Raw genomic sequence first — 144,179 nt, 5'->3', positions numbered from 1 at the left:
TCCAATCTTGCTCTAAAAACTGTTCCAGTTTTTCCTCCTCTATCCTTCAGATCCTAGAGCCACTCAGAAAATGTCAACCATGTTAATCAACCATATTTCGGGTCTCTGATAAATAAGAGACCAAGAAAAACAGAAATAATATAGCAATGTGTGCAGTAATCTCTAGTGGTCAATTACTAAGGTGAGCTAAGGGTGGTAACTATGACACGCTAATTCTACAGTCTCTAACACAGGTTCAATAAATGTATATTAAATAAATACATTATCTACTTTACCCAAGATAAAGAGGTGGAAGAAACCAGCAGTGTTAATTACTGCATTATATTTCTCTCCCATGTCTCTGTCTTGGACACGTACTCAAATATAATTAAGAGAAGAATCTGGATTCTGCTACCCTTTTAGCAACTTCAGTTAATTTTTGAGATTCTCATCCTCTTTAACTAAATGACAATAACGTACCCAAAGTTACTAAGCGATTAGGTAAAATTAACTAGACACTATCATTTCTACATTATCTAAAGAATTCTTTTCTTCCTAGAGATGCAAAGTTATGAGAAAAAAGACAACTTGTAAATATACTTGAGACTTGTCTTCCTTTTTCTTTTCAGGCTTGTTATTACACTACCTGTGACTCAAGTGAAAGAAAACGGCAAATGGCTAGAGAGTCTTACTCACTGTTCACAAACCTAACAGCCACACATCCCTTGGACTTCAAGGGTCTGGGAAACTGGATTGGCAAAAAAAAAATCCTCATCTTTATTTTCACTAAATACTATCTGTAAATTAGAATCTTTCCAATATGCGTGTACGCAACAGACCAAAACCTGTGACCACAGAAAACGGAGATATTTTCATATCACATTATAGTCATTGCAGGAATCTAAAAATCTTTTTTCACTACTTCAAAGTTATAATAGTTATATGATAGTTTCAAAATTACAACAGGTATCGAAACCACTGCCAGAACATATGTTATCTGAGTCTTCCTGTTTACAGTCCAAAAGCTCTGGTGTGACTTAACTGGCCAGCTATTAGATAACTTTAAGCCTAGCTGTTTACCCACTGATAGCAAGGTCTCACTGGCAATCCGGAAATCAATGCTTCCCCAAATTCCCTTTCTCTACCTGCTGATCAACACGTGAAAAGGAAGTAAAAGCATACCATGATTTAATACTTTTATTCAAGCTATGCAAAAGGTCTTCAAATTAGGTTTTTACAAAATCAATTTTAACTTATCTGTGTTTTAAATGTAGTCTTCTTTTAAATGCATTAATAATCACATATTATTAACTAGAAATGTAATATTTTTATAACTATAATTCAATATAACTAGTTTCCTTTCTAATCCTACGTAGTTTATTTTACGCCTTTAAAAAACAACATCAGTGAGAAAGAAGGAGAGGGGAGGAGAGGGGAGGGTGTGGTGCGATGGGAAGGAATGAGAAAGCTAAGCAGAAACACAATCTTCCGTGTCCCTAGCTCGGCTACACTTGTCAGCTGGCAGTTCCTTTCACTGAACTGGCATCTGCCCTGCTGAGAATGGAACAATCCACTTAGAGCAGAGGCTATCAAAAGTGTTGCATTCAGCCCTGGCTGGCGTAGCTCAGTGGACTGTGCGTGGGCTGCGAACCAAAGCATCGGAGGTTCGATTCCCAATCAGGGCACATGCCTGGGTTGCACGCCACGGCCCCCAGCAACCGCACATTGATGTTTCTCTTTCTCTCTCCCTTCCCTCTCTAAAAATCTAAATAAATAAAATCTTTAAAAAAACCTTTAAAAAAGTGTGCCATTCAAAGGTATGTGTAGGGAGAAGTGGGAGAAAACTAGAAGAATATTATTCTTGATTTTTTTCTAAAAAGGTGAAAAGACACACTAATGGGGAAAACATAAATTCAAGGGTTATGATACAACACCAAGTACAGCCCTTTGAAATGGTGTTACCAAAGTAAAAAATTTTAATCTTGGCATTTTATGAACTCAGTACACCATCTTCTGTGGACACTTTATTTTCACACAACTAAACCCACAAATACTTTTCCCTTCTGCCAATAAGGCAAGACTTGTATTCTTGATGAAACTAAGAAAACAGGGGGATTAACACCTTTAAGGCATTTCAACCTTTTTATCCAGGACACTGTATCTCCTGGAGGTTTCTGTGGATATAGGTCAAATAATGATACAGTTGTGACTACAGCTATTCTAGAGGGTATATATGAAAACACATGTCATGAACAAGTTCTCGTCCGGGATATCCACACCAATACTAATCTTACACTGCTGCTATTGTTCAGAAATTAAAGAGTATCAATTTAGGCCATTCCCATTCCTTGCATGTTAGGTGTCTAAGGTTATCTCACAGGGTTCTAAGAACATTTTAAATAAGAAATAGCACAGTAGTAAGAGAAAACTTCAGTATTAAACAATATGTCCCAAGAAGTTTAACCATGCCCATCATATGCTTAGAACTACTTCATTACATCCTGTAACGCTCTGACTTCAATCCAAGAGGCGGCTACAACATACCCACACATATCCATAAATCAGTACAGAATACTTACTTGTGAAGTGACCTAGTGATAGGAACCATACTTTCCTTCAACTGTAATTTAGAGAAATCATCTTCTGAAACCTATTATTAAAAACATCAAATGAAACAAAATACTGAAAACATTATATAATTATAAACTTATATGCTGTCTAATGTGATTAAAGAGAACAAGAAATAATAACTGTCTTCATTTCCAAAGAAATAATTCTAGCAAATAATTTTCAGTAGAGAGTTATTTTTATTTTCTCTTTATTCTAAAAATGCAACTACTACCGGGAGTCATCTTTCACTTGTCCTACAGTATGCTTCTAAATGTATGCCCAGTAAAAATCAAATACTGGCTTCAAATGATGACTTCTATGAACTCGGTTATGTCTCCGTAATGTTTAAAAGGGGAGGGAAAACAAAGACAGATTACACGCTTGTATGTTAATGTTGTGATCATTAGAAAGGAAAGAGAAATAGTAAGAAACAAACCTAACAGAGCAGGCTGTGCTAGTTCCCAAGAGTTAATCCACTCATTTTTAACAAAAACTGAATTTCAGAAAGCTCTACTGAGTAACAAGAGCAATAATAAAACAGTGACAATAAAAACATTTCTTAAATATTTAAAGGTACTGTTATCTGTAAATAATTTAAGTACTATTATTTGTTTTTACAACTTTTTACTTCTTATTATGTCTTTTTAGTATTTTTTTATTCTCACTGGGGGACTTTTTTTTATTGCTTTTAGAGGGAGGAAGGGAGGAAAAGAGACAGAGAAACATTCCTCAGTTGCCTCCCATATGTGCTTGGTCCCAGCAGCGTGCGCTCCCAGACTGGGGGTTGTACACAAGTGGACCAGGGAGCAAACCCACAACCTAGGCACGTGCCCCGACCAGGAACTGAACCCACAACCATTCAGTTACGGGACAGCACTCCAACCAAGCCACACAGGCCAGGGCACTATTTAAGTTTTTAAAAGTTTTTATTATTAGGTAAATATTTTATTAATAAGGTATTTATTAAGTTTCTAATTAGGTGCCAAGCACTATAATAAGTAGTTGATATAATATGTCTTAATTTCTGAATGACGTCATTTTACAGAAGAGAAAACTGAAACTAAGGAGGTACAAATATTGCACTTGCAAGTGGCAGAATTATTATTTACAATCAGATTGGGATTATATAAACATTCTCCCAAGTTATAAGTAACAATATATTCATAAACACTACACTACTATGAAGAAAATTCAACCCCAACAGAACAGTAGCCTAAAGCAGAAACAAAGTTCCAAATTCCTAGGAAACACATAAAAATTCAATGGTTTTAAAACAAACTTTAGCCCCAGCCAGTGTGGCTCACTGGGTTGGAGCACCGTCCTGTAAACCAGAAAGTCACGGGTTTGATTCCCAGTCAGGGCACATGCCTGGGTTTCAAGTTCAGTCCAGGTTGGGATGTGTATAAGAGGCAACCAATCAATGTTTCTTCTCTCATATCAATGTTTCTCTCCCTCCCTCCCTTCTCCTCTCCCTAAAATCAGTAAGTGTGTACTCAGGTGAGGACAAAAAAATAAAACTTTACAGAACTGTCTTCAAAGGTCAATAAACATATGGAGCAAATTGCAGATGACAAAGATATATAGAGAAGTCCCATGGTGAAAAGGTTTTCTAGATTTCCCCAATCTACAAATACATGTCGACTACACAGAATAATTTTGTAGGGCATAAAAAAAACTCTTACAATCCTTCCATACGATAGCTGTAATACCATCACATCTATGTAAGATGTTGAATTTATTACCATAAACTAAATAAAACAATCCATTCCAGAATATACAACCACAGAAATTTAATAGTATTCAATTTGAATGTCACTTTGTTTTTATATATGTGTATATCTATATATTTTATTGTTGATGCTATTACAGTTGCCCCACAGCTGTGTCACCTTTACTCACCTCTGTCCACGTCCGTGGGTCCTTCCTGTGTGCTCTTTGACTGATCCCTTCACCTTCTTTTAATTAGTGCCCCCTCCCCCTCCCCTCTCCCAGCGGTCAGTCTATTCCATGATTCCATGCCTCTGGCTCTATTTTGCTCATTAGTCACTTTCTAAAAAAAGTAATAATACAACTCTACAACATATGTTATGTGCTATGATTAACATAAAATTAGAGGTCAAACTAAAAAAGATCTAGAAATAAATCTTATCTCTTCACGGATCGCAATTCATACATCAAGTTTGTGCTTACTTGCTTAATTTCTCCTTTTGGCTCTATAGTTTTATTCTGGTTAAAACTTTCTTGCACAGCCTGAAGATTAAATAACATCTGTTTCAGGGCTTCCACAGGGCCATGGTGTTTCCCTCCAGAAAGGGTGCAGCCCTAAAAGGTAAAACAGATGAACGACTAACCATCCAAATTCAGGGGCAAAAAGTTCTATTTTGTATTATTCTTCCCCAATACAAAATTAATGCAAAAATCCAAATAATACATGTCAATAAAGTGTTTTAGAAATTGTACCTAACTCATCACCTCGCCTTACCCAGCTCCCAGATGAAGTTACTTAGTGACAGTCATCACGAACAGCAGGGCATTTCCTTTCTCGTCTTTGCTCTTTTAAAATGAATAGTACTTGTTTACACTTGCAATGCATTCATTTAGTACGTTTAAAATCACAGATTTTGCCCTGGCTGGCATGGCTTAGTGGATTGAGCTCGGGCTGGGAACCACAGTGTCCCAGGTGCAATTCCCAGCCAGGGTACATGCCTGGGTTGCAGGCCATAACCCCCAGCAACCGCACATTGAAGTTTCTCTCTCTCTCTCTATCTCCCTCCCTTCCCTCTCTAAAAATAAATAAATAAATAAAAATCTTAAAAAAAAATCACAGATTTTTAGAACTAGAAGTCCCCCAGAGAGCAGGTAAGCCAACCTGCTCTTTTCAGGTGTGTAAATGCAGCCTGGTTACCAGCTGAGCAAGGACTGGAATTTTAAACACAGTATTCTCTACACACAGTTGGATATGTTTTGACACACAGAATACTGGTGTTTCCCCTCTTCATGGGCCACATAGTCCTTGCTGCCCAAACAACACTCGTAACTCGATTATCACCGATCTTACCTGCATCCAAAGGAGGGCAACAGCACTTAGCTATGTAAGTGGTCAGGATTCTCTTAAGAGAATCTGTAGGGGATATTTTTGAACTTCTTTTTAAAATTCTTACCAACCTATTACTTGTACATTATTCACATGAGTTGCTGTGTCCTGAAAACTATCCACGAAGTGGCAAATTGGCCTCTTAAGATGTCTGTAATTTAAAATTTTTTCAACATAGTACACCATATGTACAGTTTCAACTTCAAGGCTACAGGAAATTGTTGACTAGCATAAGAACATTAAAAGTGGGCTCTCACTGGTGAAGAGATTCAAAGTTAAGCATAAGAGCTAAGAAGGTTTTAAAGGCACTTCACTGCTATATGAACACAGAATGTAAGTATGAAACTATTAAAAATACAGAATAATCCTGAATGTGCACTGTAATTGAAAAAAAAGAAACATGGTGTGAGAAAGTAAAACGATGCAGCTGCTGTGGAAAATGGTGTGGCAATTCCTCAAACACCAGCACAGAATTATCATACGACCTGCAATTCCCCTTCCAGTTACACACCCAAAGTGAAAGCAGAGACTCGAACAGACACCTGTGTGCCCATGTCATAGAAGCATTATTCACAGAACAAAAAGTTGAAGGCAGCCCATGATTTCATCGGCAGATGACTGGATAGACAAAACATGGTACATACGATGGATACTCCTCAGTCTAAGAAAGGAAGGGAATTTTGACACATGATGCAACATGTGAAATAAGCTAGTCACAGAGGACAAACATATGATTATCATGATGCTATGGACTGAATGGTGTCCCAGAATTCATGTGACAGCCCTAACCTTGAATTCAGCTGTATTTGGAGCAGGGCTCTGGGAGGTAATTAAGGTTCAATGAGGTCATAAGAGTGGGAGCTTTGACACCATAGGATCAGTGTCGTTACCGGAAGAGACACCTGAGAGCGGGAGGCAAGGCCGCTGTAAGGACGCTGTGGAAGGCAGCCACCTGCAAGCCAGGAAGGGAGCTTGTTCACCAGCACAGAATCTGCCAGCAGCCTGACCCTGGGTCCCCAGCAGCCGCCAGAACTGTGAGAATAAAAATCCGTTGGGCCACCAGCCTCCAGTGCTTTGTCTCAGCTGCCTGAGCAGACTAACACATATGAGGTTCCTAAGAAGAAAAGTTTTTCTTTTCCACAGAGAAACGGGTGAAATCAGAAGGTCCGCAGCTGCGGGAGCAGTGTTGTGCCCACGTTAATTCCCTGTTTGTGGTCATTGTGCTTTGTTGAGATGTAAACAGTAGGGAAGCTGGGAGAAGGATGACAGGAGCCATGTGTATTATTTTTGCAACTTCATGCACATATGAAATTATTAAAAACAAACAAATAAAACCACCCTGGTAGTGAGGTTGTATGCGTATGGTCAGCAGACAAGGAACCAGTTGCTCAGTATTCAACACACATCCATCTCAAACTTAAAAATACTTGTGCAAATCTGTTCCTCTGCCAGTGCTCCTCATCTAAGAAGTGGCACCATCCAATCCTTTCGTTGCTTGGCTCAAACGTCTCGGACTCATGTTTTAAATCCTCTCTATCTCCATCCCACCAGGTGCTTCTCCAAAGCACACCCCGAGTCGAACTGTTTCCAGCCTCCTCCCATGCACCCCGGCTATTCGGGCCTCTGCAGTCCCCATCCTGAGTGACTGACTGCAAACACTGCCAACCTTTCTGCTCCTTCTCCAACTGCTCTTAAATCTATGCTCATACACCTACCATTTTATATTTTTAAATGTGTACCTGAAAATTTCATTCCTCCACTCAAAACTCCCCAGTGACTTCTCACTCAGATAAAATGTAAAATCTGCATTCCATAGCTCCAAAGTCCCTACAGATCTGACCCCTCGTTACCTCTCCACCTTTCCTCTTAGCACCCTTTCCTGAGTTCCTGCTGACCGAGCTACACTGACTGGACCCCAACACTCCTGATGCCAAACACCTCTCTGCCTGGGGTCTCAGCGTGCACGGTGACCTCTGCATGTAGAGTCTTTCCCCACGGGCGTCTGGGTTATTCACCCCTAGTAGGTTTTCGTTCATGAGAGAGGCCATTCCTGGCTACTCTATTTAAAACTGCAGGCTCATTTCTCTTTCCCAATTAATGTTTCTTCATAACACTAATAGTACTCCCTTATAGATTACATATTAAATTTTTGTTTAGTTTGTCTCTTCAACTAGCGTAAAAAATTTAAGCGGCAAGGGTTTCCTCTTTTTCACTACTAGGAGTACAGTTCCCAAAAAAGTGCTTGGTACTCAAATATTTGTCAAATATTTGATAACTAAACTTCACTTACCCTGCACCTGCTGTACTACTATCTTATATAGAGCGCTAAGGTCTGTAGTAAATTTCACTGGAGGAAAAGAGACATTTTATTAAATTTTTCAGCTAGTATTCAACCTCTCAAATCTAGAATGTTAAGAACCCAAAAATATTATTTGAATATTTAACACCATGTCTTGTGGTTCTAAATCAAACTGTGCATCATTACTTATATGCAAATATACACATTTATATTTTATTTTGGGGTTAACTACAAGATGCATATATACTGATTTAGTAAAATAATAGTTTTCCTATTTTAAAAATTATATAGATTTATAATTTTATTTTAGAAACACAAATCTCAATAAGCAGCTGTCCTATGGGAAACTATAATGGTCTGTTTTATATGTTTTCCAGAAAATAAAATTGTCATGACAACTTAGGCTCTCTGTAAGAGTTCAATCTCAGGTCCCTTTACTGCAGAATACTCAAATAAATTATCAATAATTCCAGGAGTAATGGTTTCGTGCAGGGGTGCCCAACCCACAGGCCGCACGCCGCCCAGGAGGGCTATGAATGCGGCCCAACACAAAGTCATCAATTTACCTAAAATCTTTTCTTTGCTCATCAGTTGTCGTTAGTGTTTGTGTATTTAATGTGTGGCCCAAGACAAATCTTCTTCCAGTGTGGCCCAGAGGCACCAAAAGGTTGGACACCTTCCACGGATGGTTGAAACTTTCACTGGATGTGTGTTCGGGAAGAAGGGACATGGGTCATTTTTTTGTTTTATAATATCTAAGTAACTTAGAAGTTAATATCTACATACTAGTAATCCTTTAATAAGTTAAAGAGATGTACCTTCACTCACCTGATCATCATCATTCAAAAAGTCTTCAAGGAGCCGCTTATCGCACTTCGCCCTGGAAGCCTGCTGAGGGCCCTCCTCAGAGTCAACAGGAACGGGAGATTTGCTAAACGGAATTTAAGATACAAGACAGCAATTGAGCTCCCGATTTATAAAAATTAGACAGTATATAATTGCTAAATGGTTATCATTTCAATATAAATGGTCACCAAGAAATAATCATTATAAGTATGATTGATGTTGATTTTGCTCGGTAATTCTCTCATCTTCTCCCTTAACTGATAATAGAATCCAGCCCTCCCTATCTCCTTGCTTCTCCCTTAAAACTCTAAGAGAAGATGAAAATGTCAGTTTTCAAATAAACAAGTAAGCCTCCAACTATAGGCTATGCTTATAGCTCACTTGTTTAAATAAGCAGTACATTTTTCCAATTAAACACCATTAGTTACCCGATGATAATACACAAAACTCCCACAAACACATGATTTTCTACTGGGATGGCAATTACATGCTCTGCCACGTCAAAGCAGTAAGACAGACGTCCCCCTCCAGAACTGGTATGAACAAAGAAGACAGATTAGAGAAGGAAAAGAATCAATTTTGAAATTATAATTCCTGAGTTCAAATTCCATCCCACTCACTATATGACTTTACATAATTTATTTATCTGAATTTCGATTTCTACATTCATACTCGCATTTATCTCAAATAAATCTTCTGCAAATTAACTCTATGTACCTGTTACATTTAATAAATGCTTAATAAATATTAATTTATTTCTTGATGTAAGAGGTAGTAGAATAAAGGGCATCCCCATCAAAAATAAGAAATTTCCCAAAACCAAATTGTTAGTTAGAGAATAAACTCATTCTTTTATTTAAATATCATTATGAGATGTGCTTCTAACTCAAGTACTCAGATATCTAAGTCTTTTTATAACATGTAAATGTTACAATGCTAATTTTTCTTAATTCACAGCATTTTATGATTAACTCATTTGATTTGTAATTCACTCGGAGCTTTTTACTGCTCTCAAGTAGTCTCTTCTCCCATTCTTGAGCAAAAGAGTTTGTACATCCACCCACCATTATCAAAAGCGTTTATCTGATTACTGAAGATGGGTGCTAGGTATATAAGGGTTCATTACACTATTCTTCCACTTTTGCATTTGAAATTTGCCCATATAAAAACTTAAACAAAAAAGCAAATTTCTGGTTGTAGCTGTAGTCAATCTTTTAGCATATTACTTTGAGTACATCCACGTCAATTTTTTTTAAGATAGATTGATAACAATTTGTCAAAGTCATATTGAGCCAAGTCTGTCACTCCTTCTCACAATCCATCATTAACTTTATATACAAACATGCCCATCACTATATGAATTCAATCGTCTAAATATCAACCACTGTATGCAATGTACTGGGCCAAACCCCTGATGGTAATAATTATACTAGTCACAGGTTCTAGTATCTACTTATGAAATACATTAAAAAAAATTTTACTCTTAAATATCTGATATTATCTGCTCACCCACTTTGGTTCCAACTGAAAGCAAAGCATTGTGGCTATGGTACTTTACAAATACAGAAAGCTACTGATAATATGCAATTAAAAAATAAGAAAGATAAAAATTAAATGAGATCATTATTAACCCATTTTTAGAAAGAAATTGTTGAATCGACAATTGAGAAATCTAACTAAGAAAAAAATATTCTGAATAATCACCACAATTACAATTTATGAGATGATTATAATGTCCTAACTACTTTTATTTATTTTCTAACCAATTGAATCCTCACACAAATGCCAAAGCAAAATAACTTGTATAAGACCTTGTACAAAGTCGAGTTGTACAGCAGAGATGTAACTTGTACAAGGTCTCGGTGAGGAAGTGACAGAGCTGGGATTCCAAACCAGGGTAATAATCAGTGTCCACATTAAAAAAAAATTCAACAAAAAAGTAATTAAAAAAAGATCCAGCAGTTACTAAACACCATCTATGACAAAATAAAAGTACGGACAACGGAATATAATAATTATCAGAACCTAAGGCAGGACGCAGGGTTACCAAGAATGCATATCTGATAAGTCTAGATACAATAGTATCACTGAGACACTAAGAAAAAGCTTCCCTATCTAAACTCCCCATCCTTATTCCATGCAAGTACCTGGGTGAACACTTTTTATTCTGAAAAGCCACTGAAAGGTTAAACACACAAATGAAAACAATCTCAGAAACGACAAAGATTTACAGAATAGACAATATATAAAATGGACAATCATTTAAGGAAGATAATGACTGAAAGAGAAAGTAAAATGTAAATGAAAGGAAATGGATAACTAATACATGGGAACAATAGAAAGGGAGAAAGAACTTCAAAGTAAAATGAAAGTAATAAGAATTTCACAGCCCTCCTCCTTCTGCAAAATAGTTGCTTTTGGTTCTAATTCCTCATATTAAACATATATGAATGTTTTATAGTGCAACAAAAGGAACATGTAACAAAGGCAAAAGTTATATAATGTATCTGAGTTATGAAACATTACACCATCTTGTGGTAACAAATGAAAAACTACAATATAAAGCAAAGCAACTCTGAATGCTGAGTTCTACAGAATTACCATTGCTAACTGTCATTAAGTTATTTAAAAATAAATTAGATGTTCACACGTTTTTCATTTGGAAAACTACTGACCTCATATAACTTTTCCGTTATAACGTACTTACAAAGTAACAGGAATATTTTCCCACGACCTTTCTGCTTCAAGTTTATCTAGTGAACACGGACTGTCGTCCTGTTTCATAGGCTTCGGTAGGTCTTCAGTACAATGCTCGAGATTCCTCTTGGCTTTCAGGATGAGCAATTCAATTTTGTCACCTGTTTAAAAGACTATATTAATTATTTAAAAAAGCAAAGCACACCAAAACTCTCACAAAAGCAACAGGAATTCAGATAACTTGGAATATATACACATCTATGACAGCAAATTACGTCAAAATGTGACAATTGAAACAAGTAAAAGGGAGAAAAGACATTTTCTATTTACAAAATGCTACATAAACGAAAACCTAGGAATTCAAGAGATCTTTTATCACGTGATCATTACAGCAAGACTGAAACATAAAAGTTCCTAGATATTAGGTCAAATTACAGCATTTTCTTTGGTTCTTAGAAATAAACAAAAAAACAATTACCACTGAATGGCTTTTCAGATTGTCCTGGAAGAAGTGGATTTTCACATTGACATTGGCTAGGTTCAGAATCACATTTATATTCATTACCTAATCCTTTATCACCACTCAAGAAATCTGAAATGTTTGAGGGTTCAAAAGAATATTCGAAGCAATCTAATTTACTCGTAAGTCGAGAAGTTCTTTGTGCCTGATAACTATGCCTTGGGGAACACTGCTCTTCTTTAAATATTTTATGAATCCTCTGGCTCTGTGTGTCAGGTAGCAAGTCTTGATTGTGGAGCCAGACTGGGTATTTGAAATCAGGTATACTAGTTATCCCTGAAACATTAAGGTCCGATTTCTGGCCAGTGAGCCACCTGGGGTAATTCTTTTCAAGATTGTGTTCTGAACTGTCCTTGAGAGATTTCTTGGAAGAAGATAAAGATGGTCCAGAAATACATTTATTAGTATTATTTACAAGTTTTAAGTTTTTTAGCCTACGAGACTGCTTTCCATTTACATTTCTGTTTGCTAAGTTATCCTCGCTCATGGCAGTGGGGGGTTCTTGAAAATGTTGATTCTTTTCAGTGTCCGACGAACCCAGTCTTCCAACGCCTCTCTTGGTTTTCTTGCTACTTCGGTGACCTGGTCCAACACAAGTAAAAGGAAATGATCCATCCGCTGGAAGTTTTAATAGATCATCAGTCGTTAAGCTAATGGAGTCTATGTCATTAGTAGTCCGTCTTCTGGAAGATAAGGAGCCTTTTCTGTGATCAAAATTTTCAAAAGCTAAAAAACAAAGCATAGTTCTGTTTATTTTTCCAGTATCAAATATAGAAATACTTCAAAATATTCTAAAGTAAATGAGAATTAAGAATTTAAGAACCATTTTTGCCACTGTCCTTTTATCTGCATTAAAGTGTAAAAGATACAGGTTGATAAAACAGGATGTGCTTTTTTATCTCACATCTCCATCCGTTTTAACTAATTTCTACCCTTTTCTCTCCAACCTCCTGAATTTTTCCATGTTCTTTAACTTACTGTTTCTTCAACTTTTTTCATCTAGACCTACCCAATGCACTAATGCACTCATATTATCCTGGTCACTCAAAACTAGCTGCAACACAGGGAAAAAATGTGTTTAGGTGGAAAAAAAACTGCTTTCTTGCCTACTAACTCTGCATTAACACACAGTAAGTAACTGTTCTAACTCTTCTTCTGGAATAGTGCCAACATCCTTCTAAGAGTTGAATGGAAACTTTTTCCATATGGCTATTCTGTAAGTGCTCAGTAATTGGGTTATCAACAGATGCATTTTCTAAATCTGTATTCATAAAAGCCTTACCAAGTAGAAACCCTTAACATGCCCTGGCTGGTGTGGCTTAGCAGATTGAATGCCAGCTTGCAAACCATAGGTTCACCAGTTCGACTCCCAGTCAGGGCACACATCTGGGTTGCTGGCCAGGTCCCCAGTAGGGGGCACATGAGAAGCAACCACACATTGATGTTTCTCTCCCTCTCTTTCTCCCTCCCTTCCACTCTCTCTAAAAATAAATAAATTAAATTAAAAAATAACCTCTTAAAGTATTATGAATATTATTGCCCCATAGAATACAGATTGGGAAGACTACCATAACACTATGCCATCAACTGGAATTGACCAGGTATAATAAGAAAGACTGAGATTTGAAGTCATCAGGCAGTAAAGGAAAGCTAGAACCACCAAGTCAATGCTCTTTCCATTATGCGGTAATAAGATGGTTTAAGGATTAGAGTCAGCCACCTGCTATGATTCATCAGCTTCCCCTCCAAGGTCACAAGGAGATCTTAGCTGAAAATCTCTGAGAACCAGAAAATTACAGAATCTTTTAAGAAACGTATCCAGATCTCAATATTATAAAAGTCATTTTTACCTCAAAAGAACAAAGAAAGAAGCACATAGTTTTTAAAGACTATAACACATCTCTCAAATGCTTTAAATCAGTGGAAAGGAGGAGAAGGAGAAGAAGGAGCAGGAGGAGGGAGAGGAGGAGGAGGAGAGGGGAAAAAAACGTACCATTGTTTGGTTTATAAACATAGCTGGAGAATTCTGGCACATTAGCAGGGCATTTGTAAATGTTCATCTTTCCAGTGGTTACACCAGGACACATCTGGCTTAGATCAAAGTCATCAATATAGGCCTGCAGAGCCTGTGACGCAGAACTGTACAGTTTATCCTTGTACTGAAAAGAGCCATCAGAGTTAGAGGAATGACTACCACTCAGGCTGCAGCTTGCTAGCAAAGAAGATACTGAAGACTGCCGAGAACACACTCTGTGTTTTGTATTTGATTTTGCCATGCCTTCCTCAAAATGGATTATTTCTGTTCATTTCTCTTAGAAATAACTGTAATACAAAAACAAAAGATTAAGGTTCAAAGTAAAAGGAATAACAGCCACATGCAAAGAAATTACTAAATATGTAAACTTTTTATAATTTTCTTTTAAGAACAAAATCCATTTTCTATAAATCCTTTTTAGGCAATACACGTTATAATTTCTATTATTTTAATTACTATGAACTCTACCATTTATTTAGAAAACATTTATGGAGTACCTACTATGTACCTAGAATTAGACATACTAAAATTATCTGAGAATATGCATGGAAAGTTTCAAAGAAAGAGTGCTCACTTTTTAATTCCTAAAAACTACTGAAGTACAGACAGTCTTTTCTTATGTTGATATAGTTTATGACATCATAATACCTAACATTCCCCTATACAGATTTTTCAATTCATAAGCCTACCACCATGTACTGCAGATAGTACTCAATAATTTTTTTCATTCTATTTCTTCAATTGATTTTAGAAAGAGGAAGGGAAAGAAAGAGAGAGAGCGAGAGAGACATCAAATTGTTGTTCCACTTACTTATGCATTCTTTGGTTGATTGCTGTATGTGCCCTGACTGGGGACAGAACCTGTGATCCTGGCATATCAGCATGACTCTCTAATCAGCCTAGCTACCCAAACAAGGCTTGCGCAATACATTTTTAAAGGCATCAAATGAGGTATTAGAAACAAGAAGGAACAGGGGAGAATGTTATAAATGTCAATGGGTAACTTTATCCAACCCCTTCACCTAAAAAAGAGTTTAAAACAAAATATAAAGAAATAAACAAGTCATATCATAAGATGAACATGCAAAATGCTCTTTCCCTAAAACAATATTGTTAATAATAACTTCCTGACCTTCATTTTGGGACTCATTTTAAGAATATTTTATTCTTAAATACATTCAGTCCACCTCTCTTTTACAGACTTAAATAATTAGAAAACTGACAACGTATTCATCTTGTTTTTCCATTAGTAAAACTGAGGGAATGCCTATCTACCTTAGTATAGCAATAATAGGATCTATATTTGAAAACCTAAAAACAGAATGAATAGGCACTCTGTTCTTTTGCTATATTACATTCTTTTAAAATTAAATCAATGGATTTTCTGTACTAAAAATACGATGAATGTCTAGGACTTAACATGCTATGATGTTTAACTTTTGGCTGTATTTTGGAATATTTAAGTTACAATAACTTTTAATGCAATCTTAACTCTCAAAATTGACTTTATAATACTGAAAGTTTTCCATTCAAGAAAAAAAAGACAATAAAATGTCCTCCTGCCTCTCAGCCTAACAATATGCAACTGCCTTTGCAAGAGGGCCCAGAGCAGTGAGTGGAAGCAGCCACAGAACATAAGATCATGTTCAGCTTCTTTGATTCCCCCGAGTGCTGTGATATTGGTATACCAGGAAAGAATGGCTAGACTATCAGTCATGGTGGCCAAGACATGGAAACAGCCTAAGTGACCTCCTTCAGTGGATGACTGGATAAAGAAGATGTGGTACATACGTGCAATGGAATACTACTAAGCCATAAGAAAGGATAAAATACTGCCATTTGTGACAACATGGCTGAATCTCTAGAGTATCATGCTAAGTGAAATAAGTCAGAAAAGGAAAAAGAACTACATGATTTCACTCACACGTGGGCTATTAACCGAAAGCAACCAACAAAACAAACTCATAGACGAAGACAATTGTACGGTGGATTCCACAGGGGGAAGGGGTGAGGGGGTAGTAAAAGGTAAAGGAGGTCAAATACATGACAGAAGGAGACTACACTTTAGCTGGGGAGCACAGAAAACAATATAATTACAGAACTGTACACCTGAAACGTACATGTTATTAACCAATGTTACCCCCAATAAATTCATTAATATATATATATTTTTAAAAAAGAATGGCTAGATTAAGTCAGCTTTGCTCTCTTTATTCTACTCACCAATGATGTTTAAATTTTCTGAAACAAATACTGCTGGGATATTAAGTTTGACCAAACATTTTCTCCCTTATTCCAACACAGTACATGTAGGTTACTGGTTTTAATTTTACAAACCCTCAAAAACACAACAAAACCCTACAAGGCAAAGCTGATGGGTCATAGTTCTCAGTGAGTAATAACCTTTATCTTAATTCACAGGAGGCAAAACAAGAATAAAAACAAAAAATCCACAATTTAAGTTTTACTGTGTAGAGTCTCCAAAAGTACACACAAGTACAAAACTAAAATAAAATAAACCCCTATGCAGCTATCACCCTTCTTCAATTACCAACATATCCAAACGTTTTACAATGTCCACCCACTTCTCCCGCAGGCTTTGGAAACAAATCCCAAATGTCTTACCATTTCTTCCATACACACTCGTCCATAGCTGCACAAGGAAATCCATCATTCCGAACAAAACGTGAAACGAATGGCAAGAAATTTCAACTACCTTTGATTCAAAAACAATATTCCGTGTTAAACAACCAATGGGAATAGCTCAGAAGAAATGAACAGACCTTAGAAATAACAGCTCTTGGGGGAGGGGGGTACAGAGATCTAAATGGTAACAGAAAAAATATAATAAAGAAAAAAGACAGACGGCAGCTCTGTGATTTATGTGATGAAACCGAACATGTGTTTACAGCCTACAGCAAAAAGAATAAACCCAGAAAGCCAGGACCGTTGGCGCTCCCACACCAAAGCATCTTGTCCCCTCCGGGCGTTGAGTTCAAACCAGCCCCAAATCTAGGAAACGCCCTCCCTTCGGGACCCCAGCGATCACAGGCACAGGCTCCTCCGGAACATCGGGGCCTGCCGACAGTTAGCGCCAGGGGTGCGGGCTGAGCTCCTCGAAGGGACGGTCCCAAACGCCTACGCCCCCAACCCCCACCCCGGCTTCAGTCGACGCCTCCAGTCCCCTCCGCCCAGTTCCGCGACCCTCCCCCGCCCGGGGACCCTCCCCCTAAAGTTGCCCCTTCCCGCAAGGACACCCTCCCTCCCGCAGGAGACGTCTTCCCCTTCGTTCCCCGCCACCATCCTTTAGCCCATCCCTCGGGCTGTCAAAGGATGGGACGCCCCTCGAAAACGCACCCCCTTTTCGGGTGGAACTCGCAGAGGAAGATCCACAAAGAAATAAAAGAGCACACTTCCACACTCGCAGCCCAAAGCCCAGACCTGTACCCGGAGCGCAGACGCGACAAAGCGTCCCCGATGCGAACAGAGCCGCTCCAGAACCGCTCGATCGCAGCATCCTCCGCCGTCACAGCGGAGCGCGACGCCCGCGCAGGCTTTCAAACTGACCCGACTTTGCACCGGCTCGCCGTGCGCGTGCGCAGTGCTCGGGCGCCGGCTGGGGACCGCTAGGGACGCGCGGGCCGGACCGGGGCGGGGAGCCCGAGGGCAGGGGGACGCCGCGGGGCCTGAGGTCGCGCTGCCTGCTGGGAAGTGTAGTTTCTCCCTCCTCATCTCTCCTGGCTGGAGTTCTGAACTGCGTCCGCGGAGTCACTGCCACTCCGCGCTGGTGACAGGCTGAGCGTGCTGCGGCCGGCTCCCGGAGCCCAGTGAGGGGACTCGGTAGGGACACTCGGGGTGCTTGCGTCTGACGTTTCGGTCCCCGGGAGTCAGCTCCACCTCCCCAAGGAAGCTCGGCCCCCCGCTTTCGGAGCACCCGGCTCCCAGGGTAAGACACCCTCTGGGCCGGGGGCACACCCCGAGACCACTGCCTGCCCGGCCGGCCCTCCTGGGCTTCCAGGCAGCCCCTCCCGCCCGGAGCCGACCGACGCGGGGTGGGATTTAACACACTCCCTGGGGGCCCGTGACGCCCGGGAAGTGTGGCAGTGACCCAGCGCGGACTGGGGCCCCAGTCGGGCAGTGACCCAGCGCGGGATGGACTCCTGCAGAAAGAGACTTCCAGTAGGTAAATTCAGACAAGGAAAAGCAGAAATCAGAGATGGTTGATTCGTGGCATGTACATTAATTCAGTGTACATCATTTCACAAAACCCTTACGTTTTAATGTTTGCTAAATGATTGTATATTAACATGTAAACACTTTATATTGGTCAGATACAAACTTCTCAGTATAAGAATAAACATATGAAGGAAGTCAAAATAAATACATTTTATATCTGTATTCCTTAAGTTTTCTCTGGTGAATTAGAGAACTAAAACAAAGTCACAATTTTTTTTTTGCATTAATGGACTGGATAATTGGTGCAGATGATGACCTATGAATGTATGGCCACAACTTTATTTTCACAGCAGGAGAGAACAAACCAAACCAGAGAACGATTATTACCCCAGATCAGCTGCTGGCAGGGACTCTGGTCGGGAAGCTGCAGAGCCCAAAAGGCGCTCCGCAGGCAGAGTCCCCTTCCTGTGTCTTGTCAACTTTCCTTTTCCACTGGGAAGAAATACGTGAGACGAAAGCTGAGATCTGGACATTCCATGGAGGGTGGTAACTCTGCCCACTGTCCTGCTGGAGAAAAGACGTCGTGGTCTCATTCATTGTCTCAGAGACAGGCACTGACAAAAAAGGGGTTCTTTTGTTCCTTCTCCTTCCTTGCAGCCCAGCATTTTCGACAGCCAGAATTTGTGAACAAGTCATGTAGTCAACTTACAAAACGTATCGATAGTGAAGGGACTCTCCAGTAAATGTAGGAAAGGCTTTCGTGAGCGTACAGCCCTAGCAGACTCAAATAGAGATTTAAGACCTCACAGACTGCTACTGGGTATTCTCAGTCCAGCATTTGAAGCGCCGTAAAAATAGTCTGAACTCTGCACCGAGACAAGTATAACAAAAAGGATACTCCTGTGACATGTTGGAGCAGTGGTCTCCATACCCCTAAAAAATTGTGTACAACTATATCCTGGCCCCCAGTTAGACCTGGTCTCTGGGACTCATTCCCTGACTCATTGTTCTGCACAGCTTTTCGTGACACTAGCTGAGATGGCCTCCCTTTCCTTCCCCCTTTTCTGTTCTTTCTGGAGAAACGATCCTTGTTTGCAGCTGATTAACTTCCTCAGGCTGCTGTCTACCCCAGAACAGCCCCAGGGCTAAGAGACATTTTTATAGGTTCCTCCATCTTTAGCCTGGCAGTTGGTGTCTTTGCTAGTACCTCTCTCGTTCAAACTTGGAGCTCTCTGTTATCTGGTTATGGTCCATTAAGAAGTGGTATCAACGTATGCTTTTCTAGATTTTCTCACTGCCACTTTTGGATCAGGCTCCTTAGGAAGCACAACCTTGGGGGCTTTTGACTACTTGAAAAGATCTACTCAACATCACTTTAGCTCCCGCAGAAGCTTTATCACACTGTCTGATAGTCACAATCTCGATGTAGGGTGTGTGCTCCCGTCTTACTTTGAGACTTTGCTCTCTGGGTCACTAGCAATAAGACGGCAGTTTTATTCTCCAGGTTAGCAGCTCTGGCTCTCTAGAATACCTTTAGCTTCTGCTTGCAGCCTAACCAGAGTTTTTGTTTGGTTTTTGTTTTTGTTTTAAAGCTCAACTCTTTCTGTAGCACTTCAGCCTATGCAGCTAAAATCCACCAGGTGGCACTTTCTACATTTTACCTGGCCATATCCTTGCCCAAAACCAAAGTTCATTAGGTTTATTTTCTGTTTTCAAGGACGTACAGGCAACTGTTTTATCAAAGGTTTCATAACAGCTTCTTAATAAAACAGTTTCTTTGCCATGATTCCATCGTCTGCTAACAATTTTCTAAACTCCCTACTGCTCCAAAGCTAGCACTATACATTTTAGGTTTTTGTTGTATAGTTCTCCACTTTCAGGTACCAACTTTTGTAGCAGTTATCTATTACTGAAATAATGCCACAAAACAACATGTCTTGGACTCAAAAAGACTATATGATCATCATAAAGTTATCAAGCATTTACTCTCAATATTCAGATCAACCATCAATTTCCTCCCCTACTTAATAGTCAATAATTGTTTTCTACATACAATAGCATTCATAATCATTGATTAATGAATTTTACTTTGAAATAATCATTTAAATTTATACTTTGATGGAATTATTAGAGAAAGCTCATGATATTTTATTTGGTAGAATCTGAAATGCTTACCTCTATTTGAAAGTGAATACACAAATGCTAATAATAAATCTAAATTAATGCCTTATTTTTGAGTGGATTCATTAACACTATTAGATATGATGGTAACCTGCATAATCACATGATAATTTCATACACAATTTTAGTAATGCTATAAATGACCCTAAACTAGTTGATTATACAGTTACTTCATGGGCAAATAACTGAATTTGGCTGAATACCAAGGCTAAAGCTAAACTTTGGTATATCCATAAATATTCAGATAGTAGGAGTATATACATCCCAATTCTTTTTACTGTTAGGCTGTTACATCAAAAAAGTTTACAATGAACTAGAACATGATAGTTTGGCTAAATCTAAAGATGGAATGTTCTACTATTAATATCTTTAATTTTTCTATCAGCATGTCTGTATCCACATTTGTTTACATAAGTCAACTACAGGCTGAATTTTATTACAGTCCAAGTTTGTAGTGTGGGACAAAAAGAAATTGCCACTGACACAAATATACTATAGTACTCACTTTTTTAAAAAATTTAATACATATTTTATGCACCTGTGTATATGCAAACAGATACACACACACCAAGTAGACGGATTCCGTGTATTGGCCTGCCTACCTCCATTCCACCTTGCTTCTAATTAGAGAGGATGGAACACTGAGAAAAACACGCATCCCAGGGGTTGACTGCACCTAGTCTTCTGGTTGCAAATTAGGTTACACCCACTGGCTGAAGTCTTGTGAGAGCTGAAGGCAGAGAGCACTTTTCTTTTTTTGTTGTTCATTTTTCTGTCTACGAAAGACAAGAAGTGGTGAAGCTTTTTTTTCTGAGTTCCAGTGTCTGCCTGGCAGATCTTGTGTACCACGGTCTGTCAGAGATGGGTGCATCAAAGACAGAGGAGCAGCAGCTTCCCGAGGAGCCCTGGTTCCTGATAACCAGTGGCAGTTGTGGGTAACTGTTTTCCAGGCTTCTAACGGCTTATTGATTCCAGCTTCTTGAGTTCGTAGTTCCACTGATGGGTTCAAAAGAGACAGCTTATGTGGACTGCTTCCGTCTGGTTCCCAGACTGGCTTCTGGAGTCCAAGCCCAGAACCTTCAGCGCTGCCGTGACTTTGTAAGCATTTAATTCACTAAATTAAATTTTTTATGCTTAAAATATCTATAGAAGTTCCATTTTCCTGGCCAAAAGAGCATTTGAAAGTTTAGTTTTCTCAAAGGATTTTAACATATTTTAAAAATACTTTATTAGTAATATCTTTTTTTTTAAAGATTCTTTTTAAATTTATTTATTTTTAGAGAGGGAAGGGAGGGAGAGAGAGAGAGAGAGAAACATCAATGTCCGGTTACTGGGGGCCATGGCCTGCAACCCAGGCATGTGCCCTGACTGGGAATCGAATCTGCGATGCTTTGGTTCACAGCCCGCACTCAATCCACTGAGCTACGCCAGCCAGGGCTAGTAGTAATATCTTAATGTTTGATATATCTGATATGTAATAAGTGCAATTGAGGAAAGATAGGAAGGATACCCAAAGTATTACACCAGATTATGAGAGCCTCACCTCTATACATCAAAAACAGGACTCTCTTTGTAAACCAAAAGTGAGACATCGTCGTTAACATGAATCAGCTTCACAGGAGGACAAGGTTATATGTGGAGATTACAGGAAAAAGCAGCATTGGTGACACCGTAACAGGATGAAAGTGCATTCTGCACAGCTGAACAATTTACTTACATGTGGGGATGGTATGCAAAAGAGAGGACTGTAATAAGAAGGCAAAACAAAGAAATCTGAGTCTGCAGATGGAAGACAGCACCCTGGGCTCAAGGATGGTAACGGGGATGAGACTGACCCAGAACCTCGCAGGACGATTCTCTCAGTGAAGCGGTGACCTATGCGGACGACATAATCCCACTACCAAATAAAAGACAAAACTAATGGGGTGGGACAAGGGGATAGGAGCACCCTCTGGGAATTTCATGTCCACTGTCTGCCCAAATCTAGGGTTTAATTTTCAAAATTAAAAATTAAAATGGTCCCAGTTGTAGGAGGGGGCAGCCAGGGGGCCCCCAAAAGAAGGATTTGTAATGGGGTCCAGAACTCAAGGTGTCCAGGAAATATTAGAAAAATATATAAGGTATCCTCACCCCACTCCCCCACAAGTCTGAGCTGGGGGATGGGACACATTGGGCAGGGCCATTGAGAGCTGTTTTGCATAGCAACAGCTTTGCAGCTAACCTCTGGTGTGGTCATTTAACATATCTATAACCTTGAACTGGTTTCAGAGATATGTTAAATAGCTGTAGCCATGCTTTGAGCCACAGAGAAGGGGGTGACTTCCACCCAGGATGTAAATGGGAGCAACTCCCCCTGGTTACAGCACCTGTGTGAGAGCTTGGAGATGGTTGGCTCCACGCCATGGGGCCACACCTGCCCAGACCCATTATGGCAGCTCAGTAAAGCTGGAAGGATATGGGAGTGCTGGCAAGTGTAGCCAAATATGGGAGGAGTCGGAAATGGGGCTGCAGAGGAAGACTGGTGCGGGGATTTAAACCCAAACGTGGCAGCCCTTGAGAGGAGAACCACTCACTTTTGGCAGAGTGGGGGCCTCTGCAGCCTTGGTGAGGGAGAACCACGTGGCTTTGGCCAGAGTGGGGACCTCCTGTAGCCATGAAAAGAATCACCATGCAGCTTTAGCAAAGAACCACCACTCGGCTTTAGCTGGAGATCCTGGCTACACAGCTGATGGTGCTGGGAACCAAGGGAGGCCTACCAGCCGAGATGGATTACTGAGAAGAACCAGGGGCTGCCTGAACTGCGGACTTCTATTTCTTTTCCTGAGATACGGTACCATAGACTGGGCAAAGGGAGGAAGGAAGGACTGTGTGTGTTTGTGGGTGTTTTAAGGGACTTTGAGATTTTGATGAAGACATTAAGTCATTACTCTTAAGTTTGTATAACTTGGATAAATAATGCCTTTCCTTTTCACCAGTCTCTAACATGGAGAGCTATAATTCTCTGGTGAAGGGAAAGGTGAACCTAATACAGGGGGACCCGAGAAGGGGGGGTCAATTCAATAATATTGTGGGCCCTTCGTCCCTGGCGGCCAATCAGGGGAAATCATGGGAGACCACATGTGCAGTAGCTTTAACATACTACAACTACTTGTGCATGCGCAGTAAAAGCCCACCAAAACTAGCCAGGAAGGATCTGCCCTGTAAGAATAGAGTCCCTCCAGTCCATGAGGTCAATCTCTGCTTGGAGCTGGCCTGCTCCCATGTTCTCTGCTATAAACTCTGCGTGTTCAGTTCAATTCTTTGTGCTGATCACCAAGAACCTGGTTACCTGTGCCCACCTGTGACATAGCCGTGTTTCCCCAAAGTGCTGGCAGAAGTGCAAATATTCTAGGGAGGGACACATGGTTCCCAGACCTTATAGGAGCCCCACAAACAAAGCCCAGCAAATGGGAGCCCACACCCCAAAATCACAGGACAAGTGAGGAAAAAGGCCAGTGTGAATAGGTTGCCAGCAGAAATGATCAGATTCTTAGTGCCACACTCTTAAAAAAAAAAAAGCAAATTCACATACAAGGAAATCTTTGTGAGTTCTATCACTACATCTTGAGAGAGATGTGAAAATACTGTATCCAATAAACAAGAATAGGATGCTATAGAAAGGAACATTTAGAGAAGAAATTACTCTTAAAATCTATGACTGAGGCCCTAAAATTGCCGCAGCTCACTTATCTCAAGTTTCCAGGGTGCACTATTGGGAGAAGAGAGCCAGAGAGAACATAGCAGCCTGTGAATTGAGCAGAGCCGGGAGTCCAGAGACACGAAAGGGGCTGGAGTTCACAGCGCAGAGTGCTGGAGAAGAGAGAGTCTTGTACCGGTCAGTGTAAGAAATGGCACAACTGTGGGGAGGAACCACTTGAAAGGTGCAAAGGGAAAAATCTCCTGAGCCCACAGAGGACCAGAAATATTTCATATTATGACAAGTCAAGAGAAAAATACCTCATGAGTCACAGGGCACATAGGTCTTCAGAAGGATTTTGTCTTAGTAATAAGGTAATGTTCCTAGAATGAATGCTGCTTTGGTCATATGCAATAAAATAACTTCTTAAAACTACCAAGAAAAACTCATAAATATTTATTTAAAAAACAAAAACAACCATTATCCAACAAGGTAAAATTCACAATGTCTACCATACAATTTAAAAAAATCACCAAGCATAGAGAGCAGAAAAATATGACCCGTAATAAAAACAAATCAATAGAAATACATGCAGAAACAAGCTATAGAAAGACAATTTAAACAACTTAGTAATTGATTAATATTTCATATGTGCAAGAGGATAGAGAAAAATTGAACATATTAAGTAGAGACACAAAAGATACAAAAACAACACAATTCAGGTATCCAGAGAAATAAAATGCCTGAGAGGAAAACTACACTGAATAGAAATAACAGATGAAATATTGTGGAAGACTAATTAGTGAACTTGAAGATGAAGCAATAAAAACTACAGGGAAAGAGAAGAATGAAAAAAACCGAGCAGAGCATCAGTGAGCTGCATGTTTAAAACATGATAAAAATAAGCCTGGTCACTGGATACGATAAAAAATACTGCACATCTCCAAAGACAAAACTGAGTATCTTAAAACAGCCCAAGAGAAATCAATTCTAAATACACAGTGCTAATGACATTAATTTCAGAACGTAAAAACTATTCTACTTTGAAGGGATGTCTGAAATGCAAGAAAAAAGGTGAGCCAAAAATTAAGTGGGCAAACCTAAAGAGTATGTAAAATAATATCCAATTTGTAGATTAAGAACTAGAGGGATTTGACTAGAATTAATATATTTTAACATTCTTGTGTTTGCCTAGAGGGTAAAGATATTTACCATTTTTAGAGGTTAAGCATGTTAAATTTTTATAGGGAATCAAAAGTACAATACTTAGAACGTATAAATTTCAAATCAGAAGATGAAAACACTGTAAATAGAAAGCTCAGTCAATCCAAAAAAGAAGACAGAAAGGGGATAAGGATGGGAAAAGCATAGCATAGAGCAAGGCAAAAATAGGTAGCGAATAAGATGGAAAAAATACATCCAAGTAGACTTTTCCTCCCACACCATGGGGGGACAGATGTAAGAGTCCCCCCAGTACGAAACAGACTTTGCAATTCATTGCTGGTTGTGCTGCTACGTAAGAGAAATTTCTAAGCTCCATCCCTCTACCCTCAGACGAGGAAGGGGAAAAAGCTGAAACAAAAGCAGGAAAAGAGCAGGAAGCATCAGGCAAACAGCTTGGGAGGTAGAGCTTACCCTAAAGGCAAATGGCCTGCAATTGACCTCTGGAGAGAAAACCTTAGGACAGTGGCAAGGTCAGGCAGCTCAAAGGAAGGCTACTACAGACAGCGAGACTGGACCAAGAAGGGGCTGAAGTGGTGCCAGTGGGCTGGCACTGCGCCCCACTGGAAGCAAACGCAGATCATACTGGAGGGAAGCGTCCCCAGTTCAGGTCCTTTGTCTTCCCACAGTTAAGTTGAGCCACACACGCAAACAAGTTAAAATAATACACACCAATATCAGAAAATTCAGACTTACAAAAACTTAAGTTGGTGTTGAAATAATCATAGACTATAAAATATGAGTTTTATAAGGAATATTAGAAAAAGAATCAAATGAAAAATATACTTACTAAAAGTCATCATTAATGTTTTAAATAGTAGGTCAGCTATTAATGGAAAACAAATCAGTAAACAGAGCTGATGAAATTAGCCAAAATGTAGCAGATAAACAGGGGACATGTAGCAGAGATTAAGGGACGTGAAGAACAGAAAGGCCCACCATTTCTGCCGTCCAGAGTCCTAGAATAGTGAGGCAGTATTGGAAGGGCTAGTGACTAAGACTTTTATAGAACTAACATGAATTGAAAGATACAGGGTGCCAGCATATATCAAGAATAAGTAAAAATAAACTCACACTTCCAAACATACATTTGTACAACAGCAAAGAAAAAAAGATCATTTTATTAAAAGCTGGTAAGATAAACAATAGTCATATACTGATTTCTGGCTGAAATAATTGTAAGGATTATTGGATAATTTTAAAAAATGAATTATCTAAAAAAGTGATGAACTCCTTTTATGGGTTTAACCACCTTATCAGAATACTACATGTAGAAACTTCTCTAGTCCTTGATCCACAGCACTAAATATCTGCATGGTTGAGTAACTTCTGATGTTCTTGCTACAAGTTACTGTTTTGGATAACCTCAAACTCCCTGTTAAAGATCCTTGGTGGTTAGGGGATTTTCAAATTTCAAAAAACCTGAAATGAAGTTCAAACTCCTTACCTAGAAGAAAGTACTTTTAGGCTAGTCTTTATTCACATTTGTGTACTTTATTTTTGTCTTTAAATTATACATGCAAATGTTATAAACAGGACTCCTCCAAACAGTGCTACATAATGCTTGGGTGTGTTCTGGAAACATTCTTTATGTCTTACAATCACAAGATGTCCACAATCTTATATCTAACTTTTGATCTGGCAGGCAAAAGGTGAAGGCAGTAACAATGGGAGAAAAAGGACATCCATCAATTTAGTAACTGTGTATTTGTTGTGTGACATTCTGAATCTCACCTCCCAAATTTGGGAAGATGCAAAAACATGTAATCCAGTTCTTAGATCTCACAGACTGGCCAGAAGGAAATGGACTTCTTCCACTATCTAGAACTCTTCTAGATCCTCCACTTTGCACTTCAGGTGTCCATCCTTCCCTTAATCTACCTGCATGGAAGGTTCCTTCTCCTTCTCCATGACATGTAAATACACTCCCTGCCACGCAATTCATTTACTCAGTAGTTACTGAGTGCCCTCTGTGTGCCAGCCATGATGGTAGGTGCTAGGTGTAATAAGAGACATTAACTGAATATGCATCACTTTGGTAATTTTTTAAATTAACTTAATGGTACACAGTACTTTGAAGCTATCTACATTTTTTAATCAGTAAGTCGGTCATAGAACTTATCTGGCTGTTTCTTTTTTTTAAAAAAGGTTTTATTCATTTATTTTTGGAGAGGGGGGAGGGAGAAAGAGGGAGAGAAACATGGATCTTCAAGAGAAACATTCATCATTCATTGGTTGCCTCTCACATGCCCCCTGCTGGGACCTGGCCTGCAACCCAGGCATGTGCCGACTGGGAATCGAACCTGCCACCTTTTGATTCTTGGGTTGGCACTCAATCCAATGAGCCAAACCAGCCAGGACTATTCAGCTATTTCATAATGGGCTCAATTTTCACAGGAAAAAAAAAGTTCTTTGCTATAGCATAGCAATGATTTGGTCAATCTATTTCTTATATGCTGGCATATATACCTTTCCTCTCAATATATGAGAAATGTACCAATGCTTACCAAAGTATTTTTTATTGAAAAGCAATATAAAATAGTTTTAAAAATAAGAGGAAGGTAATGTTACACATTACTTCTTCTGTTATAAATTTTTATACTTTGTGCCACAATTTACTTCCCATAGGTATTCTTGCTTTATTTGGAACATTTTATATTGGATTGCTACATTATTAAATATCTATTAGTGTTTAATTCAGATGAGCTTTAACGTCTTTCCCTTGCTTTTTAGACCTTTTTTCCTCAGCATGCCTATTTATGTACATTGTGGAACTCCGATCCTCTTCTCTTCCAGTCAGCCACCAGCTCTTTTTGTACCTCTTCTGGGAGTTCGTAGAAAACTTCAGGGTCAACGTCAGAAGGAAAAGTAACTTTCTCAGCTGAAGAACTTTGCTCTCTATTTTCTGCAAGTCCTTCATGATGAGGCACTGTTGCTGTCGGTAGCTTATGGCTATCTGTAGTGAGGTTTTTGGAGAAAAGTTGCTCACTCTGTGAATTTGGAAGTGAATGGAAAATAGATACTGTGGGGTTTGTATTTGGAAAGCAGAATCCTTGAGATTCTTTAGGTCCTTGATCCAATCCTTCAACTTTTAATCTACTGTCTAGAGAATGTGAATAATTCTTTTGGCTAGACAGATGAGAGGAACTACTGCTATTTAAGCCTGAGGTTCCTGGTTCACAGGGAGATACAGAGAGCATCTGTTTGCTATTAGATAAATGATCGCTAGGATTTAATGGACTTTCTTGGATTTGTTTTGTAGAAAAGAAAGATAATATTCCTCTGGAGGCACGTAATGGACAACTCAAACTTCCTTTCCCTTGAACCTTTTCTCTAGATTTTCCAGAAAGGATTTCTTCTTGAATATCTACTGGAAGCTGCTTAAAGACTTCTTGGTCAATACCCTCAGGAAGTGAAGAGAGTGGAAATTCATCGCTGTCTCCTTTGGAAAAATTTATAGTATCTAGTGGAGACTTTCCAGCTCTTGTACTTTCAGTTCTTCCAGTTGGTAGAAAATTCCAATTTGTTTCTTTGTCTTTGGAAAAATCCTCCATATGAGTATCTTTCATTTTCTAGAATACAGGAGAACAGAATAATTTAGATAGCTAATATCTGTAAATATTCATGCTGCTAAAAAGTATGACTATACCTGTTATCTGACAGATGTGTTTCTATCCTACTCAGTAACTTCAATCCGTACTGCCTGTTCTAGACAACTGGAGATGATCAGCCCATCACAACTAGTCACACTACTGTGTGGATGTTTACTCACTACTCTAGGAAGAGGCCTCCTTCCTAAATAGCACTGACCCAGAAGGTAGGTATGCATTTAGAAACACGGAAAGGATCTTAATCATGTATCCACACTTGTAATCCTGTGAGTAGAAGAATGGCCTAGAAAAGTAAATGATTAACCCAGCGGCATCTAAGTATTTAAATACATACACACACATGTACATATATATTTACTTGATGCATAGATCATCAAGGACTAGTTTTCTAAAAGTCCCTATTCTAAATTGTTGTCATTTAACAAGAAAAAAAATACTTCTATGGTAAAAATCCAACACTATTATTATGGTATAACACTTTTTAAAATTTTTTCTTAATTTTAATTGTTGTTCAAGTAGGTATAACACTTTTTAAAAATTAAATTTAATGGGGCGACATTGGTTAATAAAATTATATAGGTTTCACATGTACGATTCTATGACACGTCATCTTGATACTGCACCGTGTGCCCGCCACCCAAAGTCAACCTCCTTCCACCATATAACTGATTCCCTTTACCCTGTACTACCTCTTCTTTATGTAAATAAAATAAAAGTGTAAAAACACCTTCAATTCTAACCTGTATAATTTTTATGTAAACTTTTCCACTTCAATTTCTATCTAACTTTAAGCATCATAAAAATGTATACATAGTCAAATATGACTCAGGAAACATCAACGCAGTAATTGCAAAAACATGAAAGGAGAAGAGATTCAGGCCATGTATTTACTGAGTATCACACACACACACAAGGTACTTTCACTTATATCTACCTCTGTAATACTACTGTAAATTATAGACCTTTAATTCTCATTCTGTAAGTTAAAAAGTAAAAAGTCAACACCATTTAAAATTTCAGTTAATAGATGGAATAAAATTGGTCAGAAGACAAAGTAATTTAAAGAGAGCACTAATTCATTCTTTCTACAACACTTCTGTTTTCATTTTAAACTTAAATGTAAATAAAATATTACTAAAATTATACTGACTGATTAAACAATAAAAATAAAGAAAATAATGAAAATGCTTTAAGAGTTCATTGTAGGTATGGAAAATTTAGTAAAAGATGATTATTTTTTTTAAGCATCCCACATTTAGTAAATAGAGGTGTGCCAGATGGCCATATACAGGGTTTTGTTTTAGTCGTCTGACAATACGACAACTGTAAAGTGAGTGGTCATTTTCTATCAATTTTGCTATTGGAGTGTAATTTAATTTCAAAACCAAGCAAATTTAAATGCTTTAACAAAACACAGAGGGGTTGCTAAACAGAAAATCTCTATAATGGTTTTCTTTTAATATCCAGCGACACTTACCTTTCTTTCTTGATCACAGCACGATACACGTGAGGCTAGCTCTGCAGTACACTAGGTATAACATACCTGGAAGTCCTTCCAAAAACACAGCCCAAAAGAAACTCCAAATTACATCAGTTAAACACAAACTGAAATTGTAATTTAACTACACAAATCCAACAACAGAGTACTTACAAAACTGCGCTTGCCGGAGTGTGTCGTTGTTGATAATGACGGTGTTAAGTAATAATCGATAGTCCCTTTCTTAGCAGTGTTTACTGCTTTAAGGTTGCAGAAGCACACATTTAAAAGGGTTAGATGAAATGGCATCTTCACATTCACCATGTTTCGAAAAAGTTTCATGATTATATCAACCATTGGGGTCATCGCATCATAAGTACCTAAATAAAATGTTTAAGAAGACAGTATTGATATCTAAACTCATTATATAATAATTAGTATAAAGAGCTTAATCTAATTTAAATTAAAATCCTAAATAGATTATCATTGGGACATCTTGACAATATACAGACACCTGGGACATCTCAACATCAATACTAAATGTCAAACGAGGACAAGTTTTCAGATTTGACATACGGGATATCTGCTTATGGCAGAGGGATGATGTCAGCAAATCTCCCCACTGAACTATAATAAAAGTGAACAAGACTGTCAATGGCAACCATTTAGAGCACCTGGAAATGAACCAAAGGCAACTAAAGCGAGAAGCACTGATTTATGAAACACTGCCGGTGCTTAGGCAGGAAAGGAGGAGAGAGCAGCCTATGCTGGGGTTGTTCACACCTCCCTTTACACAAGTCAGCTGGTGCAGGAGTTCTTCCAGGGTGAGGCTGGCTGATGCCAGAGAGAACACAACTGGTTTGTAGCGGGGGGCAAAAGCTCACACCCAGCAGAGTGACTAGTGAAATGAACAAGGTTGGTGGGAAACAACTGGAGAAGCCACACAGCTCTCTAGCCTGAGGCCACAGTGGTGGCTGGGGTGAGTGAAAGATCAGTGGATCAGCCACAAATTTAACCAGGCGACGTGGAAATGAAAACCACCATAGAAAGACTGTGTAAACTGTCTTTGTGACCCCAGGTGATTGGGAGGCAGCATGCTCAGGGAGGGAAGGGCAGAGAGGGCCAAGCTCTCCACGTACATCCCTGACTAGGACAGAAAGGCAAGAGGGCCTAGCAGGAAATAAAAGCCAGGGCAGACCTGACATGGCCTAAACATTCAAGTGCTCTCCAACCCAGGCACACATCGGCTGACAGAAGGGAGAAGCCTCCCAGGCTCTAGCACTGGAGCCAGCAGTGGCTAACCACCAAACTGGGCAGACACTGGTATAACTTCCTAGGAAGCTAAAATAAAACATTTAAATTTAAAATTAAAAAGCTGAGCAGAGAAATCAGGGCAATACATCATAAGAAAGGGTATACCCTGCAGCTCAAGTCCAGACAAGTTACAAAAAAAAATTTTAAAGCCTACATGAAAAATATCCAGAATTGCTGCAATACATTACCTAAAATACCCAGTTTTCAACAAAACATTACAATATATGCGAAAAGAATGTGATTGATTCAGGGAGAAAAAGCAGTTAACAGAAATTAACTTTTAGAGTCAGATTTATCGAAGACTTTGAAGCTGCTATTATGCGTATATTCAAAGAATTAAAGAAAACCATTTTAAAGAATTAAAATATAACTGCCAAAAGGGGAATCTCAATTAAATAAAGATCACACAAAGGAAAATCTAGAGTTAAAACGTAATCAAAATAAACAAAACCACTAGATGGGCAACAGCAGTTTTGAGATGACAGATTAATCAGAGAATTTGACAACTGAATGGAAATTATCTGATCTAAAAAGAGAAAAAAAGTCTCAAGAAATATGAATAGAACTCACATACCTGTAGGTCATTTTCAAGGATACTGACATATGTATAATGAGAGTCCCAAAAGGAGAAAGAAAAGAGAAGGAATACTTAAAGAAGTCAGAGTCAAAAACTGCACAAATTTCATCAAAATATTATTCTACAGAATCAAAAAGCTCAATAAATCCCAAGTAGGATAAACACAAAGAGATTCCACACTCACACGTCCTAGTCAATCTGCTGACACAGAGACAACTAACTCGTCACATAAAGGAGAGTGAGAATACAACTATACCTACTGACACATTATTGCCTTTCAGCTCCAAATTCACCCTTCAGTATGTGCTCAGTGTTAATGGGTTGGACTCTCAATTTTTTTTACATTGAACATGTTAAACTTTGTCAGTAGAGAGCACTGGAGGACCATTAAAGAAGAAAATGGGCGTCTCTTCCTGGTTCCAATGTACTGCTATCTACTTTTTCTTGCTCCTGTACATCGTCCGTTTGCAGTACATGTGTGTGGTGCACTCAGTCCCTTAGCAACCTCAAGCCCTAACCCCAGCCTAGTGACCACGTTACCATGGCACTACCAATTCAAACACTGCACACCCCAGGCCAGTGCTGTCAACAGAGCTCCAGCTCCTTCTGCATACCCGCCTGACAGCCTTGACCTGCCTACGTTCTGAAGGGTTGTTTCCTCCCCCTCTTCCTATGCAGGCACCATACCCTCCGACTCTGTGCTAGCAGATTCCTTCGGCACAGCCACCACCAGCCTCCCCTTGCCTGCATGCTGGAGGGCTGTTGACAGATGCATTCCCCACATAAACACTGCATACCCCAGCTCAAGCATTGCCCTGCTAGTGAGCCATGCCCAACATTCAACTCCTCCTGTGTGCCCACCCACTGGCCTCAGCTCATCTGTGAATCAGTGTGGGTGCTTCTCTCTTTGCCCCGTAACTATGGATCTCTGGGCCAGGCAACTCAAAAGGATTTTCCCACAATCCAGTGTTCTGCAGCCACACCTTCTCTTTGAGAGGTAGGAGAACTCCCTTTCTAAGTTTGTCCTTCCTTGGGTACTTCTCCTCAGCCCTTAATACATCATCTTAGAGTTCTCTTGATGCCTTCAGAGTCAATCCCCGATCTCAGTTTAATAATTCTGTGAAACTTTCCCATTCTAATTTCTGTGTGGTTTATTCTCTCCTGAGTGGTAGGAGACTGATAAAACCATTAACAGCTGACTCCTTGTCATAAATTTTATTACCAGGCAATAAAATTTGGCTCAATAAATTTGCAGGACTGAAATTGCTCAAAATATATTCTCTGATAAACATGAAATTAAAGTAGAAATCAATATAACAGAAAGAAATACGGGAAATCATCAAATATTTAGAAATTATGGAACAAATTTCTACATAAATTTAGGGGTCAAAAAAGGAATCAGAGGGATATGAAAAACTATTTTGACCTTAATGGAAAAGAAAATAACAAAATTTATGGAATACAGCTAAAGCACTGCTTAAAAGGAAATGTATGACGTTCAGCTTGAATTATTGGAAAAGAAGATAAGTATAAAATAAATAATGTAAGCTTCTATCTTAAGAAACAAGAGGGAAATGACAAACCTAAAGCAAGCAGAAAGAAAAAATAACAAAGATCAGAACAGAAATAAAACAAAGTATAAAAACACAACAGAGAAAACAACGACAATGAAAGTTGGATTTTAAAAACGATCAAAACAAGTTAACAAATCTTTGCTAGAATGACAAAGGAAAAAAGAGAACACACAAATTACCAGAACCAGGAATGAGAGCAGAACATCACTACGGACCTTACAAAAATGGAAGAATTATAAAGGAATATTAACAACTTCATCACAACAAATTAGACAATTTGGATGAAATGCATATATTTCTAAAAGATACAAATTGCTAAAACAGACTCAAGAGAAAAAGAAAATCTGGATAAGCTTTTAACAAACAGAGAAATCAAATTCCTAATTTAAAATCTTTCTACAAACAAAAGCCCAGGACCATGAATAGCCAAAACAATTTTGAAAAAATTAAAACTGGAGACCTTACGCTATCTAAGTTCAAAAGTTACAACAAAGTATCAAGACAGGGAAGAATTGGTATGAGAATAAACATATAGATCACAGAATATGAACGTCAAGAAATAAACTTTTACATTTATGGCCAACTAGTTTTTGACAAAGGCGCAATGACAATTCAATGGGAAAAGAATAGTCTTTTCAATAAATTTTGGTGGAACAAATGGATACCCCATGCAAAAGAAGGAACTAAGACCTTTATTACCTTACACCACACAAAAATCACTCAAAGTGGATCTAAGTTTAACGCTTAAAACTTGAAAATCTCTAAAAAATATAAACATAGGAACAAATATCTATGACCTTTGAATTAGGCAAAGAATTTTTAGATATAACACCAAAAGCACTATCCATGAAAGAAAACACAAACACAATGAAATACCACTATGCGGCCATGAGAATGACTGTCATAAAAGAAACTGGCAACACTAAATGTCAGTGACAATATGAAAACTGGAATGCTCCTACATGGTTGGTGAGAATGTAAATTGTTACACCCACTTTGGAAAAAATTTGGCAGTGTCTTAGAGTTCAAATTAACATACAGCCCAGCAGTTCCACTTCTTGCAACCGACGCAAGATAAACAAAGGCATGTATCCGCCCACTTACTTGCCAGAATCATTTTTTCATAACAGCCGAAAAAATGGAAACAATCTAAAAGTTCATTCAAAAGTTATCTTATGCCATATAATTATCATAGTTTGTTTTCTCTGAACTTGGGAAACTTTCTTAAGCGAGTCTCTACTTTTATAATCTATTAAAAAACAAAGTTTTCTAGTAAAAATTTCTGATAGATTAAAGGGATTTAATAGCTCACTAACTCCCTATGAAGACCTTCCACCTACAGGGCCAATTTCTAATTCAAAGTTTCCTTTTGTAAGAGCACAACCTGCCAATTAAATTATTAGGAAAAGCCCACACCTGCCCCTAACTTCTGAATTATGTGGGGCGGAATGGGGCACTGGCGGCTCTCGCGGTTATAGTGCTTCTCAGATGAATACCGGCGGATTGTTAATCTCACTGTATGTGGCTTCCTTCCATCTTGGCATACTCTAAAAATAAAGAGAAACGGGAAATAAGCAATTTGAAAAAATATTACCTAAAGATTTTAAAAAATTGTCTAATAAACTTAATAGATCTAAAGGTGCCAGATTTAGTAATTACAACATTATAAGTACAGTTGATAACTACACAGTAAGCAATAAAGGTCCCTGAAGAGCCCAAATAGATTTTGCAAACTCTACACACTGAAAAACTGAAATTGTAAGTGCAAGGGTCCCAGGCCCCACTCAGAATTGGGTGCTAATCAGAAAAGTAACAGAAATAAAACATAATTACAACAAGCCATTTTACTATTCAAGTCCAAAATGTAACTAAAGGCAAAATATTAAAATCAGCAAGAAGTTAAAGAAACTGAGAGAATCACTTACAGAAGCAAATAAATGAAAAGTAACAGGTTTTTCACACATTTTTTAAAAATGCACGATTACAGGAAAAAAAATAATGAGATTGCTTTTGTCAAAGAGCACTCCCCAAGTAGATCCAAGAGAGCCAGTAATAATAGCATCACTATGTGGCATACTAGAGCAAGAACTGGAAAGATCAATTATATACTATATTTAGGAAGATGAGTGCATATACATGCATCTTATAAAGTATTCCATCCAAATGGTCTTGGTTTGGGGGTTGAACACAAATTTTTAATGCTATAGAAAATTCACTTTAATAGTAGAAATTTAATAAGGGAAAATACATGTCCTTATATGTATGGCAATGCATTAAAATCACAAATACAAAATACAAATATTGTACATTGTTAAACATGCTGAAATTGAAGGTTTCTATTGGAATAGATTTTTGTAGTAAATTATTTTTTCTGCCCTGGCTGTTGTGGCTCAGTGGATTGAGTGTGGGCCTGCGAACCAAAGGGTCACCAGTTCAATTCCCAGTCAGGGCCCATGCCTGGGTTGCAGGCCAGGTCCCCAGCAGGGGGCATAGGAAAGGCGACCACACATTGATGTTTCTCTCCCTCTCTTTCTCCTTCCCTTCCCCTCTCTCTAAAAATAAATAAAATCCTTAAAAAAATTATTTTTTCTTTCATTGCTTTCTCATAAAACTTCTTGATTGCTGCTTTAAAAACAATAAACATCTTAAATAGTTGCTGTAAATATGTTACTAGTTTAAATAGCTCCCAGGTAAGCTTGTTCTTTTAAGTCATTGTGCAATTCAAAGACAATGAATTGGTTCCTGTAACTAATCAAGACATACTAGAAAAAGATTATATTCTAAGCAATCTTAAACTATTGCCTAGAAATTGGATTAAAAATGAAATGATTTAATACCTGTCACATTCCTACAGAGTCATCATTTATTCTATAAGTTGAATACACTCACACACAATGCTTTTTTTGCCACTTACACAGTATTACACTTCGATCCCTGAAATAGGGGATATAACATAGAAGAGGGAATGGCAAGCTGAGATAAGGATAAATGGTTAATAGTTGGAATTTCACAGGTCTAGCACACCTAGTCTCATTCCCGGGGTTCATTCTTAAATAAGAGAACCTATAAAATTCATAATTCTTGTGTTTTTTCTATGTGCAGAACTATTTCCCGTGCCCAGGCTTCTCATAGTAATCTTCTATTTCGTTGGAGCAAAGCAGATGACCCAGTTTCACAAGCACCGCACGGGCCCACCCTGAGTCATATCCCTGGAGCTGGGTCGCAGTCAGCCCAGTCGCATGCAGCAAGACGATGAGCTGCGTGGCTTTGCTCAAGACATGAGAACCACACCGCAATGTGACAGCCAAGTTGTAGGAACTTCACTGCATCCGTTTTCTCAGACCTAGCGTCATCCAAACTCCTTTTCTCTTGTCAGTTGGCCATCCAGACATCATTACAGAAGCACAACTGCCCAAAACTGTCCGGCCCCACACACCCCATTCTGAGAAATCAAAGACATAAGAGGAGGGGTCAATACTCTTCTACAGAGTGTTGAGGACAGATGCTTGACGGCAGAGGGGCATCAGAAAGGCACATGCCTTGTTCTGTGTATGCTAGGCTATTTGTGCTGTGCATGGCCCCAGCTGACACTCCTCGTGTACTTACAGACCAGCAACCCTGAGCGCACCCACAGCCGCTCTCACTGCCCACACAGCCCCGCTGAGCTGCTCTTTGTCTGACTCTGTTTTCTTTCACGTAGTCTAAGGCAAAGGGGACATAAGTGTTCTTCTGCTTTCTCCCTTGCTGTTGCTCTTAGTAACTACCCATCATCAACCATTACAGATTTGTAGGTGTTGGGGTTCTAGAGATGTCTGTAAACCCCATTAGGTAACTATCAGCAGCTTAAGATCCATAATATAACAATAATGTGACTAAAAATCAATTGAACTAGATGGGTTAAATTTAGTTAAGAGCGTCAACTACTAGTTTTGCAATAGTTTACAATGTAGAGAAAGTCAGTGATAAATGATCTATCTTTACACTGTTTAGTCTTCAGTTAATCTGTAAGTTCCAAGACAGAACACTAAGTATTCTTTCCACATACTACATACAGAAAATATAGGATATGGCAAAATGGAAAATCACCTGTTCAAAAGACTAGCAAGTAGTTCTTCAATCTTACTTTTAGCTTCAACTTCCGATGAACATTTTTTAAATGAATCTTCTTCACTAAAGGACTACCAAAGAAGCACAAATAAGGATAATTGTAAACCCAAATAAGCATATCCAATTATCAGTGCCATTTAGTTCACTTTTATAGTACCTCCTTTTATCTGCAACTTATTGTACTCCACTAGAAAGTGTGCTGGAAGGCAAGAGAATTACAAAGGTCCAGCAGCAACTCCAAGTTTACTGTATGATTACCGCAAGGCTCTTAATCTCCTAAAACTTGAATTTAACCTTGGACAAGTATTTTAACCTTTCTAGAGTATGGTATCCTCATCTTAAAAAAACAACGGGAGCAAGAGGAAGAGAGGGGAAAAGGTATGAACAAACAGTAGAACTACCTACCTCAAAGGTCTGTGAAAATTAAAGGGGATGATGTAAAGTACTTAGTAAAGCTCCTGCCACATAGAAAAAGAATCGGTCAATGTGAACTGGATGATTATACCTTTCTCCATTTCCTAAATCATTATACTACTCTAAAAACAAGACTTAACTAAATAATTAAAATATTTTGCCTCATACATGTAATATAGGCTATTTAGATTTATAGTGGCTAACTTTAGATTTAAATACCAATTCTTAGATTCAATTTAAGAATATTCATTAATCTACTATACACTGGCTGGGTAGCTCAGTTGGTTAGTGTTGTCCTGATACAACGAATCGATGTCTCTTTTCCTTCCACCCCTCTCTAAATCAATCAATTGTAAAAAAATCTATTATAATAAATTAGCATCCTCATAGGAAAGGGATCATGTACTAATAAGCAAACTACAATAGTAAAAACATAGCAATAAACCAGAAATCTTCATCTGAAATAATGTGACAACCAGTACTCAATTCAAGTATCATTATCATGTACCTGAGGTAGTCCTGATGGTGTTACAGGAGAGTTATCCTCTCCAAAACTGAGCTTCTGGATACGCTGAGCAACTGAAATTCCTAATTCCTTTTCTAGTATTTTGGATGGAAAGGTTTGGAGATCAGGCACACTGCTGACACCCAGTGCCTCAAGGCGTTTGGCAGTTTTATAGCCAATACCTAAACAGAAAGAAATGCATAGGGTGTTACAACAGCTTTTTTCCTTAAAATAAAACTAATGAAAATATTATAAATACTGCATTAATCACATCTTTAAATCCCATAATTAATATTTTGCTAAGATCAAACTTCATTACAAATGACATGGTTGTTCTGCTCAGCCCCTATGATTTATATGAACCACTTTGAAAACCCAACAGCCCTAATATACCTAATATAATATGATGAATATAGAGACAACCAATAAATTCTGTCTTGATAAAATTTTTACCACCCGTCAGATACCACTGTGGAAGTATTCAAGAATCATGCTGATTATTCATACGGTGTCCAACCTGTGGCCCATGGGTTACATGCAACCCAGGATGGTTGTGGATGTGGCCAAATACAAAATCATAAATTTACTTTTTCGTAAATGTTTACATGTTTTTTTGCTCATCAGATTTCATTAGTGTTTGTGTATTTAATGTGTGGCCCAAGACAACTCTTCTTTTTCCAGTGTGGCCCAGAGATGCCAAAAGGCTGGACACCCAAAGAAAGACTGTCACTAAAGCAATTAAAATTAATTAGTATGCACTCAGTATTAACCTACCTGATTTTTATATACAACACCACACATTTATTTACAAGTCACATCTGGCAATACTTACCACCTGAATACAACTAAGAACCAGAAAGTAAACCAACAAAAAAAAATTCTTATTAGCAAAACTCCTATCATAAAGTTTTTTTGTAGGAAAACTCAATTATATTTTATCACAGAAAAAAAGCTCAGGCGATGTAGTATCCTTTTACTCCTCTCATTTTTTAAAAATTAGTTCTACAATTATCTAATTTCCTTGAACAGTAAAAGTAAATCAAAGGTGATGAATGTGTAAGGGAAATTATTACAGTGGAGTGACAGATATTTTCACAGCTGAAATAAAAGAAGGCTAGCAAGTTGGCAATAAGAAAAGGCCTGTAAAAAATATATAATAATTCAAAAAGTAAAGCCAAGTAATAGTGTTATGTATCAGTATACAGTCCTCAATGTATTACAATCTGACATAGTAATTGTTCTTCAGAACACAGACTCGGGTTCATCTAAGAAGTTACAACTGTACTACTTTAAGGAAGGTGAGGGAGTAACACATTTTGGAGTCACATAAACATGTGTTAAAAATGTGAAGTTATAATATCTGCAGGTTAAGTTTCAGTTGTCTTAAAAATTCACTTCCATAGAATTCTATATAACATCTTTATCCCCAACAATGCCATAGAAATGAAGTTTAACATATCCATTATTGATGGTCTACAAAAGCATAAGTATTTGATCTTCAATGATACAAATTTGACCAGATCACTGAACCCTTCAAAAAAATCAGTTTTCTCATCTTTAAAATAAAAGCTTTGTCTAAATGCTTTGGAAGGTCTCTTGTAGCCCTAATATTTTAAATATAATCCCAAAATAGAGTTAATAAAAGACAACACTCCTCTTTAGAGGCAATGTACAGTATAACAGTATAAACCAGAGATTGGAAATAATTGACTGTATGAGTATGTTCCCAGGTTATAATTTTTATGGTCACATTCAAACTCTACAAAAGTAGGTGAGACTAGAAAAGAACTCTGTATATTTCCTAGTACAGATTCCCTCCAGAAAACAGGTTTTTTGGGTTTTCTCCAAGAACCAAGTACACAGGCTCTAAAAATTAACTACATGTCAGGCAGTGAAAGACAAATACCATATGATCTCACCTATAAGTGGAACCTGTAAGTGGAACCAAAACAAACAAGCAAGGAAAATATAACCAGAGACATAGAAATAAAGAACAAACTGACAGTAACCAGAGGGGAAGTGGGAGGGGATAATGGGGGGGAAAGGGGGAAGAAACATCAAGGAGCTTGTACAACGGACACATGGACAAAGCCAAAGGGGGCTAGGATCAAGGGTGGGAGGTGGGGATGGCTGGGGTGCAGGGGAGTGGAGGGGGCAAAATGGAGACAACTGTACATGCACAACAATTTAAAAAAAGAGAAAGAAAAAAGAATTAATTGCATGTATATATTATTTTTAAATTAAAGAAATACAATAAAATACATACTTTTCAAATATCTTTGTCTTACCAGGCATTTCTTTTATGTGTTTCAGACTGTGAATGAGGTCTTGAGAACTTTCAGGCAATAAGACTGTTTGTTGATTTGGTTTAAAGACGCCAGAAACTAATTTTGCCAGTAACTTATTGGAAGCCACTCCAGCACAGCCGGTGAGACCCAGCTGGTCACGCATGGCTTCCCGCATCTCTGCTGCCACCTGAGACCCGACAAGCAGTCTCCTGTGCAGGATGTCATGCAGGTTTATAGCTATGAAAACAGCCAATGTTGTGAAAAGTCACCACAAAAATTTTTAATTTCCTCTTTTACAAATGACTTTTAAAAGGGTACAGGATTTATCTAACCTATATTCAACACCCCCCCACCACACCCCCTACACACACACATACCCCCCACCACACTGTCACCCACTTAACTAATCTGTTTTGTTTCTACAGCGGTTCTGTAAAATAAGTAACTACAGAGAGTGAACTCCAAGGGCCTGTGACAGAGAACGCACAGAGTGCTAACTGATGAACAGATTATGAAAATTGATCTCTCATAAAAAATTCCTACTGACATTAGTAAAACTCTTCACGTTACCTGTAAGCAAGCATAAAGTACTGCATTAATAAGAAAGCCAACATTACAGCTTTGAAGATCTGAATCTAAACTTGACGTACTAGATGTATAAAAACTATTTTAGATCTGTACATATTTAAGAGCTCTTTTATCAAAAGTTGTAGGGAAATTACCTAGAAACAACTTCTAGAAGGTGTGAAAATGTTATTTCAGTTATATTAGACAATCCTTACCCTCGGAAGTATTTACAAACCAAGTCTCACGTCTGCCGTTTACTTCCACACGGCTCATCAATCAGTCAGCCAACCAACAATGAGCAAGATAAAGCACATGTGGAAAAATAATAACAGGTATATCACCCAGGAGGGTATAATGAGTGTTCTTATTGTATTATTCCACCAATTTTTCTGTATGTTTAAAAAATGTTAACAAAATTGTGGGGCGGTGGAAGAATTCATGAAAAAGTAGAGATTTTCTTTTTAGGATATAAGACCTAGCTCTCTGTACTATGTTCTAAGCAATAAAGTATGAATTTGCTTTAAGAATTACACAGAAACATATTTGGAATGTTCTTGCTTCTCAGCCTTTGCAAGTGCAAGAAACTACAGGTACAAAGGATGAGAAAAGCTCCATGTCTTCTAGAAGAGAACTGTAGCTTTCACCCTTTTCTTTAAGATCAGGGAAGTGGAGAACTAGATGGGGACTGGTCACCAGCTCTCAAAAAAGGGAGTAAGAGGAAGCACATGCAGAGACCTAGAAGCCAGGTGGTCAGGGCAAGTGGTTCACAAAAGCACAGTAGCTTGTGTTCCTTCTGGTGTAACATGCAAGTCACCAGCAGAGTCACAAGATCTCTCCAAGTCTAATCAGACAGTCACTGGAACTTATTTTCAAATGCAAACATCCCCCGGGAGTACCAGCAGTCACTTATACTTTAATACGTGAAGGAGACGGGCCGTTCTGCTTTCATGCTAAGAGCTGGCAAAGATGATCTGAACGAATTGCACAGGAGCTTGCAAAAGACAGCAGCTAGGCTGGGTCAGGCCCCCAGAAGGGCTAACTCAGGAAGTCAGGGACGACAAAACGGTCTCGGTGCTCTGGGGCAACAAAAGCGAGAGGCCACAAAGGCACATTTCACCTACCTCAAAGTTTTGCCTAAAGACAGTTTGAAGAGAATCAAAAATTATTCTAAAAAGCCTATTATCAAGCCAGCTCCTCTAACGTAAGGCTGACCTAAAGAGGTATGACACTCCAAAATGGTAACGCCCGGACCGTGTCGGACAAGTGGGAAGTGTGCAGAGCACCGAGCTACGGGAGCAACACATGTTTCAGCCACCTGCACAGATGACTGACCTGCGGCTGCACCTCCGACAAAAGCCATAAAGTGTCCAAAGTCGGTTTGTGGAACACACTGAGCATTAAGACATGTATGTGCTTTAAAACGAATGAACAGAGTAAGTCAGATGCACTCACACTGATCGTTGTACACGTGACCCGACACAGTCAGTGCTGGAAGTTCATCACTTTGAAGCTGCTGTAGTCTCTTCTCAACCGTTTCTGTTATATCCACAAAATTTTCATCAAATCCAAGCCTCTCAACAACTGGACTAAATTCCTCCAGCAAATCTAAATTTACAGAATATTGGAGCACAGATGGAACTGAAGTTACAACTAGAATCCATTTAACTTTTATGCTTACATCAAATATGTTATTAAAGGTTTTACATATAGCCATAGTCCCACAACATATTTAATACAGCCCTTGGTTAACTGATTTTTTTTCTGAACCACATTTTGAGTAAGGACAAAATTTTCCCAACAAAGTCAGTCTAAAATGATACTCGCTGGGCAGATACTCATAGTGATACATTTAGCTCAACCTCCTATACTTATCATTTCTGTGTCTGTAGTATATTCAATATCAATGCTTATTGTTAATTATGATCTTGAAGCAGTGGACCAAAGAATAAATTATAGTCTGCCTAGAAAAGTAAAAACAAGTAATAATATAGTCTAGCTACATTTTTCACAGGAGTTTTTGAAGGCAAAACCAAAATTTATAATTTCTAATTATTACTGAGCCAAAAAGAAAACTCATTTAATTTTCAAAATACACCACAATTCAGTATTTTAATTAGCCATTCCCAAGCTAATTCCTTACAGGCAGAGATGGACCACGATTTACATGTATGTGAGTGTCCAACATCTAGTCTAATGCCTAGTCCTTAAGTCAAATGTTTACTAAACTGAACTGAACCAAATTTGCTATAAATTCAAAAGGATTATCAATTTTCCTTTTTAGGATTAAGACTACTAACGACTTTGAAATCACTGAGAAGAGTTTTCATTTCTCTCTGAATTACCTGTTGATATCAGCTGGATGGCAGAAAACATTCACTATTTTTTTCACCTATGAGGTAAAATCTTTATAATTTGAGAATATCTAACACTCCTGCACATACTAGCAATTATGTTGGGACAGACTTAACTGCAACATATAGCAGTATTCAAAATTTTAAGCGCAAACTACCTTTGATCTATTATAGCAATTAACCTCTAGGGACTTAACTTATAAATACCCTCAAAAAAGTATGCCCAAATTTCCGCATGAAAATGTCTACTGCAGCATATATTTATTTGTAAGAGCAAAAAAGTTGGTAACGGCCTAATAATCCATCACCATTAGGAAAACCATAAAAGTTACCATTCAAAACAAGACATTTTTTAAATAAAAGCAGCTAGTACTAATAATTATGCAGGGGCATTAGCCATAAAGTGGAACACGCTGTCCTCCTATCACTAGAGGACTGGTTAAATAAGCATGGAACAAAATGCAATGGAATACTGCAGGCATTAAAAAGAATAAGGAAGAGCTACATAAATGACATGAAAGACCACCAAGAACAAAGGCAAGATGCACAACACATATAAATATTCTTCTGTGTACACTAACAATTAACTTCTTAATATTCAGACACACACAGTTTTGCATAGATGCACAAGTACTATTTTGGGAGTAGTCTTATCTTTTCTGCATGGCTGTTCTTTCTCCCCTCCCCTCCCATTTCAGCACCGCCTCTTCCCCTCCAGAAGGTAACTAAGGTTAACAACTCAGTACATATCCTCTCATGTTTCTCTTCCTGTTCATATGTACACATAAACATATATGTGGGGGAGGAGTTTGTGCTATTGTTTTATACATATGGAAAATGTAATATACTTTTTTTGCATCTTAACTTTAACTCACTCAACAAGGTATATATTAATGAGTCAAGTATACAGCACCAATGCATTCTTTTTAATGGTTAACAGTCCATCATAGCCTAATTTAGCCATCCTTATCCTGATGGACATTTGTTTTCATTCCATGTTTACCAATTATGAACCATGCTACAATACAAATTTTTGTACATACGTCCTTAGGATTTTATTTCTTAAATTGCCAGAGGTTACATCACTGGGTTAAAGACTATAATATGTATCTTTAACTTCAAAAATGTTTCCAGATTGCTTTTTCAAAAAGGCAACAATACTTTGTTTCTACCTTTTCTCACATTATTTTTTGCAAGTATGATGGATATAAAATATCTTAATGATTCAGATTTTCTTAAACAATAATGAATTTGAGCACTCTTTTATCCAGATAATCATAGGACATTGTGTTTGCTCTTTTTGTCAATCACCTATTCATATTCTTTGTCCAATTTTCTTGAGTTTTTTTCCTTGTTGATCTATTAGTGTTTTTGGATATTATATATATTTAACCCTTTCATCTGAAAACTGCTACAATAATAAAAGAACAAACAATAACAGTAGCAAAGAAGGTAGATATAACTAGTTTTTAACTGTTTTAAATTATGTTAAACATTACAGAAACCTCTCTCAACTAACATTAATGAATGAGAGTATAGCATATCTCTTCATAATTCATTTAAATTTAAAATTAAAAATATTTGGCTTTCTTTAGTATATCTCCCCATTTTCTCCCTTTTAAATTTTGTTCCACTTTTCTCATATTTACATGACACCAGTCAGGACCTACTTCAAACTCCTCCCACTTTACATTTTGTATCAACACTACTTACATAACATCATCCTCATATACATTTTTTTTAAATGGGCAAGACCCAAAATAAAGTTATTAGCAAAAAAGAAACTGATTATGGCATTTTACATTTATTAAAAGATTTCATGAAATGAACAGGCATCCTATATAAAAACTAATGCTAAAAAAATACTCCCTGTAATCTGTACCTGTAACCTTATATGACATCTCTCTGTAACGAGTCAAGTCTTCTCCATTCACTAACACCAGCTGTGGACACTTTTCTTTTGCATCTCTAACACTCATAAGTTTCTTTACTCCAAGTTCCCTAGCTTCGTAGTTGCAGGTAACCACCAAAGATTTCTGCTGAACCCCTATAAAAAATAAATATTTTATGAGAAAACTGAGAATTTAAAAAAAATCTTAACATATAATTTACTAACCCTATATTATAACTGTAAATTGTAATGCAATCTGTTTTGATTAAAAATAAAAAGCTGTGTTTCATTTAATAAATATAGCCTCTATTCATCGGTTCTTTAAAGTAAAATTTAGCAGAAATGATCATGAATCGGTAGATTCTATGGAGTCTTCAGCAAAAAGATACAAATAAAATCATTCTAGAATTTTTTCAGACAAAACCTGATTAATTTATACTGAATTAACTCTACATGTAAATCTAGCCCATATTTTACCAAAAAATAAAAGCAGATGCAAATAATGGAGTACAATTAATTCCTGGACTCACTTATCTTCTGAGTAACTGTGTAATGAAGATAAATCCATGTCCTGCTACAAGTACCAACCTACAGTAATTATCAGGTATCTCCTCCAATAAATGTTCTCATTATTGAACTATTCTTCCTAATCATCTGCAGAGAAGATTAGATAATGCGGGGGGCTGGGGCATTCTGAGCCCCCAAATCTTTCTTAATGTGGTTAATAAGTTAGAATACAATGGACACAGTAAACGAGTACTGATCCTATTACACAACAAATATTATCAACATCCATAATTACCTAAAGGTTTGCCCCTTAGTTCCGGGTTTGAGATCATTTCTACTTGTGCATAAAAGCAATCCAGATCCACGTGTACTATGACTCTGGATGAAGAACTTCCTGCTGGCACCACCTGATCATGAACTGATGCACAATATGCAAAGAAATACAAAAATACATTCAGGCTGTTTATCATCTCTGAGCAACTGGTAACTCCTTAAAACCTGGTAACTGAGAAAAAACAATGCGAAATGATTTTAAAAGTTTTTTTCCCCTGGATTCATTATATCTACTAAAGCATCTAAAAATTACAAAGACATAAGAGCAACTCTCTGTACAGTAGGGTCTTCAGTCCTGTTCACTTAGCATTTCTTTATGCACTGTATTTTCCTCAAGAATAAATTTCAGGGGAAAAAGTCTTGATCAATAATGGGTGACGAGACTATCCTCTCGCTTCAAAGTTTACAGTAAAATTTATGGTAAATTAGAGGGGTAGAAAAGTTTAAACGCAGATTTCAACCAACTTAAAAATTATTCTAAGTGGCACGTCCTTAAATTTGAAACAATCAGAAATACAGAATTGCAGAAGACAACTTATGGGTACCTGTGAACTATATCTAGCTTCCATACGAAAGCAGGATTATCTGGTTCAGTGCTGAATCCCCAGTACTGGTAACAGTGCCCTGCATATAAGACTATCAATAAATGCTCACTAAAAAAAAAGTACATATTTCTTGGACTTTAAAAAAAAGCAGTTTATGTCATGGAGAATGGAGGTGGGGTGGGCGAGACACGGGAAAGATGAAATTCCAGCTGCTAACACCAGTTTAAAAACAAGGCAGGTTAAATGCAATGTACTGTTCTGGTTTGGATCCTGGAACACAAAATCTTATAGTAGGAAAAAACTGGTAAAATGTGAATAAAGCTTGTATTTTAGTTAACAGTATTATGATAATGTTAACTCCTTAGTTTTGACAAATGTACCATGGTGATGTAAAATACTATCATTAGGGATAACTTTCTCCAACTTCGGAAATTCTAAAATTCTTCCAAAATTTAAGTTTAATTACAAAAAAAAAAAAAAAAAAAGGAAGCGGAGACCCCGGGGCTCTGGCCCCAGGACAGACAAACAAGATGCAGCCAAAGCTAGAAGTGGGTCACCGGAGAGGCGATCACTGCACACGAGCCTCGTCTCGGGTTCCTTCCGAGCCCACCCGTTCCTTCCAGACCCAACCGAGGCCCGGCCCCACCCCCGACAACTGCGCCACAAGGTTCTCCACTTCTGCAACTTTAAAGTGCCCAGGAGCCTATTTGGCTTTCATTGAGTTCTTTGAGGGGCTACTACAAATACACTCTTGCCTAACTAGGTGATGCCATCCCTCTCGGGGTCCTGAATGCAAAACACCAGGCAGCCAAGGGCAGCCCTCTTGGCAGACCCAGCAAAATGAAATGAACCAAGCGGGGCGGAGACGGTCGCACCCCAACGGCCGCCGCGCCCAGCGCCTCCGCCCGCCCCGCCCTTCTCATTTACACCAAGGGAGGTTGCCAGGTTCCCCGCGCACCCGGAGAGCCGGCTAACGCCCCCGCCCGCGCGCGTTCCATCGCCCGAGCCGCGTCCTCTTCCTCGTCGTTGCAGCCTTCCTCCTCGGGCTCCGCCCCCAGCTCCTCCGATCCGTGGCAGCCTACCGCAGCACAGCTTCCGGCAGCCTCCGCCCGGTATCCAGGGAAACCGTGGCCCGACCTCCTCTAGCCGGTTTGGCTTTGGCGCCTGCGTGGTGCGGGCCAACGGGCCCATAACCCAGCTGCTAGCGCGGGCTCGGAAACCTCTGGATCCACGTGCCGAGGTTTCCTCCCGCTAAGTCGAGGCAGGAAGTGAGGGGTTGCGTTCCAAAACGGCGGCTCATTGTTTTCTTGAGATCTTTGGTGTTACTACTTTTTATCTTTACCTAGAGGTCAGCCTGTTCTCCCGATCAGTTGTTAGGGAAATTGGACACTGAACGATTTATAGGGATGGAAGTAGGGAAACGGTAAAAATCATGGTAAGAGCAAGACGGGCACATAAACTAATGTGATTAACAAGTGTGTTAAAGTTTATTGCATTTTGTTTGTTGTTCGATTCAAAGAGACTGTGCCAAATTGAACCTCTGAATTTCTAATCATCTAAACGGAATAGAATTTTAATGCATGAGCTTTGGAGGCAAAGGAAATCTCTGCTCCAGACGCATCAACTTGCTGTGTGACTTTGAGCAGGTTATGTGCCATATTTTTCAGACTACAAGACGCACCCCCCAAATTTGGGGGAGAAATGGGGGTGCATCTTATAGTCCAAATGTAGCTTATCTGGCTTGCTGTGGAGGGGGCGGCAGCCTATGTTATTTATGTTATTAAATATTTTACCACATTTTTTTGCTTCAACATTTCTCCCCCATTTTCCTCCTCTAAATCCTAGGTGTGTCTTATGGTCCGGTGCGTCTTATAGTCCTAAAAATACGGTAACTACTCTGCGCCTCAGTTTCTCCACTGAAAAAAAAAAATGTCCTGAGAACAAATGATTGACTAAACGAAAACTAACATATACTTTAATATTCCAATGTATGTAACACACCTACCTTCTGTTAAGATGTATTGTGTGCCTGTGTGTTTTTACCAACAGAGGAAATTTGGAAATTTCTTTGTGTACACATATATTCAACATGTATGTTTTCACAGTATTCTGCCCTTACAAAGAGGATGTGAGGACCTTGAGAACACCTTTAAAGGACATGTTGGTATATCCACAGTGGGGAAGGAATTCAACAGGCAGAGCCGGGACTCAGTGGATTGGAGGCCAAGTCTTCCTCTCAGACGTCGGGACCAGTTCCCTGAGAGTCTACAGTGCAGGATCTAAGAGTGACTCAGAGCCGTGCTGCTTTGTTTGTGAACGCTGTTTGGTAAGTTTAGCTAAAAGGCTTTTGAATTAAGTGCTTCCTTGGCTAGTAAGTGCTTCTTGGCTATTTTCCAGGGTGTCCAAGTACTTGCAGAAAACTAAGCTTTATTTTTTAATTCTTTCATGTTGAGGATGATCCAAACTATGGACATGCCGTGGAAGATTGAAACTGCTCCTTTATAAGAGCCATAGGCTCACTACACTCGTCAGCTTCGGAAAGGCATAGTAAAGCCCTCTTCAGCTTCATTTGTTTCCCTGTCACTTGTCAAATTGAAGAGCAGCTTTTAATTTGATAATTCGTTCATGATAAACATGAACGCTCATGTCAGTGAAGGGTGAGGGAGTCGCCAGTATCTGCTTCTGTCTTTCTAGCTGAATTGGCCACACGTGGTTCAGACTAAAAACTCTAGACCCCCTTCAAGGGCTTTGACAGGAAGAGTGGAAGAGTCTTCATGAGTGTCTGTATTTCATGTTGGTGGGTGGCTTGGGAGGTACAGGTTGACCATGGGGTCAAAGGAACAATTTGGACTGGCAAAGGCACAAAGAGCTTGGTTTTGTAAGGTCTTTGGCCTAGTGCAGTGGTCCTCAATCACTGGGGACCCTGGGAGATATCTGGCAATATCTCGAAAATACTTTTTGTAGTCACATCAGGGAACTGGGGCTCCGCACCACTGGCATCTAGTGGGTGGAGGCCAGAGGCACTGCTGAACATCCCACAGTGCCCAGGACAGCCCTTCACAGTAAAGAATCATCCAGCCCAGTGTGTCCATTGGACCAACGTTGGGGCGTTCTGGCCTAGTAGTCTTGATACCATCCTGCACCCCACTCCCTTGTTAGGTTTAAGGTCCCCAGTTGTAATAAAGAATTGGTCTTCAGATATGTGCTCTTAATTATAAATGACATTTTTTAGAGAAAGGAGGATGTAAGAGAGGGAGACAACTGTAATTTCATTGCTTTTCACTGTGGGAATCTACATTCTGGGAACACATTTGTGAGGAAAAAAAAAGATTTAAGAAAAATATGCATACGTTTATGGAGCTTATGGGTTGCCCCTGGGGTGAAAGGCTAATGAGTCACAAATAATTTACAAGGCTTAAATGCAAAACTCCGAAGCACAGAAAGGCTTCAGACGGTTGAAAGCAAACTATAATTAGGATACACTGTTGTACAATGTGCGTGCCACGCAGTATTTAGTAATGTTCATCCAAGGATCTGAAATCCTTTGCATAAAAACTACAGTTGTCGTGAAGAAACTCTCTCTCGCTCTCTACATTCCTTCCTCCCTTCTCCCACCCCCCTCTCTCTCATCTTGCACACCAAAGCCTCAGTTTCATGCTTTCTCAGTGTAACCTAAAAATATTTGCTGCATACCATGCAATTGTGGCCAGTAGAAGGTGTAAGAAGCTGGAGTTTTTCTACAGTCAGCTTCTCTGACTCTTTTTTGTGGTTCTGTGTAGTTCTGATGAAAAGCCTGCATAGTCACTTTAGTAATGACATTTAAAATGTTGCTTGTCAGGGTGTACTCGACGAAATCTGCCTCATCATTTTGGACAAAGAGAGGTGGGAACCAATGTGATCACAGTACAAATCATTTGGTCAAGGTTTGTAAATAACCTCTGCAAACTTCAGTCACTGAGAAAAGAGAACTACTGGATGTCATATAGAAAGTGTGAGCAGATTGACATAGGTCAGGCACACTGTGTTAAACTGATAAACACTTAACCTGAGTGTAACGATTATAAGAACTTTTTCTGACTGCAAAAGTAATTTGCGATTATTGTGAAGAATTTTGAAGATAGAGGAAGGAGGTAAGAAGCAATGGAAATAATTGTAATAATCCATAATCTTGGTGCTCAGAAATAACCATCCTTTGTCTTTTCATAAAGCATAACTTAAAAAGAAAGTTTTTGTTTCATTTCACAAATAAATTTTTGTATCTATTTTTTTACCAAACCACAAGACCATTGTGAGATGCATTGCCTGAATAAATGACATAAACAAAACTTTACATACTTGTTTTTATGTTAATTTGAAGGAAATGAATAACTATGGTCTCAATATCATCTTGGAAATGTTAATAATTTCAATTTAACCAATAATCTCCATTTTCCTGGTTTAGATTAATATGAACTCCCCATAAAGGAAACTAATATTTATATTTATAGGACTTATTTCTTAAAGTTGGTTTCAAGACTCCATTAAAGTACTTGTTAATCCTAAAAGTACTGCCTGTGTCTCTGGTAAAACAAACAAAAAAATTTCATCCATTGTTTAAGACATTGTGATGAGACAAAAAAGTGCCAGGTATAAAGTGAAAATCGATCGTAACCCCCACTGCACCCTGAGGCAACCACTGTTAACAGTATATGTTAATATGCTTCATCGGGTTTTCTCTTACCATGTTTAATACAGGGTGGACATAGGGATAGTCATTTCTAATTCACGAGTAGGATCACACTATGCAGAGTCTTCTTGAAGACTCTTCTTCACCAGGTTTTTTTAACTTACTTTATCTTGAGCATCATTTCTTTTCCCCGCAGGAAAATTAACGGCGTTCTTTTTAATGGTGCACTGTTTTACCGGGTCCATGTTGATGGACACTTACAGCTGATCTTTTGTTGCAGTGCGCATCCTCACGCATTTTGTCTCTCTGCACCCTTCTTCAGGAGTTTGACCCCGCTCTTCCCTAGGACTAACCTAATCCCCTAAAATTCTATACGAATGTTGTCTGTATCTTTTCAAATTAATAAAAACCCTATGAAAACTTATGATGATACATGAGTCCTGTCAGTTCTTTTTTCCATCATTCCCTCAAACCCCTCCACTCTCCCTGCATACGTGCTGATGCATTTCTCGTCCAGGCCACACACACAGTCATCTCTGGCTTAGCCTAGAGCAGTGGCCTCCTACAACCGGCCCATCTGTGGGTCCTAGAGAGATCCTTTAATAATGTATGATATAATGTGGCTTTTCCACTAGGAATCTTTCAGAGGCTTCCGACAAACAACCTTTAGAGTAAAATTCAAGCCCCTTTCTCACCATGGTCCTCAAGTCCTCACTGGGACAGGGTCCACCTTTCGTTCCTACTTCTCATAGCAGCTTATCATTTTCCCTTGCACTTGGCTACACCAGACGCCAGCCCCCTTTCTGTTCTGCTGACATATATTTAGTCTGCAAGCAGCAAGCTGGAAACCCAGGAGGGCTGGTGATGTAGTTCTAGTCTAAGCCTAAGTCCTGGGAACTGGGAGAGCTGATGATGATGTTTATAAATTCTAGTTCAAGTATGAAAGCAGAAGACTGATGCCTGAGCTCTAAGGCAGAGAGAGTGATCTCCCTCATTCAGCCTTTTGATTCTATTTAGGCCATGAACAGGCTGGGCGAGGCCCAAACACATCGGGGAGGACGATCTGCCTTACTCAGTCTATTTGAATGTTGATCTCATCCAGAAATGTCCTCCTAGACATACCCAGAGTAATGTTTAACCAAATATCTGGACACCCTGTGGCTCAGTGAAGTTGACACATGAAATTAACCACCACAGGACAATTTCCGGACTTCAGACCACTGTGCTGTTCGAAAGGTTTTTCACAGAACTGGCTTGTTCTCTTTCTCTAGTTCTCAATTCAAATGTCAACACCTCTAACTGACCTTTCCAAACCACAGTCTCTCAGATGGCCACCACCAGAATCACCACATTCTTTCACGACATACTAAATAACATTTATAACACATATTTCAATGTACAATTTTATATTTGCCTTTTACTTATTTTTAATATCTCTCCTTTACTAGAATATAAATTGTATTAAGGCAGGGACCTAGCATCCCTTGTACTTTTTTGGTACCTACCAAAAACATATGCTCAATAAATAGATAGCAATATTCCAACATCAACTGGATAACTGAAGTTGAGATTTTTAAAGTCCTGCATAGACAAATACTCATTACGCAAGAATTTCAAATAATTATGCAGGGGAAAGTGTGCAAAAGTCAATTTACAGCTGTTCATATGGAAAATAATACTGTAATTACTTAATACAAGAACAAGCTCTGTGTTTCACATACAACTGTAAACCTACTTTCGCCCCACCCTATATGTAGAAAAGACCCCGTCTGGGAGGTGGAACTTCATCTCTACCCTTTTGCAGGTGGACTAGTGATTTGCTTTCAAGAATAGAGGGTAAAAAGAGAGGAACAGTAAGTTTACAATGGAGAAATCCGACAGTGACTGTCTTAGCCAAATTAGCGTGTGGATACAATGCAGCCCAGAAAGGATGCTTTCAGAAGGGTGCGGCATCACTTCTGTAGAATTCTTGCCAAAAATGCATAATCTCAATGCAATCGTAAGGAGACCTCAGACAAACCTACCAAATTGAGAGGTGTTTTACAAAACAGTTAGTTAACCAGTGTTTACCAAAAGTGTTAAGGTGGTGAAAATCAAGGTAAAAGGAACTGTCACAGGTTGAAAAAGACTGAGGAGACATGACAATTAAATACAATGTGGCAGCCTGAATTGATTTTCAGAACAGAAAGGATGTTACTGGAAAAGCTGGTGTAATCCAAATAAAATTGCAAGTTTATAAAAATGTATCAATGCCAATTTCTTGTTTGGACCAAAGTAACAACAGCTGGGAAAACCAGGAAGGATACGTGAGAACTTTTTACTGTATTTGCAACTTTTTTTGTAAGGATAAATATACTCCAAAATGAAAAGTCTATTTTAAAAAATAGATAATCAGTCTATAGCCATACCACCCTGAATGTGCTTGATCTCATCTAAAAATAATCAGGAACCAGAAACTAAATAAGCAGCAATTTTTTTTCTAATCTTCACAAATACAAAAAATGAAAACAGTCCTTTAGATTCAACCACACACACAGGTAACTATGTGAGGTGACGAAATGTGTTAATTAACTTGATTATAATAATCATTTCACAATGTATATGTATATTATCACAGTGTATACCTAAATGTATGTGTTTTTATTTGCAACTATACCTCAATAAATCTGAGAAAAACCTTTCTTTAGATTGTTTGAGATTTTTATTTTTTGTTGAGATATGCTATACATTACTATGAATTTCCCTCTTAGGACTGCTTTCTCTCTGTGCCATAGATTATGGGTTGTTGGGTTTTTGTTTTCATTTGTCTCAAGATACCTTTTGATTTCTTCCTTGACCTCATTGTTAACCTATTCGCTGTTTAGTAACATGTTATTTAGCCTCTAGGTGTTTGAGTGTTTTTCAGTTGTTTTGTTGTAACTGAGTTCTGATTTCATACCATTGTGGTTAGAGAAGACGCTTGGTATAATTTCAGCCCTAAATTTACTGAGACTTGTTTTGTGAGCTAAGATAGGGTCTATCCTAGAAAATGTTGCATAAGCACTCGAAAAGAGTGTATATTCTGTTTTGGGATGAAATGCTTCAAAAATATCAATTAAATCCATCTAGTCTAGTGTATCTTTTACAGTTGAATTTATTGGGGTGGCATTGTTTATTAAAATTATATAGGTTTCAGCTATAGAATTCTACAGGAACATCATGTGCATATTGTCTTGTGTTCACTACCCCAAGTCCAGTCTCCTTCCATCAGTATAAATCCCCCCTTTCCCCTCTCCTGCCTCGTCCCACCCCCCTCTCCCTCTGGTAATCACCATATTGTTGTCTGTCTAGGAGGCTTTTGTTTTGTTTTGTTTTTTAATTTGTTTTTGCTTAATCCCTTCACTTTTTTCACCCAGTCCCCCAGCCCCTCCCCTCTGACAGCTGTGTCATTGTGTCATTTATGGCCCTTGTTTCCTTGTTGATTTCCTGTCTGGAAGATCGACCATTGATGTCAATGGGGTATTAGAATCCCCTACTATGACTGTGTTACTTTCAGTCTCTCTGTTTATGTCCATCAGTATTTGTTCTATATACTTAGGTGCACAAATGTTTACAAGGGCCATATTCTATTATTGGATCGATCCCTTTAGCATTATATAATGCCCTTCTTTGTGTTTTATTAGAGCCTTTGTTTTAAAGTCTATTTTGTTTAATATAAGTATTGCGACTCCAGCTTTTTAAAATTCCATTTGCATAAAATATCTTTTGCCATCTCTTTACTTTCAGTCTGTGTGTGCCTTTCGATCTGAAGTGGGCCCCTTGTTGACAGCATATATATGGGTCTTATTTAAACCCAAGGAAAAAACCTTAAATGTTGCTACTGATATTCAAAAGTGCAATAAAAATTTCTGCCTTTTATTAAATTAATTAATCTAGGTAGATAGATAGATAGATAGGTATTACTCTTTGAATTCCATTTACAAAATTTTTAAACCTCTTGGGTCTCAACTATTATTATTATTATTTTATTGTTGACACTATTAGAGATGCCCCCCCATCCCCACCTCCCCTCTTTGCCCACCTTCAACTATTATTTTCCATTTTTGTTACCATGGTTTAAAATCCTAAAAAGATGCAATGCTTGCAGTTAATGCCAATTTAATGTTTATAATTAAAGGATTTTTTTTAACATACTGGTACCAAAGAGATAATTACTGTACCGAAGAGATAATTACTGCTCTTAAAATCATCACTCCTTAAAAAATAATTTCTGCATGAAATGATTCTTATTGCCTATAAGATTTAGCTTACTTTCTTTTGAATAAAAGCCATAAAAATTATTAAGAAGCCAATGGTAATCATACCTGAAATCAGAATGCGGAATCCCTAGTCCATCTGAGGTGTTGGAAACGGGGGTGCTACCAGCAGGCTCTTCCACGGGCGTCCGACCTGGTTCCTGCCCTAAGGCGGTAACTGTCCGAGAGCACGCACAGCCCATTGGTCCGGGTGTCGCTGGAGCAGCCATGTTCATTCAAATAATGGCTTCTGTTACCTTCACTTGTGTAATGGCAAAATGACATATTAATCAATAATGCACTGTAGAAAATATCCTGGTTTTGGATTTGCACAGAATTACCTAAGAAATCAATACTCACTTAAGACATTTTTTTTAAATGCCAACTTGTTACATTTTTGTCTCCCTTCACGGAGTCACAAGTCAAGGTCATGAAAAACAGAGGAAGACAAGGAACTGTCACAGCTTGGAGGAGACTAAGAAAATATAACAAATCAATGAAAGGTAGGATTCTGGATCTGACCCAGGACGCTGGGGGCAAAACTGGCAAAATTCGAATAAGTTTTCTGGTTTAGTTAATAATTTTGTACCAATGTTACCTCTCGCTTTGGGTAATTATGGTCGTGTAAGTTAACAGTAGAGAAACTGGGTAAAAGGTAAACACCAATTTTCTGAACTATTTTTGCAACTTCTGCAAGTCTAAAATTATTTCAAAAGATTTTTAAAAATTGCATTGGAAAATTCCTCAGGAAGTTGTTACTTCAGAGAGAGAGATAACATTTCTCAATAATTCCCATACAGCCAGCGTTTCTACCAGCTTTGAAGCAGAGTGTTGTTTTTTTTCAGTTGAGCAGCAGATACAGTGCAGTTGTTAACTTGTGCTTCAGGAATGTTTTGCAGAGAAATACATATTTTAAGACACTAGAATTATACTTTGTCCAGCAAAACGTTCATACTTTGAGAGGCCCGTTGGAAGCAAGGCCAACTGAGAAAAAGATGCACCTTTCTCGTCTCATGTTTGTGCCAGAGTATGTGCTCATTGTGTGGGGTATTGGGCTAAGTTGTCTAGGCAGTTTAAAATCGGGGAGTTTTTCCCTTTTTCCATTATTTTCCTGTCTTGTTAAGTGTAAATAGGTAAATTTGAGTAAGCACAATGTGTCTATCGTGTGACTTCGCTGTACCCCAGTGGAAGACGTAAACGGGCGAGAACTTCGCTGAAGGGGTGACGGGGGATTCATTCTTTGGGATTGCCTCAGAAGTGATCGTCACTAAAAGGGGGGCCTTCCGTCAGTCTGGCAACTATACCCTGTTTTATGATTACCATTCAGTAGCCATCTACCACATGCTTGCTCCTTCGTCTGTCTCTTGTCCAATACATAACTCAGCAAGGAAATGTCCCTATTTTACAGATGAGGGGATGGAGGCTCATAAAGGTGTAGTAACTGGCTGGATCTAGGCTTCCAACACAGATTGGGCTGTCTCCAAACTTCTATTTATATTGGTTGACCTACCTTGCAACAAATTCTATGCTTAGGGAATTATGTCATAGTAAGTGACATATGTAAGTGTCACTTTTAGTGTATGTCTTTTGACATATTTGAAATATCCCATTGATTTTAAAAGGAAATGTGATATTTCCCCCACCATTGGAAAATGATCATATATAAATATACTTTCTTCAAAACACAGAAATATATAAGAAAATCCAAGGTCTTCTAGTTATTATTAGGTTTTGTTACTAACAGAACAAATTTAGCTAATAATAAATCATATATTTTGTAAGTACATTAACTTAACTATATCAAGATCCTAGAGTACCTTTTAATAATGTATAGTACTGCAATATACTAAATGTCTGTTTTCTTCTTCTTCTTTAAAAAGCGTGTTGGTTTTATTTTGGAAAACTAAAGCTAGTTCTTCCACTGAAGATAACGTTTCTCCCCAGAATATTATTTATGGAATAATATTTCATTATTTATGAAATAATGCAGCTGCCTTTTTCTTTCAAGGGGTTCTTCTGAAATTCCTTTCACCAGAGAATCCTCTCCAGGACGTGCTTCAATGCAGTTTTTTTTATTTCTTCAGAACAGTTAGACACCTGTTGCCTCTGCAACTTCACTTCTTTGCTACGCTGCTCACCTTCCATCTTTAGCTTTTTCTTTCCTGGCAGGTCTTTGCCGTGCAGGGCCTGCATCTTTGCCCCGGAACTGGGCCCCGGGAGCAGCTCTGTGAGTGGAGTGGCTGCAAATGCCTGAATGTGGTTTTTAAAAGCCAGGACAAAGCATCAGCAATCTAAAGGAGTACTCAGTGTTTACTTTAAAAAGTCTACTTCTTCGGCCCTTTATTTACCATTCAGAGCTATAGTGAAATATTTATGATCAACTCCTTGGCACAAAGTTACCCTCTCAAAGCGGAGATAAATAATCAACCCCTATTCTGATCCCATGGAGAGGTCCTACTAAAAATTTTAATTATGGACTTTGGGTATGGAAAATATTCAGATGAGCTTTAATTTTAGAATGCAGATGCTCTATAATTGGATTGGGAGACAAAGATCATTCTCTTGATAAAGAGGAAAAAAGAAAACTCTGTGGCTGTTGTTGCTTTCACCTTACAATTAAAAGTGACATAATTAGATATGGCTCTTTCGCACCCTGTTATAAGGTGCAGGTCTAAACCTGTCCCCCACGTCATGAAACCAACGACTTGCACTCCGTGGGCCCCAGCAGCCCTTTGCAGCGAAGCGGAACGGCGTGAAAGGGGCTCCGAGCTCCTCTTTGCCTGAGCAGACAGCGCTCTCTCTCAAGCTCTCTAACAAACGCCGCATGTCCCCTCTCCCTGTTTAAGTTTTTAAAACTGCAGCGTGACCTAGGTGGTCATCGTTTCCTAACCTTTCCTGACTGCAAGAATCATCCAGGTACCAGACTAAAGTACCTTTTCCTAAGCATGTCGTCTGTAGATTCTAATTTAATAGATTGGGGTGGAGACTGAGGACCTGCATTTTAGACAAATATCACAGGTAAATAGGCATATCCGAGGTGCAAGTTTTAAAAAAGAAAGTAAAGCATGTTACTCCTCTGGGGTGTTATATTTATGTGTACCAGAAAGAGTAGGAACTCTGCTATGTGACAAATTTCATTCAGCCTTCCTCATTTATGAATTTTTAAACCTCTCTTTCAATGTCTGCCTTAAAGGAAATCATAATATCTCCCTCTCAAATTTATTTTAAGTATTAAACATGAAAGAACTAGGCTGTTTGCTACACGGAGTGTAGTCTAGCAGTCACTGAGAGGTTGTTAAAAATGCAGAATCTTGGGCCCTGCCCCAGGCCTGCTGAATCTGAACACACTTGTGAGGAAGACAAAAAAACATAACCGTGTGTGGTGATGAATGTCATCTAGACTTATCATGGTGATCACTTTGCAATATATACAAACATGGAATTGGTATATTGTACACCCGAAACCAATATAATGTTATATGTCAGTTAACCCTCAACAAAGGCGGAGGGAAGAAAATTAAGGCCCTTCTCCAAAAACAAGATGCCCTAGATGATTTGTATGCACATTTAAGCTGGCAGAGTGCCGACCTGTCGATGAGTAGGTATTCACGAACTGCTAGGCTGTTTCCTTTTCGTTGTAGTCGCTGTACTAATAATTTCCATTCAACTGGGATTCAGTGGCTGCCACCACCATTTCTCTCTGTTGGTTTAGACCCACCCGGTACACGTTCAGCCCTTGCCCAGTGGAAAGGCACTCGCAAATAGACAAAGTTATGGGCTGGAAAATCAAGCGACTGCAAAAGGTAACTGAGGGTTTCACGTTCAGGCCTTTGCTTCTGTTCAGCGCCACAGGCGTGGAGATGACAACACACATTTTTCAATCTTGAACGATTATTTGCGAGCTGGTGTGCACCTCACTGATAGTTTCCTACCCAGCTTTCATACCACTCAGCAATTATTGGTAGCAGGGGAGGCGTACAGCTAATAACTAAACTGGTCACTGCTTGAACAAAAATTTGAGGAAGGCTTCATAAAAGGGTTTTGAGTTGTTCTCGCTTTCAGAGTTTATTATTGAGCCCTGAAGAGTCAGAACAGGAGAATTAGGAAGAACCTGTCTTACTGCCTCAAAGACATTTTCAGTAATTACCTGCACTGCGATGTGCAGTACATGTTAGCACACGACAAATGAAAACGAAGGCTGTGTTTTAGGCTTTGGAGGTGCACGTATTCGGGGAACTGTGGGAAAGGCTCATGGCTGCAATGATATGTTAGCTGGAATGCTTTCATTAAAACAGCAAATAAACTTAGTTTAATGTTTAAAAATATATTCTTAGAAATTTAAAGTTCTAATTTAAACTTTATCATCTTAATCTAATTCTCAGACTTTATTATCCTTATACTTTATTTTGAATTCGCAAACTTAGAGATATTCCAGCCACAAGAAAAAAAAAACAGACTCGTTCAATGTCTTGTGTTCCTTAAAAAGTGTGCTCCCCGGCAGAACAGAATGAAATCTGGCGTTTGTACGTGTTCTGCCACTGAGTTGTTCCTTATACGAATATTCTTTTTGATTTTGTCTTTAGATTAGCGGACACCCATTCTCGAAGGCGTCTGACTACACTGTGTTCTGTAGCTAAGCCAGCAAGCAGCCTGACTTCAACCACAGCCACGTTTCCCATTTCCAACCCTCTTAGAATAAAGCAGTTAGGTGTCTTCTCTCCTGCTGTTCCTAACTTCTTGGGGAAAGATCTGTGCCTTGGAAGCCTAGCACACTGAGGGGTTGTGCCTGGGATTCCACACTGTAGGTGTTTTTATTGACGGACCATCCTTCGCAATATTGCAGAGGGAAAGCTGGCGCCACTGCTGCTGCTTCTCCATTTCAGTGAGATAGGTTCAGGAAAGGAAATGAGACATGCCTGGCTTGAAATTGAGAAAGTGAAGAAGGAAGAAGCTTTTTTTTTTTTTTTCCACTAAAACCAAGGGGTCATTGAAGGATTAGTCTTCAAGAAAAGGGCTTTGCACTTAAACACACAATACAAACCATCCTTCATGGTACAGGTCGAATTGTGTGGCACGTAAATGCATATGTTGAAGTCCTAACCCCCAGGACATCAGAATGTGACCTTATTTGGAGACGTGGTCTTTACAGAAGTAATCAAGTTAAAAAGACATCACCAGGGTATGTCTTAATCCAATATGACTAGCGTCTTTAAGCTAAGAGGGAATTTCAATGCAGGCACTCGCAGAGGGAAGGTGATGTGAAGAGACTCGGGGAGAAGACAACCATCAACAAGTCGAGGAAAGAGGCCTGGAACATATCCTTCCCGCCTGGGAGGAACTAAGCCCTGCTGACATTATTTGTGGGCTTCTAGCTTCAAAAACTGTGGAACAGTAAATTTCTGTTTAAGCCACACAGTCTGCAAAACTCTGTTCCAGCAGTTCCAGCAGGCAGAGTCGCTCCATGAGTCATTGGGAAGGAAAGTGGATATTATATCTGTCAGGATTAGGGCAGCTAAGCTGTCTACTGTGTGCGTACATATTAAAAACAAAACAAGACTATCCATTTAATAATTTTCTCAATTTTAATCTTGGCTTGCTTTTAGCTTAACAATAGTAACTGTGTATATATTATAGTTCCATTGCCACAGTTCAGGAACACTTCCACTCATCGTCACAAAGTACCTTCCTCATTGGTTAACTCTGTTGATCTTTGCAGAAACCTTGAGCCAGACAGGAGCTTAGTGTATCACCCTCAAGAACGGGGCCGCATACCAGGACAGAAACATCACTCTCGCCTTCTGGCTATAATCCGTGCTGATCTTCTATATCCTTATGAACTCAGTGGGTTTTTATCCCCCCAGTCAGGAATAAATGTGTAGGATAGCAACAGAAAGCAGGAAGTATCTCTTCTGGTCTCTGAAGAAAGGGACTATGGGGTGAATGGAGGATGAGGTGGAACTGAAGGCAACCTTATGTGGAAACGGGGAGATCTGAGGGGCACACCAGGGACGTCTTGTCCCTCCAAGTGCCCAATCTCTTGCCCCAAATGCCTGAAACCCCCACCCCTGGGAAAGGGTTCTCTGAGAGCCCTTCTACGGGGCAAATGTCCCTGGGAGGGAATGACAGAGTGCACAGTAGAAGTTGCTTTTGACATTTGAGGGGGAGAAGCTAAGATTTTGTAGGAAGGGGCACAGAGGAACTATCTAATCACCACCGACTTCAAAAATGAAACCTGTGATGCTAGAACGAGTGAACGCAGCTCACGATTGGACGCAAGCATGTGTGTACCCCAGTTATGCTGAGCTTTCTTAAAGGGCCACCTCCTTTTGAACTGAATGTCTGTACAGAAGCCACTGGGGTTTTTGAAATGAATAATTGATACTGGCTCTTGTATAACACAGGAGTTGGCAAACTTTCTCTGTAAGGGTCAGATGATAAACACCGAGGATTTTTGGACCTGAGGTCTCTTGGTGTCTGGTACAACCATTTAGGCTTGCTGTTGTAAGTGAAAGCAGTCACAGACAATCTAGAAACATATGGCCGTGGCTGTGTTCCTACCCAACTTTATTCACAGAAACTGAAATTTAAATTTCATGTCATGTGTGTCGGTCAAAAAATATTCTTCCCCCCACCCACCAACCATTTAAAAATGTAAAAGTCATTCTAGGCACGTGGGTGCTACAAAAACAATCTGTAGGCTGCCTTTGGCCCATATGTTCTGCTTGGCCAACCTCTGATATAACATAGTTTTCCACCGAACAACTGAAGTCCATGCATTCCTAATTGAAATCTCTCTTACAGGTCATCTAGTTCAGGAGCTTTGGGAGGAAATTGTTCTGAAGCAGTGGGAACCTTTCTTCAAACAACTGCCCCGTACTTCCAAATAATGGGGGGCTGCTCTGGTTGAAGGGGGACAGGATGGAAAGCAGACCAAGGGCAACTCTTATTTTGCTCTTCCGGGCCTGAAATAATTTTTGGGAATCCACACAACAGTTTACAATCACTGATTTAGTCTAAAACCTCAGTGTTTCAAAGAGAAGTCCAAGGTGTCAGAGCTACTTAAGGGACAAAGGGAGACAATCATTCATGTCCATTGATCTCTTCCTGAAAGATAATACAAAGTCTTTTTCAGCTCTGTTAAGAGTCCTGCTTCAGGGGACAATGGGAAGGGTTCACGGGAACAAATTTAAAGGACACATGGACAAAAACTAGGGGGAGGGTGGTAATGGGAGGGAAGTGGGGAGGGTTGGGTGGGTGGGCTGGATTGGGAGTAAAAGGGAGAAAACTGTACTTGAACAATGATTAAAATAAAATAAAAAAAAAGAGTCCTGCTACCTTGTTTAATTGCTAAATGACTATGCTCCTATTACCCCCCTTTTTTTTTTTAAGATTTTATTTATTTATTTTTTTAGAGAGGGAAGGGAGGGAGATAGAGAGAGAGAGAGAAACATCAATGTGCGGTTGCTGGGGGTTATGGCCTGCAACCCAGGCATGTACCCTAACTGGGAATCGAACATGGGACACTTTGGTTCCCAGCCCACGCTCAATCCACTGAGCTATGCTAGCCAGGGCTTATTACCCCCTTTTTAATTAACCTTTAATTGTGAAATAATTTTAGACCTACAGAAAGGCTATAAAAATAGTAGTAGATAATTTTCTCATATAGATCATAGAAAGAACTCTCATATATACTTTACCCAGATCCATCCATGGTTAACACATTGCCATGTACATATATACACACACATTTTTTTCTGAACTATTTGGGAGTAGGTCCCAAACCATGCTCTTTACCCTTGAATATTTCAGTGTGTATTTCCTAAACCCTGTCACTCTTTTTGGCATGTAATTTTGCAGTCACAATCATTTTTTATTGCAATTTAACCATCAAATTTATATTCTATCCTAGTCTTCCTTCCTACATAGTACTCATTTATGTTTTTTGTATGCTATTGATTTGCAAATATTTTTAGTCCTAAGTCTCTCAATTTACCTAGCTAAGTCGTGAGAGTTTCCCAATCCCTCGTCTTCCTCGTGGCTTTTCCCCCTTACCGTCCCCTGTACCTTATCTCTGCATTTCTGGTAATGAGTGATCATAAGTGAGTCATAACTTCTCTCAACACCACGGCTTCAAACTTACCCACCCAGGGCTCAGCTGTTATCTTTCAATCCCTCGTAATTACCCCTATATTCATATCACAATAGAGCACTGGGCATTTTGTTAGTTTTATTTCTGTTATTTACTTTTAGTTTAAGTGTCGAGTGGTTTGAGAAACTAAAGGAAATAACAGTAGTAGAATTCATGCATGCGATCAGTGATTCCAAACAGTTTTGCTTTTTCTTGTGCCTTTTCGTGGTTTACACAGGCATTTGCTGAGGTCAGAAGATCTGGGTTTACGTTCCAGTGCTGCTATTTATCCAGTAGGTTATCTTTGCCAGTCACCTCACGTCCCACAAACACGTCTAAGTCATACCTACCTTCTCCGCCCTGTAAAGACTTGCCTTGTATACTGTAAGGATTCTTTGAGGATAGCATGGTAAGGTATATGTGAAAGGGCTTTAGAAGAAATGTCAGAGTATTTTAAAACCATACATATTGACATATTCTGAGTTGGAGGGCGTCATAGAGGTTTTCCAGTCCAGCTGGGTCATTGTACAGATGAGGAAACTGAAAACCAGGAAGATTAAATTGCATGTTCACGGCCGTTGAGCTGTTTGGCAGAGCCAGGTTTTCTGGTTCCTAAACCAGCACTTTTTAAATCTCAGCGAACTGTCTTCCTAGACAGTGTCTGTCTCATAGGCTGCTCCCATTCACCCTCCCTACAGCACGCTTTGATGTTGTGAAAACACAATCCCAAGAGTCAAAATTTTTAAAAAGTACCGATGGTGTGGAGTGTAAGTAAACAGACAAGTTTACAAAGGGTGAGACACCTTAAAGAGAGCAATACAAACACCACAGGTGACGTAGAATTTTGTTTGACCATCTTTGAAATATCTGTCAGAAAATCATGCTCACTGAGGTGCGGGTTTTGTAAAAGTGTTCAACAACTAGTATCTCTGTTACGTTTGAAAAGATTGTTGCTTAGTTCAAGGTCAATAAGGGGCCAATATAATCGGTTAACAATTATTGTATTTCAATTGGTTTCATTCTAAAGACACAAACCCAGAACAATAGGTCAATAGTGGAATGGTCCTGCCTAAAGCTCAACTCAATACTGACCAAAGAATTTAGACTTGAAATTTTTAAAGCATACTTTTTAGGTGAAATAGGCAACACATTTGTTTGTAGCACTGAAGTTTGGAAGAATATCCTTTTGGACATTAGGCTGAATCGACTCTGGCCATGCAAACAGAATCTCACTGGTAGACTTGAAGAAAGGTAAGAGGATGGCAAAGCTTGAAGTTCACAAATCACAGATTTTTGAACTGTTCTTATAGAAAAGTCTTCACTGTGCAAACTACGCTACTTAATTCAAACTGTTAATTCAAGTGAATTAACAGGAAGTATTACTAGGTTTCAATCAGAGAAAAGGCTGTAGTACAAAGTTCAGGGCACTTGTCATAGGGTATTGGAGCAGAGAAAGCCACCAACATTTCTGTCAGGGCTGGGTTTTCTGTAATCTCATGTGCCAGAGATATTCATTCCACTGTCCTTGGTGAAGGACTGCCTGGCCAGGTCCAGGATTTTACACACATATTTACAGGTAATAAATGTATAATAAAATTGAAAATTATTTAGTTTTCAGATAGCCTCATCTGAGTTTGTGCCTCTAACTCACTAATCATGGAAGTTTAAACATGAGAAGGATAAAGTCAGTTTTAGGTTGTTATTGACTGATATCTGAGGCAAATTTTAAAAATAATAGAATTTGAATGCCCATTATTTTCAGCAAGGTAATTGATTGTTCTCTCTTTAATTTAATAAAAAATCCCCCCAAATATAAAAAAAATATGGCAATCCTTTACCAATTATGGAGGTTAAATTCATAAAAGTTACTGTGGTTGGCAAAACCACTATGGCTATACTCCTGAGGCACACAGAATAAACAATGTGAGCAGAAAAATGCATGTCACAAAATTATCGTGTTTCTAACGCACTGAACGAAAGTAGAAAGCATCCGCTCTAGAAACAAACCAGATTTGCTGCCATTAAATGCCTGGTCCAGTCGGTCGCCCTCTTCCTGAGTCTCCGTTATCCATTATTCAGGAAAAATTGCTGAGATCAAGTCATCATGTTATCAGATTGTAATGTGACTAGTTAATGCTTTTGAAGTGGCCTTTTCTGTCTTAAAATGACCGTTTCCTTTACTTAGGCTTTCCTTTTCTTCTTCTTCTTCTTCTTCTTCTTCCTTCTTCCTTCTTTCTTCTTTTGCAAGTCAGAGCAAATGCTTGTGTAATAACCAGCCTTTTGCTATCTTGATAGTTACGAGAAGGGAGAGAGGAGGGAGTCTGGTCTTGAAGGCAAACACAGAGAGGGTGGGGCAAAAACCAGAGCTCACTGTGACCCACATTCTGTGCACGTCTGCTGAGCTGGGGCATGCTGCAAGGAAGGGAACGGAATGGAGACATACACTTATATAAATCAGTTGAGCTTTTTAATTTTTTTGAATCTCAAAACCCTTAGGTCAGATTCCCTCCAGATTCTACTAATTCAGAAATAGACCCAGGAGGTAGAAGATGGTTTGATCCTCAACTTGACCAATGGTTAAACTAGTTTGAAGGAAATTTTTTTTTTTTAGCAAAAAAGGAGATTTTTTTAATTTGTATGGAAATTAGCTTACTAACTGATTTTTTGATTCAGGATAATTTTCATGAATGTAAATATATTACATTTTATAACATATATAACAAAATATAATTTTTTTCTTTGAAGTCCACACTTTCCAATGTTTATATATCTTATTATTTTAAAAGTTTACATTGCTATTCTCCATATCTTATAATTGTCTATACATAAAGTTAAAGTATCTAAAAATATATAAAATTATCTTTTATCTAGTCATTTTACTAAACACCAAAAGGTAAAAAATTAAAAAAAGTAATGTTCACACTAAAAAAAAAGTTTCAGGATTATTACATATTATCATACAATAATTATTTAGAAGGTCTGACCAGCATCTTAATAGACAATAAAGTGAAGTATTTTAATATTAAAGAGAAAATGGAGGCACTGAAGATCCTATTGTCCTATGATAGAAAATCTTAGAGAAATAATTGAAGGGAAATTTTTACCCTGAGGCCTCTCCCCTACCTCCTGCTTTGCTCTAACCTCTGTCAATTGAAGATAAACAACCCCATCTAAACAGCTAACCTGAGTTTTCCACCCAATGGCAGGGCAGGAAGCTAGGTCTGCCATGAGACTGGATGCCTATGGGGGCCTGCAGGAGACCTAATACACATGCCTGTTTCACGCGGGAAGCACGGCGAGCCCACAGTGCCTCAGGGGAGGTGGTCCAGGAAGGATGGTGCGGGCTCAGCCTCAGCACCATTAAACTCGCCCTGGCCTTATGACCACCAGGCTCTTTTCATCGATTAAATAAAGATCTGTTCTTGCCTTGTGAAAAAAGCAAAGAGAGGATGAAGAAAGAAACAGAAAGAGAAAGAAAGTAAATGTACTGCCTCTGGGAGACGAGAGCAGAAGTCCTCTTCATTATTAAAATATAAGAGCAAATGTATAACACCACCACTCCCCAATCTGCAATGGTTGTTTCAGATCCAACTCCATATTTTTACATGTATTTTGTTTTATCAGGCAGCATTTATTTCAAAGTCCAATTATGCACACAACTAAGTTTGGAGACAGACAGCTAGTCAAGTTTAAAGAAATAGCACTTGCTGTTTGTTTAGAGTCCAAAATATCTATCCTGAGGAAGGTAGTGAGCAAAGAGAGCTTAATTGTTTCTTAATTAACCTCTGGTTGTAGCTAGATAATGCTAAGTCTAGGGGTACATACAAGATTCCCCTTAGATTTCTGCTGGCAACATGCTATTATGTATTGATACAGTTAGAGGAAAGGTTTCTGCTTAAGTGGGCATGCTCTCTCTAGAAGGATAACCGTAAAACAAAACAAAAAACCTTGCTCCCATTCTACATTGATTGCAAGGAGGCTTACACTAGCCCCTGCATCAATTCTAGTACTCATGTCTCCAATAATAACAACTCCCGCTGGACATGTAAAATAAAGAGGGCGCCAAATGTACCTGAACACTTTAACCAGTAGCGCATGCCCTGGCTAGGAAGATATAAATACAGAGGTAAAGGACATCTAACATCCCAAGTAATCAGATCAGCCCAGAAGAGTCTCGTCATACAGAAAGGAAAGTAGCAATCCCCTCGAATTTGGTGGGGAACAACGTGATTGACTCATCGTTTCCTGATCCAAAACTTTCAACACGACGAGATGGGTTATTTGAGTGCCAAGTCTTTCCCAGACGCACCAAAGACACACTGGACAACCCAGGGAGAAAATGAGCAAAAGATTTGAACAGATACTTCACACACACACAAAAAAGATGCTTACCATCCTTAGTCATTGGGGAAATGTAACTCAAAATCACTGTGCGCCCATTAGAAACACTGAACTCCTAAAAACCGACTGTAGCAGGAGAAGATGAAGCTGTGGAGCAGATGGAACTCTCACACAGTGTCCATGGGGATGCAAAATGGTGCAATGACTTGGGAAAGCAGTGTGGTGGTTCCTTTAAAAATTAAACATAACACCCACATGTCATTTCATTCCTATTTACCCTAGAGAAATTAAAACTTAAGACTGCACAAAGACTTGTATGCGAAACTCCTATCAGTTTTATTGGTAACAGTTAAAAATTGGGAACAACCTACATGCCCATTAGTAAAGACTGGATAGATAAGTTGTGATACACCCACATCATGGACTACCACTCTGCAATGAAAAGGAAGAGATGACTGATGTTCACCACGACATAGACGCATCTTAAAACAAGTAGGCGAGTGAAAGAAGCCAGGCAATAAAGAGCACATCCGAGGCGATACCGTTTATATAACGTTCCAAAAAGTGTTCATTAATCTGTAAGGACCGAGAGTAGATCACTGGTTCTCCAGGAAAAGGGGGGGAAGCGGGGAAGGATTACAAAGAAGTGAAGAAAACTTTTGAGGCTGATGGAAAAGTTTATGCTCTTGGCTGTGTGGTACATGCAAGTGCTTAGATGGGCCCAATTACACTCCTAGGTGTATGTGGTTTGGTCCACTTCAAAGTCACCTCACTAAGATTGGGGGGAAAATCATCTTGAGAAACCTAACACTTTAGGGCATTTAGATTTAGGAAATTAGCCTCATTCCAGGAGAGAAAATCTTTCTTGCTTTGAAGGCATATACCACGGAATCTACTGTGTTTGGGAAATTGTATATTTACAATTTTGTATACATACTAGATATTTATTTAATAAGGTTATATTTTTAATTCTTATCGATAAGTGCAATGTAACCAGAGAATAGTAACCACAGACTTGCTATGTAGGTTTTGTGGGTGATGGTCGCTGATGTATCAACCTCAGTGTCCATTTCTGTATCTTGCTTGGTTTGCAGAGTTTTCAGAAATTCCACATTCATACAGATAAGCAATTTCAACTGGCATATATATATTTTTAACTTTATTTTTGTCGTTGGCACTATTACAGATGTCCCGTTTTCACTTCCTGCTCCTTTGCCCACCTCCACCCAGCCCCCCCCCCTTCCCTCTGGCCATCACCACAGGGTTGTCTGTGTCTCTCAGTGCCCACGGTAAACTGAATATTCTCTTCAATTAAGCTGACCAAGAAGCTTGACAGAATGTTAATAAATGTTTGCCTTTAGGAGGAATCACTAACAATATAGAATAACTGATTTCATTCCTTACCAAAAATGGCAGGCAAGAAGCACCGAAAATGTTCAGTAAGTGTTAGAAAAATTTAATATGAACGTATCACAACTCAATCTGCTGTGCACTTACTTGTTGTTGCACAACTGTTACCCCATGATAAGCTCACATAAAGCAGACATACCTGAGTCTCTCGTGGTATTTCGCAATGGTGCACGCATGTTGTAACAGAGTTTTTACTTGTTCCACTTTATGTGTTCAGACATGTGAAACTCTAAATTAAAACTGAAAGGAGAAAAAGCTGAGTCAGACCCAAGGAACAAATTCAATAGGCAGCGAAGCAATACAAGAAGTTCAAGTATCTAATCCAGATGGCAAAGGTGAAGGGGTTTCCCAGATGTAACTAGTGTCCCTGGTTAGTTGATTTTGAGTTAATCAAAAGAGAAATTATCCTTGGTGGGCCTGACTTAACCAGGTGAGCCCTTTAAAAGAAGACCTAGAGGTCAGAAGCAGAATCCAGAGACTCTTCTGTGGGTCTTAAATAAATAAGCTGCCCTAAGTTCTACAGCTGCAAGGACTGAATACTGCTAACCACCCCGTGAGCCTGGGGGAAGACCGCAGCTTCAGACTGAGACCCTGCCCACAGGCAATGTCTTGAACCTGCTGAGAGCAGAGGACCCAGCTAAGCTGTGTCCCATGGCAACTTGTGGTGATGAATGTGTGTTGTTTTTAGATGCTAACTTGTGGCAACTGTTATTCAGCAACAGAAAATGAAGGCAGGTGCTTTATTCCCAGGCAAATAAGTACTGTGAACATTTCAGGACTGTCATTCAGTCTTAAAAATTCTTTAAATCCAGAAGTATAGCTAAAAGCAATCTCAGGTCGGAAAACTCAGGCTAGCTAAAGAAAAATCATGAAGAGTCATTCAAAATTATATAATAAGAATCTGAGGAAGGTCATAAATAACCCTGAGCTTTATGCAAATATGAGGTAAGCCACCAACTTAAATTGGCCTCTAATGAATTAAAAGTTGATTTATAACATATTCAACTGTGTTCTGTTATCATTAAACAAATTTAACCTAGTATATATATATATATATACACACACACATATATGAAAATTACAAAGGCAAAAACATGACTTTACAGTGGAGGTGCCTGCGCAGCACCACCCTCATCAAGTGGCCCACGCTGACATGACCAGTCATGGGACCAATTGAAATCCTGTGTCACGGAATAGGATGCAATGAGCAAAACACAGCATCGCTTCCACTGTGTCCCTGCCTAAGGTGCACGTTACCTGAATGCAATTATGAGGAAACCTCAGGCAAACCCAAACTGAAGGACATTCTACAAAATAACCAACCTGTGACCTCCCAAAGCTTCAAGGTCATGAAAGCTAACAAAACACTGAAGAGCCATTACACAGCTGAAGGAGACTGAAAGACGGGCCAGCCGAACGCACTGTCTCATTCTGGACCAGCCCCTTTTGCGGTGAAGGACATTGTTGGGAGAAGGGACAGAACCCGAATGGGTGTCGGGGGGTTGTGATTACAGACCAATGTTGATTTTTTGACTTTCATGGTTGTTTGTGGTTGTTATGGAGGAAAATGTCCTTGTTTGTAACAATTACACATTAAAGTATTGGGGGTTATAGGACATCGTATTAGCAATTTACTTCCAAAGAGTGAGGCGAACCTGGTGAAGCATTTGACATGTAACCAATTAAGGGCTGTGTCTGGTTAAGATACAGTAAGAAGGTACCATAAGAACCTAAGAATGGGGCTGCCTGATCAAAACGATAGTGAGAGAAAACCTCTGGAAGCGAGGCGAGGACAGGCTCTGTGTGGAGGAAGCTGGTGATGATATCGTATTAGTTCAAGAAGGGAAGTCAGTAGCCGGGGTGATGTGCAGCTTCTGGGGGGCAGGGGGGCGTTGGAAAGGCTATCTGGCTTGGTCCGCCTCTGGTTAGGAAGATAAGGTCAACGCTGAAGTACCAATGAGTGAAAGGAATGTTAAAATTTGACAGTATGATTATATTATTTATTCTGACAAAAGTTATTTCCACAGGGACAATGCAAAAATTCCCTTTGCAAAGACACCCACCCCCGATCACATGACTCTTGAATGACTAGGTAAAGAAAATAATATAACAAAATAACATTTCTCTGGCAAAGAAAATTCACATTCTCAAGACAGTAACAAGAGGTTCACATTTCAAAGTACGGTATGTTCAGAGATTATTTCCTTATCTCATCTGCTCCATGATAAACCAAGGTTAGGCAAAAATGAGACCTGAATAAAATTATATTTCTTTCCAATGAAATTACTGCTTTTCCTTGTGTCCTCCCTCCACCCTGCCCCACAATATTCATCTGGTAAGATACCAAAACTTGCTGCACTTTGCAGAAAAATTATATCAGTATCTTATCTGTCTATCTTATTAGACCATTCAGATCATATGACAAAGTTATTATTCTAAATTTAGAATGAACTCATTTGAATATTTTCCAAACTTCTCAGAAAAAAAAATACAAATGTTGATATGATTTTGAAACATAACATCTAAAGGAGCAATTTTCAGCACTCACATGATACTACTGTTAGAAGGTAACGTGTCTCTTCTACTCTTATTTTTAAACAGAGAGGGTTTGTGTTTGTTTGTTTTAGCCACTTCCTCTCTTCTCTTCCTCTTTGGCACTTCGCTGCCTATCTAGTCTATTTATTCTTGATATAGTCTTGATTATTCTTGGCCACGTTATAAAGACTAAGAGTAGAAACCAGGCCCACTGAGGGAGGGGGGTCAGGGGGCAGGGATTGAGGGAGAGACTCTGTCTACATTCTAGTCCTAATTGGGCTGGTTAGTGGATTAACCTTTGGGGTTCAGTAACAAGCCAGTAGGGGAAGAAAGATACTTTAACAACTAATTACAAAAAAGTACAGTAAATGGATGGGGAAAATACCTAGTGATAATATGGTGCAGAGCACAAAGCCTGTGAGGGTGCAGGAGTGAAGGGGCTAGCTAGTAGAGGTCAGATAGACTCCTCGAGGAAAGTGGTATCTAAAGGAGACCGAAGGGGTAAAGAGGAATTAACTAAAGAAAGGTGATAGGGTGGGGGTGGAGGTGGGAAGCAGCAAGATCAAGGGTGAAGAAACCAGAGACAGACCATCGGGCAATTTGAAGGCAGTTAGACAAGCTCTAAACTGAGTTGTATGAGAGGCTTTGGGAAGCCACTTACAGCTCGAGGTGTTCGGGCAAGATTATTTTCCGATTTACTCATGACCGCTCCTCCCCCGGCTTGCGAGCAGCAGCCACAGTCAGCCCTTATTTCTCACAGATCACATGTCCTAGAATTCTGGTGTTTTGGAAACAAGTACGGTTAAAAGCCATTGTTTAGCTTGTTAAGTGGTATCTTAGGGCTTCGAAACTTAAAGGCCATTTTCCTTCTAGTGGTAGTACTGTGTTTCCTGTTTTAGGAAGTTAAATCAAATAAGCATCTCCCCATCCCTGAATCCTAAACATTTAATAATATTGTACTAGCCACTTATCGATGGCTAATGAAACAACTAGCAGAAAATTCTGAAAAACATCACACACTGCTGAAATAATTTCCTTCGGTTCAAAATTGACCTCTTCTTGTGTCCCCTTGCCTTTCAAGTAATTAACCCTTCCCTTCTTAGTTTGAGCTAGGCAGTGTAAGAGCCCCTGTAGTCATGCCAAATAAATAAATAAATAAATAAACTTTAAACCACATGTGCTTGAAAGTGTCATTCGGTCTGACCTGCCACCCCAGCCACATTCATGTCGTTTCAGCTGGGAATGAGGTGAACAGTAGTTGGGCCAACTCAGTGAATCATAAAACCTGCTCACTAGAGCAGGAAACTTTTTTTTTTTTTTTTGGCTATGCCCTCATTCCTATGCAATGTCTTGATAAATTCTGACCATACGGCTTGAAAAAAAGCGAGTTTTTCCAATATTGAAATCCTTCTTTCACTTACTATCTAATCACACTCAAAAACTCACATGTAGGGTTACATATTTGTCAGTAACATATACGGGTCTCAAAACCAGCTGTGATCTTCCAATAGTTCATGAATCTGTTCTATTTTTCTCAATAAAAATCCAAACTAACTTTTATTTTTCTTGAAAACTACTTTTTCTTTAATGGCTTACCCTCAGCTTTACTTGGTAAACAATAAAAAGAAAAATATTTTTAAACGCAATTGTCTTTCAAGGGTGCAAATTGGTGTTTCAGCTCCTGCTTTTACAACTAGGAGGCAGAGATCAGAGGTGATTAAATCTCTATTGTTTGTGTAATGGACCAGATTTCAAACAAAATTCTCTCTTATTGTTGTCTTTCACATTTTCCATAAAGTGAGGCCAGTGAGAACTTTCCCATTGTAAGAGAGATAAAACTGAAAAATTATGTTACAACTTTACTGCCTGAGAACAACAGTTTCTTCCGGGAGTGATATAAAATGTAGCTCTCCAGAATTACAGAAGTTCATAATTTGTCCACTATTTTAAGGGAAACAAAGGGATCTATCTCATGTATTTAGCATTTGTTCTCACTCAGTACCTTTAGGGTCTCACTCTAGCCCCTACAATAATTTGATGTTATTTTCTTTTAGTTGGAGAATAAATAAGTTTTTTTTTTCTTTTGGTACTTTGTTCTATGGTATCATGGCAGAAAAATTCAGGTGTGACCCAAAATCTTTTGAAATGTCTAAATTAGATTTTTCTTAACAAAGGAAACACTGAACTAGCTCTACTGGGATTTAGCAAAAGGAACCAAGTAGTAGTTAGCTTAAAGTGTTAGAGATTTATTCCTTTAAACATGTTTTTTATATCCACTCTATTTGATTTGATCTATAACCTTGGTAGAGACAGCACAGAAAGGGATCACTTTCCTATCCATTGTCTCAGTTATCATTTCTACCAGGATATTTGCTCACATTTACCCTTCAGTTTAATTAGGTGTGAAATCAAAGCCCCTTTTCTTATGGAGTGTGTGTTGTCCAAACTTTGATCTCGTATGTCTTTGATTTTTGCTCCTTCACTTGAGCCTTAAATGTAGGTGTTCCTCAAGATTCAGTTATTGGTTCCTTTCTTTTCACTTCTTCTCTTTTTTTCCTCCTTCAACTGTAACTTTCACAAGCTGACTTCTAATGCACATCTCCACAACTGACCTTTCTCCTGACAATTTTTCAACTCTTTGCTGGACACATTCCTAGATAGATTTCCTGAAGTGTATCTCAAATGAAGGACATTAAAAGAAATGCAAGGTCAGACTCCAGAGACAGACAAGTAGGTGAGGATGACCTGGTGTTTGCTCATATTGCAAAGGCAAATCAAATAAATTTGGATTTTTCATTATTTTATACTAACGATTTTTTTCCTATACATTAAACTTGGCCCTCAACTTTTAGGTCCTGTGTGTACAAACACTGAAGATAATTAATCAGTGATCTGATAAAATGTACTTTATGAGTTTCAGTCTTCCAAACACTCCATGACATATCTGTCACCTTGGTTTTCAATAGCACATTTCTATAAATGCGGAAGAACAAATAGAAAACGTGCTTTTATACAATTTAAATCAGTTTCCTTAATCAACTTGGCATTGCTCTCTAACATCGCTTCCGAATGACGAGTGGGCAGATCCGAATGAATTCCACACATTCCGAAAAGCTTGTGACAGTGCGCTAAGTCGGTCTTTCAACACAAGGCAGTGTTTACCAAGCCAAAGGCCACTGATACCTGCCAAACGCCGTTAGTCGAAGAAATCTAAATTAAGAAAATCCTGAAACTTGGTAAATTCTACATGGGTTCAGGGATTCTGATCTTTTAAAAAAGAATTTACAGGTAGACCGTGTAGAACTGGAACGTATGTTCCAAATGATCATTTCCCTGCTTACAAGCCTTACAAAGTTCTAGGAGGGCAATCAGTTCAGGGTGCTAAGGCTGATCAAAAAGGTGCACTTTGACTCCTTCAATCAACGATCCGCAGCAAGCTTTGCTGTCGAGAGACTAGACAAGGGTTGACTGGTTATTCCGTTAAATGAATAATTCAGTTAGTGAATCTAAAATATGATACTTTGTTTGCTGTTCACTGCTTGGGAAGCAGACACGGGGAAAATCACACAGTGGAAGGTTAGGCCTCTTCGAAACACCTCTGACCTTCCCCACCTAGTGACTCGGGGCAACCGCCTTCCGGACTCCGCGTGGGGTGGGGACAAGGGCCGGAAGGGCGCGGCTGGGGGCGGAGCGGGTGGGGTCGGGGGCGGGTCTCGAGGAGGCGGAGACAAGATGGCCGCTCAGAACGCTTGGAGGACCTAAAAGGTAGTGGCCGGAGCCACGCCCCTAGAGGGAGGGCCGCTCTGTGCGCGCCCGCTCTATGATGCTTGCGCGCGTCCCCCGCGCGCCGCGCTGCGGGCGGGGCGGGTCTCCGGGATTCCAAGGGCTCGGTTACGGAAGAAGCGCAGCGCCGGCTGGGGAGGGGGCTGGATGCGCGCGCACCCGGGGGGAGGCCGCTGCTGCCCGGAGCAGGAGGAGGGGGAGAGCGCGGCGGGCGGCAGCGGCGCTGGCGGCGACTCCGCCATAGAGCAGGGGGGCCAGGGCAGCGCGCTCGCCCCGTCCCCGGTGAGCGGCGTGCGCAGGGAAGGCGCTCGGGGCGGCGGCCGTGGCCGGGGGCGGTGGAAGCAGGCGGGCCGGGGCGGCGGCGTCTGTGGCCGTGGCCGGGGCCGTGGCCGTGGCCGGGGACGGGGCCGTGGCCGGGGACGGGGCCGCGGCCGTCCCCCGACTGGCAGCAGCGGCCTTGGCGGCGACGGCGGCTGCGGCGGCGGCAGCGGTGGCGGCGGCGCCCCCCGGCGGGAGCCGGTCCCTTTCCCGTCGGGGAGCGCGGGACCGGGGCCCAGGGGACCCCGGGCCACGGAGAGCGGGAAGAGGATGGACTGCCCGGCCCTCCCCCCCGGATGGAAGAAGGAGGAAGTGATCCGAAAATCTGGGCTCAGTGCCGGCAAGAGCGATGTCTACTACTTCAGGTAACGCCCCTGGGGGGGGGGGGGTGTGTTGAAAGGGTGCGGCGGGGTCAGGCCGGGGTCAAGGGTCAAGCGCTGACCTGGGCGACGTAGTTTAGAAGAGAGCGGGGTGTCCGTGCTAAGTGGCAAAAACGGGCTGGCCGGGTAGTAGAAGGTCCCAGAGTCCTTGGATGAGAGTTGACCCCAGTGCAGTGATAAGCAATATGAATGGTGAGAGCCCAGGACCGAGCATCTTAGGTTGAAGGTGTTGGAGACAGTAGTTTGCGAAGAAAGGGTTACTCTGGCAGGGATGATTAATCCACGGAAGGGTTAAAAGGTGTAATTCATCGAGACTGGAAACTGTAAAACCCAGTCACTGTTGGCTCCTTTCCCAGCCTGTCCCAGACTCATCATCACAAGAGTGTTTAATCATGCACATGTACAAGAATTAGCTACCTATGGGAGCAAGGTTTCACTTTGTGGGACCCAGGAAACTTTCATATAAAGTAGCCATTTGGAATGCCTGAAGTTTATTAGAACTCTCTTGGTGTTGCAGAATGTACACTGTTTTGAAAACTAAACTCTAATAAGTTGTTAGACTCCTAGACCAAAATTAGACCCAGGGAACATTTGGCAACGTCTAGGGACATTTTTGGTTGTAACACCTCAGAAGGGGTAGCTCCTGGCATCTAGTGGGTGCAGGCCAGGGATGCTGCTAAATATTCTGTAATACACGGGACTGCTCCCACCACAAAGAATTATCTGGCCCAAAATGTTTCCAGCGCCAAGGTTGAGAAACCTTGGTCTGCATGATTCAAGGTTTTCAGCATGATATGCTCTTGTAAGTCCTGTGGTCATGCTGTCTGTGTCATTAGTTTGGATGATCCAGTAACGTGAGGAAAGTGCCTGTGGCTATTGATATCAGTGGAATTTTCTTATCAACAGGTTTACTAACATTTTTTTATAAAGCATCCCATTTACAGAAGGCAATAGAAGCATGTTACAGTCAGTGGCTTGCAGGCTGTGTTTGTGGGTTGACTTGAATCGTTTTCAGGGAATATATTTGGATGTTGCCACCAATTGTTGTCAGACATTTGGCCATTGGAATAATATTATGGAGGATTTCCATTCTTCTGACCTCGAGTTGGTTAATACATTACCCCCTGGGAAAATATATTTGTGTGTATGTGTTTATGAGTTGCAAATACTCTTAAATATATCTAAAAGGTTAAAAAATACACACGTGTATGTGTACTTTTTATACATGGATATACACAAACATATCCTTATTGATATAACATGTAAATGTGAATATATTTCTGACAGTTGCTCAAATATATGGTTGAATAGTTGCAGGAAATTAATTTTACCTCTTCAGTCAGTGAAAGTGGTGTCTTAGAACTATTTTGTCACTTTATCTGAGACCACTTATCGTGAAATCTTAAATGATAAAATGGAAAACGTACTTTAAGCATACAAAGATGGTTATCTTTTGTATCTCCCATCATTAAATATTAATTTTACTGGAATAATACTAAGAAAATTATTGTGGAACAAGTTGTTACTCCTCTCAAGTTCACTTGTGTCAGGTAGTGCTATTTGCAGTTGTTCGTTTTCACGTATCCTTTAACAGCGCCTTCTGCTTTTCTAAGCAGGTAGTATACAAAACCTTTCTGTGAACTGTGTCTTCATGTCTTGTAGCCAAATATATATTTGACAGGAATATCTTGCATCTGGGATTGAACTCCTTGAGGAACAGAAGACTAATCTGTTCTCAGTAGAACATCTTAAACTTTGAATTTCACTCACTGTGAGATTTCTCCTGGGAAATGGTTTGTTTGGTTTTGGGATGACGTATTTGTCCAAACTAAGTTTTGCTTATTGCAAAGCTTTTTGTTGTTGTTTTCCTTGCAGTAGCTGGAAAAATTATTTCAAAAAGACGGATTTCTGTATTCTGATTTGTGGTCACTTAATACTGTTTTGAATGTTGTAAATTTTTGGACGCTTTTTTAATACAAACTCAGTACATATTTTATGCTAGAAAAACTAATAACAATAAATTTAAAACAAACTTTTCAAACATTCACCTAAGACGAATCACAAACCAATGGAGTGATAACTCTCTGAAATTAAGTCTTTTTATGAGACGATGCAACGTAATATGCTTTTTACTTGCTCATGCAGAATTAAAGGACACATTGAACAGATTTGTACCACATGTGCTTAGCTCAGAGCTAGAAGGAGTGTTGTGTTTGCCGACTACTTCCAAAGTGTTAGTTACTATGCAGGATTGTAATACCCAGTCTTAATTTCCTCAGGAGAGGTTACATTCTGAGGCAGGAGGACACGTGTAGCAGGTGATACTTGTAATACTGACTTCCGCTTTCAGTGATGAATGATGGAGGTCACTTACTCACAGTAAAGGTGGACGTATTATTTTTCCGTCCGCAGTGTAACCGCTTTGCATATTAGCATCCCCATAGACCCCCGATCCGTTAAAAACCAATAGCTCAAAACACCCACCGTATCTGTTAATAGTGGGTTAAGAGCTAACTCTCCTGTTGGTAACGTGAACACCTGCACCAGGTTGTGTTCACTGATTCTAATAATGCTAACTCCTGAATTAGCCTGCCCCTGGGGAGATTAATTTAAAGACATCTGTGTCTATCAACAGAGGGTGTGTCTTAACATTTACTAATTGGACTTAAGCTCATCATCAGGAAAGCTTCACATTTTGGTAGAGTGGCGTTTTGGTTGTTTCCTGAGACTGCCAAGTAATCTAATAGGAAGGCGTGCCTCTGGTTGCCAGTTAAGCAGTATAATTATGCTTTCTGTCCAGACTACTGATAGTATACTGGCAGTTCATATATTATCATCCAAAGTTTGTTTGTAAAAAGGGTGTGGTTTCATGAAGTGTTGGATCCACTGGTATAGTTTCTGAAAAAGTTTGTGAAACTATTATTTGTAGTATGAACCCCATTATTTGAACAATCATTTCTAACTGGTCTATTTGATGCCTGTTATTTGTTGTTTTTGGTTTCTTGCACTTGCAGATTGATGTTTTTGAAATATTTTCCTCTACATAGGAACCTTTAGTAGCTATTTCATGTCTTTTTTTATCAAGTCTAAACTTGTTGGGTTCTAGACTTTTGCCTATAACTAGATTAAAGAGCTGGGAGTTAGGGTAAACTGTTACAGCTGTTGCTGTAATATATTATCAAGAGGAATATTGAAACATTTTTTACTCCTATCAAAGTTATGATGCATTTGCACCTGATCACTTCTCTCAAAAGATAGGACAATGGGACTAGAGGACAATTAAAATAATCATAGGGAGCCAGGTACATGAAGAGAGAATAAAAGGATTTCACTTTGATTTGGAAAGAGGAGGACTCCGATGCAGTATAATTAAGGTCCATAAAATCAAGAGATATAGATAAAAGTAGACGTCTCTAGAAGGCAGTAGAGCACAGGAGCTAAGAGATCTGGGGTCAGTATTCTCACTCTGCCCTGACCAGTGGTGCAAACTCGAGCATGTCACTTACCCTTCCCAGTGTGGTAGTTTATTTTTCTGTCTGTAAAGTGAGTGTGATGGTACCTTTACTTCAGTGTTGTAAGACGTCAATCCCAGAACACTAAAATCATTACATACAGCTCTTGAAGCTTTAGATATATTTAAGGACCAATTAAGAAAAACAATTCAGTAACTCAAGTTTTGTGGGCTGAACATAAATAAGTTTTTTAAAATGTATAGTGAAAATTATTTTAAAAATCCCATCTATTTCTGAAGACTAGTATGGGCATGAATTCTGAATCGTTGAGGTCAAAATTTAAAACCCCTCCTTCCCTTTTTTTGTCCTAAAAAATAGACTCATGTAGTCTTTGTTGGAAAACACTTGCTGAATAAACCATGGGAGAGACCCATTGCTACAGTCTTAAATGTTAAAATCTTCAAATCTGTGACTTCTAATAAACTGTCTTCCCATAATAATTTTCTTTGGGTCGTCTCTGTGTGGTTAAGCCTGGTGTCCCTTGTATTACTCTCATGTTCATTTCCATGGAATCTGAGACTTTGTCACAGACCTGTCTTCTTCCCTCAAGTACAGTGCCGAACACACAGTTGCTAAATAACTGTTTTCCAACTGATATAACAGTTACAGTTTTGTAAAAGAAGTCTTAAATAGCTTCTTAGCCATTGCTTTACGTTACCTGTGTAGTTGTGCTAGGGTGGAATAGATTGAGATATTTTACTAAGTCCAAACATTTTTAAGTTCCTAATTTTTATCATTAATATTATGGTATTGTAAAAGGACAGAAAGCTTTTTTCTTTTTTACTGTTAGAGATAAAGCCTTTTTTAATATTAGAGATTTAGTCTATAGCAAATAAGATGCTCATCAGAGAGATAGTGAAAAAAATAAATAAGATTTTCATAGGGCAGAGACACAGTGAGAAATCAACATTAAAATTTTATTGACTACATAGTATAGGATGTAGTATAGGGTCTTATGCACCTTAATTTTACATGTATTCAGTGTCACAGCTCTCATAATTTTGGCAGTTGTTAGTACTGTTTTGCTAAATGGTTTTTGTGTATTATCTTGTCAGATCCTTATAACCCTATGAAACATAGGTACAGTTATCTCCATTTTACCTCTGGGGAGTTAGGATAGGAAAGTTAAGTAATATGCTTAAGGTTGTACTGCTAGTTAGTGCATAGTTAGAACCCTGATGCAGGTGGTTTAACTCCAGAACTCTTAACCATCCTGTTCTGCAGCCTCCGTAGTCCCTAATGGTATTTTCAAATATTGCAACACCTCGTGCCTAATCCACTTCATAGAGCTTGATGTGCTACTAAAATAATGTAATTATTTACTATTATACTTGCATCTTAAAGTTGACAAAGGGTAAATTTTAAATCCTACTTGGATTTAATATCCAACAGATAGTCTTTCTGACAAAATATAGTCTTCTAGCTCTAATGTTGGAGGGGAAAAAATGAAAAAATTGTTGTAAATTGCCACTAATTAAAGCAGTTTTATTCTGGGTAATAGAAGTGAACATTTTGTTTAGGAATGTTTGCTTCCCTCTCCCCGACCCCTTTTTTCAAATATGTTTAACCCAGGTTGACTCTTGTTATTTCTTAGATATTTAGGTAGGCAACACATTCCCTAAGGAGCAAGCTATAGGTCCTCATTTTAAAAGTGTTTACTGAAAGTAGAAGAAATCAATTGTAACTTGCAGGTTAAATGTAGCTTATTGAGATAAGTTTATATGGTTCCTGCAAAAAGCTCATGTGCTTCTTTCACAGTTGAGATACAGTTGAAATGTACCTTGCCCACCAATTTAAAAAAAGCTCTTCAGTTGGAGAAAGGAAAGAAATGCAATATTTATTAAGCATTTATTGCATAATTGAAAGTTTGAGTTGCTTTTAGTCTTTTTTTTCCCATGATACTACCTGACTGAAGCCTGGATCCCCCCAAAAAAATAGTAAAAAGACGAGGTATGGTGGGAATCGTGCTCTGAAAAGTCTCTGTTGGCAGTACCATTACATCTTTTCGTGATGTGCTGGAGGAGTTTTTGTTAGGGTGCAGCATTGCTGCCTGTCCTACATCTGAGTTCTAGAATCTGACATGCAAAGTCTTCCCTGCCAGAGCACCCACTCACAATACCTGCAGTAGAGGAAATTCATAGCTCGAAAGAAACTGATACACATACATTCTGAACCCAATCTCCAATAGAAATTGATAGATGATATTTTCAAATTGCTTTGAAAATTCCGTTTGTGGGACAGAAAGTCATAATTTGATTTTAATTAATGAAACAGAAAAAGGTAATTTGCAAAGGAAGGGAGATTATATATATATATTATATATATATATTTTTTAAGATTTTATATGGGACTAAAAAATTCATAACCTTTATTCCTGTGTTTGAGATCTTTTCAGACTTGCATGATGAATTAGAAATAAATCATCAACTCTTAATTTCGTGGATTTACTGTTTGTCTAGGAATATTAATACACTTTTCAGATCTTATTCATTGATCTTTTACTGCTGTTTGCCATTTCTACTAAGAAATGGCTAAGCAAGTTGCAAAATGAAATTTTACTTAATTTCATCAGAACTTAAAAAAAAAAACCCAGACAACAAAAAACCTCCCAAAAACTTCCCAAGGAAGGAAAATAAAAGTATGGAATAGAATGAAATTTGAATAATTTCTATGGATCTTTTGATTCCCTAGTCTTATAAATTCAAACCGATTTGTTTGGAAATTTGATTACATAAGCTGTGTGTGGATGTAAATAGTAAATGTAATTTAAAATTAGATTTTAAAATTGAGCACTTAATATTTTTCAGGAACAATTGTCAATGATTTATAAATGTGAGGAATAAAACATCTTTTAATGATTTTTGAATAATGTATCTTGATATATATTTTTTTTTTACTTGTTCTTTTTATACTGGAAGAATCCATAGATTAAAGCAAAGGTGAATGTCCTTAAAATTCTTTTTTAACATGTATGTAATGATATGTGCATTGTTCTCAAAAGGCCTATCTTGGAGGCCCCTAGCCTCTTTAAAAAAAAAAAATACTGTCTTTTTTGGGGGTGTGTTTAGCTATCTGTTTTTTATTATGGAAAATTTCAAACATATGCAAAAGTAGATAGGAAAGTGTAATGACTACACCATGTGCTAATCAACCAGTTTTAACAATTAGCAGCTCCTAGCCAGTCTTGTGTGATCAATATCCATCCTCCCTAATTTTATTTTGAAATAATTCCGAGACACATTTAATTCCTGACTTTTCCACAGCAGTGTCCAGAGCCCTGTTGAACCAAAATAACAGTGTTTCTCCTCGTTCAGAAAGTGAGTGCCTTGAAGCAGTTGTCGAGATAGGTAGAATTCTATATTCATTCATTTTTTAACTTTTTTAGTGGATCATCCTGGCTTAAAACAACAACAACAAAAAACTTAAGATTTTATGATGGGACTAAAAAATGCATAACCTTTTATTCCCATGTTTGAGACCTTTTCAGACTTGCATGATGGATTAGAAATGAATCGTCAGCTCTTAATTTCATGGATTTATTGTTTGTCTGGAATATTAATACACTTTTCAGATCTTGTTTATTGGTCACAGCTATGCCGTAGAGGTAGTAGAACTTGCTACCAGCAATACACTATTTATATGTAATTTTTCTTACATAAGGTCTAGTTTATGGAATGGAAATGATTGGTACAATTTGAGTTATATTAAGGTCTCTTATACTGCTTAAAATTGTGTTGTGATTCCTTAAACATTTATTTTAAAGCAAAAGGGAATGTTGTTACATTTTATTCATAGACAAATTGTAAATAATTTTTTCCCTATGAATACTTTAAAAATAATTCCTTATCCTCTTACCCCCTCCACTCCAACTGCTAAAGAAATTCTTTGATCCTCATATTTACTTGCCTGAACTCTTCATGTTTTTAAAAAGAACATTCCAATTTTAAGGGAAATACTCAGGTTGTGTACTTTAATGTTTATATTTAAATATTATAGGAAATTTCAAACAAATATACAAAAGAAGAGGGAATTATATAAAAAACTACCAGGTACCCAGTTCAACAATCGTCCATCTTATTTGATCCATACCCCAATTCACTACCCCTGATTTAGTCTTCATTATTTTGAAGAGAATTTGACATCGTAGTATTCCATGTGTAAATACCAACCTCGTTATGCTCTTTGTGAAGATATGATTTAAAACTTGTGGAAATTTTATAACCATACAGAACTCAGTATTTCAAACTAGGATATAGAGATGCCCACAGGTGATTCATGGTGATCTGCCTGATACAGTGATTGCCGAATGTTGTTTTTTTTTTTTAATATATTTTATTGATTATGCTATTACAGTTGTCCCATTTCCCCCTTCACTCCCCTCCACCCTGTACACCCTTTCCCACCCACTTCCCCCCCTTTAGTTTATGTCCATGGATCATACTTATAAGTTCTTTAGTTTCTACATTTCTCATATTATTCTTATACTCCCCCTGTCTATTTTCTACCTACAATCTATGCTACTTATTCTCTGTACCTTATCCCCCTTTCCTCCCACTCCCCTGTTGCTAACCCTCCATGTGATCTCCATTTCTGTGGTTCTGTTCCTGTTCTAGTTGTTTGCTTAGTTTGCTTTTGTTTTTGTTTTAGGTGTGGTTGTTAATAATTGTGAGTTTGCTGTCCTTTTACTATACATGTTTTTTTTTTTAAATCTTCTTTTCTTAGATAAGTCCCTTTAACATTTCATAAAATAAGGGCTTGATGATGATGAATTCCTTTAACTTGACCTTATCTGAGAAGCACTTTATCTGCCCTTCTATTCTAAATGAAAGCTTTGCTGGATAGAGTAATCTGGGATATAGGTCCTTGTCTTTCATGACTTGGAATACTTCTTTCCAGCCCCCTTCTTGCCTGTAAGGTCTCTTTTGAGAAATCACCTGACAGTCTGATGGGAACTCCTTTGTAGGTTACTGTGCCCTTATCTCTTGCTGCTTCTAGGATTCTCTCCTTCATTTTTACCTTGGCTAATGTAATTATGATGTGCCTTGGTGTGTTTCTTCTTGGGTTCAACTTCTTTGGGACTCTCTGAGCTTCCTCGACTTCTTGGAAGTCTATTTCCTTTGCCAGATTGGGGAAGTTCTCCTTTATTATTTGTTCAAATACTTTTTCAATCTGTTGCTCTACCTCTTCCCCTTCTGGTACCCCTATAATTTGGATGTTGGAACGTTTAAAGATGTCCTGGAGGTTCCTAAGCTTCTCGTTTTTTTTTGAATTCTTATTTCTCCATTCTTTCCTGTTTGGTTGTTTCTTTCTTCCTTCTGGTCCACTCTATTGTTTTGAGTCACAGTTTCCTTCCCATCACTATTGGCTCCCTGTGCATTTTCCTTCATTTCTTTTATGGTAACCTGCATTTTTTTCATCTAATGTGCGACCAAAATCAACCAATTCTGTGAGCTTCCTGATCACCAGTGTTTTGAACTGTGCATCTGATAGGTTAGCTATTTCTTGGTTGCTCAAAAGGATGAGTTCTGGGGCACTGATTTGTTCTTCTATTTGAGCCATCACCCTCTCTCTCTCTCTCTATCTCTCTCTCTCTCTCTCTCGCTCTCTCTTTTTTTTTGGGGGGGGGGGTCTGGTCGCTCCTGTTACGGTGAGGGGCGGAGCCTTAGGTGTTCACCAGGGCCGGGCACCCCAGTCGCTAGATTGTGACGTTGTATGTGAGGGCAGGGTCGAGAGGGAACAATGGCGGTAGCTCCGTTCTCCGTGGGATCTCAGTCCCTTCTCTGGTATCCTGGGTTGCGCCCTCTGCCCTGCTCCACAATTGCTGCCTCACTGGGTCTGCCAGCTGCCACCTGTGAACTCAGGGTCCACCCACTGCGATCTTGTGCACCCCAGATGTCTTACGTGCTCCCGGTTGCCCTGTGCGCCCAGTTCTCCCTGTTCTCTGCATGCCGCGCCCCGCGCCCGGTTGCTGCTCTCCGCCCCCCACACCGGTCTGGATGAACCAGTCTATTTTAACTTCTTGGCTGTCCGACTTCCATTCAGATAAATTTTCTGTCAGTTCTGGGTGTTATTCTGCCTCTAAATCGTTGTTCTAATCTTGGTTGTGTGTGGAGGTACGGTGCGTCCACTTATGCCTCCATCTTGGCCAGAAGTCCATATGGTTTTCTTATGGCTTACGGAAGAGGTACAAGGTGGATTGGTATTTCTGGTGTCTTTGAGGTTGGGGTGAAGTCATGTATTATGGACCAGGTAAACGACATGGTTTGCAAAGGGCTGAAGAGGGAAACCATTCAGCCTGTTGAAAGTAGAGTGCATAAATAGGGTTGGAGCAAACATCACTGGGTAGGAGGAGTAGAAAGTGGGGTTGAGCGGTTAAGAGGAGGCGAGATTAAAAAGGATCTCAAATGCAGGGTAAGATAGTTGGCTCCCTTTTGCTGAAGAGTTAAAGTCCATTGTGGGCTTTAATCATCTGATCAGTGATTATAGTGATTTTTTTAGGAAGAGCAGCCTGTAGACTTTAGAGTGCAAAGAGACTAGCAAATAGAAAATCAGTTAGCACCCTGGCTAGTGTAGCTCAGTGGATTGAGTGCAGGCTGCGAACCAAAGCATTGCAGGTTCGATTCCCAGTCAGGGCACATGCTTGGGCTGTGGGCCAGGTCCCCAGTGGGGGCCACATGAGAGGCAATCACACATTGATGTTTCTCTCTCTCTCTTTCTCCCTCCTTTCCCCTCTCTAAAAATAAATAAATAAAACCTTAAAAAAAAAAAAGAAAATCAGTTAGCCTATCATGGTGATTTAGACCATGATTAAAAAAAGAATGATACAGGTAACCGCGAAGTAAAGGAAGGATGGATTCAAAGGTGATTATGAAGGTACTGGATTTAATAACTGATCAGAGATGGATGATATAAGTAAGAGTAGATAAAATTTCCAGGAACAAACTAAAGAAGGGCTCAGGATGGTTCATTTCAGGAGAGGTCTGCATTTAAAGATTGGCAGGAAAGGAGTTAAAGAATGGGGAGCAGAGAGCTGACTTTTAGATGGATTTCTCTGCATGTATGTCATGTAGTTTTGAAGCAGTGTTTTATATATAGTCTTTGAATTAATTGGTGTGGCAGTTTTCTTTATTTTTTACAAATATTTTATTTATTCATTTATTTATAGAAAGGGGAAGGGTGGGAAAAAGAGAGGGAAACAAACATCAGTGTGTGGTTGCCTCTCATGCACGCCCCCACTGGGGACCTGGCCTGTAACCCAGGCATGTGCCCTAGACTGGGAGCCCAACCCGCGATCCTTCAGTTTTCAGGTCAGCACTCAATCCACTGAGCCACACCAGCTAGGACCAGTTTTCTGATTATATGCTGTGTACCTTAAAATGATTCTCAGACCTAATTCTTATGTGTATGTGGCAGCTTCCCCACACAAACAGACAAACCTCAGACACCAGCAGCGTGTCTGAGAATTCATCTCAATTCTGACACTGTATTACTTGGAGATGAGTTCCAGAGGTTCAGGGTTCAGTCCCCCAAGACTGCCCTGCACTCACGCTGCCAGTCAGATGCTAGGCTTAAGCCCAGGTTGTTACTCGAACCGGTGACCATCTATAAGTAAGATGTTCCCACAACCTCCTCGGAGTCTGTTAATTTTTTAGCATTGTTCACAGCACTCAGTCAGACCCATTTATTTACGACATCACTGATGTATTACAAAGGATATTACAGGATACAAGTCAACAACCAGATAAAAAGACACGTAGGGCGAGGTCCTGAAGGAAAGCACTTCTGTCCTGGAGCTTGGGGCATGTGGAAGCATTCTGGTTCCCCATTGTGGTTGCTCTCCCAAAAAAAGCTGACAAGCTGTCCTTTTGGGTATTTGTGAAGGCCCATTACATAGTCATGCTTGACTAAGTCTTTGCCCACTGGCAATTATTTCAACCTAGAGCCTCTCCCCCCACCTGTCTGGAAATCAAGGGGGTGGGACTGCAGGTTCACGTCCGTAACCAGGTGGTTGGCTCCTGTTGGCCACCAGGCACTACCCTTGAGTGAGATCCAAAAGTTACCTCCTTAACAAAGCAAGAGACACCATTGTTGCTTTTATCACTTAGGAAATTCAAGGGGTTTGGGAACGGTGAGCCAGGAGTGGATGGGAACGACATGTTCCATATGAGATGACCAAATATGTATTTCTTATAAACTGCATTATTGCAGTGCCTAAGTCCAAAAAGATAGCTTTAATTTCAGATTTTTAGTCCCAGCTAAAATCTGATTTCTGGAGACAATTATTATTTAATGTTAGAGAAGTCTTTTTCTTTCAGTACTTTACTCGTGTAACTGGTAAACTTTAACATTTAAGCAGGTAGGAAAAGACAGAAAGTTGATATTTTCTTACTTTTCCAGTGCTGTAGCTTACAGCATTTTCAGTGTGGAGGTTTTTATTATTCCTCACGAAATACCTATCCTGACGTGTTGGAGAGGGGTTCACCTCTGAGCATGCTCAGTAGCCTTATGGCTACTTGCTGTAAGTGCTGCTTGCCACTCATGGGCCAAGTTCACACTGCTCCACTCCGTTTACTCCCACCCCCCACGATTCATCCTGTTGTAAACATTTCGAAGCTGTATACTTGTGTTTGCTCAGACTTCTGGTCCCCTCATGATGGTTTGACTAAATGTCATGATTTGCCATACCAAAATAACATGAAAAGATCTGTTCTGTCTGTAGAATGCAGTTTCATATGCAAACGACGGGTCTTCATTAGAGTTAATTTTTGTGTCATAGAGTGGCACAGCATGTCATGGCTGTGTAGTTCAGGTAATTATGATTACAGGTGAGTTTACAGAGTGGCAAAATGTGAATACCATTAAATTAAGGTGACCATAATTTAAGTATCACTGGTATCTCAATTAGTTTTGTTTTTTTAAAAGCCGTATGCCAAATAAAATTTTTCCTGATTATTGAAAGCTAGAAACCTCTGAGATAGGTTTGGTTTAAGAAGTGCTTTTAAAAGTTTAATCAAAATGAAAGCAAGCGAAGACGAAGGTGAAATGAGGAAATGTTCTTACGTGCACTGGAAAAATATAACTCATGTTTTTGATTTCCACTTGATTATTGCTTTTCTTCAGGGTACTCAGTGGGTTGAAGCTAGAGGTGAGATCGCAAGTTGGTTCAGGATTGGCATGTATTGGGGGTGGTTAGTAGGGAATGTTTTTTGTGGGTGAAAGTGAAATATTAGTATTTTATTACTGGGATTAGAAGCAGTTACTCTGGACAGAGAAAACTGAAAATGACTAATATTGTTCACTAGTGTACCAGAGTTTTTATTTTTTAAAGCAATTTCCCTTAATGTGCTTTTAGTCATATTAAGTCCTGGTGTGTCTGAGACTGGGACCTACAGCAGCCATCTTAGAATGCAGACACGTGATAATTTTGTCAGGCAGGGTAAGACCAGGGCTTAAATTACTTTTTCTGTTCATCTAGCATTCACTTTCTCGGCCACTTCCGAGGTCATTTTGCTGCTGTGCAGATGGTCTCTATGTGATGGGCAGAAGGCCTGCTGAACTCTTCCCTTGGGGCCTAGTCTTTTCTGTATGATTGCCTTCGTTTGCTGCAGAGAAGGTCCGTGATCTGAAAATGCACTGGGGCAGCCACGCTAACTTGTCTTAAAACACCAAGCACCAGCTGTAGCCGTACGGAGAAGTGAGTGCCGCATACCACTGTTCTGAAGGCCACTGAGTGTGTGGCCAGTACCTATAGCTGTTCAGTTATGTGCCTCGCAGAAGTCCGTCTTTATGACAGGAGGTGGGGGTTTGGTATCAATTATATCTGACTGAGCACTAGTTGGTATTCCACCTTATTTTTTAAAAACTCTTCTGAGGATATGTTCATTGATTTTAGAGAGAGAGAAAGGGAGGGAGGGGGGGGGAAGGGAGCGAGGGGAGAGGGAGAGAGTGAGAGAAGAGAGAAGAAACACCAGTGTGAGAGAGAAACATCAGTTGGTTGCCTTCTGTATGTGCCCCGACCAGGGATTGAATCTGCAACCTAGGCATGTGCCCTGACCAGGAACTGAACCTGCAGCCTTATGGTGTATGGGACCACATGGGAATGATGCTCCAACCAACTGAGCCACCTGGACAGGGTCCATTTTTCTTTTGATGTGCTAATAGTTAAAACTTGATTTCTACCATTTTCCTTCATTGTTCATTTAGTTTATCAGTAGAGTATGTCAGGCCTTTCTTATGATACCACTTCCTATTTGATTTTCAAAATCACTAAACATAGGAAATGGTTTAAGCCATACTAAATTGCTAATCTAGATCATAAACTATGCCATCACTTTTCATGAGTTGTTTCTTTATGCCATTCATAGGATCTGTTGTCACTGCCAGCAGTGAGCAGGGGTCAGGGAGACACAGCCGAGCCCTCCGCACAGGGAGAGGTGGCACTGGGCCACCCAGCACTACTCACTCGAAGTTCACGGTGGGGCAGGCCCTCCTCTCATTGGCAGCAGCTGCACTTCTGAGGTTCAGCCTCTGCCCCCTCTCCACCTTTGCACTCGCAGTCCTGGGCGCATTTCGTGCACTCCTGGGGCAGCAGGAGCAGCAGCTGTTCTTGCAGGAGGTGCCTTCGCATCCCTCGCACTTGAAAGAACCACCAGTCAGAGAGGGGCAGGTCTCAGCTCCCTGTGGAGCAGAGATGCTGCCAGAGAGGGTGAGTTGGCTTCTCCTGGCAACTGGACACTTAAGTATTTCGATTTCCTTAATTTGGGGGAAGGGTAACTAAAATTGATAGATCTCTGATGAGTTTTGTTCTATAGAAGAATGTTTTAGTGAGGCTTAAGTATGTTTTCCTTTGCAGTACATAACTGGCATTTCACCTGTTATGTAAGGAACTTCCTATTGCAGGGTTAATTTGTAAAATGAAGTCAATTGGTTCTTTCAGAAATGACATTCTGGTTGCTTCTAAGCTGCAGCCTAAGAATAATAGTGCTTATCTTTTTGGTAGAAGTTGCTACCCTAATATGTTCATCTTTTGGAACATTAGTCTGTGAAAACAAAGTCCACTCTGGAACTCAGCTTTTTATTGCACTACAGAGGTCTTATTTGAGGGATTGAGAATTTTTATTTTATTTTGTGGAGAGATTTTTTCCCCCCCCCTACTGAGGGACACTAAACATTTTGTCAGAATCTTTTAAACCAGTAACTGGAATATCTAATTATAAGACATATATAGCTATTTTAGCTAAATGAGAATTGATTGTAGTTATATAAGTGACATAGTATAGAGAAATCTTTACCAACTTTTAAAATTAATTTGGATCTCAGTAATATTTTATTTCTTATATAGTATAATAGAATCATGAAAATATTTTCTAGTTCAATTATTTAAATTCCATGCAATGTAACTTTTAACTAAGCAAAGAATTGGCCATTTCAGTGTGTCTGGAAATGAAAACTATATTCTTTACTGTTCAACTGATAAAAGTTTTTGCTTTCAGAAAGTTACTTTGTTTTGTGCTGGCCTATATAAATCATGTTTGAGGGTTTTCAAAAGTGGCATTGTGACTTCTGCTTGTTTGACTCATCAAGAGAATGGCTAGGAATTGTTGTAAAGAAGTAGAATTGCAGGGACAGGAGAATTATTTCTAACTAGGATTGGAGAATCGCAGACAACTTCATAGTAGAGGTGACATTTTAGCTGGGCTTATGACAGGTAGGATTGCTCAGCTCATCCTTCCATCTGGAAAGATACGGCTGGAAGTCAGAGGGATGTGGCATATTTTGGTGACGTTGTTTCCAAGGCTAGTGGGAAAAGAGATTAGAAAAAAAAAATCTCACCGGATTGAAGGGTTTTGATGTGTTACTAAGGAGGTGAAGCTGTTTTGTCAGCATTGAGGAGTCTGGACATTTAGAACTTGGACTGGATGTGTGGCTGAGGGATGGGGGTGCTGAAACATTGGGCTGTGCTCTCTAGCTTGGGGATCGGGTGCTCATGGGCAGTGCTGCTGCAGCAGAGGGCCATGCAAGAAGATCAGGCTTGAGGGTGAGAGTGTGTGGTGGGCAGAGATGATTCAAGTTTGGACAGAATTGAGCGTTACAGGCTATTTTATTTTATGAAACTGAGCATGTATTGAAATCGGGGTTAGAATGGGAGTTGAGGTTTGCTTATACGTAATCTTTTGTCCTTTCCTCTGCTGTGTTTTTGTTGTCTGCTTTGTTCTAGTTTGTTAAATCTGCTTGTTACTGGTTATCTTCATCTCCAGGCTGAATTCTATACTTTGAATTGTGTTTCAGGAATACTTACATCATGTGATTATGGAAAAAGAATGTTGATTTGATCTTCCGTTGTCTTGAAGTCGGTGGTGGCAAAATACCAGAGTTTGACAAAGAGGGGTGTGTTGGTTTGGATTTGACCCAGACAGAAGTTTTGCTGTTCCAGGGCAATATTTTATTGCTTAGTTTTGCAGCTCTTTCCCTTTTGTCTTCCTGTTGAATTATTTTTCTTTTATAGTAGTCAGTTGGTACAAGGTTAAGTTATAAATATAACATGTTGGTTTCTTTGAGAGGTATTCTAGAATTCTCACAGTTCCCTCCTGGTTATGTATCCCCCTGATTTTAACAGTTAGTTTATTCTACACATTTGGCTCAGAAAATTTAGATAAGACTTTGGGGCAATGCCACACAGGAAAAAAAAAAAAAGTAAAACAGACCAGTGTCTGTTTAGATTCTATATAAATCTAGCACTTTTGTAATTTTCCAGCTTTGACGGTATTTTGTACAGGAGGTAAATTCCTGTTGGGATTCTGTGAGTGGTTGCCGAGTGAGTGACCAGAGGGATAATCCGTAGTAACGAGGGCTTCGTGCCCCACTGGTAGGTACACCTCGTGGAGTTGCATTAGATGACACGTGACCTCTCTTTATACTGAAGTTACATTCCTTTAAAACGTCAACATTTCTTTGAAAATGTTACAGAACAGACCAAAGGAGGGGCGTACGATATACTGTTACCAAAAGGACCTCCCTTTTTACCCCAGGGATTCCTCCCCCGTACTAGGTCCGCTTTGCCTGCTGTCAGAGGAAAGATGCCTCTCAATGCCAGAGATTTGTGAAAAGGAAAGGAATTATTTGTTTAAAAGCTATACAGACCTAGAGTAATGACCTAAGGTCTTCATTAAAATACTAAATGGACGGTTTTCTTAGACCCCGCCGAGGAATAAATGCTAATTAGCCACAAAATTAGGCAGAATAGAGCTTTATTTTGGGGGCTTGTGCTCCCCCCGGGCGAAGTTCTCTGATCCAGAGAAGGGGGGTCAGAGAAGTCGCGCGGAGCGGGGAAAAGTGGTGGGGCTTGATTCTGGGTTGGCTCTCTGTGGGAGCTGGGGATCGTCCTTGGTGAACAAAGAGGCCGCCTGTCATTGGTGGTTCCCCTCGCATCCTGGGTTGGCGGCAGCATCTCTTCCGGGTTATAGTTCAGCCGCCGTGACTGATGGTGGTCCAGGCGCCATTCTATCCTGCCCAGCCCGTCCTGACACTGAGGTCCTTTAGGATACCCACAGATGCACACAGTCCTGCCTTCTCTCCTCTGCCTCGTCTGGGGTACCGTATCTCAGGAAAAGAAGTGGAAGTCCGTGGTTCAGGTTCCCGGCACCATCAGCTGTGTCGCTGCCACGATCTCCAGTTAATCCAAAGTCATGTGGCACTTTCTCATGGCCCATCAGCAGGAGTCCTTTCACCCCTTTTCTTCCAGGCAAAGTCTCTCCTGCTGCCTAAACCACGTGGCAGAAGGGAGCACCCCAAAGCCGCAGAGTGCCCACTCTGCCAAAGCTGTGTGGTTCTCTATTCTCCTGCCACAGCTGCATGGTCCTCTCTTTCATCCAAGCTGCATGGTCCCAACAAGATGCCAAAGCCGAGTGGTCCCATCCCCCCTTTCCCCCATGGCTGCCCTGCTTGGATTTTAAATCCCTACGCCAGTCTTCCTCTGGGGGAAGTTGGGGCCCCATTTCTAACTCCTCCTACAATCAGTTACACCTGCCCAAATTCCTGTGTTCTAGCTTTACTGGGCTGCCATAGTATGTCTGGGCAGGCGTGATCTCATGGTGTGGAGCCAATCTTCTCCAAGCTCTCACACAGGCACTGTAACCAGCGGGAGCTGCCTCCCAGTTACTTCATGGGTGGAAGTCACTTCCATTCCCCTGGCTCAAAGCATGGCCACAGCCATTTAACGTATCTATGAAACCTGTTAAAGGTTATAGATATGTTAAATGACCATGCCAGGTTAGTTGCAAAGCTGTTGCTATTCAGCATAGCTCCCAGTGGCCCTGCTCCCTGCGTCCTATCCCCCAGCCTAGCCTTGTGCAGGGGAAGTGAGGACATCCTGTATATTTCTCTAATAGTTCCTGGACACCTTGAGTTCTGGACCCCAGTACAAATCCCTATTTGGGGCCCCCCCTCTTGGCTGCACCTTGTCACAAAAATATAAACACGTAAAACTGTGATGTGTAACGATTGGGACCAGGGAGGACAGCATGAAGAAAAGGTTTATGTAGAGTATAGGGTAAATATTGCTGTCTTGTACAATTTACATTATCTTTCTTCTAGTCCAAGTGGTAAGAAGTTCAGAAGCAAACCTCAGTTGGCAAGGTACCTGGGAAATACTGTTGACCTCAGCAGTTTTGACTTCAGAACTGGAAAGATGATGCCTAGTAAATTACAGAAGAACAAACAGAGACTGCGGAATGATCCTCTCAATCAGAACAAGGTTGGTTGATTTACTTACAACATCTGTATGCTATTTCAAATGCTCCCCAAAAAGTACCTTATGTTTTAAGTATAACACTGGAGTTTGGTTGTCTGAATTCCAGTTTGTTTTTCATTCTTCCCCCTGCTAAGTAAGCATTTTGACTTACAAATCTGATTAATTTTCTGGTAGTCGGCAGTACGTACAGAGGGGAGCCTAAGTAAATTGTGCACCATTGAGAACACCGTTCCAGCATCTGTCTAGGTCAACAGACACCACACTTTTGGCCCATTGGGACTGTTCACAAAAGATTTCTTTGTTGATGTTAATTGTGTCCTTTTTTTTTTTTCTTTAAAATAGTTCCTCTTGCCCAAAAAGAGGCAACATTTTAATGTGGCAAATATTCTTCCCATATAGTTTATAGTTACCTACTCATTTTCAGGATTAGGATTTGAGAAAGGGGAGTTTTTATTTTGACTTGTGACCACGTGGAGGATAATCACTTTCGTGGATAATCTTCTAATCCTAACTAATACTGGGATAGGAGACTTTTCTAGTAGCTGTTATTTTTATTGAGCTGCTTAGTTGATGGCTTATTATAGGAACTCAAACTAGTAGCATTTGAATTATAATACTAACGTAGTTGTATTAATGTACTTGGTATCTTTACAAGGCACCTTTAACATCCCTTCCCCGCCCGCCACCCCCACTCCCACCCCCACGCCCAAGGGCAACTAATCTTACAACCATTTTTCTCAGTTTTCCTATAAATCTCATTGGTGTGTGTGTTGCCAGCACTACTGGCTCACACTGACTCTGCAACAGTGAAGGGAAGAGGAAGGGCTTCTCTTTCTAGGGACACGAATGCTGTAACCCTGCCTGCCACTTGGGAGTGTGGATTCCCTTTCAGAGCCTGGAGGCACTAGAGGGGAAGGGCTTTGGGTCCTGGCAGGAAGAGTGTGATGCTCTCTCTGACTCTGCCCCTGACTAGCTCATGCGGTCCTGGGCAACCTCCTTAACCTCTGCTGGCCTCTGAGTTCTCATTAAGCTCATAAACTCTTTCCCTTGGCATAAATAGGAATTTATATGAAAACGTCTAGTCTAGTATTTGACCCATGTTTGTTCCCTTCCTTTCCCTGTTGCACCTCCTAAAGCACCAAGCTACCTCAGTGAGCAGCATTGCCTGGTGGCCTGCGTGGGAAACTTTCTGCCCCAAGCTGTTCTCCTTATCCTTTCACCTTTCCTGCAGGGTATGGGGTCTCTGCTTCACATTTCTCTTTATTCAGCTTCCTCGTTTGTTTACAGTGGTTGAATTCCCAAAATTGTTATGGAGGTTAGAATGCACTGTTTCCTCAGTAGCATTGGCTACTTTGCATAGGTTTCCATGGGACATTGGCAGGTACCTTGTTTAGAAAGGCAGGGTGGGAAGGGAAGTCTGGGATTGCCTCCGACATGCGTAACAGTGTTACTCTAGGTTGATAGATGTTAAGAAACATATGAGACGGTGACTGGAATTCAGGGAGCTCGTGTTAGCAAAAGTTAGGACCTTGAGTGTGTGTAGTCAGAGCTGTGTGATATCAGCTTGAGAAAACTATTCTAGGTTTATTTTGCTTCTTACATATACAGAGGGAAATTAAGATTTGTTTAAAACTGCCTTTTAAAAATAACCACAGTGCTGGGTGTCTATGGAAGGGACTCACATATTTGTGAAATGATTGGAATGCTTTCAAACTACCCTATTGTTGCCAGACTCACAGTTAAGTTACACTAAGTGTAATGTGAAGATAAACTTCCTGATAGTTATGAGTTCACTAAAAACCGAAACCTAATTCGTCTCTTTAGTTTGTGTGCACCTTTACGCTCTAGCTGCGCTGGACTGCATCATCCTGCACCATGGCATGTGCTTTCAAGATTCTGCTTGCGCATGTGCTGTTTCCTCTGCTTGGAATGCGCTTCCCCCTCCCCTCATCTGGGACTCCTTCTCATCCAAGGCACCGCTCCATTGTCTCCATCCCCAGGAAGCCTGCCCTGCATTCTCCAGGCAGATCCAGTCCCTTCTTCGTAACGCCTCCTTGGTGCTTGTCCGTTGTGTTTGTGGTCGTTCGTCAGCCTCAGTAGACTGTGAGCTCCGCGAGGGCAGGGACCGTGTCTTTGTTGTTGTTGTTGTTTCTGTGTGTACTGCCCAAAGCCCAGAACACGGTAGGTACTTAATAAATGTTTGCTTCGTGTTTGTTTGATTAAATATCCACTTCATTTCAGAAGTTTATAGTGGCCATGGATGTTTATTGAATAAATTAATATACTGTACATTTTTTTTTGGAAATGCTTCTCATTGTCATTGTTTTCTAAAGGTATCTATCTGAATTTGGGGGGGCATAGTCTTATTTTGCATCTGCTTTTATCTTCATTAGGCAGTCAGAAAATGGAATTTTGCATTTTTTAATATAAGTTCTCTTTTAGCGTAACACCGACATAAAATATCTCTGTAAGGTAGGAAATGTATTTGTGAGTAATTAATAATAACTATTATTATTATTGTTTTAATAATCAGTATAGAGAAAGCTGGGAGGCTTGAACTGATAACAGGAATCTGAGGCAGTGTTTTGCTATGTGGTTGTAAACCTGGCTAAAGTACTTTATTAATTGTGTTTTGAGGGTTTTTTTTAACTCTTACCTTCAAAGAATTAGAAATGTAGTTAATAAAATAAACTTTGAAAGAGGCTAAATTGTAGTTTATAATGATGGATTATAAACTGATTTTAATATATCTTCCATATCAAAGGTGAATTTACTGGGTGAACAGTATATTCAGATATGGTTGGAAAGATACTTTCTGAAGATCTTTGCAAAGTGGTCTTAATTGTTTTAGGATGAGTGGGTACAGTGGTATGGGAATTGTCTTCTGGTTAATATTTAGTGAGGCTATTGAAGCACCTGTTCTCTCCCATCTCAGTATTAACCTGGCTTGAAAATCTGTTCCATTCTTGTAGACATTGTACCTTTCTGATTTTCTTGCTGCTGCCATAGTTATTCCAGTCAGAAGCTCCACCTGTCCAGCCGATAAAGCAGAGTTGCGATGTTAAGTAGAGCACTGAAGCTACTCCGTTAGGTTAATGGAGAGAGACTAGAGAAAGGTTTGGAAGTTGTCACCATCAAGTTGATAGTTGAAGTCTGGAGTGGCTTTCTCAGAGCTCACTTGAAGGGGGAAGTTACAGAGCAACAGAGTCCAATAGTCATTTCTTTGCTGATGGGAGTGTGGTGCTCACCAGCCACGTGTGGCTGTTGAATACGTGAAATGTGGCTAGTGTGACTGAATTACTGGATTTTTATTCCTGGTGGCTACCATGTTGGACCGCACAGTTCTAGAGCCTGTCCCTCAGTATGTACACATGATAACAAAACTTATGCTTCCAAAGCTACGTATTAGTTAGGCACTTGTGCAACCTTTTGTTCTTCAAAGAGATGTTTCAAGTTTCAGAGATACGATTCTGAACATTTTAAGATGGAAGTTTCTTAAAATGTAAGTTTCTTTTTAATTGGAGAATACTAGGATTGGATAAAGAACAGTATAGTGATTATCAGTGCAAGATATGTTTAAGGAACTTAAGGAACTTGGTTTTGTTGCTAGAAAATTCTTTTATTTTAATGTTTCAGATGTATAAACATTAAACTCAATTCCTTGTGCTTCTAGCTCTTAACTACATCACCAAAATATTTAAAGCTTAAAATTTAAAGCTTATTTAATATCAAAGCTACAAAACTAATAAAATTCAAGTTCCCCAATATTAATATAACTTATGGTATATTTTACAAGTTCTTACAATATGAATATGGTATGGAGCTAGTTATTTTTTTAGCTTGGCTTGTTAGTGCTATTGGTATCTGGAAAGACTCAGTTCTTTCACCACATTTCTCTCTTTACATAAATTTGATACACTCTGAAATAAAGAGCATCATGTTCTCTTGAAGTAATTACACTGTCGTAACTCATTTGTCATGCATTACCTTGGTTTATGGTCACATGCTGCTGTGAACCTACGCACACCTTGAATTCTGTGTGGCTGTGCCCTCGGTATTCAAGCAGATGATCTAGCGGGTGCTCGTTTTGGTTGTCTTCACCAGCGCACTGAACACAAATGATTGCAGGGAGTCGCTGTGTCATGGGGACAGTGTCTGTGCAGTTTGAGAAACAAGCGGCTACTCCGACGGTGGGGACCAGCTTGGGTGTTGGGTATAGAATGGGTGCTCGTGAGGAATGGGTTGGGGAAAGGGGAGACTGGAGGTAGAGCAGTTTGGGCTGATGCAGTCTAGAAAAACAACGATGGCCTGACTCAGTGCTGTAACGGGAGGTACGGAAAGGTGTGAGACTCAGTTGGGAGAATCAGTGCACATGAGTACCCCGTGAGCGTGGGGAGGGACTTGAGGCCTGCTACAGTTCTGGCTTGAGTACTGTGGGGCAAGGGTGAATAGGAAGTAGGGGGAGATGAGCAAGTTTGGGGGTGGTGTGAGGAAGATTGAGTTACAATACTTTGTTTTGTCTTGGACCTCTGAGCAGGTCTTGTGGATCTCTGGGACTCCCAGGTCATACTTGGAAAACTCCTGTTGTAGTGGTTTGCCACAGTGTATTGAGGTAACCCAACATTGGGGTAAACAGAAGAGAAGTTGTCTTGTCACACTGTTAAAAAAAAAAAAAAAGAATGAATAAGTCAGTCTTAGGGAAAGTAAGAAGGAACTTCCAGAAAGGTGGTAGGAGAAACAAGAGAATATGGGGATCTAAAAGCCTAGGAAAGGTGATTTTTGTTAAATGCTGGGGAGAGATCAAGATGGATGAGGATTTTGTAGTATCCGTTGGATTTCCAACTTAGAAGGCATCTGGTGACCTTTAAATACCAGTTTTGAGGGTTGGAAGGACCAGAAGTCATTTATAAAGTCAGAAAGTTTCTGGGAAATGAGAAATCAGAAGTAAAATATAGCTTGTGCTTTTAAAAGTTTAAAAATTGATTTATTATTAGATTAGTTTGTATACATCGTGAAAGGAAAATACACATATTCAGTGAAAAATATCTTTCTCTTCAGTCTCTCGGGCTTAGTCCTCTTCCTAGAGGAAACTGTTATTAACCAGTTTTTATATGTCCTTCCAAAGTTTCTGTGCATTAAGAAACATGTACACATATGTGCATTTTTGCCCCCTCCCATAAAAATGTTCAGAATACTCTAATGAAGCTTGAAAGATGTGGAGGGTAGAGGACAATACTCAGAAGAGAAAGCACAGTCAGGGAACAGTATTACTTCCTTTAAAGGTTGAAAAAGGCCAGCGTGGAAGAAAGTAATAGAGACAGGGAAGTGTCCAACCTGAGAGTCCAAGAGGTCCTCTGGGAGTCTTTGAACTGTGTGCAGTATGTTCTGTTGTGCATTTTTCTAAGGAGAGAGTCTACTCATCAAATTCTCAAAGGACATGTATCTGAAGAGTTAATAACTACTGTTTTAGAAGCAGGAGAGCAAGCAAGGCCTTGGCAAAAGATGTGAGGGACCAGCTTCTTTCTGTGGCTCAAATTTGGTCTTTTTTTAACTGGTAAGGAATTTTTCAGTTACTGAAGTAGTTAGGACCTTAGCGGGCTGACTTACTTATGTCCTAGGGACCCCCTGGTCAATTCACCATCACTAAAGAGGCCTGTGGTCAAGTCATTCTGATGACCCGCTCCTGGTGGAGCAGAGTGTGGTAAGAACTACCCCTTGTCTTCTGCTCTGCTAGAATCTTTCCATCTGAACTGAAAACAGAGACTTTGTTCCTCCCACCAACATTCTTAGATTCTTCCCCGGAAATGCTGGTGCTCTTTTCATCTGTGCCTTAAACCCTTTATGAACAGTGTCTTCTGGTCTGTGTCTGTTGGAGATTGTTGGGCCTGGAGAATGGGAGTGAATAGATCATAGGTGATAAATCATTCCTCGGCCTTGAAGTGCTCACAAAGGATTACTGGCATCTCCCTGAAGCGAGGGCCACTGTTGAGTACAGGTTTCTATGAATTTGAAGTGAACTTGACACAAGTGGAAGTGAGGAGCCAAGTAGCTATTAGAGTAGTCCAGTGAGGAGCAGTGGTGGCCTAGACACGTGTGGGGAGAAGTGGACAGGTTCTAGGTGTGTTTGAATCTAGAATTGACAGGATTTGCTAATGAATTGGGTATGGAAGATGATAGAAAAGACTCGAGTGTGAGCCCTTAGTTTGTAGATGGTTCGGGTTGCCCTATACTGAGATTCCTGTAGGAAAGAATTTACATAGGTGGATAAAATCAACTCAGCATTGAATATACATAGTTTGAGGTGCTTATTTCATATGTAAGTGGAGATGATACATAGGTAGTATTCCAAGTAATAGAAGTGGAGGAGATTATACAGATACGGGAAAGCATCCAGAACCAAGCACTGAGAAAATCCAGTAATGAGAATTTGGTGAGAGTAGAAGGAATCAGCAAAGTGTATTGCAAAAGAATGGCTAAGCTAAGCGAGACGTGGGAGAGGAAAACTTCAAAGGGAAGTGATCACTTACATTGATTGCTGCTGAAAGATTGAACTGGGGAACACAGAGACTGCCACTGAGTTTGGCAACATGAGTTAATAACCTTGATAATAATAGTTTCAATGAGAACAGGTGCCGGATCGGATTGGGTTGAAAGTGAACAAGGGGTGAAATTGGTCAGCATGAACAATTCTTTCAGTAAATTTTCTTGGGTAGGGAGGAGAATTACTAAACGGTAGATGGAAGGGATGCTGGTTTGGTTGCTCTCCATTTTAAAGGCTTCAGAAAGGGTAAGAAGCGTGGGGTCTCTAGCACGAGTGGGAAAGTCAGAGGTCAGGAAGGCTAAGCACATTTGCAGTGTAACGATGATGGTGACGGACTGTGGATCTCTACTGGGTAAGGAGGAGTGTGAAAGGAGTTACGGAACGGTGAAAAAAACCAGACAGCCAATGGATAGGAGATACTGATGGGGCCAAACATTTCAGTGCGCAGTGCTAAGTGAGTTGCAAGGACAGGAAGTGGCAATTGCAGCACTGGACACTTGATTGAGATAATGGGAGATGATGCAGTTGCTAGGTTGACAAGCCTGTGACTATAGTGTCAGGTGGGTGAGGTTGGGTAGAAGAATAGGTCAAAGGACTCAAGGTGTTGGATGAGTTACCCACATGGGTATTGAGGCCTCTAAGAACCAGAACAAGAGTTGGGGTGGAGAGGAAGACAAGAAACAAATGAAAATCTTCAATGAATGAAGGAGAAAGCAGAGAGGAGGGGCAGAGAGTAGTATAGCCAGATCCTAAGAGCTTCAAAGGAGCCAGAGGTTTTGAAGGAACAAAAATGGACAAATGATTTGAGAAAAATAGGGAGAAAGGAAAAAATCTATCCTATTGTACTTCCTGGCCCTTAGATGTAGTGCTGAGAGAGAGAAAGGAAGACCCTTCATTTGAGAGAAGTTTAGGGGAGATACTGTCTTCAAGGGGCAGCCAAGTCTCAATAAGTCCAGGGACTGGAATGTTTAGAGAAAACATTGAGAATATAGGAGAGCCTGCTGATCAGTCATTTTCAAGAATGTACAGTGTTAAGGATTGAGGTTTTCAAACTTCAGATCATTAAATCAGTGCAATTGTTCATGACTAGAATTTTTAAAAAATGAAATAGAAGAGGATTCTTCAGATCATTAAATTAGTGTAATTGTTCATGACTAGAATTTTTAAAAAATGAAATACAAGAGGATTAGAAAATTGCACATCACATTTGGTAAGGGGGAGTATTTTAAGCAACTTGTGTTACATACTTGTGTGTACTGAGTCATAATGTAAACTTCATCTCTACTTTTAGTTGAGGTCAGAAAAGTTTGACCGCCCCTGTGGGTGGGTATATGGCAGGATACTCTGGAATGAGTGGTGGATGACAGTGTGTGGTCTGACAGACTTACTTGGCTGCTTGGTTATTACCACGACATGAATTTGAGGTATGATAGGATTAATTTTGATAAGTGCTAGAGAAGCAGAGTAAACAGTTACAATAACTGTGGTCCTGGCTTTAAAAAATGTTTTTATGGTCCTGACTTTTAAAACATTTTTGAATTTTTTATCCTCACCCAAGGACATGCTTATTGATTTTTAGAGAGAGGGAAAGGGAGGGAGAGAAACGTCGAAGTGAGAAGCATCAATCAGTTGTTTTTCCTATGTGTTCCAACATGGGACCAAACCTGCAACCTAGGTATGTGCCCTGACTGGGAATCGAACCCACAGCCTTCTGCTTTTCAGGATGGCACCCAACCAACTGAGCCACGTTGGCCAGGGCTGGTCCTGAGTTTTTAGAAAGGAGGTATGTGTACCTCTGCTGGATTGCTATTACAAACTATAATTGACAGTGACTTTGCCAAAAGCACCATCTGTAGACACGATTCTTTTCCCGTGGGATGCTTCTGTCGGGCTGGCTGTGTGACTCAGAGGAAAATGCTGGCCACAGACCTACAAGCATGACTTCACGTTAAATAGTAGTAGGTGGAACGAGTCTAGGGATTATTTCTCTTATATTTATAATCTGGAGGCAGGTAATACAGATGACTGTACGCTTAATAATTTTGAAATGGATATTGCAGACTACATGACAGTATTTTCCACGTATGTGGCACCTATAAGTTTAAGACAGAAAATGAGACTATGGAAGGGTAAGGGCTACATAACACGAGACCTACTGTGTAAGAGACATTCATCACTTATTTCACAGAATTTTTTTGGCACATTCTATGTGCTTGCTTAAGCATTATTTCATATTCTGTGAATATGCTAGAGCAAGTTTCTATATTCGTGGAACTTATATTCTAGTGAGGTGACAAACTGATACACAATTTAAATGTGAAATGCTACACAGTGAATTAAATGAGGATTATTGAGGTTGACAGGGTGGCTATTTTAGGCTGAGTGATTGGGAACCTCTTCTTTGAGGGGTTGATTTTTAGGCCATGATCTGAATGACAAGGAGTCAACTATACAAAAACCAGAGAGAGAAGCATTTCGTGCGGAGGGAATAGCCAGTGCAAAATCCCTAAAGCGTGGTACATTCAGCATATGAGGGCAGGTAGGAGGCAGGCCACAGAGGCAACAGTTTAGTGAGTGGGAGAGGGGAGGTAGGTGAGTTCAAGGAAGCAGACGAACCTAACCACAGGGTTTGGCGAGGCAGCTTAAGGAATGGTACGGAATGCTGTTTGTGGACTGTGTGGGGAGCAGTGTGAGTCCTCAGCTACTGTGTGGACAGTGTGTGGTGGCGGTGCAGAAGTGGCACCTGGGACCAGTGAAGGAGGCTGTTACTATGTTTGTCTAGGCAGTGCTGATAGTGACTCGGATAGCGCTTGTTTAACAAATGAAGAAAGGAAGAGAGGATAGGATATGGGAAAGACACACTAGAACTATTTAGTATTTTGTCAAAAAATGTCATTTACTTCATAAGCAGAAGTAGGTTTATTAAATATTAAATAAAGGAATTTATCTTTAATGAAGGTAACAAGTTATTATCAGCTAACAGTACTGCTCCTTTTCTTCTTTTGGTTCATTTAAGCCAAGTATTTAGATATTGATTGGTTAAAGATTGCTAGAAAGTACCAGAAGAAAGCTAACTGTGTGAGCAAATAGACTTGCTGATGAGAATAGCCCCTTCAGTATTGTAGTAGGTTCATCATATTATAAGTTAGTGCCTTCAAATGTGTCCAAGTATGATAGGTAGACCTTCAGAGATGGGCGGGGCCTGGCGTTCACGCTTACAGTGAAGGGAGATTTGGTGAGATAGCTGCCCATGGCATGGCTTTGGCAAGATTTATTTTGGACACCCATGTTTCTGTTGATAATTAAGGTTTATTTCCCTAATTTATATGTCCTGAAGTCTGACTTCTGTGGACTAGTTTAGCAAAATAATTAAACCTATGGAAAACAGTTTGGGTGACAATTTCCACAATTTTAAAGGTGTGTAGTCAGCTAGCGCGAACCCAGATGTGAAGGAGATAATGAATTTCAGACAGTATATTCCTTTGTTTGAGTACAGCTGCTCTAGGTATCTCTTGGAAACTCAGCGTCCTTTGCCATCAGTCCCTTAATGACCTCATATTAACTGACGCTCCTAGAAGTTATTTTTCAAGTAGAACTCTTCAAAGCTGTTTTCAGTGAGTTTCAGTCCTCCACCTCTTGAGTTAATTACCAGTGTAAGTCCTTTTGTAATGAGCTCAAGTTGTAGTCCACCCATTCTATTATGTTCAAAATAAGAACTACTGATCTCCTTAAAAATATTTTTAGGATATTACATAAGTGGATTTCAATATAAATTTATAGATTCCACATATGTATTTCTTTACTTTTTGCAAAAACCAATGAATGTTGTATAACCTTGTGAATATACTAAAAACCACTTAATTGTACACTTTAAAATGGTGAATTTTATGACATGTGAATTCTGTCTCAATGAAAAAAACCTGAAGGATCTGAACTTTCTCTTTCAGGATAACCCTGCTTTGACCCAAAGGTGCCACTCAGGTTCCTTGTGTGTGAACCTGGGGATGGTTTTCCTTCGGGGAAAGCATAGTAGGTTAAGTTTCTAAATTATAGTAGCATGTTCAATAACACGTTAATGCTCAAAGTAGAAGTGGCTGCTGTTAACTCAGCATTCATGTGCCAACGTGACTACAAATTACAAATCTACTTTGCTTACTGTTGTCTTCCTCCCACCCTGAGAACGTGAGTGCTGAGGCCTGGATTTCGGTGGCTTGGTAATGGCTGTCTTCCCCCGCAGCCAGTGCCTGATAGAGGAGGCGCTCGGTACGTGGTCACTGACCGGCTGAACACAGCGGCAGTAGCAGCAGCAGCATTACACATGCGTTATCTCATTTGATCTTTACAGGACTCTTAGGAAGTTATTGTGATCCTCATGCACAGATGAGGAAAGTGACCTTAGAAAAGTAAAGTCTTTATTTCTCATGCTGGGGCATGAATCCTCTTGGGGTTATGTGGTATATGCAAAGCCAGAGAATTAAAATGACAGTTGAATGGTAAGTGGAAGTATCAGTTGTATTAGAACATTTTGGGTAGATAGAGCAGCATTTTTACATTAAAAATTTACATTAAAATTTACATAAAAACATGGCTAATTTTTAAAATAAAGTGCATAATTTGCATCGATTTTGAAGATAAACTATGTGCCTAGAACACGTACAGTTGTGAACTGTCATACAGTAGCTTTATTTCAAAGCCAGGCTGAGAAATACAGCATTTAGAATACATAGTTTAAGTCCTTGCTGTGCAAATTATGTTTATGTGAAGGCTTTACAGGGTATCCCCCACTTGGATGGGTTCATAGGAATTGTTTCTCTATCCTTAACTTAAATATTTTTTATTTATCTGTATATTTCAGTTGATCTGAGGATACCCCTAAGAGAGAGACAAGCTCTTTTTCCCCAGTTCCTCTTTCATAGTCAGCCTTCAGTTTACAGAAGATCGCACTCTCACTTGGTGCAGTGTTACCGTGGAACAAAGAGTTTGATCTCCAATAAAGGGACAGTTTGAAATATTGGTGTTGATATGGAAAAATGAATGACTTGGTAGCAGTGAAGTCATTCTGCTAGTACGATTCTCTGCTTGCAACATTTACAGAGGACTTAGTGTAGATGTCAGTTGTTAACATTTTTAATGGTGTACATGCGATATTTTGTCCTGTGACTCAAAAGAAGTTCAAAAAAATTGAATGACAGAGTATGTCATTTTATTTACATTTATGTCAATAAGGTTTCTTGGTGTTACGTCCAAAAAATGAATGTGAAATGAATTAATACTAAATCTTGACCCATTCTAGCAGTTAAAAATACTGATTCAAGACTATGAAGTTATCTTTAAGTAAAAAATCCTTTTTATTAACATGTTTATCTAATTTTCATCTCTTAGGTTTAATAATTTGTTAAAATTAATTTACCATTTTTGGTCAGTTATATACTAATAATTGTAGTAAACTAGAGAGATTTATTATTTTTTATCCTTAAAAGCTCTATGGTCACAGAAAGGTGTAAAAAATAATTTCATGAGATAAATGGTCAGTTAAAGGTTTTCAGGTTTAAAATAGAAAATAACTCAGAGGGTGGAATTACTCATAGAGAAGGAGAGAAATGAAACTATAACTTGAGGTGGTTCTTGTATAAGTGGTTGGTGGTGGGTGTGTTTAGATTCTGTTAGATACATTTTAAAGTGATGTAACAGTTTATTAACATGCCAATATTTAAAATACTTGAGTAAGTGGGTCCTTTGAAACTTTACATTAACATATGAAATATTCTTGATTCAACTTTAAAATATAGGTGGTATATATGTTTTCAAAAAAACTTTTAGGAGTTTAGGAATGCAGAACACCCCCCACTGATTTATGACGTGTTTTTCATCGACCTCTCTTACTATTCTCTGAAGCCTCGGTCGAGTTAGATCCCTGAAAGGCTACACAATAGTTAGACCACACTGGTTTTGTCCTTTCAGAATCACCTTCACAGGGTTGCCCTTTAAATGTTATTTTCCTGGTTTTTATGGGAGGTTACTGAGAAAAGAAAAAGCACTTAAATTTTGCTCAGTATTCACAGTGATGTTAAGTGTCCTTAATATTTTTTAGATTGACTATCAGGACAGCTTGTGTTTTCTTCATTAATTGGCATGCTTCCTCCTTTCTGACCATGATTTCTGGACACTAGTCTCCTCACCCAGGCCCCTAGAAAGCTCACAGTCGTATCAGAATCTCAGCTCGAGTGTTGGTCACTATTGCCCTTTCCAAAAGGAAATTTGTTTACTCCTTGTCCTTAATTTTCTATTTTTAAAATTTTTTGCAAATTCTTTCTAAGTGTAAAAGAGCCATCTCAGATATTTATTGGAAAGAGATGAAGTAAAAGTTAAAAAAAATTTTTTTTTTGTATTCTCAACAAGTAGGGGTTTGAATACACCCTCAGAATTATTTGAGTTATTTGAATACTTTCAGCCTAATATACACATCATTATAAAATACGTTATCAAACTTTGATTAGAAAGCTAGATAGTGTGCTAAGTTTATTACAGGCTGGAAACTTATTCTAATATTAAAATGTATATGTTTGCCAGTTTAATTTTATAAGGAACTTCTTCACATTTTCTTATATTGAAAGGGAAGATTTTAAATATGTGTATGGATAGCTTTAGTCTTGCCCCATAAAAAAAAGTGTTAGTTTTATAGCTCCTAAGTTTATGGCAGATTGGTAGTTATCAAAATTCATACACACAGTGCGGCATGAATTTTAACAGTGACCCTGGAGTCCTGTGGGGAGGGCGGCGGTGATGAGTTGTACTGTTTTTGAGACAGTTTCTGGGAAAACCAGTTTGTCTAGCTTTTCAGATGACATGATACTGTTTTGGAATACACAATTAATTAGTAAAACATTCTTTTTGTCTTCAGAGCTTTCAAGACCAATTAAAAGGAGAAAAATAATACAAAAACAAAGTAAGATCAAGAGAAGAGTAACAGCACGCTCTTGAATAATCTCTTATTTCATGCCACTGGGGATGAATTGCCTGTCTCAATGTCAGACAATGGAAATTAATTGCATATTTTGAATATTTTTAGCCAGATTTCCTAATTTTTAAAGAATGTAAGTTAATGGAAAAAAAAAAAGGTCAGTCTTACCATTGTAGTAGTACCAGTAGTTTTACGTTTCATGCTTCCTTCCAGTCTTGTGGATTTAGAATTCATAGTTTAGAATAGTCGCTGCTGCCTCCTGCCATCCTTGGTAACAACGAGGATCTTACAGCCTGGACTGCGTTTGTCCATGCAAACGATTGCAGTACACTTTTGTGTCTGCTGATGCCATCTTGCTCCAATACCAGCGGAGTATATTGTTTTTTATGAAAGAACAAAAGCAAAACCAAAGGTACTGTTTAGTGATATATGTTAATTGTAACCAGTTAGTGGCAGAAACAATTCTCCATGAGTATTTATTTATGTCTTAAGCTCCTTTGGGATTGAATATCAGCTATTTCATTGGTTGGGTGGCTTCGCTTAGGACCTCAGAATTCTCTAGATGTCGTAAATCAGAAGTGTCCAAAGCTGTGGCGTCACAGAATTACCAGGAGAGCTTTTAAAAATAGACATTTCTGTGCCCTGCACTTTTTAGAAATTACATACTAAGGGGTTATTTTGCAGCTTGTTGGCCAAGTTTGTATGCTTCTAAATCAAAGTTTTTTTTCTTTAATCCATAAAGATAAGAAAGCTAAATACCTGAGAAATAATATTGTTAGAGTTACTTAAGATGAATCTATCTCTTAAAGGTAAGAACTTACCCTGGGGAAAAATCGTGTTCGATAAAGGGATGACAAGCCTGCCCAGTGCATACAGAGAAGAGGAGTGGGGGTGGGGGGTGGGAGACATGTGGAGGAGAGTGGAGACACGTTTAATAGTGGGTCCAAATAATACTATAATTATCAGGTTAACTTACTGTGATGCTTATGTTTGTAGACATTGCTAATATTCTTTAAGCAGAGGTCAAGACTCAGTACCTTCAGGGCTCAGACAGACAACACAAATGTGAGTTGTTGAGAAATTCTGCAAAAGGAGGAGCCTTGACACCTGGAGTTGGCAGCCATCAGTAGTTAAGCATGGCCTATTGTAGCTAAATCAATTCCAGTTTTTAAAAGAAGCTAGAATCCTGCATTTTATGTGAAGTCTCCAGATTTGTAGCTGTTGGCTTTATTTATTAAAGACCCTAAAAACTGAGCAGACACATCCACGGGTTAGACGTGGTTTGCCTGCCACCGACTTGCAGTCTTCTAGAGCAGTGGTTCTCCAAGTGTGGGCCCTGGGGCAGCAGCAGCAGCACCTGAGGCCTTAATAGAAAGGCAGGTTCCCGGGCCTCCCTCAGATGTGCTGATTCAGAACCCCTGGGGGTGAGGCCCAGGGATCTGAGTATTAATAAGCCCCCTGGGTGAATGCTCACATTTGAGAACCACTATTTTGGAGTCTGCAAGTTGATAATTATAATTTTTATCTGGAGATAATTATAAAGATAAAAGTTCACTGATCTATAGATTTATCAAATATATTTATCAAATTATTAGATATGTATTGTTTTTTAAAATTTTCTATTTTTTTTAAAGATTGTATTTATCTTTTAGAGAGGGGAAGGGAGAGAGAAAGAGGAGGAGAGAATCATCATGTGTTGTTGCCTCTTGCGCTCCCCCTACCGAGGACCTGGCCCTCAACCCAGCATGTGCCCTAGACTGGGAATCGACTTGGTGACCCTTTGATTTGCAGGCTGGTGCTCAACCACTGAACCACACCGGCCAGGGCAGATGTGTATTGTTTTTAGATAAATGTGACCTTTTACATTTTTGGCCATAATCATATTTTGTTCTTTTTCTCTCTCACCTACCCTGGCCACCTGACCCTACCACCCTTTGCTGTTAAAGTATTGCAGATGTACTCAGTAATTCTGTACTTCACTAGAACACATGTTTTATTACTAGTGGATTAAAAGTAGATCAGTATGTTGCTGGACTTTCTGAAGCTCAGTTTGAAGTCTCTTAGAAGTATTAAATATCATAAAATATATAATATTTTCTTAGTTTATTTTTAAAATTGAGTTGTTTGCTAGAATTAGAACTTCCATTTCTAATTATCTTTACACAAAAGGAAAATGTTAATTTATGTGGTTTTATGTAAGCCTGGCCTCCAAACAGCTGACCCGGCTGTTTATAACTTAATGGCAAGTGTGCCCTTATTTCCCTCCGTCCTCAGAATGTAGAACTGCTTGCTGTCCCGATTGTTGACCTGAAAGTTCTTCCTTTTGTATAACCCAACTTTAAACATATTTGTTGATTTGCAAGTCCGTAGTGTCTTGCTAATGAAATTAATTGTGAATGTTACATAGAGCATTTTCTTACATTTAGAAGTATATAAAAAACAATAAAAATATGTACAGGGTGGGGGAAAGTAGGTTTACAGTTATGAGTATGCGAGACAGAGTTTATTCTGGTATCATTTAATTTCATTTTCTGTACAAACAACTGTAAACCAGCTTTGCCCCGCCCTATATGTATTACATAATATAGTACTGAAAATGTACTTTAGAGTATTTAAAATACTGATATTGAGAAGTTTGGAATAATCTGATTTAAAGTAAGGGATATTGGATTAATAAAAAAGAATTTATCTAATTACATTTATGTATGACATTTATTAATGAAAACATGCTTATATCCACAGGGTAAACCAGACTTAAATACAACGTTGCCAATTAGACAAACAGCATCAATTTTCAAACAACCGGTAACCAAAGTCACAAATCATCCTAATAATAAAGTGAAATCAGACCCACAACGAATGAATGAACAGCCACGTCAGGTAAGGATCTAATTGGTTCCCCAGTCTTTATTTTTCAGAAAATTCTGGTATTTTTACCAGATAATAGTTCAAGTAAACACTGGTTAAAATGGAATATATTTGGAAAGAAAATTGTTTTATGTCCTAGGCGATTACATGAATGCTGGAGAAGAACTAATAATTCAATATTTAGGTAAAATGTTTTAAGAAAATAAGTTAATTAAATAAATCAAAATTAATTTACTGTTATAGACTACATTTTTATGCTTTTGTGTGATAACGTATAACAGACTTGATTCTGCTAATCTTAGTTTTTTAAAGATCATCTTTCTAGGGATAGTATTTCCTAAGGGGATGAAGGATGCAGTTTGTGTTGCTTAGTTTAAAAATATTTTCTCTTATTTGGAAACTACTTTTTGTTCTGATTTCTTATTACATGAAAGCTGTTCCTCCCCTTTTGAAAGACAATTAAATAAACTTTGTAAATACGGTATTTTGTCCTGTGACGCGTATAAATTTGATATATTACTCTCTTTCTTTATGGACTCAAGCTGTACTGGACCATAATCTTGTCTTAGGAAAAATGTGTTCCCTGGAAGGCCTCCCTGCTGCCTAGTAATGCCGTATAGCCAGGGGAGGGAGACTCGCCAAAACACTTAAGCTCTCCAAGTAATCTTGCTCATTCACTCCCTAATTGTGGTCACAAAGTTTAGGTACTTGGTGAATTTTTAGTAGCACTTGGGGTGAGGGAGTGGAGGGAGAAACTTCTCTGCGTTGTTTTCCTCTCCTTTCTCTGCCTCCTCCCACTACGATGAGAAACACTGATTTACCTACGACGATTATCTTGTGCTCTCGTATTCCCCTTTTAGAAGTCTCACTCCACCTTTTCGTTTGAATTTTGTTTTCCACTAGTCCCTCAAGTGTCTCATCTCCAGACTTGGTAAAGGATTGGGCCAAAACTTTCAGTTGCTCTAGAAGAAACTACATAAAGAAATTCAGTTCCCACATCCTCTGTAGTGTTTTTTCCTCTTCAGGTGAGCCAGGAAAACAGAAGATATTTGGAGCCACATTGGATCAGCATCTTGCTATAGATGTCTCAAGATTTGAAGTTCTAAACTTGCTTTACTGTTGGTCCCCAAGAGATTCAACAGGGGCCATGTAAGTGTATCACATCCAATATAAAAGATGCGTACCTGCATGTGCCTTTAGGCTCTTGTCACCACTTAGGTTTTTCTTTGAGCCAGTCAGCTTTTGTACCAGGCTTTTCCCCTCTGTTTTACTGCTGTGCCCAGAGGTAGTCACCAGACTGTGGCAGTAGGTTTACTGAATTCATTACAAGAGGGAGAGGATTCTGCCATTCTGAACTTTGCCCACTTGGAAGCCTTTTCCTGATTGTATTCTTTCTTATTTACTCTCTAAATCTTGAAGTCTTGTCCTGTGGCATTTGATGATTTTAAAATCATTTTCTTGTCAAGATATTTGTTGAAAAATTTGAAGGTATGTAATTGGCTAAGACAGTTTGCTTCAAAAACCCCAAAGAAAGAAAGAGGATTAACTAAAACATTAGTTCCATGTGGGAAATCTGCGTTGTCTTATTGAGGACCGGTTGTATTTAGTAGATTTATTCTCATCTTTTCTTTGCCAAATCATTCTCAATAGAGCCTGTAAACCCAAATATTTTGGGTAGAAACCTATTGAGTAGCAAATTTCAGTCATTTTAACAGTAATTTAATTGCTTTCTGTACTTAAGTTCAGTCACAGATTTTAGAAACTGTAGTGATTATATTTACTGAGTGTGTAGCTGGTAACCTAGATTTTTGAAGTCGAAATAACCAGATTAGTTGCTCCTTATTCTTTGGTATGTTGAATGTTTTCAAGGTATTTTTCTTTCATTAAGGTTTATGAGATTATTCTCAAATGAAAAGAATGTAAAAAGTAAAAAAAAAAAAACAAATCTTACCTCCCAACCTACACCCCCCAAAAGCATGTCATTTTAACCCAGATATTTTGAGATTTTTATCTACCTTGCAGCTTGCTTAGACAGAAAGTGTTAAAATTATTTAGGAGGTTACTTTTCCAAGAGTTTGTTCTGTTTTTCACTTTATCCTCATGCTACCTGGCACTTTTTGCTGGATGTTTTGATTATACTAAGACGGTAGTTGTCTTTCCCCTCCTTCATCTTCAGTGTAAGATCTGAGGTAATACCTGACTACCCTAATCACTAATGAGATTTCAAAGTACAGGACTGTGCAGTGGGCAGATGCAGAAAAACAGTAAAGAGACGACTTTTGTATTAATTTTTTTAAAATTATGATCTGTCGTTCTGACTATTCCAGTTCAGATTCAAGTTTTTTAGTAAAAGAACTATGTTGATTTTAATTATGTTTTAATGTACATGCGGCAAATGACTGTTAATCAACTGTTGTTGAGGAGATAGCAAAAAATATATAGGGAAAAATGATTCTTCCAATTTTGCTACCTGTCGCATAGCTTCATTGAACTATAGTAATATAAATTGCCAAATGTTCCATGTGCAGAAGTTATTTCGATCATGGAGTAAATAATTAGACAATGAGTTTTCTAATTTTGAGGTTTCTATAGATATCAATATTTTTATTATTTAACCATATCTCATTCTCTTAATAAGATATTCAAATTAGTGGCATTGTAATTCCTTTTAAAGTGTTGAATTTTCAGACCTAGAACTAGGATTAGATTTTTGGATCCTAATTGAGGCTTTACCTTGAATAGATTTATTTGAAGTGCTTAATTCAGATGTGAAGCAATCATAGAAATTAATAATTCTGTCTTATATAATAGACATATTAGTCTAGGTCATATGGCAATCTAATTTGAATTCCATAAAATATATAATTTATGGATTTCTAATGTATTGAATCCTTGAAAATACCTTAGCTTTAAAAGTACGAGTTAGCGTATGTTAGCAAAAGTGCATCAAACAGAATTCAGCAGTGATTTCTGCCTATAATTAAAAATGTAAGGTAGAGCTCTGGCTGGTGTGGCTCAGTGGATTGAGCGCCGGCCTGAGAACCAAAGGGTCGCCAGTTTGATTCCCAGTCAGGGTATGTGCCTGGGTTGCGGGCCAGGTCCCTAGTGGGGAGCACTCAAGACACAACCACACAGTGATATTTCTCTCCCTCCCTTTCTCCCTCCCTTTCCCTTCCTCTGAAAATAAGTAAATAAAATCTTTTAAAAAATGTAAGGTAGAGATGGAATTTGTAAAACCTGGTTATGGTAGGGTAAGTAGCCAGACCTGTTTCTGTATACTATCATCATATTTAATGAGTAGCTGTCTTTTCCTTATTTTAAAAAGAACTCTGCAGTGGGGTGGAGGGAATGCTTATCAGCTATAAGATTGTTATCCTAAACTGTAAGGTCATTGAGATGTCCTTATTTTGTCAGATATGTAAAATATGTCAAATTCTTTTAACTATAATTGAACGGTGATTTTGTTTTTAAAGGTGTCTTTCCCAGTTTCCTTCTTCCATCATCTGAAGAGCTTGAACTTCTGTTTCTTCCATATTTCTTGATGCTGTCATCTTTGATGCTTTCTGGTCTCTTGCTGTTTTTTCTTTTATCTTCAAATCAAAGAAATTTTATCTTGGATCCATTACTTCTTTCTTTTAATTATTAGGCTCAAGGGTGCTGAGTCTTAGGCTTTAGGTGTTTTTGATAGTCTCAATATTAATTACATTCCTGACAGAATATTCCCTTTTTTACCAAAATGTAAATATTTAAGTTAGTGAAATGGATTTAAATCTTCCATTCAGTCCTAGTTTTTTCTTTTATATTATTTGCTAATTTGTCTTTCAAAGGATATGAAACTTTATGTCCTTCCAGAAGTCTGCCTTTTTTTTTTAGAATGACTTTTTCCCAATTTTATTGAGATATAATTAACATAGAACATTGTGTAAGTTTAAGGTGTATGTCATAATGGTTTGATATATGTATACGAGGCAGAATGATTACCACAATAACATTAGTTAATTCATTCATCACCTCACATAATTACCGTTTTTTTGTGGCGGCGGTGGTGGTGGTGGTGGTGAGAGCATCTTAGCGACTCTCAAGTATACAATACAGTATGGAGAGCTGCAGTAACCATGCTGTACGTTACATACCCAGAACGGATTCATTTTATAACTGAAAGCTGGTAGGTACCCCTTTCATCAACTCCTCCCCGCTCCCTCCACACCCTTGCCCCTGACAGTCACAAATATGCTCTCTGGTTCTGAGTTTGGTGTTTTTACTTTTTATTTATTTTATTTTTTGTGTTCCTGTTCGGTTATAGTTGTCCCCATTTTCCCCCCATTGCTCTCCCCTGCTGTACCTTAGATTGCACATAGAGGTGAGCAGCCCATACAGTATTTATCTTCTTCTGTTTGATTTATTTCACCTTGCACAGTACCCTCAAAGTTCATCCATGTCGTCGAAATGGCAGGATTTCCCTTTTTTATGGCTAATAATAATAATTTAGAGAGAGAGAGAGAGTGTGTGTGTGTGTGCGTGTGTGTGTGTGTGTGTGTGCGCGCACGCGCTCTCACATTTTCTGTACCTATTCATCTCTTGGTGGACATGTAGGTTGTTTCCATTTCTTGGCTTTTGCAAATAATGTTGCAGTGAACGTGGTGTGTGGAGGAAACAGGGCACGTTGTCCTGAACTACTCAAAGGCATTATTCTGGGCAGTGCTGGGAAGGTGCCGTGTGCAAAAGCTCAAGTAAATAGTACAGACAAGTGCAATAGGTGTTTAAGAAAGGTGAGGTTACTGTGGCTAGGAAGTTTGGGGAAATCTCTAGAAAAGATGCAAGAATATGCTGAACTGTGCAGATTGAGCAGGATTTAGAAAGCAAGTGGGAGGGAGAGGACATTCCACTTACGGAAAGGAGTGCCTGGAAAGCTGTTCTGTGGGAATGGGCAGGGAACAAGGGGACCAGTTGGTTGGAGATAAGGGTTTTCATGGGAAGTAGTGGCAGCTGAGAATGTTGTCGTGGGTTTCCTTGAAGTTCAGTCTTTACAATCTAAAAATATGAGAAAGAAATGTGGGATAGACAAGAGAAAAAATACTCATAGTTCCTTTTTAATAATAAGATTACAATGGCATTTTAACATCTTTATAGTTTCTGTATTTTAATGCATCTTTTGGAAACATAATGTACCTGTGTGTGCATACTTAAACATTTTTTACCTTCACATTATTTTTTACATTTTGTCCATGTTTTGTATAATTTACATGCCTTGTTCCCACAACTATGTATTGTGCTAACATGATTTATTTAACCGTTTCTATGTTGTTATCCCCAGTTTTTCCACTATCGTAGGTAGTATTCCAGTGAACATTCTTATGTGTACAGTTTCTTCCCATGTTTTACAGTGTTTCCTTGGCTAGATTCCCAGAAATATGATTATTTGACTATCTGTGATTTTTGAAACATTCTGGAAAATTGATTTCCAAAGGGTTATACCAAATTAAAAGTCTTGAAAAGTCATGTGCATTCCAGTTTCAGCTTACCTTCTGTGGCATTGAGTATTATCACTACTTTTTCTATTTGGGGGTAATTCAATATATACAAATGTTACTTCATCTTAAATTTGCATTTATTTGAATACTTGTGAAGTTAAACAGACTAAAGCATTTGTGCTTAATTTTGTAAATCAGAAATGTTTAGAGGATTTTGAACAAGAGAGTAGCTTTTTTTATTACCCCTCTGAACTTTACTTGAATGTATCTCCTTATTGCCTTTAGGAATTTTCTTTCTTTTCTTTTTACAGTCAGACTTCCTGGTGTTGATTTATTTATGATCTACTTTACCTCTTGATTTTTATATCTCTGAAATAAAGCTTTTGTCCCCACTGTGCCACTTGAAGTGTTCTCATCAAGATTGCTGATGATCCTTATTAATTGGGTGGATAAATTTCAGTACATAAATTACTTGACCTGCTTAAGCATTAGGCACTTGTGACGACTGCTGCTTCTGAAATACTCTTGTTCTGTGACACTGTACTTGATTGGTTTACCTCCTTCCTGGTTTTTTCTCAGTCCCTTTCTTAGGTGGTTCTTTCTCTGTCTTATCTTTTAAAATGGTGTGATTTCCCAAGGAATACTATGCTTTCTTCTCTATGTAAACCCATAATGATTCCATTTATTCTCATGGCTTTGGTTGTGTATATACTTATTATTGCTTCCAAATTTACACCTTTATCAATCCACCTGCTAACTACATTGTTCACTCTGAAGCCTCACCAGCACCTCTAATTTATCTTACTGAACTCCTTCATCATTCCTCCCTTTTTTGTACAATATGTGCTTTAAGTACTACTGTCCACCTTGCTGCCTAAGTCAAAAACCTGAGCATCACTCTTGCCTCTTCCCATCCTTGTGACTCTTCCCAGCCAACAAGTCCTGTTGATTCTACTTCCCTAAGTAGTCACTTAGTCCATCTCCGTATCAAGTGACTACCATTTCAGATCATCTCTCTGCTTCTTGGCTTATGCTCTTCAGTTCATTCTTCATATTGCATCCAGAAGCTCCATCTGATATGAAGATCTGATGGTGTTACTGAAAATGTTTTGATGCTTCCTGTTAGTTTTTAAGTCAGAAATTCTAAAAATGCCTTGTAAAGTCTAAACACGTAACATTACTTAGAAAATCCGCTTTCTAGTCATCTCTCCAGCCTCACTTCCTTCTCTGGTTCTATACTTGAATCACACTTTTTGCACGTTTTTGAATGTGCTGTTCATCTCCTTCCTGCACCCTGTCCTTGCAGTTCCTGATCATGTTTCAAGCTATTTTCTTTCCCACCTATAATTAGCACTTTTCTACTCTTCCCGTTTGTCTGATCTTAGATATCACTTCATCTGTTCAGAAAACCTCTGATTCATCAAGTCTGCACTTAATGTTTCTCCTTTCTCCTTTTCTGGTCGTAACTATATTAGTTCTGCATTGCTTTATCTACAGTGTCTATTACGTCAGTGCTTAGTATGTATTTGTTGCACCAATGAATTAATTGATGTTTTTAAGTTCTAAAATTATTAGTTGGGCCCTCAATTTGTGCCAGGCACTTTTCTAAGTAGTGGGGATACTGCAGTGAACAAAACCTAGTCCCTGTTCTCAAGGAACTTACCTCCTAGTGTGATAGGGAGAGAGACAGGCAAACAAATACAAAAGTATGGGCAGAAAATTCTAGACAGGTTTTAATCTGGCTATTGCATGTAATGTGAAGACCAACTTAAGGCTGAGAGACCACTAGAAACACCATAGGAGGTTAGGGCATAAATAAGATTTTTTCATGTTGGTTATAAAATAAGTCGACAAAATTTATTAACTGATAGCTGTGCCTGGGAGGAGAGCCTTAGAATTTAGGTAACTGGGAGAATGATGTCATTAACAGGAATAGGGAAATATTAAGGGGTAGCTCAGTATATTTTTTTAAATAGTGAAATGTAAATGTGAGTATTAGGAAGTTTATCCTCTTGAAGCAGTTTGGGGACAGCTGGGAAGTAGAAGACGATGGGTTGGAGCACCGGACAGAAGACCGGTTTGGAGACTTGTCGGTGTTAAAGGAGTTAAGAGTTGCATCTAAAAGATGGAATATGAATTTTTTGAAATATTACTCATTCATGGTAACCTCTAATCATCATGTATTATTCTTATCCACTTAAAAATATTTCAACTATCCTGCGGAGAGATCTATGACATTTTTTTTTTTTAATTTAAAAATTCTCTAACAGGAAAACAGGAAAAACAGACTAAGAAATTTATATTTCAAAACAGTAGTTTCCTACTTTTATGTCTTCTAGTCTCATTTCCAGAAGCATTTACTTTCAATTCCAGTTACTTTCCTTTATAATTACCTCTAGATTTCTGAATATATTTATTATGCTATTTCTTTAGTTGTTAATTGGAGACACTATTTCTTGACTTCCTACAAGGGTCATTGAGTAAGTGCTTCTCTCCCTCCCTTGCGCTTATGCTTCTGACATTGTTGATCTCAATCTTAGTTAAACAGATAAAATAGTCAGGGTTTATATTATTATGACAAAATATTCACGAGTAGAGCAATTAATGCCCTATCATCATTAGGAGAAATGCTTTCATAATGCTTTGTTGTTGTTAATCTTGAGAATTGTATGCTAGGCCTTCTTGATGGCTTTAATGTTTCCTAGTGCTTTAATGGTTCTGCCACGTGCCCATCAATAATGTTTTCCTTATGCTGCAGTCCGCGGGGTTCATTCCTGTGTTTTCCCCAGAGTCGTCCCTTCTCCTTCAGCCCGGATCCGGCCTCTGGTCCTGCTGGGCGGCTGTAGCTCTGGGGATCTCCTTTGCTGTGTTTCTGTGGTGAAATTTGTTTTCTGGGTTTCTGTCTTCCTCTGTCTCAGCATACACCCTCAGTTTGTGATAAATCCTCCAGTTGCTTTCTAATGAAATGTAATGTAAATGAAATCTAAAGTTTTTGAGAATCTGCACATTAGAAATAACTTTATTTCACCTGGACACAGTCAGGTGTGTTTGGGTATGAAATCCTCGACTGAAAATCACTTTCCCTGGAGTTCCGAAGGTGCTGTTGCATCATTGCTCTTTCACTTCAGGGTTGCCGAAGAGAAGCCCACTGTTGTGCAAAACTCAGTATGCCCCTTGTAGGCCTTTTTTCATTCACTGGACCCTCAGTAGGTGATAGAAGTAACTCCTGTCCTTTGCATGATAAATTTTCTTGTGTCATTTCTTTCCCTCTTCTTCTGAAATCCCCAACTTTCTGTTCTCTCTTTGTGTAAGTTGGGTCTTAGTCATCTCAGAATTTTTCTGTGACTTTTGTATTTTCCATTTGAATGTTGTTGTTTTGCTTTCTGGGACGTTTTCTTGATTTTAACTTTTATTCCATTATTGAATTTTTATTATTGAATTTTTAAATTTCATTGAGTTTTTAATTTTAATGATCATATTATTTTTAATCTCCAGTAGCTTTTTCTTGGCTTTTATTTATAAAATGTCATTTTTTGTTTTACAGATAACAACCTCTACGTTCACTTCTTAGAATATATTAATTGTAATTAATTTTTTATTTGTTTGATGTTTGGTTTTCCTGTTCCCTGAATTGACTGTGTTCTTAATGTTGTTTATTTTAGGTTCTGTCTTATTGGCTATTATAAATATTGCTTCAATTAATATTCTGGTGCGTGTTTTTAGTTTTGGGTTTATACTGCGTGTAGAATTGCTGGGTCATAGAGTATGCATAGTTCAGCTTCATTCAGTAATACCAAATAGTTTTCCAGAGTGATCTCACGAAGTTCCACTTCTACCAGCCTTGTACAGTGCCTTCAAATTCTGGCAACACTTGGTGTTGTCAACCTCTAAAATTTTAAACATTTTGATACGTGTTTAGGAGTATTTCGTGAGAGTTTTAACTTGCATTTCCTTGGTAACTAGTGATACTGGGCACTGTGTACATGTTTATGGAGAAATCCTTTATTTTGAAGTACTTATTCAAGTCTTTTATGCATTGTTGTATGAAGTTATTAAGTTGGTGGTCTTTTTATTTTTCATTGATCTCTGAGGGTTCTTTATATATTCTTAATGAGTCCTTTGTAAGATATATTTCTCAAATATCTTCTCCCAGTTTGTGGCTGACCTTTTTTACACTTTTAATCTGTTTTGGTAAATATAAGTTCATAATTTAAAGAGTTGGGAGGTGGGGTGGCGACTGGGAGCGCGTCGGGGTGCTGCTGGAGGGCTTGTAGTGTCCTCTTTCCCCAGCTGGGTGTTGCTACTTGAGTGTGCTGACTTGGTGGGACTTCAGTGGGCTCTATGCTTGGGTTTTTGGTTATTCCCTACTTTTTGTATGTAATACTTCAGTACTTCAACTTACAAAAAGTAAAGAAATGTACTTTAATTTATCAGTCTCTTCCTTTGTACTTCTGTGACATGTTTCAGGACATTTTTCCATCCATCGATGCCATGTGCATTTTTGTCCTTTTGACCTTGGCTTCGGCATGTCTGGACACTTTCCTGGCTGGATGAGGAAATACATTCAAATGCAGCCACAATTTTTGAACAACTGTAGGAAAGTAGGAGATGTGTTTGTTTGTTTATTTTAATTACTAACTTTGTAATCTCTTGCTTGGCTGGAGAACAGATCATGTCTGATTCATTTGTGACCACTCTCTCAACACCCTCTTTCTTTTACTCTATTATCTTAAAGCATTAAGGATCTTTTCATACTTCTCTTCCTTGCTCCAGGGCCTTGTACAAATTAAACACTTTGTAAATAAAGTATAAACAGCAGATAGCTATTGTATGAGATCATAGTGTCTTTTGTTTCTGTTTGGAACTGCTGAGTGAACTTTGTGCCAATAAACTCTAGTTCATCATAATAAAAAAAAAGAAATTTTTGCTTACTCTAAGTTTATCAATACATTCCCCTGATTTCTAAAAGCTTTGTTTTATTTCTGCATTTAGCTCTACAATCCATCAGGAATTGGCTTTTATCCATGATGTCAGGTGGATTTTTTTCCCCCGGTCAACCCAGCACCGTGTGCTGAAAAGGCCGTTATTTTTTGATTGCTCTGCATTGTCGCCTCCGTCATAAGTGAAATGTCATATGAGAAATGTCAAATGTCAAATGAGAAAGTGTGACAGACCTGTGAAAGTCAGTTTTTTGGACTCTAGTTCTAGTCCTTTGGTCTGCTCGTACATGTGAATCTGTTTCTACACTGCGTTTTGTTTCATCAGTCTGTCTGTCTGGTGTCCCCATACCAGCGTCTTAATGACTGTCGTTTTATAAACAGTCTCGATACCTGGTAGTGGGAGTGTTCCAGCCTTGTTATTCTTTCTTCAGGATCATTGTGGTTAGTCTTGGCTGTTTGCATTTCCATATCAATTTTAGATTTCTTAAAATCTACTAGGATTTATAGCTATAGATCAGTTTGGAGCAGAATTAATAATATTGTCTTAAAACTTGGGAATCTTGTATATCTGTCCATTAATAGTTTATAGTTTTCATGAAGTCTAGAGCTCTTAAACATCTTTAATTGATTTCTAATTATTTGGTGTTTTTTGATGTTACTCTGATTCCATTAAACTTTAAAAAAATTTCTAGTTATTTGTTACTAATATATAAAAATAAGTCGGTTTTATACATTTTGTATGCAGTCATCTTCCTAAATTCATTGATTAAATAATCATTGATTTTTTTTCTTTATATGTGAACAAACCTTTTTTTTTCTTGACTTATTTTACTGGTTAGAACTTTGAACACAATCTTGAATAGAAGTGAAAACAGATGTACTTATCTCATTTGTGATACCAGGCAAAATTTTTAGTGTTTCTTTATTAAATTTGGTGGATGCTGTAGGTTTTTAAAAATAAATACCCTTTGTCAAATTAAGGAAATTCACTAGATTCCTAGTTTTTTATGAGGATATTTTTCCATGAATGGGAATTGAATTATATCAAATTCTTTTTCTCTACCTAGGTAAATGATAAAGTGATTTTTTAAAAATTTCATTAATATAGTACATCACAGTGATTTGTGTGTGAATTGTACTGGTTAGGTTTTTTCGGTTAGTTTGTTTGTTTTAATGTGAAACAAACTTGGAGTTCCTAGATTCAGCCCAACGTGGTCCCAGTATATTATTGTTACTGCGGTTTGGATTTGCACTTGTTTTGGACTTTTTGCATTGATATGTATGAGAGAGATGGACTTATGTTTCTCCTCTTCTCGTAGTCGTCTTCTCAAGCGTTAGTGTCAAGGCTTGGCTGGCCTTGTAAAACAAACTGGGAGGTTATCCCGCTTTTAATCTCTGGAAAAGTTTTGTGTCACATTGGTTTTCTTTTTAAGATTGAAACCGTTAGCCTTAGCATTTTATTTTTAATTGGAAAGCTAGAAGTTACAGATTCAATACAATAGGTACATGGATGAATATTCCTACTTTCTGTTTCTTATACAGATTTTGAGAACATATTTTTCTAGGAACATGTATTTCATAATGTTTAAGTTTAGCAATACAAAGTTCCTAATATTTTCTAGCAATATATTTAGTAGTTATAGTACCTGTCTGTTGGGACAGCCCCTCCCCTCTGGTCCTGGTGGCGCCTGGATGGAAGGGGAGATGAAGCGGGGCTGGGGGGCGCTTTCTCGACAAGCTCCGGGCTCAGCCTGTGCGCTCACTTCTCCCCGTGGGAATTCAGACCCCGGTTGTCCCGTCAGCTTTGTTACGATGCCGTTTATTATATAGGGATTCACTAATTATAATGGGTTATGCTCTGTCTTACTTGATACTTACTGTCATGAAGTAATCTTATAGTAGCATTGGACCCTTTCTTAATGCCTGTATTTGCTTGTTATTTCTTTGCTCTTTTTTAATTTTTGGCTGAGTTCCTTTATTTTTAGATAATGTTTCTTGTATAAAACATACAGATGATTGTTTTCCGCATCTGACTGACAGTCTTTTGATTTTATAAGTGAGTTTTCCATTGTACTTACTGATAGCACAGACATGTTTGGTTTTGACTCCGTCATTGTGTTTATATTCTGTTACTGATATTGTATTGTCATTTTCTAGTACTTCCGTTTATGTTCTGTGGTGTGAGTTTTCCATTTAAATCCATACTTCTGATAATTTTGAGAATTTCAAATGTCATATTTTAAATAGTAAATATATACCTCTATTTCCTTAGTTATCCATGTTAGAAAAGAAGTAGTACCCATTGATACCATGCTATTAAAAAATGAGGAATTAACTTACGTTATTGAAATTAGTTGTAGGAAAGTTTTTCCGGGCAGGTTGTCTCCGGACGCTTTCCCCCCTGCTCAAGCCGGCATCTGGACCTTTCTCTCCTAAACTCTGAGGGTCCCAGGGGAGCAGTGGGCGGTGGCGGCTTGTCCTGGTCTGACCCCTGAACCTCTCCCCAAGGCCCCTTTGCTCTGGCTCTGCACTGCGCAGGCAGCAGCCCCGCCTTGGCTCCCTTCTTCCCCTAACGTTTCTAGAGCGCCAGAGCAGCCCCGCCTGGGCGCTCTCCTGCTGCTTCTGCTTAAGCCCTTCCTTGTTTCACTGTCCCCAGCTTTAATAAACATACTTTGGTCCTGGCTGGTGTAGCTCAGTGGATTGAGAGCGGGCTGTGAACCAAAGTATTGCAGGTTCGATTCCCAGCCAGGGCACATGCCTGGGTTGCAGGCCACGACCCCCAGCAACCGCACATTGATGTTTCTCTCTCTCTTTCTCCCTCCTTTCCCTCTCTAAAAATAAATAAATAAAATCTTGAAAAAAAAATAAAATAATAAACATACTTTGAAAATTAAAAAAAAAGGCTTTTGCTTGAAGGGCATCTCTTCTGATAAACAATAATGATACTGAAAGCTCTTTATTCTAGATCGGAGTTCATGCCATTTGAGTGGGTTTTGAAATCATTAATTTATTTATTCAGCAGCATTTATTGCAGGTGCTGTGTAAACACAGCGTCGGAGGTTCACCATACCGTCATAAAACTTTCAATATAATAAGAGAAAGAAAACACTGAACAAATAATTCCAAGTGTGTGGAACTGTGACAAATAAGTGAAATGAAGGAACATACCTAAATCCCTTCATGAACTGATTATGTGTTAATAAAAAAGTACTCTTACAGCTTTTCCTGTGGGAGCAGCATGTGAGAAACTTTCAGGCGTCAGGAACGAGTGCTCTGTTCCACGGTCATCTTCGGGTAGTGGTGCCTTCCGAGGGGTCCGACGATAGCGCAGGCCCGCGCTGTGTGAGTTAGATGCCGCAGGACAAAACTGGGACAGGCAGCCGCGTCTCGGTTGGCGACCACTCCCTGGCCCTCTTCAGCTCTTTTTTTTGCGTTTTGCTTCATACTTCCATCCTCTTCAACCCCGAATGTTATCTTTTGCCTTAACGAGAGGTCTTACGGTAGTTTGCATGGCCACATGAATCGAGTTTTCCCTTGATTTACATAATAATTTTCTTGTTACTGTCTAGCCCTTTCTTCCCGGGCCACTCTCACAAAATAAGGGGGTAGCTCATGTTTGACGTGTGGTGTTTGCAGGCCATGGTATTTAAGCTACGCTGGTTTTTGCTGACGGGAATTAGACAGCCCGGCTGACACAGGGGGCTGCCTGGAAGCAGAGCGGTTCACAGCCTGGATGGCGAGTCCCTTCTGGGCAGGAAACCCGGTCCCTCTGCGTAGCCCTTAACCCAGCGTCTTGCGTGTTTGGCTCTTCATGAGTCAGTGCATATGAAGTGTACTTTTTCTGGGTTTTGCTTTAATCTACAAATACATGATAAGGTCCTTTGTTCTTTGATTATATTTAGCAAAAAAAAAAAGCCTTAGAAAAGTGAGTAAGATTCATTGAATTTATGAAATCCTAACATTAGGAAGCATCCTGAGCAATTCAGTAAAACATTAATATTTTTGAAGAATTTTGTCATTTTTGTCACTGTTTTGATAACCTTCTGAGATAGATAAGGCAGTCACTAGTGTTCTTGTTTTGTTGGTGAAAATACAAACTGATTAAGTGACTTACCTAAGACAGCACATCAGTTTAATGGCTGAATCAGGAATAAAGCTCCCACAGCAGTGTTCTTTCTGGTACCCTGTGCTCCCTCTGCTCAGCCACAAATTCGTCGTGCTGACACGTAGTGCCAGCTGCATGTCCAGCATCATGCTCTTGACAGAGACGAAGACTGTGCCCATTAAAATTCTTAAAATGGTGAGATGCTAACGGTATATAACGCATCTTAGACATTTTAAGTATTTGTTGTCATTAGAAAAAATGCCAAGTCTTATTTCTTTGATGGTTACTGTCAGGAGTTTTAATTTTTAATGTTAAAAAATGTGAAACCTACAGAGAGCCATCATGAAAGGCAGACTTTCCTAGGTGTTCTGACAGCCTGTGCTTGCAGCAGGGAAGTGGGGCCAGGCTGGCGTGCATCGGGAACTGGGTTTGGTGATTGGAAGGCTGCTATGACCGTGGCAGGTCAGTGTTAATACAGTAGGAGGAGGAGAGTCCGGGTTAGAAGGGCAACGATGAATGGATCTTGCCTCTCTCCTAGTGGAACGAGGAAGATAGAGATGTTTGCAGGAGAAGTAGTGTGAATAAGCACAGTTTGTAGGTTGTCGGTGATTGAGTAGTGATCTGTCACTTCGCAGGAGATGCCCCAGGAGAGGAAGAGGAAAGGGAAAAAGGGCAAATGAGGGAAGAGGGAAAGTTGGGCAAATGAGACAAGACCAGGAGGAGGCAGGAGGAAATGTGACCAAGAGCCGAGCGCAGAGATAGCCTTAGAAACGGAGTGGAGCCCGGAGGTGAGGAGGGAAGTTCCGGTGAAGCGGTGCAGAGGAGGCCGGAGGGAAGCGGGTATTTGAAAAGGCTCGGGACTTTAGACTTGAGCACCTGGTTTTTACAGTTTGCCGTAGAGTTGATTATTACAGGCTTCTGGACTTAGGAGCTAATACCCAGTTTATGGTATTTAAAATAAACAGTAAGAGATAGGAGTTCAGATATAGAAGAGGTACAGATAAACTATATACTTTCATTGTTGAAATTTCAGTGTTTCTTTATAATCTTTTTTTTTTTCTAATGGAGATTATAATTTCAGAAGGCCAGGGAAAATGCATTTGAAGACAATAAATGAGGGCTAAAATAAGTTTTATGTTTTTGTGTGGCTTGGTTTAGTGAGATGCCTTTTCTCTGGGCTTTTTAGTTTAGAGTTGGCCAGGCCCTACTGATAGGTACACACTAAGAGCATTTATGGAACTCAGTGTGTTCACGATCGGTTCTGTTTTGCTACTGTACCTGTGCTCAACACCTGAAGTTACTCTGAATGCAGCTGTGCCTTTCTTAGTATCAGTCACAGATGAGCACATGTTTATGTTCTCAGAACACTCCTTGTAAGTTCTGGGCGTGCAGATGCTTTCTAGCATACGGGGTGCCATATACACTGTCACGTTTCAGTTGTTCGGAACTATCCATCTTCCAACACAAGTGATACTATAAATGTCTCTAGCATCCCAGACCAGCCCACAAAACACCACTGAATCTAAAGTGTGTCTGAATTTTTAATAATTACTGTTCCTATCAGAAAGTCATTACATTTCAACCCCTAAAGTAGGAAGCTCCAAGCCACTTAGGGTGGTTCTTATGAGGCCGGGGAATGAGTCTTGGGAACGTGGAGAGTGGAGGTGGCTGGGGTGGGGGGGGGGCGTTGGCGGGGTGTGCGGTCCGCCTTCCGTTCCAGCTCTGGGAAGCGGGCCCCTGCCATCGTAAACCTGCCCTCCTGTCCTCTTGCTCTGGACCAGTGGGCCTCAACCAGGCTTAATTTGCCCCCAGCTCTTCCCCTCTCCCCCCCCACACCCAGGAACCTTGGCCGTGACTGTAGACATTTTTGGTTGTCAAAAATGGGGCGGTGGTGCTACTGGCATCTAGAGGCTGTAGGCCAGGGATGCGGCTACGCGTCCACAACAAAGAATTACCCAGCCCCAGATGTCAGTGACGCTGAGGTTGAAACCCTCTCTCTGCTCTGGGCCGTTGCTGCTGGTGCGAGTCTTTTTTTTTTTTTTTTTTTTTCTCCTTTACTGCAAAACAGAAACGTAGTTTGTGTTCCTGGTTCTTGTCTACCTTTTGTTCTTGAAAAACACTCAAAGCCCTTTTGAGGTTTTTCTAAAGGCTTTACTGTCATCACAGCATGGAAATAAAGAGTGATAAAAATAACAAAATTACAGTTTCAGGAAATCTTAATTAAAAGCTGTCCATGTCATCCACTGGATTTAAATAGAACAAAATTCTATCCATTCTCCCATTATGGTTTCCTCATTCCCTGGGCTTCCCTCCTTCCCTCCCTGTGCTGCTCAGCTGGGGAGAGCCTGGCCCTGCTCCGACCGCCAATCCTCCACATGGGGAATGATGAAAGGGATGACAAATCCTTGAGTAATTTCCACAGGGGGTGAAGGGAAGGCTCCTTTGTATTGCATAGGTCTAGCCAGAACTCTATCCAGTTGCCTTCCTTGTTTGAAGAAATTCACAGAATGAGAATACATCACAGCATTTCCCTAAGTACTACTGCAACAGCACGGAGGTCTCCTGCTTTCCGTGGCACATTGTCCTCACCACCACCACAAGCTCCCTGGGCAAGCAGCTCGGCTGCACAGGGGCTGTGCTCAGAAGGGCCCCATGCCTGGTTCGATGCTGTGCTGATGCCATCAAGAAATTCTTGATATTTTTTGAGCAAGGGGCCTCACATTTTCATTTTGGACTGGGCCCTGCAAATTATGTACCCAGGCCTGCTTACTGAAATTCTTCCAACCTTTGGTCCTGGGTGAGAGGCATTCTGGCTTGGATGAGAAGAAGGAGATGTTTTAAGATTCTTGTCGTAGCAAGAAAACTCCAGCTGCAAATCTGGAGGGAGGAGCAGATGCCTATGTACATGCTCAGTCTTTATGTGGGAATACACTCGTCTTTCAGAGTTGATAATATTTTGCTTTGTTTATATGTAATAATTTTAATAAGATGACCCACTACTTATTAAGTGCTAGTGCAGGATCAGCAGTGTGCTGGACGCCAGGACGAAACTGAATAGTAACATGATACTTGCTCTCTACTGGACATGCCCAAGTGCTTATAAAACCTCCTCCTTTAATTTCCATAACCCTTTGAGATTGTTTTTATTGTCTCATTCCATAGGGTAGGAAACTGATACTGCGGCAGGTTAGGTTAGTTGTCCAACTTTATAAAGTTAGTACATGACAAAGCAAGGATTTGAGCATAGGTCTGCCTGACCCTGAAGCCTAATCCATTCATTCACGTTGCTACCCAGAAGTTAAATCTACCTGCCGTGTTGACTCTCAAGTTGAGGTCATGAGGACATGTACCGAGGTCAGCTTCATTTCATCAAGGAACTTTTCTAAACACGACACAGACACATCAATGTTGTTCAAATTAAACATATTGGTGGAGGAAAATAATCCTGGTATATTTGATGTAGGTGCTTTTTAATGTGCTCATGAGAAATAGATGGTAGCATAATAAACCTAAAACAGTATTCTGATAGAAAAATTTCTAAGGCCTTCAGTTACATGTACTTAGGAAATCACTCCCTCTCTCCTCTTTTATGAAATACCGGCTGTCACTCCATTGTTAGTGTGACTTCTCTGAAAGTGTTTTCTTGGAGTGGAGGCCTCAGTTTTTAATATTCATCCACCAAGAAAAAAATTTGCCGTTCACTATGGTTGGTATTTGCCATTAATGCTAAGAAAGCAAATTTGCAGAGAATATATATTACACCAATTCTTTAGTTTTAGTCAGGTGAGCTGTGCCGAGTTACAGTCTGATATTTCTTAAAACCCTGCCAGCTTTAGCCCGAGGAGATGACAAGCCTGGGTCTCACATTCGGCATGGGGAGGAGGCGGCACAGATTGCTTACCACTGGTGACTCACCCAGTGGTACCCAGCAGATAACTGGATTAACTCGATAATTTCCTTAGCATTTATTGATCTTTCATCCGCCTTTAGTTTTATGGATAGAAAAGTCTTAAACCTGTTAATACATGATTTGACACAGAGCCAAAAGTGTAAATGCTCTTCCAGAGCTTTTATTGTTAAGGTAGGGATGTTGAATCACACTGACCTGAGTGTTAATTCCAGCTGCACCACTGACTTAACTGGGCAGCCTTTGGCAAGTTAATGTAAACGGGACACAGTATCTCCTTTACAGTGCTGCAGGGAAGATGAACTGAATTCCTGCACATAAAGCACTTAGCATAACGCGGGCCTAGGGGAAGAAGGACTTGATGGGTGGGTGGTAAGTGTTCCCCTCTCCCTCTTCTTACTCCACCAAGAGATTATGACTGGGTGGACAGAAGGAGAATTTGGGGTGAGCCCCTTTTCTGTTTACCCTAAACAATTGGGTATGTTCTTAAATATACTTTAACCCAAGTCCTGCTATGAAAAGTAAAGAGGCAAGCATTTTCCGCCAGTCCTCTGCAAGGAGACGATAAAGTAATATATTTTTTATCGTCTGGTATAATCAGGAATAAAAGTCAGAGATCTTGGTGGTCAGCATACACCAGCTCTGCGTGTGCACTGCTGTTCTCTTCGGTCACACCAGCCTGCCCTCCTGAAACTGAGACCCCTGGGCCTGTCCTGGAGTCCCTGAGACGCGCACAAAGTAAACAGACAGAACAGCTCTAGCCATCTGACCCCAGACACACGGAATGGAATCTCGGGGGCTGAGGCCTTGGAATACACATTTTAAAGAAGGCACTCTGCTTGTTTTGGGGCATAAAAACATTTAGAAATACTGGCTTGTCCTCTCCGTCTCGCCTCCTTGCCTTTTACTCAAGCTATTTCCTTGGCTTGGAGTAGTCTTTCCTCTCTGTTGAATTCTTATGTACTTTTCAAGAGCTACCTCTTCCCAAAAGACTTCCCAGATTCTCCCAAATGGAAATTAATTTTGTATCTTTGTTATTGCACTTACTACAGTCTTCCTTGTAAAATTTTGCTTCTTTTCCACCAAGCAGTAAACTGTAGAGCAGTGAGTACCATTATCTTCATAACCATCAGATGTTTTGTGTGTAGTGGGCACTGGAAGAACATACGTTGAATTGGTATCCATCCTTTACTTCAAGGGTGCCCAGCCCCCGGGCTGTGGACCAGTAATAGTCCATTGGCTCTTAGGAAGCCGGACTGCGAGGGAAGCTCTCCAGAGCTCTACCTCCTGTCCCCGCCCCTCCCCCATTCGTGGATAAACCGGCCCCTGGTGCCAAAAAGGTTGGGGACCGCTGCTCTAATTACTTTTTCCCACTAAACCATCCTGTCTGACCTCCCCAAATGAGTGCAGATCCCTCCAGAGTATGTATGATAAGCTCGGGTGATGGACAGAACTAAAAATGACTGCGCCCAGCCTGAGTTGCCAGCACATTACGATGGGGGGTGTTTGTGTGTGTGGTGGTGAGGGTTGTGATCCCTCTTTCTTTCTCATCCTCTTGGACATCCTAAGGCAAGTTGAGCAAATCCCGCAAAGCCCCAGGTGAATCCACAGCAGTGAAGAAAAGGCCGCAGGTGTGTGTGGGGTGGGTTTTACTTTCAGGAAACAGCTTTGGTCGTTCCTGTCGCTAAAGCAGCACCTTTCGTTTCACACCATCACGTTTGTCCTCCGGGTCTCGGAGGCAGAGTCCGGCTGCACTTCCGCTGATGTCACTGCGGTGCTTGCTTACTACCTCCGCTCGGGGCGACGGCCTGGAGACGGGTTCCAGTCTCCAGTAAACGGTTTCTCCCAAGCTGCCCTGCCTCGGTCATCGGTATTTTAGGCACTTACGTGGTTTTGGATGACTTTTAATCCCTCCTGTGAGTCTCCATCAACTGACTGCATAGGTCACTGCCCAGGCCGCTGGCAATACAAAGTGATACACTGATGGGTGTTAATCATTTTTTGTACATTTTGGCGGGTGAAAAGGAGAACAAGATATTAGAGGCACCTGGAGGGTCTGATTAGTGGGGGAGATTAGGAAGGGATGTAATAGCTGAGGGCGATAGCACCTTTTGGAAGTCTCTCCAAATATTAAATCTTAAAAGTTGTACATTGATTATTTGGCTTCACACCAGGCAGTAGGGTAAAGCTGAGAAAATCATTGGATTTGACAGGGAGGTAAGCTTTTCAGGGGGTGGGTTGGCATTTATGAAAATGTAGTGGAGGAGACTAGATAGCTATTGTAGAGGGGGGCTCCTTACAAATTTAGGGAGACCCATCTTTTCAATAGTTCTGTCTTTAGATTTGCAATGATTGTGGAGGTGATGCAATAGGAAGGACTCCATATGGCCACATTAACCACCGAGGGAAAACATGGAATTCGCAAATGAACGGCCAGGAAATTTTAAATGGAGGAGGGGAAGGCCTGTCTCTTCCTCTACTCCCCTCCAAAGCATTCAGGGCTATAAAGTGGCCAAAGATAATGGGAAAAGGGCATTGAATTTGGTGAGAGTTGCTGACTGGCTGTCAGAGTAAATTTAGTGAGAATTCCTGGATGGGGCACGGGCTCGAAGGAATGGAGGTGTAGTGCATGTTGATCATTCCTTGAGTGACTGGCTTGGGGAAAGAGAGAAAATGGTGTTTGTATCACCTGGATAAAATCACAGAGAGTGCAGGCCCAGCACGGAGAGTGCCGACCCCCTGTAGTCGGACCCTCCCTCCGCCCCGCGCCCCTGCCTCCCTGCCGCTTCTTCTTCAGAGTGCCGTGTACATTGGAGCGCACAGTGCGGAAAAGGCTGGCTTCTTTCACCTGGCAGAATGCCTGCTCCGCGTAAATTTTAAAAGTTCTTTAAATTGCAGAGAGTACCCCCTCCTCAAAACAAACAAAACTGGTAGGAACCTGAGAAGATGAATATAGAAAAGGTGAGTTAGGAACATACCCGGTGGGGCAAAAGTAGGTTTACAGTTGTTATGGAAAATAATACAATGGTTAATAAATAATACTGTTTTGTGTACGCACAACTGTAAGCCTGCTTCTGCCCCACCCTGTACTGAAGTGTAAACATGAAGGTGTAAACATCGTATCTCAGGAAGACTGTTTCAGCGCTCACAAAAGTTAGGTGAGCCTGCTAGGTGTGAATAGTGGTGGGAGACGACGGAGAGGTGGGCACTGGTGACCTCGAGCAGGTACGTGTGTTGTCTTCTTCAGACCAGCCTCCTTTCCTTCTCTGACCTTTCCCTCTTTTCCACCTCCTTGGGTGGTGGCGGGGTTGGAGAGTGAATAGATGCACACGTGCACTTACATAAATACGCACGCCTGCATGTTCATGATGGAAGCATTTCAGTTATTCTGAGTCATTCAGGCGTATCAGATTGGACGTCAGATTTCCTTGAAGGTCATCTGATGAGCGGCGGTACCAGGAGTTGTATTCTACAGCTGTGTGTTCGTTTCTTGGTCTGAGGTTTATTTTGCAGAATTTTCCTGCCTCGATTTTTTTCGTTTTTCTTCAAATTAATAGGAATTTAAAAATTAAGAATTAACAATTATGGAATGTAAAAAATTTAACTTTTGACATTTTAGAACTGGAATTTTTAGGTGTAAAATAGTAATCATCTGTACATGATTTTCACACTTTTGGTTTTTGGTAGTGTTGATTAATTTTTTGCAAAGTAAAATTTTTACATGTGATTTTATTATAAAAGCACTCACTAATTTCATGCTCACTGATTCCTCTGAATATCTTTTCATTAGAAATTTACTGAGTTTTGTTCTCCTTATCTCTTTCTATGGCTGTGACACTCAAAACTTAGAGGACGTTGTTCCCCTAAAGAGGAAAGAGAAAGCAGGCGGGGTTTCTTGGGACTTTTATCGTGTTCATCAGTTATGATCTTCACTTAACTGTTGTTCACCCAGGATGATTAATGTGTCTGTGTCCTCATATACGTTGACCGCGTACTCGGCTCCTGACGTAATTTATAGGGAGACGTGAGGAGATCTTACCATGCACCCGAGGCCTTCAGAGGAGAGGGAAGCATTCGACTGCAGGTTACCCTTGGTGCTAGCATTGAGGTTATTGTAAATCCACGTATTACTATTCTGCCATAAATGTAATTATTTTATTGTATCTTTGCTTTTGTCTGGGGGGTACACAATTATCTGATACCTTTTATATGTCCGGAAGTCAGAATCAGAAGCCCGGAAAGCCCTCAGAAGGGCCCAAATTTAAGGAAAGCAAACATCCCAGACCTTAGGTTTACTCTGTGACCAGCTCTCTGCGTGTGCTGCCTTGTGCAACCCCTGCGAGGCTCTTCAGGGACAGTCATTGCCGCCGCAGTTTACAGAGCAGGAAGTTGCAGCTTGTGAAGTACGGAACTTGTCCAAGGTCACAGGAGCTGGGGTTTCAACTTGGGTTTGTGTGCCCCTCAAGACCCTCATGCTGACTCCAGCTACCCCCATATTTTGTCACTCACACAAACAGTTTTTCAGTACCCACTATGTGACAGGCCTCGGGTATCCCAGGTTAAAGACATACAGGGAGTCCGACGGAATTCCTCTATCTGTTTTGTGGGCTGCAGTGGATACGAAACAGACTAGAAAAAGATGAAGGCTTTAGGGCAGAAACACTGTGTTTTCTACTGTTGCATCCACAGGGCAAGCACAAACACGTGCTGAATGGGTCAGTGACAGTTGTGAGAAGTAGTAGCTAACCAGGGGAGAGAGAGTGGAGTAGAGAAGCGATGCACAATCCCACAGCAGAGCCATCTTGGCCCTTTTAGAGCTTGGATAAGCGATCACGCCCTCAGTAGCCGCACAGGGTGTGGAGGGCCGCCAGCGTGCTCACTGGTGCCCAGAGGGATGACCTGCGGCCACGGAGTGGCCGAGGTGACCCAGGCTCCGTGCATCAGGGAGGCGGTCACTCGTGAACGTGGCGCCTGTTTTGACAAAAGCAAGGAAGTGTGTAAAACATTCTAGAAAAGTTCCCATAAAGAAATGGCCTTTGTTTTCCTCCTTAAAGTATGCTAAAGGACTAAACTTGATTGCCTTGGAAAAATCACAGGTGGAAGAGCTCTTTCCCTAATACACTGGATAAAGAGGCTTTATGTAATGTAATCTGTTTTTTTCCCCTGATAAGATATAACCCTACATTTTTATGCCAAACAAAGCTTTAAAAATTTAACTTATATTCTTTGGAAGATACCTTATAGAGAAGTATATATAGTATATAACATAATCTTTAGTACTGTGATAAATGAATAGGTTGCATAAAATAACAAAAATTTTTGAGTTATATCATTTGAAAGAATGATAATGTGTTGAAGTAATTCCTGTTTGGAGTATAATTTGGCTTTTTCTAAGAAAAATAAGGGGAAATTAGGAAACTATTGAAATGATTTCAATTTCATTATTCAACAGCATCGATGCGCTACTTTCTTGTTCCAAGAATGTATCTATTAACAATGATGTTTTGCCTTACAGCTTTTCTGGGAGAAGAGGCTACAAGGACTTAGTGCATCAGATGTAACAGAACAAATTATAAAAACCATGGAACTACCTAAAGGTCTTCAAGGTATTATCTCAGTTGAGCAGTACGCAGTGTGTGCCAGGCTGTGTGTTAGATGCGGTCGAGTTTGAAGTGATTGAGACGAGGCCTCTCCTTGGGGCACGTATGCCTTGCTGGCCGACCGACCTCTTGTGTTTTAGTGAACCCAGGGGAAAATGTACGCAAAACGCTTCTGTGTTGCAGGGATGCTTCAGGGCAGTGTATTACCTAAGATTTTTTCTGTGTATAAAGATGTTTGCTGTAGGTGAGGCGTCTCATATAAATTAACCCATGTGCTGCTTTTAGAACCAAATGTAGCCAAGTGGCAGAATTTCCCAAACTTCTTGCTTACGCAGCCTCTGGCCCCACCCCAGCATTTTCTTTCTTGTCTCTTACTGAAAGCACAGCTGGCAGCTCTCCTGCCTCTCCCTCTGCAAACTGCTGCTGCAAACAGCAGAGGGCCCAGGCACACCTCAGTCCAGTAACAGCAGCCAGTGGGATCTGGAGTGGAGGACGCAGATGCCTTTGTGCCTGTCTTACCATGTTAACTCCAAGTTTTAGGGAAGCATTATGTTTCAAGTATGAGAACTTTAGCTTCTACATTTTGATGTATAGAGGATTGCTTGAAATCCTCATAATTCATGGTTAGAATGTTGTCTCATCCATTTCTGTTTTTGGAAATGATTGCTTTGACTGTTTTAACACGTTTATGACTTGAAGCAGTGTATTTAAATGTGGCCATAGTGGCCAGTCTCCTAAAAGTAGGGAAGGTGCGCACTTATTAAATAAATCTATTAGCCCTGGCTGGTGTGGCTTAGTGGATTGAACACCGGCCTGTGAACCACAGGGTCTCCAGTTTGATTCCCAGTCAGGACGACCCATGCCTGGGTTGTGGGCCAGGTCCCCAGCAAGGGGCATATGAGAGGCAACCGCACATTGATGTTTGTTTCTCTCTTTCTCTCTCACTCCCCCTCTCTAAAATAAATAAACTCTTTAAAACAATGAGAATTAAATAAATAAATCTATTAACTTGGGTATTTTGTTAGGTATGTGAGAAAACTGGTAGAGCTGTAGGTACAGCGTGTCTGGGTTGACTTCTCCTTTGAAGTCTTGAGACAAAGAAGATCAGTGTTGAGATGTTGCTAGAAAGTAATGTTAAAAACTCCAGGAGAAGCTATTCCAGGAGAAATTCAGGAATACATTAACCTTGGTTGAGGAAATGTAGCTAACTTTTTAAACATTTTTTTTAATTGGAAAACGCATTTTAAAAGTTATGTTAAAATTCTGTTGAAGTGTGCAGCTTTTTTTTTTTTACTAAATGTTAATTCTTTGATATGTAATAACTGTTAAGGAGATATTAGGTAATGCTTTGCTCCTTTGGCTTATTTAAGTTTTAAACATGAATATAAAATGAATATAAAAATATTGGTTGTTTTAGGTGACATAAAGTTTGCTAGCACATCTGGAAGTTTCCCTTAACAAGCAGGAATTTCTGATTGCAGGAGTCGGTCCAGGTAGCAATGATGAGACCCTTTTATCTGCTGTTGCCAGTGCTTTGCACACAAGCTCTGCACCAATCACAGGGCAGGCCTCCCCTGCCGTGGAAAAGAACCCCGCTGTTTGGCTCAACACGTCTCAACCCCTCTGCAAAGCTTTCATTGTCACAGACGAAGACATTAGGTAAGGCAGCTTGACCTAACTTCAGAAACTTGCTTTTTACGTCTGATAAATTGCATACTGCCTGTTGGGTTCAGTGGCATATCTAATAAGTGAGGAGTCCTTCGGAAAGTTATGTATGTATATTCACAGAGCTTTTGTGACACCAGTGGAGGGTGATGTGTAGGACATTTAAAACCAGACACGTGTTGAAAAAGGTACCAGTGGTATGGATAAGGGTGTCCTCGTGATCATGTCCAAAGGACAGGTCAGTCGTACTCTCTACTCATCACTTTTGCAGCGTCTTTTGTGGCTTGGGGTTCTTCTTTCCCCAGTCAGGCCTGTTTGCATTGCTTCCTGCACTGGCGTGTCTGCAAAGCAGTCTCTCTTTAAAGCAGAGCACACTCATGCTTTAAGCTCAGTTGTGTTTTCAGTGTTTAATTTGCTTACCTTGATTATGTTAACTTCACTTTAGCTCAATTTAGAGATTTATTTATCTCCACCTTCAAGGAAAGATTTAAGGTGGCTCCAGAGAGAGAGACAGAGAGAGAGAGAAACGGATAGACAGACACACTTGTGCGCACACACACACCCCCCCCAAAGCAAATGGGAAAGATGAAGCAAAGGTTAAAGCAGTAAAACAGCCGGGAAGAAGGAGTGGGCACAATCTGTTAACGTCTTTTACTTTTGCTGAGGCTGAGCCACCAATCAGGGTATTAGCAGCTAATAGTGAAAGGGAAGCATGCAACTGAAATTGATAATGCCCAGAAAGCATTGCGAAACCGTTGCCCAGAAGGAGCAGCCCTACTGTAGATATGCAGACCTCAAGGACATTCTCGTAAGGGATTTGTGAACTTGAGTATCATTGCTTTATAATGATAGTGTAGCACACTGTGTTTTCTCTAAAAATACGGCAGTGCGTATATACATCGTTGTTTCTATCCTCTGAATGTAAATCGGAAAGCTTTCTTGGGTATTATTCCTAGACAAAACCAGCAGATGGCACTTTTGAATCGTATAATTTACAAATATGTTTTATATTTGTTTGTGTTTTTTTTTTCTGAATCCTTGTAAGTTGGCATGAGAATGAGTCAAGCATGAGTCTGGCTAGGTTTATAATTTTGTTTAAACCTTTTTGGGCTTACAAAGATGGAGAGTGGTTCAGTGTTGAATTCATTCAGATGCCTTGATTACATAGCATTTATGATCAGCATTACTTAAAAAAAAAACAAAATGTAAAATCAAGGAGAGGAATCAACTTGCTGTTTGGCTTATTCTTACCCTTAAGGAAGGAAATTACTCAGGAGACAAGTTGTTTTCTGTGTCGGAATGACTAATCAGCAGGATTTCACCAGGCCGGTGCTGGTGTTGGCTGGGGTTGTCTGAGTGATAGCTTGGGAATGTTGACGGCTTCAGCACCAGATCTTTTGATAGTAGAGGAAACTATCTCAGAGCCAGATCTGGATGATTTCCTTTTAAGGTAAACCTGTCTAACAAATTGCCCATTTGACTGAATGGTCATAACAGAAACTATTAAGCAAACATTTCTTGTTGAATGAGTACAGGTTCAAGCTAAGTTACTGCAAATGGAATTGTTGCCCTTTCTCCAGTTGTGTTTCCAATATACTGTTTATATTAAACCTTCAATTAAAGATCTCAACATTAAGTATTTTTTTTTCAGCATCTTTGATAATATTTTCATCCATGAGTATACTTGTTTTCTAATACCGAGTAACAGATTCTCATAAACTTAATAGCTTGAAACAGTGCCCAAGTATAGCTCAGTTCCATAGGTCCAGAGTCTGGGCCAGGCGCGGCTGGATTCTCTGCCAGGGTCTTACAGACTGAAACCAAAGTGTCTGCTGGCCCGCATTTCCTCCTGGATCCACGGGGCCTTTTCAGGGTCCGGTGGTGGTTGCAGAAATCTGTGTGGTTGTGGGACGGAGGCCCCTGTTCTCTCCCTGACTGTGGGGCGGGGGGGTTCTCAGCGGCTAGAGGCCGATGGCAGCTCCTTGTCCCACGGGTCCCTCCATGTTCCCTCTGCAGCTGCTTTTAGGAAGGGCCAGCACCTTTCAAGGGCTCTTCTTCAGGTCAGAACCTCTGTGATAACCTCTTTCGATTGACTCAGGGTCCAGTTGATTAGTAGCCCACCATATTCATGCGGTCCACCTACCCTTGAGGGCAGGGAATTATACAAGGAGTATATACAGGGGTGGGGCAGGGGGCAGCTTGGGAACTGTGTTAGAATTCTGCCTACCCCAGTGGGCAGATGCCTTAATTTCAGCTTGCATAAGTGTGGGAAGTAATTCTCAAGACGAGAGAGTCGTGGCAAATATTAGAGTCTAAGATGTACTTCTCCAACCAGAACCATTCTTCACTCCGTTTTCTTTGTCTTCCTAATGCAATGACTCTAGGGCAGCCCCGCACATTCTCATACTCTATTATTAGTTGTGAGAGACTGCCAATGAGACCCAGATGTCATTTGTCATAAACCTCGAGTCACTGAGCCAGAGGCAAGGCTGTGTAAGAAATAAACAATGTGTTCTTCTTGACCTTGCTTCACTACTTGAAAATCTGTGAGACTCCAGCTTCTTTTAATACGACAGAGGCTGTAGAGCTCTGACCAACTCACTGACAGCCTCTCTCTGTTAGAAAATTCCCTTAAAAAGCGGAGGTCCAGACCTTTTAACATTTTGTGCTCATTTCAGAGTTCAGTACAGATGACATAGAAGGTTTTCGTGGCTACACAGTATGTTAACTTCCCTACCTTGTGGGTAGTCTCATGAAATAGAGAGACATGTGGGCTGGAGTGTATGAATGTAACTTTCCAACCGGTTGAGCACCCAAGGAGTGTTCAGGGAGTCTTAGGAGTCTTCTGGAACATCGCTTCTCTGCTCTTCTGCCTCCCAGGTGTGGGCGTTGCTGCAATTCGTCTTCCTCGGTTGCTGATAGAGGAAAACCATGTTTTTTCCCCCAGTGGAGCCCTACGTGTTCGTTGTTGCCACCCTCTTGTCACGGGGCTGCTCCTCCCGCTCGACATCTGTCCTCCCTGCCTGCCTCTGGTCTCAGGAGGCGACAGCCTGTCTTCTCGGCAAGGCCAACCCTCCCGCCTGTGCCTCTGCCTCTCCCTCCCTGCCTTGTTTTTTTCTACGGCTTTTATGTACTGGTCATCTCCTTTCTTCTGTGTTTCTTCACCTCTGCCTCTCCACACGGTTCTGGACGTGACCTTCTGTTTTCCGCCTCTGTTGGCTTGACCTGTTTTAGGAGTCCCTCGCTAGCCCTGTCTGGAGGCAACTCTCAGTTTTTTTTCTGATTTTTTTTGAGATGAAGTGCGGACCAGTAGCTTTTGTTCCTGTGCTTTGTTTTCCATCTCATAGTTCCTTTTTTTTTAGTGACGTGTTACTAACCCTCTCTCGAGGGTTGCAGGCACCAACACACAGCACACTTTGCCATGCCCTTGACCTGCTCAGCTCAGCTCAGCCGAAGACCTGCCTGTCAGTTCCCATCCTCAGTGCAGAGGAGCCGGCAGCCAGCTGGGCACCCAGGGGGGGGCTCGGCTGGCTTTCCAGCCCCGGCCACAGAAGCCATGCTGCCTCCCAGCTTGCCCCGCGCTGTGCCTCCACTTCTCAGCGCTTCCTTGAGCAAGTCTTGTCTGCTCCTTTGTTTCCCATGCTACTTCCTGTTCTGTCCCCGCCTCCTGCCTGTCCCTGAAGGGTAGTGTTCCCGCTTACCCTTCATAGGAATAACCCCAGAGCTTCATGTGTTTGAAATTATTGAGGTTGAAGAAAAGGTCACCAAGATAAATCTGCTCCCGCCAGAACTCTCTGTGGAGTGAGGAACGCTCGCCCATTTCTTGTGTGATTTGGTTTTATGAGAACAGAAGCGACTTCTGCAAAGTGTAAGGAGAAGGAAGTGTGTGTTTCTCAGGAATGTTCATGATTTTGAAGTAAAGATGAACTTCAGTGGCAGCTTCTTATTTCCATTACTTGCCCAGTGACCCGAGTCTTTTCGCTCTCTCGTTGCAAAGGAAACAGGAAGAGCGAGTACAACAAGTGCGTAAGAAGTTGGAAGAAGCCCTGATGGCAGACATCTTGTCACGAGCTGCTGATACGGAAGAGATGGACATTGAAATGGACAGTGGAGATGAAGCCTAACAATACGGTCAGGTGAACTAACTCCAGAGAGAGGGGCTTGGAACTGCAGGTCTTCTCTGTTCTTGCTTCTGCCTGCTGTCGCCTTCCTCGGCAGGGGCTAGGAAGGTGTCACGTCTGCGTGGGTTGTGCACCAGCTGTTGCTGGGTGCCTCCCTGCAGCTAAAGACCAGATCAGTTATTGCAGCCACTCGCTCTCACTGTGTGAAAACATTCCCAGCCCCACAGCCGTTTGAAAGGGGTTGTGCCTCCTTTAGTAAGACGGGGGCGCCTCCAAAGTGTCCGTAGAGAAAAGCAGGGGAGGAAGAGGAAGACTCTTCCAGGAAGCGAGGAGTGGCCACAGGAGGTGAAGGTGTGAAGGAGGCTGCCATGTCCACCACGCTAGCTTTCTGGGGTGCGTCGTCTCCCCTTCACAGTTATGGCTGCGAAGTAGGCAAAAATCCTCCCCTTTTCCAGATTCTCTCTAGCATAAGATTTGATGCAGGGAGAATGAGAACATTTCAGATTACAGTGAATAGCTTACCCTAAAAATACAGATTTTGATCCCGTCGTCTTCTCACATAATGAGTCTCATGGATTTTGTTCCGTTGGGTGTGAGTTGTCTTTTAAGGGATCACACTCAAATCTCTCAGCATCTTGCTTCCCAACTTCTGTCCTGCTTCGTTCCGACAGGTCTTATCTTACTTTCTTCCACTTGTAGTGGATTAATTATTTGTGTCCTTTGAAGCCAGAACTGGGGGGTGGGGGGGAGAAAGAGGGAGGCGGGGAGGGAATGAGCACAGTGAGTTACAGAGTTGCAGCTCTGACATGGGTGTTGAACCCTTCCTCTCTTCCCTTTCAGTCGTGGGGGTGCGTGACTCATCCCGAGAGTCATCCTAATGTTCAGTGGCAGGGCCTGGGGGCACAGCAGTGGGTGCGGTGATGGACACAGGCGCCCAGTTCCCGTGCTCACAAAACCTTACCATGTCATCGCATTGAATAAGCGCCCTGTGACCATGTAATTGGCGTTACTTGGTGTCAAAGGCGCTCTGAGAGTTGCTGTCAGGGGAGCTAATGTGAAGTGCAGGGTCTACAAAGCCTCCCCAAGGAACTGAGATTTCTCTGAGCCTGCTCATTGAGGGGATGTGTTGAGCACTTTTTATGTACAACGTGCTGTAGCTAAATGCTAATCAATGCTTTAGAAATGTGGTGCTAAGTGAAATTTAGCCTCTAATTCCTCTCTCAAGTTTTGCTGACCTCACCTGAGAAATCACTGAATTACTCAAGTTTGTTTGTTTTTCCTTACAGGTAACTTGGCTGATGTTCCCCAAGAGCAAATTCCTAGAATTGAACCAAAACGTTTCCACTGGGTTTTGCCTGTAAGAAAAAAAATGTACCCGAGCACATAGAGCTTTTTAATAGCACTAACCAATGCCTTTTTAGATGTATTTTTGATGTATATATCTATTATTCAAAAGATGATGTTTATTTTGAGTCCTAGGACTTAAAATTAGTCTTTTGTAATATCAAGCAGGACCCTTACGATGAAGCTGAGCTTTGGATGCCAGGTGCAATCTACTGGAAATGTAGCACTTATAAGAAATGTTTGTTGCCACCCAGTTTTAATATGAATGGATCAGGAGACCCAATAAATTTCCCAATTAAAGATTATTGTGACTTCACTGTATATAAACAGATTTTTATACTTTATTGAAAGAGGACATCTGTACATTCTTCCATCATCGCTGTAAAGACAAATAAATGATTATATTCACAGACTGATTGGGATTCTTTCTGTTAAAGAACACACACAGTAAACAGCCTGTCCTCAGCACTCCTGATTTCCATTCAGCTGTGACCCCTGGGCCTGAGGTCTGAAACGGAGGTGGTAGCAAGTAGCATATACATTTGCCGCAGGCTTCCAGGTATCATGGAAACTGTGTTTTCACCTGAACTCTTAAGCTGCTCTCAAGCATATGTAATTTTTTCCCTTTGCCCATGGCTAGTACTTTTGTTAGTAGTATAAGAATAAGTAAGTTTTGTCCTTGGGCAGGAATTAGGTACACAGGTATCCTTCGATGTTACTAGAAGCCTGTGTGTGTTGTTTTTTCTAGTTCGCTGTGCATTTTCTAATTCCCAGGAGCTTACTGAGTTAACGGTGCGGGTCAGACCGTTTGCCGCCGAGAGAGGCATCTCTCTAGGTGCAGCGGCTTGGCCACCCAGCTTTTAATACTTGACCTGGCCTCCAAAGCGTTAAAGCATCAACTTTTTTTTTTTTTTTTTTTTTTTTTGCTGTTAAAACTCATAAGTGTAACTTCATTACCACTTAAATTCCTTGCTATCTAATTATTAAAAGTGCATAGTATTATTATGAGTTCTACAAATGAAAACACAAGTTAGGCTAATACCAAGGAAAGGAGGCAATGGTTATAAACAAATTTAAGCATATTTGGAGAATGGAACAAAAATAATATATTTGTACATGATGGGTTTATGTACTCCTTAACTCTGAATTCTTTAAAAATGGGACC

At 39.8% G+C, this 144,179-nt stretch overlaps 3 protein-coding genes, 1 long non-coding RNA gene and 2 pseudogenes across 7 annotated transcripts in view; 2 read left to right on the top strand and 4 right to left on the bottom strand.

Annotated features, from left to right (window-relative positions):
• Positions 1-17,623, bottom strand: part of CUNH18orf54 (chromosome unknown C18orf54 homolog) — a 19,219-nt gene extending 1,596 nt beyond the window's left edge. The window contains exons 1-8 of the mRNA XM_045850147.1: positions 17,528-17,623; positions 16,706-16,796; positions 14,039-14,367; positions 12,004-12,771; positions 11,536-11,686; positions 8,811-8,913; positions 4,780-4,911; positions 2,559-2,629 (exon numbers count right to left, since the gene is read on the bottom strand). Of these exons, the coding sequence (XP_045706103.1) occupies positions 2,559-2,629; positions 4,780-4,911; positions 8,811-8,913; positions 11,536-11,686; positions 12,004-12,771; positions 14,039-14,321 (1,508 nt within the window). The 5' untranslated portion in view covers positions 14,322-14,367; positions 16,706-16,796; positions 17,528-17,623. The remainder of the gene's footprint in view (positions 1-2,558; positions 2,630-4,779; positions 4,912-8,810; positions 8,914-11,535; positions 11,687-12,003; positions 12,772-14,038; positions 14,368-16,705; positions 16,797-17,527) is intronic.
• An 8,849-nt stretch (positions 17,624-26,472) lies between these two features.
• On the bottom strand, positions 26,473-48,468 carry POLI (DNA polymerase iota). Of its 3 annotated transcripts, none has more exons than XM_045850411.1 (10): positions 48,354-48,468; positions 46,813-47,022; positions 46,002-46,166; positions 43,221-43,373; positions 41,202-41,438; positions 38,917-39,095; positions 37,974-38,065; positions 35,304-35,434; positions 30,597-30,802; positions 26,473-28,906 (listed from the first exon to the last, which is right to left on the bottom strand). In XM_045850411.1, exons 2-10 carry the CDS (start codon positions 46,985-46,987, stop codon positions 28,088-28,090), a joined length of 2,157 nt encoding a protein of 718 aa, XP_045706367.1. In that variant the 5' UTR covers positions 46,988-47,022; positions 48,354-48,468; the 3' UTR covers positions 26,473-28,087. The 3 variants fall into 3 exon arrangements, with proteins under 3 accessions (XP_045706367.1, XP_045706369.1, XP_045706368.1); XM_045850413.1 differs by having other exon boundaries at positions 46,813-46,935; positions 48,354-48,455; XM_045850412.1 differs by having other exon boundaries at positions 48,323-48,357.
• Positions 48,469-48,649: 181 nt separating this feature from the next.
• Positions 48,650-52,465, top strand: LOC123826441. Its single transcript, XR_006787037.1, has 3 exons — positions 48,650-48,830; positions 49,501-49,721; positions 52,258-52,465. It is a non-coding gene; the product is annotated as an uncharacterized LOC123826441 (long non-coding RNA).
• A 5,844-nt stretch (positions 52,466-58,309) lies between these two features.
• On the bottom strand, positions 58,310-58,528 carry LOC123826459 (annotated as a pseudogene).
• An 18,035-nt stretch (positions 58,529-76,563) lies between these two features.
• On the top strand, positions 76,564-143,427 carry MBD2 (methyl-CpG binding domain protein 2). 2 transcript variants are annotated; one of them, XM_045850000.1, is made up of 7 exons: positions 76,564-77,215; positions 95,335-95,494; positions 111,736-111,873; positions 135,800-135,890; positions 137,366-137,543; positions 141,547-141,685; positions 142,957-143,427. In XM_045850000.1, exons 1-6 carry the CDS (start codon positions 76,680-76,682, stop codon positions 141,671-141,673), a joined length of 1,230 nt encoding a protein of 409 aa, XP_045705956.1. In that variant the 5' UTR covers positions 76,564-76,679; the 3' UTR covers positions 141,674-141,685; positions 142,957-143,427. The 2 variants fall into 2 exon arrangements, with proteins under 2 accessions (XP_045705956.1, XP_045705955.1); XM_045849999.1 differs by having other exon boundaries at positions 76,565-77,215; positions 141,547-141,680.
• On the bottom strand, positions 91,235-92,628 carry LOC123826304 (annotated as a pseudogene).
• Positions 143,428-144,179: the final 752 nt, after the last annotated feature.

Source organism: Phyllostomus hastatus, unplaced genomic scaffold (genome assembly GCF_019186645.2).
Source record: "Phyllostomus hastatus isolate PE091 unplaced genomic scaffold, TTU_PhHast_1.1 phas_contig_80, whole genome shotgun sequence".
Taxonomy (NCBI): domain Eukaryota; kingdom Metazoa; phylum Chordata; class Mammalia; order Chiroptera; family Phyllostomidae; genus Phyllostomus; species Phyllostomus hastatus.
This window is presented reverse-complemented; position numbering and strand designations above follow the sequence as displayed.

Coding starts and splice junctions, on each gene's coding strand:
- POLI (XM_045850411.1), bottom strand. CDS start 46,987: ATGATAAACAGCCTGAATGTATTTTTGTATTTCTTTGCATATTGTGCA. Junction 38,066..38,916: donor CACCATCAGGACTACCTCAG/GTACATGATAAT, acceptor CTTCTTTGGTAG/TCCTTTAGTGAAGAAGATTC. Junction 35,435..37,973: donor CTTGCTAGTCTTTTGAACAG/GTGATTTTCCAT, acceptor CTTTATTTTTAG/AGTATGCCAAGATGGAAGGA.
- MBD2 (XM_045850000.1), top strand. CDS start 76,680: ATGCGCGCGCACCCGGGGGGAGGCCGCTGCTGCCCGGAGCAGGAGGAG. Junction 111,874..135,799: donor TGAATGAACAGCCACGTCAG/GTAAGGATCTAA, acceptor TTTGCCTTACAG/CTTTTCTGGGAGAAGAGGCT. Junction 135,891..137,365: donor ACTACCTAAAGGTCTTCAAG/GTATTATCTCAG, acceptor TTCTGATTGCAG/GAGTCGGTCCAGGTAGCAAT.